General features: G+C 40.5%; 5 protein-coding genes across 8 annotated transcripts; 4 read left to right on the top strand and 1 right to left on the bottom strand.

Annotated features, from left to right (window-relative positions):
* Positions 1–46,739: 46,739 nt before the first annotated feature.
* kctd12b (potassium channel tetramerisation domain containing 12b) lies at positions 46,740–92,559 on the bottom strand. The gene is made up of 2 exons (XM_079631194.1): positions 91,222–92,559; positions 46,740–49,647 (listed from the first exon to the last, which is right to left on the bottom strand). The coding sequence occupies exons 1-2, from the start codon at positions 92,063–92,065 to the stop codon at positions 49,148–49,150; spliced, it is 1,344 nt and encodes a 447-aa protein (XP_079487320.1). The 5' UTR covers positions 92,066–92,559; the 3' UTR covers positions 46,740–49,147.
* Positions 69,903–77,913, top strand: LOC307008423 (uncharacterized protein). The gene is made up of 7 exons (XM_079631195.1): positions 69,903–69,992; positions 70,100–70,165; positions 70,252–70,341; positions 70,437–70,511; positions 70,617–70,844; positions 71,326–71,845; positions 76,368–77,913. Exons 1-7 carry the CDS (start codon positions 69,974–69,976, stop codon positions 76,387–76,389), a joined length of 1,020 nt encoding a protein of 339 aa, XP_079487321.1. The 5' UTR covers positions 69,903–69,973; the 3' UTR covers positions 76,390–77,913.
* A 19,008-nt stretch (positions 92,560–111,567) lies between the features above and the next one.
* prps1b (phosphoribosyl pyrophosphate synthetase 1B) lies at positions 111,568–120,025 on the top strand. The gene is made up of 7 exons (XM_079630264.1): positions 111,568–111,942; positions 114,580–114,763; positions 114,913–115,011; positions 117,176–117,300; positions 117,385–117,558; positions 117,768–117,927; positions 119,450–120,025. The coding sequence occupies exons 1-7, from the start codon at positions 111,821–111,823 to the stop codon at positions 119,540–119,542; spliced, it is 957 nt and encodes a 318-aa protein (XP_079486390.1). The 5' UTR covers positions 111,568–111,820; the 3' UTR covers positions 119,543–120,025.
* Positions 120,026–120,569: 544 nt separating this feature from the next.
* Positions 120,570–128,537, top strand: LOC307007866 (solute carrier family 25 member 53-like). Of its 4 annotated transcripts, XR_013799706.1 has the most exons (4): positions 120,570–120,783; positions 120,970–121,001; positions 126,428–127,504; positions 128,130–128,537. XR_013799706.1 is itself a non-coding variant. In XM_079630262.1 (3 exons), exon 3 carries the CDS (start codon positions 126,439–126,441, stop codon positions 127,321–127,323), a length of 885 nt encoding a protein of 294 aa, XP_079486388.1. In that variant the 5' UTR covers positions 120,596–120,783; positions 120,970–121,006; positions 126,428–126,438; the 3' UTR covers positions 127,324–128,537. The 4 variants fall into 4 exon arrangements, 3 of the variants coding, with proteins under 3 accessions (XP_079486388.1, XP_079486387.1, XP_079486389.1); XM_079630262.1 differs by having other exon boundaries at positions 120,596–120,783; positions 120,970–121,006; positions 126,428–128,537; XM_079630261.1 differs by having other exon boundaries at positions 120,596–120,783; positions 126,428–128,530.
* A 935-nt stretch (positions 128,538–129,472) lies between these two features.
* Positions 129,473–141,832, top strand: tmsb1 (thymosin beta 1). The gene is made up of 3 exons (XM_079630260.1): positions 129,473–129,588; positions 131,162–131,274; positions 141,472–141,832. The coding sequence occupies exons 2-3, from the start codon at positions 131,172–131,174 to the stop codon at positions 141,510–141,512; spliced, it is 144 nt and encodes a 47-aa protein (XP_079486386.1). The 5' UTR covers positions 129,473–129,588; positions 131,162–131,171; the 3' UTR covers positions 141,513–141,832.
* Positions 141,833–144,179: the final 2,347 nt, after the last annotated feature.

Here is a 144,179-nt window from a genome sequence, read left to right as displayed (position 1 = left end):
ACTTTATAACACACAATTGCGACTTTATATCATGCAATTGTGACTTTATAACTCGTAATTGTGACTTTATATCATGCAATTGTGACTTTATAACTCGTAATTGCGACTTTATATCATGCAATTGTGACTTTATAACTCGTAATTGCGACTTTATATCATGCAATTGTGACTTTATAACTCGTAATTGCGACTTTATATCATGCAATTGTGACTTTATAACTCGTAATTGCGACTTTATATCACGCAATTCTGAGGTAAAAAGTATGAATTGTGAGATAAAGTCGTAATTACCCTTTTTTTATTTTGTATTATGTGGCAGAAACAAGCTTCCATTCCTTAGTTCCCTTGTCCAGTATCGTCTTAGTTGTGTTAGTTTGTTCTCCCACGATCTCCTGAGTGTTCCTAGTTCATTTTATTAAAGACTATTTTTGTTCTCTATCTCTTTCCTCATGCGCTTTCTTACAGCCATTGTGACAATATACTATAAATGACAATATATTGGTTTTGTATTGTTGTGTAGTAAATATATAAGTGTCCTTAAAACAAGTGTTTTTTTAATTGTGTGTATATATATATATATATAAACCCCATCAAATATTTCCTTAATACTCTGTCAGAAACATTGTTAATAAAGGTTTTGTCCTCGGTATTGTATTTTCCAGCCAAGTGTGTGAAGGGTTTGCCAATGCGATGAGAAAAACATTCAATATTCTCTGACAGATTTGAATATATTATGCAATTTTTCTTTAGGTAAATTCAAATGTACGGAGTATACAAGTGAAAATCGAAAAATGTGAATATCGTGCAAAGGTTCATTTATTTCAGTAATTCAACTTAAAAGATGAAACTAATATATTATATAGACTCATTACATGGAAAGTGAGATATTTCAAGCCTTTATTTGTTATAATTTTGATGATTATGGCTTACAGCTTATGAAAACCTTTTCACAATATTCTAATTTTGAATTTGGGGTTGTAAATAACAGATAATACTGCGGTGGCTGTTGCTGACTATTTAAATCTAGCAGGTTTGGTGTCTCCTGTTGCAAAGTCAATGACGCTGGTAGTAACGATTCTCTCTGACCACTCAGAGATCTGTAGTGTTTTCACGTCACATTTTAGTATCGGTACTGCACGCTTGGAACCATTTAAAGCAAGCCGAAGCGTGCCGTACCATGCAGTGGAAAAGCACCACAAAGTGAGCTCTACTGAACCGTACCATGCAATGGAAAAGCGCCAAATGCAACGTGTCCCGCAGAACCCAGTGTCTGAGATCAAATCACAGCAATCGAATTGTCCAACGCAAGTCCTATGATGTCACATGCAGCGCCTGAGCGTATCGAAGTGATTTTTTGTTATCAAAGGAAACAAAAAAGAAATATAATGCAAAAAAGAATAGCAAGCAAATAAAAAGTGTGTTCTACCATACCCGCAATTTATAATGCATGGCGACACACACTCTATGTGTTGTTTATTTGGGAGTTGAATCCAGTTTCCACGGGATGCATCCCTATAGGCGGATCTTTTGTGACGTCATTGTTTATGTTTGTCGCGTTGCATCATGGGAATCGTGTGGCAGGAAACACTGCTAGATACCTGTAATTTGATTGTTTTGCACGTTTGGAGGAGGATTTAGAGAATAGGATGGTTCACTCTTGCTGTGTGGTCGATTGTAGGGCTCGTTGGGGGCCTGATAAAAAGTTTTTTCCGAATTCCCTCCGAAAAGGATCTCGCGAAAAACGAAAGAAATGAAATGGTTGCGTGCAATTAGGCGATTTAACCTGGACGCTCCGAAGAAAGCCTGGATTCCTGCAGCTTCTGATCGAGTTTGTGAGGCTCATTTTGTTCATGGTTAATCTTAGTAACTATGTATTTATAGAAGATTGAATAAAAAAATAAAATAAAACTGAGTCAAATCAACCGAGTCATATGTTTTCGCGTTCTGATTCAGGTGTATTTTAGCACGATCACTGCTTTCTGTTTGGCAGAAAAGATCGGCCCAACTTTTCGAGAAACAAAATAATCATAGGCCTCCAGACTTTTGAAAGCCTTTAATCTTTCATGAGTGAAGGGTCCAGGGGTTTCTATTCAATAAGAATAAATGTCTCCCCAGCAGATTGGTGGCCAAGACAAGGGCGAGTCGGACCAATGTTTTTTGTCATCCCAGATCTCATATGGGCTTTGAATAACTTCGATTTTGTCACCAACACAAATTTTGAGCTTCTCTCCAAACCTCCTCCGGTCTTCAGATGTTAAAGTGCTTATATATTATGGATTTCGCAAGTGCTCGTCGCGTGTTTACAGCCCGCCATACTGTTTGTTTTGTTGCCACACAACCACTCGCGCATGCGTACAAAGATGTCAACAAAGATCCTCCTATAGCACCAGCAACTGACGCAGCGTATCGTCCCCTTCTCAGGGAAATAAGGTTACATACGTAACCCTGAGATGTTACACGTTTACTTTTCAGTTTTTGTACACTTATCGAGGTACGTCACTGCTTTAGAATATACCCCAGCTCCTTAGTGTTTGTTTGCTCATAGGAAACAAAGGAAAATTCATAAACATAAAATAAATAAAGGTGGCAATAAAAGCGGATCAATTTGAGGAATGTATATGGTTTGCACGTTTTATTATAAGTGTGTCATGCAGTGAGGAGGTACATTTTCTGCCTTGTCTAGTCTTTGATCGTTTCCTGGTGTGTCTTGTTAATCTATTACCCTCTTGTGTATAGACTTGTGTGCCCTTTTATGGACTGTCTTATTTTTAATCACTAATAGGAAGTGTATATACCCAGAGAGTTCACAAGCAAGTATGAGGTATCAACCTTTTTTCTAGGTCTTTGTCCCTTCAGTTTCAATGAAATATGCTGCTGCAATGTATCTCTTGTTTGCACATCACTGCACACTAGCACTGCATTGTTCAACACAATAAATGCAGATAAGGCATGTGTAAAATGGGGATTGGTTAATCTCATGCAGTCATGGCCGATTGAACGTCATCACATTAATCTGCGTGTGTTGCTGTGCTGTGTGTGTGCTCCTAATTAAATCTGCAGAAATCTATAGGAGTTTTACCTGTGTGCAAAATACTGCAGCCTTCCTGAAACTGTAGCCCTCTATTGATTGACATTATGCATTTCACATTTGGCTGCCAGGTAAAGATACTGTTTGGCTGAATTATTACTGGCACATACATTAAGTGTGGTGTATATTAATCTCTGGCGCGTGCTAAGTCAAACATCTCTTACTATTACTCAAGTTTAGTGTTACTGATTTCAGCAAAAATGATCCCTAATCACGGTCTTGTTGAGGAGAGATGTCAGTTTTCTAAGGGTATGTTTACACAACAACGATATGCTTAAAACAGAGAAGTTTTTCCTTTGAGTTTTCCGTGTACAGAAACGACATTGTACATTGTCGAAACGACTCCCCTTCACACGGATCAGCGAACACGACTATAAACGCTGTATTCCGCTGCCAGACCATTACATGGAAATGCTATAGACACCATAGACTGAACATACAATACGCATATCATCGTTTTCACAGATTCACATTTTTGTTGTTTATACAGAGACCATTTTCAAAAACTTGCACTGAAACTCATTTTTAAAAGTTTGCGTTTTCCGGCCCCCAAAACACTGTTGTCGTGTAAAATGAACGGCCAAAACACATACAAAGTTTTAAAGTTATCTAAAAATAAATAAATAGGCGAAACAGATTTAAAAAAAAATCCCATCCCACATAGATGAGCTCTTTTAACATGTACAGTAAACCCTATTAACTAGCCAGAACAAACCTGCAACAGCATAGCAACACCCATGCATCATGATGGTGGATTTAGCAAAAGCAAGCACCATTAAAGTAGCCTGGCAAGCCAGACTTACATCAAGATGTTTAGTCTGGCAACTCTCCATAGACGGCTTAATCCGAGGGGCGGGATAAACGGTTGTCTCTCAAAATCCCTCTGCACGCAATAGGATAGCGCTACAACCAACCAGAGCAACGAAGAAGGTGACGTATGTAGTCAGAGCGGCAAAGATCCAGTCCAGCAAAACTCCGAACACTTCTTCCTTTTTTAAGAATGACTTAAGTGCCGTTCTTTGCTCTTTTCTTAAAGAAAAACTTAACTCCAAGTCCTCCAGAGTCGCGGCCAAAGCCGATTCGAAAGACCGCTGTTCTCCATCCGCAGCCGCCATTCTTTGTTTTCAAGTGGCAGCCGTCGCAACTCTGTCGTCATATGTTAAGCCCGCCCCCGCCTACTCTATACACGACGTGATTGGTCTGACCCAATTTAGGTTTTTGCAGCTAGAAGGTCTATGGAGAGTTGCTAGACTGCCCTGGCTGCAAAATACATTTTGCTGCCGCTAGGGTGCGTCTAGATTTCTAGGCTACCATTAAAGGGATACTCCACCGTTTTTTTCATATTAAACTGTTATTCCCTTAACTAAGACGAGTTGATGCATACCTCTCTCGTCTCAGTGCGTGCACTTAATCGCTCTGGCGCGCGGTGACACTTTGATAGCACTTAGCTTAGCCCAGTTCATTCATTAGGGACCAAACAGAGATGAAGTTAGAAGCGACCAAACACCTCCACGTTTTCCCTATTTAAATACAGTTACACGAGTAGTTACACGACCAAGTATGGTGACACAAAACAAAACATAGCGCTTTTCTAAGTGGGTAAAATGGATATTTTACTCCATTTTACATATTTTCACTCCTGATGATATTACTGTGATGATATTACTGCGCAGAGTCGAAGTGCTGCCAAGTGCTATTCGGCCATACATTATAGTTATCCATTTTACCCGCTTAGAAAAGCGTCACGTTTTGTTTTGTGTCACCATACTTGGTCGTGTAACTAGTGTAACTGTATTTAAATAGGGAAAACGTGGAGGTTTTTGATCGCTTCTAACTTCATCTCTGTTTGGTCCCTAATGAATGAACTGGGCTAAGCTAAGTGCTATCAAAGTGTCACCGCGCGCCAGAGAGATTAAGTGCACGCACTGAGACAAGAGAGGTATGTATCAACTCATCTTAGTTAAGGGAATAACATAGTTTAATATGAAAAAACAGTGGAGTATCCCTTTAACATGAGAGAATATGGTCTTCTTAATATTCTTTAAATATTTTCCTTTTTATGATAAAAAGAACGACTTTGCATTTCTTGATCTGCTCTTATTAGCTTATCAGAAGCTTTGATTTACAATAATAGACTAATCATGTATGTAAATGAGCTAAGACAGATCAGCAGTTCAGTTCCATGAAAGTGGATGGTGTTATATTAGAGCTGATGTTGGCAGTACACTAACCCCTCTGGACAGTATCGTTTTATGCTAAAACTTCATCTGAGATAAGAGTGCTCAAGCTTGTTATAAATAATCAGCTCATTAAAAAGCCATTTGGGGTTATAATGTCACAGGGTTGATCACCACAGACAATCCCAGGACTCACAATTGGCCATAGCTCTCATAGATTTTATAAGGAAAGCAACAAGCAATGTGTTTAAACTACTATACAGCATCCATAAACAGTACAAATCCGGTTTATTGATCAAATTTACAGGCTGTTTGCAATGAACAAATCAAACAAAAAGTAATTGAAATAGCTCAACACAACACAACAAAACACAACACAACACAACACGTTTCAAGTGGTTTCCCCAAATTCAACTGAAAATGCAACTTTTAATATAATGACAATAGACCAGGAAGCTTTTAGCTATGATTATTTATAATATTAATTTTGTATGATTTAGATGTTGTTTATGTAATGGACTACTTGGACTAAGCTTTGTGACACACTTCCGTTTTTTCTCATTTATTTTCAGTTGCAGTATATTACAATATACATGTATATTTTCAATCGAGTTGACTAAACTCCACCTAGAATGAATGTCTGCAAGGATATATATTTTTTTTTTACATGTTCAAAGAAAGGAGAAAAGATATTCTTATGATTACTGTGTAAATAATTTTCCAAACTCAACAAAACATGTTGATTTGATCCAACCCAAGCCGATCTGCAGCAGTGGCTGTTAAACATACACGATTATTTCAACACAGGGTGTCATTGCTCAAGATCAGTAACCTAGGAACATTTATTTGAATTAAATATTTTAATCAATATTCATTGTCATTTTTTATTCTCAATTATTTTACATGTTCATGCCCAAAATACGTAATTAATATTTTAAAGTAGTTCCCTGTCCTCTATGCTGTGTGTGCTACTCATTAAGATTAATGAAATATTTAACATTGTTACATTTATTTAGGGCATGAACGTACCACACATTTATTCATTCAAATATTTAATCCTTCTTAACAATCTTTCTTTCTTTTTTTCTTTAAAAGTGAATATCGTTCAGATGTAGAGAAGGGGAGATCAAGAAACTATTACAATTTTACAAGAACTGTATGACTCAATCATATATCTCATTTCTTTTTCTTTTTCATGAAACAGCAAGAGAGGAAGAATCATCACAGGTTTTCTTCATGAGCTCTGATGGGTCTTATGGACCGGGTAAAGGTGCTGCGCCAACGAGCATGTCAATAAATAACTCTTTGGGTTGAACTTACTCACTGTCTGAGTCTAGTATTTCCTGACACTAAGAGGATGTTGCTTATTAAAACATTTTTAAATTAAGCAGTTTATTAGAGATGTTTAATTCAAATAAATAATTCGCTCAAACCATATGACTTTTGAAATTCTTGAAAGAATTTAGAAAGAATCTTTACACAGCTCTTTTCCATATAATGACAGTTCATAGTGATCATGTCTGTAAAGATCCACATAACCAACAACATAAAATTAGTCTACACAACTAATTTGTAGGTGTGTTCAATTCACAAATAATGTGTTCAGACGCATCACGTCAGGTGTGATGATTTCGTGTCCAAATGCGTTTGGTTCTACAAATGCAGAACTTAACATTTTTGAAAATTCAGACTCAGTGTTATTGTGGTTGGGTGGATATCCATCACTGCATTGCGTCTGGTGTCCAGGAGTGTCCCTGCAGACTCAAGTGTTGTTCATGAGTTGAAAATGATGTATGAGCAATGCACAGTCTCAGAGTTCCCTTACACCCCACCCTGACACTGCACAAAGCTTCCTCCTACCGCCTGTTTCAATGACAGCATATGAGACAAGAGATGGCTTCTGCAATGCTCACTATAAACACAGAGCTCTAGTTAAAAGCTGTGTAATTTAGCAAAAAAAAAAATTGGCAAAAATAATTACTTAAAGGATAATTCCGGTATTTAACACCTTGAGTCTATATTGTAGTTTGTTTTGGATGAACAAGAGTGGTGGACAACATTTTTTTGACAATGGTTCCTCTCTCGAGTTTTTGACTATAATAGAATTGGCCATGGACCCATTTAACATTGGAGTCAATGGGCATGTCCGAAAATGTCATTAAAACAGCCAATAATGTTCGTTTACAAAACTGTTAAACTCACCGAGTGGTTAGTGGTGTTCGTTGATGATTATAAACAATATATCGTCGCAATATATGATTCCAATCCATTTATTTTGCTATAGTGGAACTATTTTTTCAGACACTTCACAACTTCACAACCATGTAACTTCCGCTCAATATTTGAATCTGAAGTGTTAGCACACTCCCGACCACTTGATGGCGATAACCGATGTTTATGTCTCGCGGGACACTCACGGTCACAGTCCGTATGTGTCATCATAATCCATGTTACAAGTAACAATTAATGAAGGTTTTGTTTGTTTATTTCGCTTACTCTCCCGGAGCACAGTTGCTCTGCTCGCTAGCCTTATGAGAAATGGAAGCGAGCAAAAAGATTACATCGACCAAATGTAAACAGCCCCCTTTCCGTTTCCGGTAGCGCATTTATATTAACGAGCACTCAGTCCTTCAACAGAATTCAATGGGATTTTACAAAATGACGAATAAAACACGACAGAAACTGTATTTCGCAACACTTTTTGTTTCTGGAACATCAACTAACATCACGAATCACTCTGTGAGTTGCACAGTTTTGAAAACTAATGTTAAAGGTTGTTTTAATGACATTTTCGGACATGCCCATTGACTCCAATGTTAAATGGGTCCATGGCCAATTCTTTTATAGTCAAAAACTCGAGAGAGGAACCATTGTCAAAAAAATGTTGTCCACCACTCTTGTTCATCCAAAACAAATTACAATATAGACTCAAGGTGTTAAATACCGGAATTATCCTTTAAAAAACATATATTTTCTGAACACTGATATTTAGCATATTACTATTCAATTTATTTGTTCCCATTTATATATAAAAAAGGTTAATTATTTTCTGCATATCAACTCTGCTCTAGCATCAGGGCCGGCACAAGCTCAATTGCCGCTCTGTGCAAAACACTTCACACTCACAATTAAACACAATCTTTCATATGCAGGCTGGATAAAGGCTAAGGCAGATGGACCTTTCCATCGGATTCCTTGTGATGAAAACAGAGGAGGTTGGTAACCAACAGAACATTGAAATGGTGACAAACCAGTAGATGGTACCGGCAGGGAATTATGGGCAAATTCCACCCACGTCAGCTGTTGACACCAGGAACAAGAATTCTGGGATTCTGCCTTCTCCACTCGCTGCTCAATGCCCCAGGAAATGGACCCCACCACCACTCCACTCATCAAAGGCCCTCTGAGCCTGAGGATTCCAGCTGAACGCTACCTTGGTGGAGGTGAGAGCAGCAATCTGGCTAAATTTCCTGATGAATCACCTGTAGAAATTGGCAAACCCCAGGAACCGCTGTAAGGCCTTTCGGGTGTCGAGGGCTGGCTACTTGGCCACGGCCCTTACTGTAGCGGGATCAGCTTCTACCCTACTCATCAGCTGAGATAACATACCCCAGGAACTCGCATTTCTCCGCCTTAAAGAGCTGATTCTTCAGCGGTCCTTGTAGGACCTGGCGGACATGCGGAGTGTGTACCTGCAAGGATGAAGAGAAAATAATATATCATCCAGGTACACAAAGACAAACCTATTAATCATGTCTCTCAACACATCGTTAACCAGAGCCTGGAAGACAGCTGGTGCATTGGTCAGACCGAAAGGTAGGACCAAGTACTCAGTGTCCCGTAGGTGTGTTGAACACTGTCTTCCACTCATCCCCCTCACGAATCCATACCAAGTGATGCGTGTTGCGGAGGTCTAACTTAGTGAAGAGTTGTTACTTAAGAGGTAACGACATAAGAGGTAGGGGATACCTGTTCTTGATTGTGATGTCGGTCAGACCCCTATAATCTATGCAGGGTCGCAGGGAGCCATCCTTCTTGACAAAGAACCCCGCACCAGCAGGCGATGAAGAGGGACGAATGAGAAAGGCATTGAGTGAATCGTGAATATACTTGTTCATAGCCTCTCTTTCTGGACCAGACAGAGAATAAAGACGACCCTTGGGCGGAGAAGTGCCTAGGAGGAGGTCAATGGTGCACTCATACGTCTGCACCATTGCAGACGTATAATCATCAATTATGGTTAAAATAACTGTTCCCAAACATCTAACTTGCTAGAAAAATAATAATCACAGCGATAATGATCCAGTTATAGACTCTTAATGGGTTATTTCATCCCAAATTGACAAATCTGTCATTAATTACTCACCCTCGTGTCGTTCCAAACCTGTAAGACCTTCGTTCATCTTCGGAACACAAATGAAGATATTTTTTATGAAATCCGAGACTTTTCTGACCCCTGCATAGTCTTCACCACAATGATCACTTTCAAGGCCCAGAAAGGTAGTAAAGACATCATTAAAATAGTCCATGTGCCTCCAGTGGTTCAACCTTAATGTTATGAAGCGACGAGAATACTTTTTGTGTGCAAAAAACAAACAAAAAGAATGACTTTATTGAAGAATTTCTTATCTTCTGTGTCAGTCTCATACGCTGTTCACGTTAAACACAGTGCAGCGCTTCCAGGTTCTACGTCAGAATCACACGCATGTGTCATGGTGATCACGTGAACAACGTCGGACAATAGCCGTCGGCGTTCGGACATGGAACCCAGAAGCGCTGCACTGTGGTTACAATGTAGGCAATATGAAACATCTTCATTTGTGTTCCGAAAACGAACGAAGGTCTTACGGGTTTGGAACGACATGAGGGCGAGTAATTAATAACAGAATTTTCATTTTTGGGTGAACTAACCCTTTAAGTATTTGCCTATTTAAATCCAGACAGAGTGTCACGGTTCGCAGGTTTGTCTGTTCATCCTGACTGTTTGTTGTGTGCTGTCATTGGTGTAATTGCCTATCAGTGTTGCCTAGCTACCAACTGCGCTGACGAGCTAATCAGATCAGCCGCACCTGCGGCTCGTCATGGTTCCCTATATGAAGTCTTGTGTTTGCTGTGTTCATTGTCAGATCGTTCTGGGTTTCATGTCTTGCCATCTTGTTCTCATCAATATCGCTCAAGTTCCTGTGTGTTTGATTCCTGTTTGTGTCTGGATTACTTACTGTCTGGCTGTTTCTGGACTATCATCTCTTCATTATTCGGGCAGACATCTCAGCCCATTGTAGTCCCCTTGCTGCCAAGGCCTGCTTCCATCCCTGCACTATTGCATATGACCATTTTCCTGTTTATTATTAATAAACTGTTATTGCATTCGCAACTAGATCTTGTGTTTATCCCTGACACAGAGACGTTTTTTAGAAATCGAGCCAAATAAACACATCCTTGTCTTCATTGCTTCGCCCTGCTCCGAGTCGTATGTATCGAACCCCGATCCCCCTTGTATGTGAGGCGAGTATACTAACAATGGCGCTAAAAACACTGCATTCTCTAGCAGTCGTCAGCGCTACTCTAACTAGCTGGCCTTCGTTACACATGCAATCCAAGAGTGGATGTCTGTTTATCAGAAGTGCAACAAAATAATGCTTCACTAAAAATAAAGAGCAGATGATGAACGAATGACAAGAAATGAATGAACAGTACATAATAGTAATTACAAACAAGAGTAAATTGTTAGTTGCCACCAGCACAGCATCTCCAAGCAAACAATGAAACTCAAACCCAGTGTTACTCACGTGTGGAGCTGATTCAAAGCAGCATCCGCGTCTGTTTTCAAGCCTTCCTGCTTGACTCTCTCCAGCGCTGGCAAGCTTTTCTAATATTAACGCGGGTCCTAAAACTCTTGCCCAATCATAACCCTTAATTTTCCAGTGATATTGGAGCTTTTATTGTGTCTTATCTCTATTTCTGCAGTCTTTCTTCAAATCTCCCTCTTGCTCGTTCTCTCTCCTCCACCGTCATACGCTCCCTAATGCTGATTGGCTACACACTTTTGTTGACGTTTGTGTGTCGGTCCGACCAACTTCCAAACAGCGTTTTTGAAAAAAACGCTTACCCCACCTTTAAGTTACAAGAAGTTACTCTGTGCGTACTCTTAATGAAATCCTGCAAGCACCGTTGATAGGACTGGCATGATTTGTCGAATGTGCATGTCTCAGAGAATGGGGGTAATATAATCTAAAAAGTTGTGTGAATGCTAAATGTCAGTCTATGATTAATCATATTTGATCATGAATATGTTCAGTATAATTTGCGGTTTATTTCGAGTTGATTCTGAGAACTGACACATCTACTGCCAATGGGTGTGTTTAAGTCACTTTGATGCATTATTGATGCAGTCAGCAGGTAGCAAGGGACAAACGGGTGTGAATTGGCTACGTTTAAAAATCCATTAATGCAAGAGTCCTGCTGCAGTCGGATTAATGGCCTAATTGCGGTCTTAAAGGCTCCATCAGCCAGTACTGTGTCTACTCCTGCTGTGCCTCTCCAGCACTGCATATTGACAGTATTTCATAAGTCAAAGAGCTGTCTTTACCAGCTCATATATTCCCATATGTACACTACTGTGCAAAGATCTTAACGCAACACAATTAAATGTACAGACATTTATTTGGGTAATATGTCTTTATTTGCTTGAAAAAGCTTTTTATACATTTTATATCCATTGTATATGTATATACATTACATGTATTAATTTTGAGAATACACAATTTCTAACCAAGCCCAGAGAGCAACTATAGTGTCGGCCCAGATCCGGGCCACATCTGGTACATGTGGATTCAATGCGTACCAGATGTGGGCTAGATCAGGGCTAACACTATGTTGCTGTCTGAAATAGTTTGTACGCCTAACTGCAGATGTAAAAGATTAAACAAAATTATACTACAGGGCCGTTGAATGCTTGAATCTGATTGGTTGACGAACGTTCTGAGGTGTGCAATTATATTCAGGGAACCGCACGGCTAAAGTAGTTCCAGGCAGGTCTTGACCTCATTACAGTTCCATATCACTTCGCGTAGTCAACTGTAATAACGGACAATAGGATACAATTCATAACAAGAGAAACTGCAGCCCATGCGCTTGATCTGCAATTTTCAATGTCCTATATAATCAATAAAAAATTAAACTGAATATTTAAATAAATTGATAGTCCTGTTGCACTTGAAGATAATATAACAAATAAATAAAATTGATAGGCCTATACTTGTTAAAAGGGCTTTGTGTTTCATTTATTAGTCTTCTAGTCTAGGCTACTGTCACTAATAGAAAAAAAGAATGAACGAATTAATTAAAACGAATTGAATTAATAAATAAATAATAATATTGACACACATGCTTCTCTCTAAGGCCGGTTATGAATGTAATTTGATACTTATGAGTCATGACTAATCATGCACGCGTTTTCAGCGCGTTCAGTCTGTGTTCACAGCGGTGTTTAAAATCTGCTGCATTCACAGTCAGAGAATGTTTCTAGTCGTTAAGTGTGTGTCCAGCATTACTCTGCTATCAGCGGCTCAAACCTCCGTTACTAACTCTAAAATGACGTTTTGGAATTAGCAACGGAGCATGCAGTTTAGATGCGCAAGGAATTAGTCCTACATACAAGAGCGTTTTAATGACAAAAACTTTACAAACGTCTTGAAATACATCATCTGAACAATATTTCGAGGTGTGGTAACTGTAGTATAAGCGGAATAATTGACTCCAGACCGTTGAATTATTATTAAAAATAATGCACACCCGAGGTGTAACGGCCACTCCGCTTCGCGTCGTGACCGCATTACCACCTCGGGTGTGCATTATTTTTATAATAATTCAACGGCCTGTCGTCAATTATTCCTTACATAAACCATATCAGATCCTTTGCACCTTAAATATAAAATTACAGACAATGCAATGCCACTGAAAACCAAAGTTATGTCAAGTCCCCTTTATTTATATATAGCGCTTTATGCAATATAGAATAGAGTTCTAATGCATGACAAAACAAATCACATTTAAAAAAATTATTGAAGAAATGTTAAATGTTAGAAAATTGTATTATTTAAAAGTATATATATTTCCCTGGATTTGACTGTGTGGGCAAGCTTTCAATCTGTTTGGCCCACCCGTAGCTCCACCCCTGAGATAATTTATGCTGCCTAATAATCCTTTAACGTATTTGAATTATAGAAATGTTATGTATATGCTATAGGTTAAAGAGATGGGTATGTTACTGTTCCAGTAGTATGGACGATAAATAGGAAAAGGATCTACTGCCCGCAGTTGATTTTGATATTCTAGGTATTATCAAGTGGCCAGAATTTTGAGAAACCCAAAAGCCCAAACATAAAGGGACATAATGCAATAGCTCGCTCAAGTACTGAGAAACTAAACTATTTAGAGCTTTGTAAGTAATTAACAGGATTTAGAAATGTATGTTTCAACAGGATGTTTAATAGGGAGCCAATGCAGTGTTGACAGAACCGGACTAATATGGTCATACTTCCTAGTTCTAGTGAGAACTCTAACTTCTGCATGGTTGGTTTATTAAGCGTGCAGGGCAAGCACCTAGTAAAGCATTACAGTAATCTAGCCTCGAGGTCATGAACGCATGAATCAACTTTTCTTCATCTGACATTGAGAGCATATGTCGTAATTGGAGGAGTAGAGGGACAGAGGCAGACCAGTGGGAGGGGTGAAGAGCCAGGCCTGTGAGGTGGAAGTGGGTTTGGAGACTGAGGCAGAGCAGGGAGCTAGGCTGGAGCTGAAGACCATGACTGAGCCGGCGAAACAGAGAGAGAGATTTCAGAGAATTTAGATACAATCTCTTTGGCTGTAACAGAGCCAATGGGGGTACAGAGAGGGCTTTAGTGACGCTTCAGGGATGGCTGTAGGGGTCGTGACAGGGGTGCACAGAGAGTCTAAAGATGGCCTCCTTGGCCATGACAGGACAGACACGATTTTCTGAGGGAGCTGTAGACGTGTGTGCAGCCCAAAACACAAGCTGGCGGTTGCCATCATGTGACAGGGTCGTTGCAAATAGGGTTATTGATTAATTATATTTCAGTTCATCCAGTCCTCTCTCTCTCTCTCTCTCTCTCTCTCTCTCGTGTAGAGGTTCATTCTAGGGATTTGCTCCTAAATGGCACTGATTCATTCTAATGCGCCAGTTCATCCTAAACAGTCTTCTCTCTCATATATTGGAAATTCTGATTCATTCCAGTAAATCAAAGTGAATGAGTAGTTGCCTGGAGGACCAGACAGCCTTGCAGTCTCCTCCATCTACCCATCAGCTCCCCCAGAACCAGTTTCAGAGCACATGCACGTGGATGCGTTTCACCTCTCCCCAGCAGAACGACTTTGCCAACTGACCCAGCATCTTTGCCTCTTTTGGGGAGGTGAGGGACACATCAAATCTTAATGTCCCGTCCAACCTCCATTACCAGTGGTGAGTGTTGTTTCTTCACCCTCTATTAATAGTAAACCACTTACCACCGTCCTTCGGATGAGACGTTAAACCGAGGTCCTGACTCTCTGTGGTCATTAAAAATCCCAGGATGTCCTTCAAAAAAGAGTAGGGGTGTAACCCCGGCATCCTGGCCAATATATGCCCAGTGGCCTCTGTCCATCATGGCCTCCTAATCATCCCCATATACTGATTGGCTTCATCACTGTCTCCTCTCCACCAGTAAGCTGGTGTGTGGTGGGCATTCTGGCGCAACATGGCTACCGTCGCATCATCCAAGTGGATGCTGCACATTGGGGGTTGAGGAGACCCCCCCCCCCCATATGTAAAGCACTTTGAGGTCTCAGAAAAAACGCTATATAAATGTAAAGAATTATTATTAATACTACCACTGCAACTCTTACTGCCTATAATTTATTATCCACAGCCACTGCCCTCCTCGACTCAGGGTGAGGCAGCAATCTCATCTAGGCTCTAGGTCCAAAGGGAACCCTGCTTGTCTGAATATTTCATCCAAACATTAATTGGAAAACCACTGGGGATAGACATCATTAAGCACTGTGCTGTACCCTTGCAACTTCTAGTTAGCAGTCAACATGTTGAAACTATCACGCTACTGGTTCTGAAGCACTCAACAGCTGACATAATCCTAGGGTGCCTATGGCTTGTCCGTGCGTGGAGTACGGGCAACATCCTGAAAGTGGGGCTCCACCTGTCATTCTACCTGTGATAAAACTTCTGCATCAGCCTGTGTTGAAGATACACTCAACCTCTATCGAAAGTCCTCCAGACCAACAATCAGTGGTTATACCTGCATGTTATGCCAACTTTCAGGATGTCTTCCGTTCGAGACGAGCCTCTCGTTTACCATCACACGGACCATGAACCTGTGCTATTGACATGATTCCTGGTGAACCGGTGCCCAGATGTAAAACATATCTCTAATCTCTCCTAGAACAGTCTATGAGGCTCTCAAGCAGTGCTACATCAGACCATCCACTTCCCCAGCTGCTTCCAGCTTCTTCTTTGTGGTCAAGAAGGACGGAGGTTTGCTGCCCTGCATCGACCACCGATCACTCAATAAAATCGCAGTCAACTTCCAATACTCTCTTCCCTTTTCCCCTTTCCCCTTAGAGCAACCCTTTTCAGCAAGCTTACCCTGCACAGCGCCTACAACCTGATCCGGGTCTGAAATAGGGACAAACAGAAGACCGCTTTTCTGACCCTTGCTGGGTCACAAAAGTTTATTTATAAGTTGAATTATATTACCTATTTATAGTTCAATAGTTAAAAAACAAACTTATTTGCAAAAACACTAGATGGTTAAATGTGTATACACTTATGCACATATTATTGCGACATTTAATGTACAAATACATCACAAACAAACATAATTCAACAATTTAGAACACAGGGTACTTCCTTTTTGACAATTTTCCCATCCATATTTATGACATCTCTTCATCAAAGTCACATGATTTCTTCAATCACTTGACTCCCCTTTATTGTTATAAAAGAAGAGATAAATGCACTGGAGTGTCACAGTGTCTGGTGGTTCCCTGGGTTTAACATTAGAGGTCTCAGTTTTCACGGTGTCTAGGCATTTTCACTACATTTCCCATAATCCTGTCTGTCACTGATTGTTCATTTCCTTCAGCTGTTTCTCGTCACCTTGTTTGCACTTGTGTATATACCCTGTCTGTTTCAGTGTTTGTCACGGAGTCCTTGTTTATTGTCCCCACACTTCTGTTCCTGCTGCTGCCCGTTTCTTGTTCATGTTCTTGTTCTTGTTCTTGTTCTTGTTCTTGTTCATGTCTTGTGTCTTTGGATTGCCCTATCGGATTTTTGACCCTTGCCTGGACTGGTTTTGTGAGTACGGATTACCCTATTAAAGAATACTGCATTTGGATCTTCGTGTCTTGTGTGTGTGTCGTGACAGAAGGACTCCGTCAAAAATAGATCCAGCAGTACGGGTACGATCCGGTCGGTATGTGGATACCGCGTGGCGAGATTTTCCCTCCGGGAAAGGAGGAAGGATCCTCGATTTCTTTGTTGACATATTTCTCAATGTGTGCTAGAAGGAATGAGGAGACCAGAGCCGCCAGACTCGTACAGGAGACGGTAACTTCCCCAGAGATGGTAGGTTCGATGCCACCGAGACGCCATCATGGACGGAGGAGGAGGAGGAGACACAGCCCGTCTGCCCAGCCAGAGACTGGTCACGTCCCGTCTGCCCAGCCAGAGTTTGTTCACGTCCCGTCTGCCCAGTCAGAGACTGTTCACGTCCCGTCTTCCCAGTCAGAGACTGTTCAGGTCACGTCTGCCCAGCCGGAGATGGTTCAAGCCACGTCTGCCCAGTCGGAGACAGATCGGGAGATGCCCATTCTCATGGCCGGGGGGTTACTGATCGGCTATTTAGAGCGTTTAGCTCGGATCCTGGAAACGCCCCTTAGACCTTCAGTCTCTGCTGTTCCGGAACCGGAGCCAGTGTCTGCTGTTCCGGAGCCGGAGACAGTGTCTGCTGTTCCGGAGCCGGAGCCAGTGTCTGCTGTTCCAGAGCCGGAGCCAGTGTCTGCTGTTCCGGAGCCGGAGCCAGTGTCTGCTGTTCCGAAGCCGGAGCCAGTGTCTGCTGTTCCGGAGCCGGAGCCAGTGTCTGCTGTTCCAGAGCCGGAGCCAGTGTCTGCTATTCCAGAGCCGGAGCCAGTGTCTGCTGTTCCAGAGCCGGAGCCAGTGTCTGCTGTTCCAGAGCCGGAGCCAGTGTCTGCTGTTCCAGAGCCGGAGCCAGTGTCTGCTGTTCCAGAGCCGGAGCCAGTGTCTGCTGTTCCAGAGCCGGAGCCAGTGTCTGCTGTTCCAGAGCCGGAGCCAGTGTCTGCTGTTCCAGAGCCGGAGCCAGTGTCTGCTGTTCCAGACCCGGAGCCAGTGTCTGCTGTTCCAGAGCCGGAGCCAGTGTCTGCTGTTCCAGAGCCGGAGCCAGTGTCTGTTCCTGAGTCGGGTCTGGTGGTTCCGATTCTGGTGGTCCGGAGACGGAAGAGGAGAAGGAGAAAGGCCTCTTCAACGGACCGTCCAGTGGTTCCTAACCCAGAGACCATCCCAGAGGTGACTGCCATCCCTGACGCGCCGGTTAGGCATGCTGCTCTGCCGGCCCCGCCCGAGCTGCTCGCCCTGCCGGCCCCGCTCCATCTTCACGTCACGCCCGCCGAGCCTGTTCCTGAGCCGGTGCCCGTGTCTGTTCCTGAGCCGGTGCCCGTGTCTGTTCCTGAGCCGGTGCCCGTGTCTGTTCCTGAGCCGGTGCCGGTGCCCGTGTCTGTTCCTGAGCCGGTGCCCGTGTCTGTTCCTGAGCCGGTGCCCGTGCCTGTTCCTGAGCCGGTGCCCGTGTCTGTTCCTGAGCCGGTGCCCGTGTCAGTTTCTGAGCCGGTGCCCGTGTCAGTTTCTGAGCCGGTGGTGTCTGTTGCAGTTCCTGAGCCGGTGGTGTCTGTTGCAGTTCCTGAGCCGGTGGTGTCTGTTGCAGTTCCTGAGCCGGTGGTGTCTGTTGCTGTTGCAGTTCCTGAGCCAGTGGTGTCTGTTGCTGTTGCAGTTCCTGAGCCTGTGGTGTCTGTTGCAGTTCCTGAGCCTGTGGTGTCTGTTGCTGTTCCTGAGCCTGTGGTGTCTGTTGCTGTTGCAGTTCCTGAGCCGGTGGTGTCTGTTGCTGTTGCAGTTCCTGAGCCGGTGGTGTCTGTTGCAGTTCCTGAGCCGGTGGTGTCTGTTGCAGTTCCTGAGCCGGTGGTGTCTGTTGCAGTTCCTGAGCCAGTGGTGTCTGTTGCAGTTCCTGAGCCGGTGGTGTTTGTTGCTGTTCCAGTTCCTGAGCCGGTGGTGTCTGTTGCTGTTCCAGTTCCTGAGCCGGTGGTGTCTGTGACTGTTCCTGAGCCAGGGTCTGTTCCTGTTCCGCCTTGGTCTTCACCGCCATGGCCGCCCGAGTGGTCGTCTTCACCCTGCTCGTCTCTGCCATGGCCGCCCGAGTGGTCGTCTTCACCCTGGTCGTCTCCGCCATGGCCGCCCAAGTGGTCGTCTTCACCCTGGTCGTCTCCGCCATGGCCGCCCAAGTGGTCGTCTTCACCCTGGTCGTCTCCGCCATGGCCGCCCAAGTGGTCGTCTTCACCCTGGTCGTCTCCGCCATGGCCGCCCAAGTGGTCGTCTTCACCCTGGTCGTCTCCGCCATGGCCGCCCAAGTGGTCGTCTTCACCCTGGTCGTCTCCGCCATGGCCGCCCGAGGGGTCTTCTCCGCCGTGGCCATCCGAGGGGTCGTCTTCGTCCTGGTCGCCGCCCAAGGGGTCTTCATCGCCGTGGCCACCCGAGGGGTCGTCTTCGTCCTGGTCGCCGCCCAAGGGGTCTTCACCGCCGTGGCCGCCCGAGGGGTCGTCTCCGGCCTGGCCACCCGATGGACTGTCTGCTTCGCCCTGGCCGCCCGATGGACTGTCTGTTTCGCCCTGGCCGCCGCTTAAGCCGTTCCCCCTTGTTCCTGTTCCCCTCCATTACCCAGTGTTGGGAGGAAGGGAGGTAATTATTTCAATAAATAAATACATATAGGAGGGAAGAGACGGGTAAAGAATGAAGGACCAGAGGAAAAGTGAAAATTTGTTAGTTTAGATTATTCTGAAATTATGATGTTTTAAAAATTTTGTAGAGGGTTCACCAAACTAAAATGGCCTCCATGGAAATGGAACGCGAGCATGCCAAGAAGAAGAGCAGCACACATGTGAATGAGGAGGAGGAACACCCTGTTCCTATCATACAAGTCAGTGTAGCACAGTTTTTTAGAGGAGGTAACCCCACCCTAACCCAAGAGCGATTTGACAAGTTGATCCTTAATTTCATCATTAAGGACTGCATCCACTTCACACTGTGGAGAGACCAGAGTACACTGATTTATTCAGAGAGATTTTACCCTCCAGGCATTTGATGTCCAGGAGACCATTTGGAAAAGGCTTGAGGATGAGTATATATCAATGAAAATCACACTGTCTAAGATTTTGTCCAAACAGACCATGTATGTACCACAACAGATGCGTGGTCATCAACAACAGAAGCTTCCTTGGGGTGACTATCCACTGGATAAACCAAGAAACATTAAGGATCTGCTCCAGGGCATTAGCTTGTCGCAGAATCATAGGGCGCCACACATATAATGTTTTGGCTGAGATGTTGGAAGATGTGCACAGAGACGTCAACATACGAGACAAGGTGACCATTACAAGCAGATAATGGTTAAAATTTTGTGAAGGCTTTCAGTTTCTTTGCAGAAGTTCAAAAAACCATTCAAGACAAAGAAGAGGAGGATGAGGAAGAAGAGGAGGGATACGCAGTTTTCTTAAATGTCACAGACATCTTAACCGAAACAGAAGAATACTACAGTCTCCTCTCCCACCTCTTCAGCGATGAGCCTGCCACACCCTCAACCTGGTTGCAACAAGAGACAGTGAGGGTGATTTGACCCAGTCAGAGGCCTATAAAAAAGTATCAAGATCAACGATTGGCAAATGGCAGGCTCTATGGAACAAGCAACACATACGCACACAAGCTACAGACATCATCAAAGACAAGCTAGGGTGCCAGCTGATAGTTCCCAGTCCATCAAGGTCCAACAGGAGACCCGTGAGAAGCTTCTGGTGACTCGCTTCAAAGCGGCAGAACTCACCTTCATACAGGGGTATGTTCAGGTAAATATTACCTTTATCTTGTACTTAAGTTAACTGGTGTTCATGCTGCAATCCATGTATCTGTCTGAACATAAAGGCAACCACATACTGTACCTCTAACTGAGCTTACTAGTGTAGTGATTTTTTCTCAGGTTGTTAGCTGAATGTTAAACTACTTGATAGAATGATGATGATTATGAATAAGAAAACATATTACTTTTGAGTAATATTTCTTTATTTATTGTCTTCTCTGTGCATCTTTAAGGTTATGGCACCCCTGGCCAAGGCCCTTGACGTACTACAATCCAATAAAATGGCCTACACAGAAGTGTTGGTGCCAACAATCTCAATTCTCCTCGATAGAATGGAGAAGATGAAGCATGAGGCAAACATGCATCACTGTAACCTATGGTAGATGCCATCATCAATGGGGTGAAGCAGAGGTTTGAATACATTTTTCAAGATGCAAGGTTGCTCATAGCCTCGGCAGCTCATCCTATATGTTCAGATTGGCATAGATCTTGCACCCCAAGAGACAAACAACAGGTTCATATACTGTAGCGGAGCGATAGCTCATTTACTGCTTGTGATGTTTTACACGTCACAAACATCACTACATAGAGTAACTGCTAGCTTAGCTCACTACATTTTCCAAGTAGCTTTCCCAAAACTGAAGACCAGTTAGAAACAGTACAATAGCATTAACAGAAATTTTGCATTTTTTCTTCTTTAACACTAAGTACACTTAAGTGAACATGCATGCTAAAATGTTTCGCAGAGCCAAGATCTCATACAGGAGAATAAACCATACATAAAATTGTGTCAGTGAGTGGAGAGATACTCTACTCTCTTTCCACAGCATTAACATTTCCATTTGCATCATTAAAACACAAAATAATCCAGTCCTGCTCCTTTAATCTCCTAAATCTCCTCTTTTTCACTCTCTGTCGCTTTCACTGCATAAATCATCAGACTTTAGTCAGGATCACTTCAAAATTTCTCAGCACTGGCGTGAGAATAATTTCAGTCGTCTCTCTTTTTCCTCCTGATTTCTCTCACTATCAGTCACACACTCTCAAGACAAGCATCACTATTGCTCATATTAAGGACTCAAGATCTGAACAAACTTCTAACCCTGAGCGTGTAACTCGTCCTGCACTGTTTGCAGAAAAATGGTATCATAAAAATGACACCTCAAATCATGTGTCTTCACCCCTAAAACTAGCCCTCAGCGCAGTGTGAAGAATGTACAAATTGGCCACCAAACAAAAAAAAAACTAAATAGTTATGAATTTTCATGATATTTTCATGCACTGTGTATTTGTTCATACAAACATTTTTTCATTAGCTTACTCTCAATTCCAGAGTAACATAAACCAGTGGGTGTATAATCTTCAGGAAAACCCAAGGCCCAAAATAACAAACAAAACTGATAATAAACAAAATATCAAACAAAGTATCTAAATCAAAATCCAACATATTACCCTAAATACACTAACAAAACAGAACAAACATGATTTCTAAAAGAGTAGGTCAACCCTATAAAACACTGCCACTAAAAAGAAAAGACATAACAGAATCTAAATAAGGAACAATAATGGTCTGACGGCCAGAGAGGAGACCAGAATGGCAACAGCTCAACTTCAAAGAGCAGAAGTGTTAGTTTTAAACTCGTGTCAATCAAAGGGGTGCACCGGTGATGACCTGGGCCCTTCAGTCCGCAGTAAGCAGGTTATGAAATAGCACTAGTGTGGCACTAACCACACCAAACACCAAACGTAGAGGCCCAAAGTGATGAAAGTGCAGTGATGAAAGGTTTTTTTTGTTTTGTTTTTGTTTTTAATTACCTTATACAAGTTCATCAAAATGTGAGGAATACACACACACACACACACACACACACACACACACACACACACACACACACACACACACACACACACACACAACAAAAATAAGAACACTCTACCGCACTTTTTCTATACAGCCGCTCTGGAGAAAACTCTGGAGAAAACAATATCGTCCAGCTCAGTATATATATATATATATATATATATATATATATATATATATACACACATATAATGGTGTCAATGCAGGCAGATTAATAATATAATTGAATATTAAGTGACAAAAAGGGCAAACTACAGCTACAGGTTTTAGAAAAAAGTAAAAAGCTCACAGGAGAAAAAAAAATTACATTGTCTGCTATTAAAATGCTATTAGTCAGTTATTAATATTTCATTGTCCTTTTTTTCATGTGTTCATCATTTCTTTGTATGATAGGATAGCCTGGCTAAATAATTTAGCATGATTGAATGATTTTGGCATGTTTCATTGTGTTCTTACAAATAAACAATTGACTGTGTTAAAATGTGTTTAAAAAAACACACATTTTTAATACTATTTGAATAGGGTGAATAAGGGTGAATCTGTACATTTTCCTTTGCCTCACCTTTACTACTGTTTGCCAGTTCATTGACTATCCAACTGGTCTTCAAATCTTGCAGCAAATCATGCCACTTTTATGAGGATTTCACGCTTCCCTGAGTTGTTGGATTCATTGAAGGAACTCATGTTTGTAAATGAGGAGGCATCGATCAATAGAAAAGGATTCCACTGCATCAATACTAATTTGTGATAATTTTGCACAATACAAAGCATTTTTTTAATTACATTTAAATATTAAAGTTTCACTGTCTTAATTAAATTATTTTATTATAATTACATTAAATTATTGGTGTCATGCTGCAGTGACCGCACCCTTGCAGGCTCACTATTCGCTGATTCAGTGGTTGAGGGCGGACATTTTGGGTTGACATCATTGTAGTCCTTAGTTCACAACACTTAAGTGCACTTCAGTCAGAATCAGTCTTAGACTTTGCTGAAAGTTGTTTTTAGCTTCTTTATAAAAGTCTATTAGACAAGAAAGCATTTTTGAACACTTCAGTCAAAGCTTAAGACTATGAGCATTTCGGAGTTGTATACATACGGGCCCAGATCAGAAATGGAAGTTCTCATTATAAATTGGTTACAAACCAACATTAAACATCTTGTTAGATCCCTTATGATAGGGTAATCTAGGAAATTCTCATCAGCTCTTGAGATACAATTGACGTATGGCTAAGCCACGCCCCCTCCACTCACTCGGACACACAGTCGACATTCGGTGACGGGCACTATGGCCGCTGTCACAGTAGGAGACATTTCACAGGAGATGATTTTTGGAGACAGAAAGATTATATATCATCTCGAAGTCACCAAAAGGGCCTTAACTATGCATTGGAGGGTTATATTAATAATTTTATTGTTGAGAAGGTCGATGAAAAGCTTCAGCTCCAGGCAAAAATGTACAGGTCAGTGTAAACGGGATAAACCGCAAAACAACAACAACAACAACAACAAACCCTCACAAAGTACCCCAGTTGTTTTGGTAGAAAGTTAGAAAGGTAGAAAGTCTAAAATGTTGTGCTTCAATAAGTAATAAATGGTTCATGATCAAATTAAATATGTACAGGTCTAAGTTGCATACCGTTAAGTTTCCAGGACAAGCCTTTTTACCATCTTTACCAAGAGTAGCGTTAGCCTACCTCTCTGTTTGTTTGGTGCTACAGTATTTACATGAATCATTCAGCACAACATTGCTAACATTTGTTATCTCGGTTATTTACAGATATGTTAATGAAGCGAAGTGACATGATGTACAACGTAGCTAGAAGCTAACGTTAATGTTTTCTAATGTTAGTCTAACGTTATGTTAGAGATGTTAAAGATAACGTTCAAATACGTTGTTGACTTTGCTTAGAACAGATGTAGACATCCTTGTTTAATTTATCCACGTTTAGTTGGTGTTGTGGTCTACCGCATAACTTAATCCAGAGCAGACACTTATCTCGGTTGAGATGTGGCTTGGGAAAGGGTCAAAAATACACAGCGTCGCCCAGCCTCTCGGGATACCTAGTGTCGGAGTTGCATGATGTACCCCATGCACACCGTTTGACCATTTTAAACTTAAAATGACAAGAAAAAAACGTATAAAAACGAATTAAACTGACTAACTGCAATGTATTTCAATGGACGTGGAAGCAGAGAATGTCCGAGTGTATCGGGTAAGCTATGCGCACTGCGATTGGCTCATTGCGTTTGGGGGCGTGGCTTAGCCATAGGTCAATTGTTAAACATCAACACAAAAAAGGCAGTCTAGGAACAGACTAAGCTTAGAGACATTAATAAATGTGAGCACTGGAAAAAAAAAAAAGAAAAGAGCTTTTTGATTAAAGCAGCGATCCTTTTGCATCAGCAGAAACACGATTGAAACGACCCACAATTATCTGCTTAGTACGCTTATTTCACAGCTGTGCCGAATTCATTTGAAAATGCTAACATTGTCCGGGAAGCAGACACACTCTGTCAGTTCAAATCTAGACTAAAAACACATCTCTTCGGCCTAGCATACACATAACACATTATAGACTTCTATAATTCAATGTTAGGCTGCATAGTTTAGAACAACCGGGACCGGGAACACTTCCCGTAAATCCTGATGTACTTGGTACATCATAAGAATGATGGCGTCTACGCTAATATTAGTCTCTCTGTCTATCCCGAGGTTTACTGCTGTCCACCGGAACCAGGCCGTATCCAGATCTGATGAAGGACCAGCGCCAGGACATGACGACGCCGCTGACCTGAAGTGTCAACCGGTCTCTCCTCCTCTCCACTCCGACTTCAACCAACCGGAACTGGACAAATACTCTGATTCATTCTGACTTCTGACCTGTAATGCTCCTGAATCATAATCATACACTGTTCGCTCGTTGGCCAGAGGAGAACTGGCCCCCGACTGAGCCTGGGTTCTCCCAAGGTTTTTTTCTCCATTCTGTCACCTGATGGAGTTTTGGTTCCTTGCCACTGTTGCCTTACCTTCTGGCTTGCTTAGTTGGGGACATTTAATATTCAACAATATTATAGATCTGCCTTAAAGGTGGACGATGATGAAATTGTTTTTTTTTTTTAAATTATTTTCATGTTATCACTGTGAAGCTGCTTTAATACAATCTGTATTGTAAAAAGCTCTATATAAATAAAGGTGACTTGACTTGACTTCATTCATGTCCTGGAGAATAGCCCTCATATAGCTGGTACAGCAAGACTTGTGTCCCAGAATTTTCTCCTAAATTTCCTTATAGGATAAATAAAAGTAGACACTAATGAGACATGAAAAATGTCTCCTGCTGTAATCTAGCAAATAACATTTTATTTGTCAGCTAAAAATGCATCATGCCAATTACTTACTGTAATCAAAAAGAAGCCAATTCAGGAATGAATGCTCAAAGATGGATCTAAGGTTGTGTTCACATTTGTGGTTTGGTTCTTTTGAAAGGTGGGTCTGGGTCCACTTGCTTGGTTGTTTGGCAGCGTTTACATTAAAACCTTCAGATTTGTTTATTTTTCTCAAGATTATTTAATTATTTTATGTGATGTGATGAGTGCTGAGATACTAAACTCCTTTTCAGCAAAAAGCACAGACTTGTTAGTGGCATATTGTCACGACACGCACACACAGGGAATTAGAGATCCAAACGCAATGATATTTATTGGGTAATCCGTACTCACGATCAGTCCAGGCAGGGGTCAAATACCATGTAAGCAATCCAAACATAAAAATAAACAAACGACAGGGAAACAGGCTCAAAGCACAACGGAAGTGTGGGGACAATATACAAGGACTCCGTGACAAACACTGAAACAGACAGGGTATATATACACAAGTGCAAACAAGGTGACGAGAAACAGCTGAAGGAAATGAACAATCAGTGACAGACAGGATTATGGGAAGTGTAGTGAAAATGCCTAGACACCGTGAAAACTGAGACCTCTAATGTTAAACCCAGGGAACCACCAGACACTGTGACATAACCTCCCCTCTACGGAGCGGCTACCAGACGCTCCAAGACCACAAGAAACAAACAAAACAAGAGTCCAGGCGGGAGGAGGATAGGTGGAGGATCAGGGGGTGGGATGGGGGACCAGGTTCATGGAGGGGAACAGGAACAAGGGGGAACGGCTTAAGCACCGGCCAGGGTGAAGACCCCTCGGGCGGCCACGGCGGAGACGACCAGGGTGAAGACGACCCCTCGGGCGGCCACGGCGGTGAAGACCCCTCGGGCGGCCACGGCGGTGAAGACCCCTCGGGCGGCCACGGCGGTGAAGACCCCTCGGGCGGCCACGGCGGTGAAGACCCCTCGGGCGGCCACGGCGGAGACGACCAGGGTGAAGACGACCACTCGGGCGGCCATGGCGGAGACGACCAGGGTGACCAGGGTAATTGGCATGATGCATTTTTAGCTGACAAATAAAATGTTATTTGCTAGATTACAGCAGGAGACATTTTTCATGTCTCATTAGTGTCTACTTTTATTTATCCTATAAGGAAATTTAGGAGAAAATTCTGGGACACAAGTCTTGCTGTACCAGCTATATGAGGGCTATTCTCCAGGACATGAATGAAGTCAAGTCAAGTCACCTTTATTTATATAGAGCTTTTTACAATACAGATTGTATTAAAGCAGCTTCACAGTGATAACATGAAAATAATTTAAAAAAAAAAAACAATTTCATCATGGCGGTGAAGACCAAGGCGGAACAGTTACAACCGGCTCAGGAACGGGAACAGCAACAGACACCACCGGCTCAGGAACGGGAACAGCAACAGACACCACCGGCTCAGGAACGGGAACAACAACAGACACCACCGGCTCAGGAACTGGAACTGCAACAGACACCACCGGCTCAGGAACAGGCTCGGCGGGCGTGACGTGACGTGAAGCTCAGGCTTGGCGGGGGTGACGTGAATCTCAGGCTCGGCGGGCGTGACGTGAATCTCAGGCTCGGCGGGCGTGAATCTCAGGCTCGGCGGGCGTGACGTGATGCTGGATCGGGGCCGGCAGGGCGAGCAGCTCGGGCGGGGCCGGCAGGGCGAGCAGCTCGGGCGGGGCCGGCAGGGCGAGCAGCTCGGGCGGGGCCGGCAGGGGAACTGGCAGATCAGGTTGCTCGGGGACGACCTCCGTTACGTGAACGGTCTCTGGATCGGCAGACGTGACGTGAACGGTCTCTGGATCGGCAGACGTGACGTGAACGGTCTCTGGATCGGCAGACGTGACGTGAACGGTCTCTGGATCGGCAGACGTGACGTGAACGGCCTCTGGATCGGCAGACGTGATGTGAACGGCCTCTGGATCGGCAGACGTGACGTGAACGGCCTCTGGATCGGCAGACGTGACGTGAACGGCCTCTGGATCGGCAGACGTGACGTGAACGGCCTCTGGATCGGCAGACGTGACGTGAACGGCCTCTGGATCGGCAGACGTGACGTGAACGGCCTCTGGATCGGCAGACGTGACGTGAACGGCCTCTGGATCGGCAGACGTGACGTGAACGGCCTCTGGATCGGCAGACGTGACCTGAACGGCCTCTGGATCGGCAGACGTGACGTGAACGGCCTCTGGATCGGCAGACGTGACGTGAACGGCCTCTGGATCGGCAGACGTGACGTGAACGGCCTCTGGATCGGCAGACGTGACGTGAACGGCCTCTGGATCGGCAGACGTGACGTGAACGGCCTCTGGATCGGCAGACGTGACGTGAACGGCCTCTGGATCGGCAGACGTGACGTGAACGGTCTCTGGATCGGCAGACGTGACGTGAACGGCCTCTGGATCGGCAGACGTGACGTGAACGGCCTCTGGATCGGCAGACGTGACGTGAACGGCCTCTGGATCGGCAGACGTGACGTGAACGGCCTCTGGATCGGCAGACGTGACGTGAACGGCCTCTGGATCGGCAGACGTGACGTGAACGGCCTCTGGATCGGCAGACGTGACGTGAACGGCCTCTGGATCGGCAGACGTGACGTGAACGGCCTCTGGATCGGCAGACGTGACGTGAACGGTCTCTGGATCGGCAGACGTGACGTGAACGGTCTCTGGATCGGCAGACGTGACGTGAACGGTCTCTGGATCGGCAGACGTGACGTGAACGGTCTCTGGATCGGCAGACGTGACGTGAACGGTCTCTGGATCGGCAGACGTGACGTGAACGGTCTCTGGATCGGCAGACGTGACGTGAACGGTCTCTGGATCGGCAGACGTGACGTGAACGGTCTCTGGATCGGCAGAAGTGTGTTTCTTCCTCCTCCGCCTACGATGGCAAGACGGTGGCATCGAGCCCACCGCCTCAGGGGAAGTTACACTCACCGGCAAGGGTATGTCGGTCATCCTGTCACGAGACACAGGCGTGACTGATGCATCCCACTGGCTCCGATGCTGAAGGTATCTGGTAAAACCCCAAAAGTCCAAGATCCCCAGCCCCTTCATTTCCCACCCAGGCAATGGGTCATCAAGACAGACATTAAAAACATCCTTTAATGCTGCCTCATTGTAGCCCATACCTCTCGAGAGTGTCCAAAAGGTCTGAGCAAGGCAACCCACCGGCTGGCCCCGCTGGCGTAGGCTCATCAAATTTTGGACTCGCCCCTTCCTCTCTTTCTCCGTGTTAGGAGAAAGGATACGAAACCCCATCATGCTGGATCTCTTTGGTGACGGAGTCCTTCTGTCACGACACGCACACACAGGGAATTAGAGATCCAAACGCAATGATATTTATTGGGTAATCCGTACTCACGATCAATCCAGGCAGGGGTCAAATACCATGTACGCAATCCAAACATAAAAATAAACAAACGACAGGGAAACAGGCTCAAAAGCACAACGGAAGTGTGGGGACAATATACAAGGACTCCGTGACAAACACTGAAACAGACAGGGTATATATACACAAGTGCAAACAAGGTGACGAGAGACAGCTGAAGGAAATTAACAATCAGTGACAGACAGGATTATGGGAAGTGTATTGAAAATGCCTAGACACCGTGAAAACTGAGACCTCTAATGTTAAACCCAGGGAACCACCAGACACTGTGACACATATGCTCCATAAGGGCAATAGGCATAAGTAAGTATGGCTTTGGATCATTTTATTGATAATAAACATTGTATGCTGGTAATATTTGAGAAATGTTTGAGTTTATGTTGAGACATGGAAGTGGTGCTCAGTGCGCAAAGTTATGAGAGTGTTAAAGTATATTCTCTCTCTAAAGAAAAAAAATTGAGGAAAGAGGACACAAATGTCTTCATTTCATGTTCATGCAACCTTATTTCTGCCTATAGGAGAAACATTTGAGATGATTTTTCAAATAATTCCAGGGTTAGCTCCAAATTTTGACATTTAAACCACAATCAAAAGGCAGAAATGTTATTGCATTATATATATGTATAACTGGAGAAAAGTTTGTCCTCAGATTTGTTTGGGTGAGCAGATTTCCAAGAGTTACTATAGAGTATAAAAGCACTGGGGCATTTCATTGTTTGTATCACTGAGTATGGCAATGTGGGCAGTGTTGAATTGAAGTGGAGCAGGACTATGATTATCTAAAGGGTTGTACAGGTGTATCATCTGCAAATCATGATTGATTCAGTGCGGTTCTGGGACGTGAGTTGCTCACCCCATGTTAGAGGTTGAGACGGGCAGGTATATGTAACTGGAAGCATTCAGATCTGTTCTGAAAAATATCTCCTCTTTTCAAAGTTGAAAGTCTGACTTCAAGTAGCAGTCTTTTCTACTTTTTTATCTTGTAGCTAATTCTGACTTTCCAGATGTATGTTAATAACCTTATAAATGATTTACATATGTCATATTTATATTGTTTTTGTGCATTTTTACTTTGACAATAGCATATATTTCAGGCAAGCAGGACGAGACAGAGAGCCGTGGGAATGATGCGTGGGGGAACTGACTATTTTACATTGTGTTTTGTTTATGTCTGTGCAGCAGTCGTCCGTGAGGAGATGCCACTTTTACTTTCGTTTTGTGTTCGTTTATTTTATGATTAAAGTTCTTGAAATGTTCGCCGCCTCCTCCTCCCATGAATAACAAGCCTTTCTACAATATGAAACATGTCCAAATTGTCTCTGGGCCTGTTTACACCTGGTCACTTCATGTGTTTTTACTGATCGGATAGACTGATCTATCTGATTTGGTAAAAGAGTTTCATTTACACTTGGGCACATAAATGTATCTCTGCAAAACCACATTTTGTCTCCACAAATTCTCATCTTCAATTCCTTCGCTATATGCAAATTTAATGGATGTTCACGTCATTGTAAGCAATGGGGGTATTCCAGAAAAAAGGTTATGTGACATACCCGGGATTGTTTAAAGTCCGCGTGAACCGGAAGTTGCAAACGACTTTTCTCCAGTGTTGTGACGTATTTCCAAGTGAAAGGGAATATTGAACAGAGGGTTTTACTTTAGCGCTCCTCCTCTCCATCTCTGCTCATAGCAGACTAACGGTTTGAGGTGAGTGGTTAAGCGTTTTCAACCCAAGCAGGCAAACTGACGTCATCAGAAAAGGAACGTCATTCCACCAACCCCAGATTTGAGCTTTATATTTTTTCACCAGATCATTGGAATTGGATAATGTGGAGTTTGTGCGTCGGCTTGCTGATGAGATACTCACTCATCTGCGGTGATGCATGTTGCTGTAATGTTGTGGGTTTTGTTTCTTGTTCTTTGTTCTTGTCTGTCATGTGATCCCCTGTTCTAGTCATGTGATCCTACCAGTGTTCCCTTAGGCTTGTTCGAGTTGAACCGGCGCTGCACAGACCGATCGGTGAATGACATCAAAGTACCGCGAGTCATACCAGAGAATGTCTAATAAGGGGAGAACTGCCACTCTCCGTAAACTTCCGGCTTCTGAACTGGTTGCAGTTCCACTCTGGCTCCATATGAGGGCGCTCACAGGACGAGTGCAGAATGAATGGAGGTCTATGGAGCTATACCCCTCAAAATCCACTTTTCTCAGGATATCATTTTTTGTCCGGTAATTTGAATGTTGTATTCGAAAGGAGATGCAAAGAAATTACACATTGCTGGGTGTTCGATTTTTTAGAGTCACTTATTTCCTTAATAAAGTCTTTTAAAATGTCAATGACGTCATACACATCGTACAACCAGAGATACTGCTTTATGGCAATCCTTCAGTCACTTTTGTGCTTTCGCGCTCTGCACTTTCTTTTCTCTCGAGGCATCGACAACACAGCGGACACAGGTAAACACACAACACAGCGGACACAGGTAAACACACAACACAGCGGACACAGGTAAACACACAACACAGCGGACACAGGTAAACACACAACACAGCGGACACAGGTAAACACAACACAGCGGACACAGGTAAACACACAACACAGCTGACACAGGTAAACACACAACACAGCGGACACAGGTAAACACAACACAGCTGACACAGGTAAACACACAACACAGCTGACACAGGTAAACACACAACACAGCGGACACAGGTAAACACACAACACAGCTGACACAGGTAAACACAACACAGCTGACACAGGTAAACACACAACACAGCTGACACAGGTAAACACACAACACAGCTGACACAGGTAAACACACAACACAGCTGACACAGGTAAACACACAACACAGGTAAACACACAACACAGCTGACACAGGTAAACACACAACACAGCTGACACAGGTAAACAAACAACACAGTGGACACAGGTAAACACACAACACAGCGGACACAGGTAAACACACAACACAGCTGACACAGGTAAACACACACAGCTGACACAGGTAAACACACAACACAGCGGACACAGGTAAACACACAACACAGCTCACAAAGGTAAACACACAACACAGCTGACACAGGTAAACACACAACACAGCGGACACAGGTAAACACACAACACAGCGGACACAGGTAAACACACAACACAGCTGACACAGGTAAACACACAACACAGCTGACACAGGTAAACACACAACACAGCGGACACATGTAAACACACAACACAGTGGACACAGGTAAACACACAACACAGCTGACACAGGTGTAGCGCCCTTTCCCTTCGATTTAAGCGGGAGGGGCCCTGGGTTAGTTTTTTTGTTAGATCTCTCTAAGTAGCCTCTGAATATTATTAACTTTATTTCACTAAACCCTTATCTCAAATATTGGTGTGCTTATTACAAGACTAAAATAACCACAAAGTCTTAAGTCAAATAGAACTTTTTAGTAGTTTACTCAAATAAAATTCAAATAGCAATTGTAAATAAAATAAAATAAAAGTTAACCCTTTAAAGTTTTACAATGAAAGGATATTTCCTCCTTTAAACTCAAATCAACAGTTCACAAATACAACACTGTTAATATTCCCTATATAGAGAATAATATATCACTCTGGTATTTGACAGATAATCAAATGGACAGTAAATACACAAAATTCCCCAAATATCACCAAGGAAAATATTAGTGTTGATTACTGCTCAAGTCCAACGAGTTTTTGTTGTCTCGACACAACGGTTACTGTTCACATAAACATCCCACAACAGTAATGAAAAAAACACCCGGGTGTCAATGTTCAAATTTGCAAAACCAAATAAAATAAATACCCTGTTGCAGGCCTGATACGATGCTGGGGTTCGTTGAGGCACAAAACAGGTTGCCGCTTCGCTCAATGAGCAAACAAATCTAACAGCTGTCTTACCGAGTGTTAGTTCGAGCCGGCTTTCATGACGCACTTTCAGCAAGAGGGATTGAGGTCCGAAGAACTGACGGCAGATCGGCGAACTCGTCCAAAGTTGCCAGAGGAACCACTGAGAATTCCTGGTATCTCAGGGCGCTATCTGGGATGTCTTCAATGGATTCGGTAAGAGGAGCGACACACGGTAGTTTTCCACCAACGCGACCTCGCTAGTCTCTCACGTGTGATTCGCGCTGTTTCTTGAGAATCGTGCGCTACTCAGTCATTCGATAGTCAAAGGGGAAATTGCTATCCCCTCACGTTCAAACAACATTTTTACCCACTTTAAATCAGTTCTCTTATGGACAACCGTCATAAAATGGTATTTTTATCAAGCTAGCACTCAGACATGTTCTAACTTCCAGCCATCACCTCTTCTTCCCCCGACGTCACTCCTTTTCCCCACCCAGTCAGCGTTTAACCAATCCCAGCTCTTAACAACGGCAAGTACTTTTAACTCAACACAATCATACATTTTTCTTCCTTTTTAAATCAAAATAATCTTATACATAATATTATAGGAAACCACAATACATGCATATAAATAAAATATTAGAAAATATTACTAAGGAAATATTACTAAACCAAATGAATACCCAAACAAATGAATAAACTTCAACCGGGCTTCACCCTCCCCCCTTTAAATGTCTGGATGTCCCCATACAGACTTGTAGACTACTTAATATCTCCTTTTAGGATCATCCCTACACTACTGCTTTACGTTTCTTGTTATGAACTTTCTTGCCTATTTGAATGATTACTCCTCTGTGAACAATAGTTAGAGGCTGATCTTTTGACCTCCCTGGCTCATCATAGGTGAGTTTAACAACTGGCTTTACTCTCCTTTTTTCCCTAACTGGTTCACTTTCTTCCACTTCCTCACTTGTGTCTTCTTGACCTTCTTCTTCATCTTCTACAGAAGAACTGGATGAACTTGAAACGTCACCCTCCGCATACTCTTCATGTAACAAGTCCTCCTCCTCAGTACAAAGGCCTTCCTGGCATACCAATTCTGACTGTCTGGGCAAAGTGCCGTTCTTATTCAGCGTTTCCTCCAGATATGATCGGTAAGGTTTTGCAATATTGTATTCAAACTCAGATGAAGTCTCAGAAGATGATACATCTTCATTTGTCAGTGCTGGAACATTAACATCAGTTCTTTTCTTCCTCCTCACCGGGTTTGTTTCCACTTTGTTTTGTGGCCACCTCACCAGTTGCCCTATGGGTAACAGTTGGTCTCTGTGAAGTGTTCTGACCCTTCCGTTTCCTGTTTCAGGTTTTACCCGGTATACTGGTATATTTGGGAGTTTCTCACAGACTACATAGGGTACGGGACTCCATCGGGTTTGAAGCTTGTGTTTCCCCTTTAACCCCAAGTTCTTGATCAACACGCGATCTCCAGAATTCAAGGATTGAAATGACACTCGTTTATCATATGATCTTTTATTCCTTTGATGGACTTTGTCTGCCTCTTCCATGGCTAACTGGTAAGCCCGTTTTAGATCTTTTTTCATATTGCTGATATACTGTGAGTGTGACACATCATCCATCCCATCTGGTGAAGTTCCAAAACAGATGTCTACAGGTAGCCGGGCTTCTCTCCCGTACATCAGGAAATAGGGTGAGTACCCGGTAGCATCATTCTTGGCACTATTGTAAGCATGCACCAGGTAGGGTATCTGTTGGCTCCAATTTCGTTTTTTCTCAGCATTCAGGGTTCCAAGCATGGCTAAGAGGGTACGATTGAACCGTTCCGGCTGCGGGTCACCCTGAGGATGATATGGCGTTGTTCTTGATTTTCTTATACCAAGCAGGTTCAACAACTCCTTTATCAGCCGACTCTCAAAGTCACGACCCTGATCTGAGTGAATGCGTGCTGGTAGGCCATAATGAATAAAGTACTTCTCAACCAGTATTTTAGCAACAGTAAGAGCTTTTTGATTCTTACTGGGAAACGCTTGTGCATAACGTGTGAAATGATCGGTAATTACTAACACGTTGCCCACCCCTTTTGAATCTGGCTCCACTGAAAGAAAATCGATACACACTAAGTCCATCGGTCCACTACTCATTATCTGATGCAACGGGGCAGCTCTTTGACATGGACTCTTACGAGTAATGCAAGCTCCACAGTTCTTGACATATTCTTGCACATCAAGAGACATCTTGGGCCAGTAGAATCGATTTCTCAAAAGTTCCGTAATCCTTTCTACCCCCAGATGACCTAGATCCTCATGCATGGCTTTAAGAACTACTTCTCGAAACTTGGTGGGCAAAACCAATTGAAAGAATTCTCTATCAGACTTTTTTGTTACTCGCTGAAGCAATCCATCTTTCATTAGAAGTTTTCCAGCCTCATGCCTTAATGCCACCATTTCGGGATCTGTTATTTTGGTTGACCACTTCCGTTCCTTCAGTGCAGTTATCACCTGTCTCACAGTCGGATCTTCGTTCTGAGCTTTAATCAACTCCGGTTGAGACAGCAACTGTAAAGAATTAAGCTCCAACCTGGTGGGATAGGCGTAAGCTTCTGGTATGGACTCTGGAGGGGCTCCTAGCTGTTCCACATATCTGGGATTGGCTTCCAATGACACCTGAGAACTCACCCGCTGACATATGGACTTTACACCAGACACAGGTATGTCCCTCCACTTATTATCTTCATCCTCATCCACGAATCTCCTGGACAACAAATCAGCATCGGTGTTGTTCTTTCCGGGTCTATACTGAATGCTAAAATCATACGTAGCAAGAGCTGCTAGCCACCTGTGGCCCGTTGCATTCAGCTTAGCAGACGTCAACACATATGTGAGTGGGTTGTTGTCGGTTCTGACATGAAACTTAGCCCCATACAAGTAATCATGGAATTTATCCACGACTGCCCATTTCAATGAAAGAAATTCCAGCTGATGAATGGGGTACCTTTGTTCTGCAGGTCTCAATTTTCTGCTCGCGAAAGCCACTGGCCGCAATCCTTCCAGGTGCTCTTGATATAACACAGCCCCAAGGCCCTTCAAACTAGCATCCACATGGAGGACGTATGGCTTACTGGGATCTGCAAAGGCTAAAACAGGAGGATGTGTTAAGCAATGAATTATCTGTTGAAAAGCGGACGTGCATGATTCATCCCATCGATCTCCAAAGGGCTCTGATTCCTTGAAGTAGGTCATGCTCTTTTCTTTGCCTGCCTTCTTTCCTTGTTGTGTCGGTGCATAGCCCTTAGTGAGCTCAGTCAATGGCCTTACAATGGAAGAGTAATTAGCAATGAACCGACGATAGTAGCCACAGAATCCTAAAAAGGATCGCAGGGATTTCAGATCCGATGGTTGGGGCCAACTGATCACAGCCTCAATTTTGTCAGGATCTGTTGCTATCCCATCGTTGGATATGATGTGTCCTACATACTTTACTCGATTCTGGCAAAAATGACATTTATCAATGGACACCTTTAAGCCAGCCTCCTCCAAACGATCAAGTACTTTCATGAGCCTCTCCTCATGCTCCTCCAGAGTCCTTCCAAAGACTATTAAGTCGTCTAGATACACTAAGACTTGGAGTAGGTTCATGTCCCCGACGACTCTCTCCATTAGTCTCTGGAACGTCGCCGGCGCTCCAGTGACCCCTTGTGGCATTCTTTCAAATTGAAAAAATCCTAATGGGCAGATAAAAGCAGTTTTTTCCTTGTCGGCTTCTGCCATGTCTATCTGATAATAGCCACTTCTTAAATCGAGAACAGAAAACCACTGACTACCTGCTAGACAGTCCAGTGCATCGTCAATTCTGGGTGTTGTGTATTGGTCGGGAACAGTTCTTGCGTTCAGGGTTCGATAATCAATACACATACGGACTGCTCCATTTTTTTTCTTGCAATCACGATTGGGGATGCATATGGGCTGCGAGACTCTTTAATAATACCAACACTTAAGAGGTCTTGGAGATGTTTCCTCACATCGTCTATATCTGCGGGTGCCAGACGCCTAGAGCGCTCTCTAAAGGGTCTTGAATCAGAAAGCCGTATGTTATGCTCTACTCCCTTAGCGAGTCCTACATCCCACTCGTGAAGCGAGAATACTTTGGTTCTTTTGCTCAACTTTTGTTGCAGTCTCTCCCTCCATTCTACTGGAATGGGTGAATCCCCAAAGTTGAACAGTTTTGGATCAATCTCATCAACAGTTTCACTCACGGAAGAAGGGCTAACAGGGCCTGCTAAGTACAAATGGCCAAGGACAGTCCCTACCGGAATGGTCACTGCTTTCATTGATTCATTTTGCAAGGGCACCAGTAACTGACTGTTTTCCATTGCTTCACTTGGCACTATGACGGTTTGAACTAACACTCCAGCCGGAAGTGAAGTCACAGAAGACGCATCTATCATCAGTACGGTTTTCTCAAGAGGCTCTGTCACTTCAACCTCACATTTTACGCACCACTCACCTCTGGGCGAGAGACTCAGGGGTTCTGGACCTAGCCACTTCACACATCCAATAGCATCATCCATGTCAAAAGGTATATTAGCTGTCGAACAAGATGGAATATCCTTCTCTAAGGTGGGCTCAATTTTAATACCCAAGGTATGTGCAATATCTGTCCCTGTTGACTCTTTACATAACTGGGCCAAACGGGTGAACAGACTAGCGTTGGTGCCAATGATCACAGCAGTCTGGTCAGGGCTTGTAGGACCAGGACAAATCAATGCCAGAACTGAAAGACTTTCTGAACCACCCGTGGCTTTCTCTAGGAATTCAATATTCACTACTACATACCCTATATACGGATAACTGGAGTCACTCAAACCCCATACAGCCAACCCAGACACAGGATGGATTGGAACATCAGGTAGATATTTTCTGTACCACTTCTCAAAGATTATGGTCACTTGAGACCCACTGTCCAATAAAGCAGAGCATGGCTGTCCATTTACACGCAACTGTACAGTAGAGGGGGGTCCAATCAGTCCTTCTGGAATTTGCTTTCCAGCCACTGAACTAACAGCACTCTTTTTCGCTGAACAGGAGGTATTACTTTTTTCTGTTTCTGAGGGCATTTCTTTTTGTCCCCATTTCATTTTTCTGTTTGACCGAATCAATTTTTGAATGACTTTATCCTTATTCTCAGGATTTTGACATCGTGGGGCAATATGTCCTTCCTCTCCACAGTTGTAGCAAAAGTACTCTTTGGGGTCATTGTACTGCTTTCTTGGACTTACAAGTGGTTTCTTTGGAGTACTGGCATTCAGAGTGAGAGCTGAAACCCCCTCTTGGTAACAGTTTTTCCCTGTGACTTTCCGTTGTAGGCTCTTTACTTGTTTCTTAAGAAAAGCAATTTCTCCTTCCTGTTGAATGTCACTGGCATTTGTTTTAAGACTGGAGGTGGGTTTGTGGTCTACAGGCTGTGACTGAGTTACCATTGTGGCAAATTGGGACTTTAGCTCTTTGATCTCAGCTTTCAGAGTTTGAATCTCTTTATGCTTACCATCCGTATCCACACTTGTGCTGATTTTTTGTACCCTTGTGGTCAACTTTGCACGAGAAGCTTCGTATTCTTCTTCAGTCCGGATTTCGCTTAACAGCTCAAGAAAATTAGGAGGTTTTGTCTTTCTTTCTCGAAGTCTCAAATGAAGCAGCATCATGTCAGCACCAACGGCACCTCTCAGCAATTGCTCAACACGTGCTCGATCTCGGAAGTCCGCCGGTATGCCACCCCTCTGCACCACTTTGGTTAGGGCACGTTCCAGTCTCCTTAAGAAATCTGACAATTTTTCTCCTACTTGCTGCTGCAACAAACGGAAAGCGAAATACAAGTCATCACCTGACTCGGCAGATCCAAACGCTCGCTCGAGGGCATCTAAGTACTCCTCTGGAGTGACATCAGTGTCAGAATCACGCACAGCTTTGACGATTTCTAATGCAGGGCCTCTTAAACTCTCAATGATCCTCCTTTTTTTCTCTTTGACAGGACACTCGCTTTCTTCCACCATCAAACATGCTTGTTCCATCCAGTGTTCAAACGGTTCCTCACCTGCAGGGGTAGGTATTGCTCCAGAGAACATCCTCAACCGTCTATAACCTCCTTCACTTGAAGTCTTTCCATTCTTTTCTAACAGATCTCCAACAGCGCGGATAATAGCATCAGGCGAAGAGTTTTCGGACGCAGAGGATGAAAACATGGCCTTAATATCCTCAACTTTTCTCCCTTCACTCTGAAGTAGGGTGTGCACTTTTCTAGCAAAGTCCTCAGAACTAGTATCATCTCCGTTTGAGGTGACAATTGTCCAAGGTTCTGCTCCAGAAACAGGCAAGACTTCAGGGGGTATTAATTTTGGATCAATTTTCTCTTTACTCTCACAGAGAACAAGGAAACACTTGAGATTATCTCTGAACATCCTACCTCTTACTCGGACGCGGCCCAGACACTTGATTGTCTGCATTGTCTCTTCAATCTGCGATATATCCAGATCTTCAGGTACAATAACCATTAATGCATGGTCTTCATTCAAAGCTTCTCCCCTGCACCAGCCCCTAAGCTCTTCTCTAAACTGCTGCATTTTGTGTGGTTTTTCTTTTTTCCTTTTAAAAAAAAAAAAAAATCAAGGGTTATTTTGTTTCACTGTCAAAGCTAAATAATATCAGGAAAACTATGAGATCCCAGCAGTGCCTCCATTTATGTAGCGCCCTTTCCCTTCGATTTAAGCGGGAGGGGCCCTGGGTTAGTTTTTTTGTTAGATCTCTCTAAGTAGCCTCTGAATATTATTAACTTTATTTCACTAAACCCTTATCTCAAATATTGGTGTGCTTATTACAAGACTAAAATAACCACAAAGTCTTAAGTCAAATAGAACTTTTTAGTAGTTTACTCAAATAAAATTCAAATAGCAATTGTAAATAAAATAAAATAAAAGTTAACCCTTTGAAGTTTTACAATGAAAGGATATTTCCTCCTTTAAACTCAAATCAACAGTTCACAAATACAACACTGTTAATATTCCCTATATAGAGAATAATATATCACTCTGGTATTTGACAGATAATCAAATGGACAGTAAATACACAAAATTCCCCAAATATCACCAAGGAAAATATTAGTGTTGATTACTGCTCAAGTCCAACGAGTTTTTGTTGTCTCGACACAACGGTTACTGTTCACATAAACATCCCACAACAGTAATGAAAAAAACACCCGGGTGTCAATGTTCAAATTTGCAAAACCAAATAAAATAAATACCCTGTTGCAGGCCTGATACGATGCTGGGGTTCGTTGAGGCACAAAACAGGTTGCCGCTTCGCTCAATGAGCAAACAAATCAAACAGCTGTCTTACCGAGTGTTAGTTCGAGCCGGCTTTCATGACGCACTTTCAGCAAGAGGGATTGAGGTCCGAAGAACTGACGGCAGATCGGCGAACTCGTCCAAAGTTGCCAGAGAATTCCTGAGAATTCCTGAGAACTGAGAATTCCTGGTATCTCAGGGCGCTATCTGGGATGTCTTCAATGGATTCGGTAAGAGGAGCGACACACGGTAGTTTTCCACCAACGCGACCTCGCTAGTCTCTCACGTGTGATTCGCGCTGTTTCTTGAGAATCGTGCGCTACTCAGTCATTCGATAGTCAAAGGGGAAATTGCTATCCCCTCACGTTCAAACAACATTTTTACCCACTTTAAATCAGTTCTCTTATGGACAACCGTCATAAAATGGTATTTTTATCAAGCTAGCACTCAGACATGTTCTAACTTCCAGCCATCACCTCTTCTTCCCCCGACGTCACTCCTTTTCCCCACCCAGTCAGCGTTTAACCAATCCCAGCTCTTAACAACGGCAAGTACTTTTAACTCAACACAATCATACATTTTTCTTCCTTTTTAAATCAAAATAATCTTATACATAATATTATAGGAAACCACAATACATGCATATAAATAAAATATTAGAAAATATTACTAAGGAAATATTACTAAACCAAATGAATACCCAAACAAATGAATAAACTTCAACCGGGCTTCACAGGTAAACACACAACACAGCGGACACAGGTAAACACACAACACAGCGGACACAGGTAAACACACAACACAGCTGACACAGGTAAATACACAACACAGTGGACACAGGTAAACACACAACACAGCTGACACAGGTAAACACACAACACAGTGGACACAGGTAAACACACAACACAGCTGACACAGGTGAACACACAACACAGCAGACACAGGTAAACACACAACACAGTGGACACAGGTAAATACACAACACAGCGGACACAGGTAAATACACAACACAGCAGACACAGGTAAATACACAACACAGCTGACACAGGTAAACACACAACACAGCTGACACAGGTAAACACACAACACAGCTGACACAGGTAAACACACAACACAGTGGACACAGGTAAACACAACACAGCTGACACAGGTAAACACACAACACAGCTGACACAGGTAAACACACAACACAGCTGACACAGGTAAATGCACAACACAGCTGACACAGGTAAATGCACAACACAGCTTACAGGTAAATACACAACACAGCAGACACAGGTAAATACACAACACAGCTGACACAGGTAAACACACAACACAGCTGACACAGGTAAACACACAACACAGCTGACACAGGTAAATACAAAACACAGCTGACACAGGTAAACAACACAGCTTACAGGTAAATACACAACACAGCAGACACAGGTAAATACACAACACAGCTGACACAGGTAAATACACAACACAGCTGACACAGGTAAACACACAACACAGCTGACACAGGTAAACACACAACACAGCTGACACAGGTAAACACAACACAGCTGACACAGGTAAACACACAACACAGCTGACACAGGTAAATACAAAACACAGCTGACACAGTTAAACACACAACACAGCTGACACAGGTAAACACAACACAGCTGACACAGGTAAATACAAAACACAGCTGACACAGTTAAACACACAACACAGCTGACACAGGTAAATGCACAACACAGCTTACAGGTAAATACACAACACAGCAGACACAGGTAAATACACAACACAGCTGACACAGGTAAACACACAACACAGCTGACATAGGTAAATACAAAACAGCTGACACAGGTAAACACACAACACAGCTTACAGGTAAATACACAACACAGCAGACACAGGTAAATACACAACACAGCTGACACAGGTAAACACACAACACAGCTGACACAGGTAAACACACAACACAGCTGACACAGGTAAACACACAACACAGTGGACACAGGTAAACACAACACAGTGTACACAGGTAAACACACAACACAGCAGACACAGGGAAACACAACACAGCGGACACAGGTAAACACACAACACAGCGGACACAGGTAAATACACAACACAGCTGACACAGGTAAACACACAACACAGCGGACACAGGTAAACACACAACACAGCGTACACAGGTAAACACAACACAGCTGACACAGGTAAATACACAACACAGCTGACACAGGTAAACACACAACACAGCGGACACAGGTAAACACACAACACAGCGTACACAGGTAAACACAACACATCTGACACAGGTAAATACACAACACAGCTGACACAGGTAAATACACAACACAGCTGACACAGGTAAACACACAATACAGCGGACACAAGTAAACACACAACACAGCTGACACAGGTAAACACACAACACAGCTGACACAGGTAAACACACAACACAGCGGACACAGGTAAACACACAACACAGCTGACACAGGTAAACACACAACACAGCGGACACAGGTAAACACACAACACAGCAGACACAGGTAAATACACAACACAGCGGACACAGGTAAATACACAACACAGCAGACACAGGTAAACACACAACACAGCTGACACAGGTAAACACACAACACAGCTGACACAGGTAAACACACAACACAGCGGACACAGGTAAACACACAACACAGCTGACACAGGTAAACACACAACACAGCGGACACAGGTAAACACACAACACAGCAGACACAGGTAAACACACGTGCTAGAAGAGTTTTTGCTAGAAGACATTCTGGTCCCGCTTCGGATGCCACGATGCCATCAAGCGGTATCTCTGGTCGTAATCAGTCCTTCACTGACCAATCAGCGTTCATTAGCAGAATGCTAGCGTGTTATGGGCAACAACAACTCAACCTGTAAGAAATCTAAGGACATAAGTACTCGTTCATTCAACTTTCGACCTATAACTCACGTTGAACTGGCAAAACCTACAATCAAATCTGAGATTTCTCAGCGTCAATCGGGTGAAAGAGAGCTTTAGCCGTCTAGCTCCATAGACTCCCATTCATTTTGCACTCAGGCGATCGCCCCCAGTGAAACTCTGGTGGAACTACAACCAAAATTCAGTACAATAGGACTTAATATGGAGTGGCCAGGCTCTCCGTGGAAGGGCTCTGATCATACATATGCCGTCTGCTCTCTAATCACTCTCGCGGTATTTTGATGTCATTCACCGATCGGTCTGTGCAGCGCCGGTTCTTCTTCTTCTTTTTTCCATTTAATGGCCGTTCACTCCTTAGGAGTATTACTGCCACCTACTGTATACCTTGCGCACATGAATTTGACGCTCTATTCGCGTTTGGTGTGAACGCAGAAGATTCACGACACGTTGCTGTGCCACAAACGGGATTTTGGATGATGACACTGGCATGGACCAATCACTGAATAGATTTCCTTATTTAAGAATATTCTCTGATAAATTCACATTGAATGGTGAAATTCCTAAAAGGAGTTTAAACACATTTGACAATAAATAATTTCCAAGAGAATACATTATGATATACCAACTTCCAAATTCGTTTTTACGTTCATATGATACTGTAAACCCCTAGGGTAGGCTTAGTGGTGTGGGGTACGTGTGTATTATACGTTCGAGTAGGATAATTGGTGTGGGGGCGTATTACGCGCCATAAAGTGCGTATCACATTTTCGCATATAAATTGCACGATATACTGTATAAATGATACACGTTTGATTAACTGATCGTCGTCAAACATTTCAAAAACGTTCATCCTCTCCTCAAAGATTAATTCGTCTCCTTGAGAGACCTTCTTAAAGAACTGGGGGAGTAAGAGTGATTCTTAGCTTTAAGAAATGTGATAACTTGTTTTTATACTTAAGTTTGAAAGTAGAAGTAAATTTCATGAATTCTCAGCACTTAAGACTAAAATGACACTTTGAGAAGCTTGATCTAAATAATATAGTTCTTTAACCAACCAGGCTTCTGAAGATCTCATTTATGAGTGTGTGTGTGTGTAGTGAGCAGCGTTCTCAGGAGTTGAATGTCTTTCCATCACTAAGAACATATGTTCCCACGCCAAGTCTTTTAGCAACCAAACTATCTGTGTCCCTTAGGAACATGCAAGGGGTTCTGTACCCTCACTTTATCCGATGCGATGCGAGCACCCGACTTTGCATCAGTGTACTTTCATTTTGTGTTGCAGCTGCCTAACCCCTTTGGCGAACATTCATGTCAGTTGGCGGGTGCACAGGAGCAGATGGTAAAATAGAAAGCCTTGTGTGCATTTGCCTGCCATTTACAGGAGCTGAAAGGGTGAAGTACCAGTTGCAGCATGTGGAGTGACACGGTACACCTGCAAGATGTCCGTTACCACAGGTTTCCATGTTACCGGATGGCCATTTGGACAGTGTGTCTAAGCACACAAGTCATTTTTAACTCTGATCAGTGTCTGTGCCGTGATGGGGCCTAAATCCGGACTGAAACTCCTCACACATGACATTTCTCAGCAGAAATTAACATATAATTGTGACGTCACTACTTATTCTAAGAGATCGGTCTATAGTTAACCAGTTCTTTATTGATAAGGGGTTTGATAACTGCCAGCTTGGATGTTTTTGGGACTTCTCCTAAAGAAAGTGAAAAGTTAATAATGTGGTTCGGAGATTACAGAAAACACTTCTTTCAGCAGCTTTGGGAGTAAAGGATCCAGAAAACATGTAGTTAGTTTTGATGTGTTATTAAATGTTGTTAGCTCTTCCTTTTCTCTTTAGCTTTCTTCAAATGGAGGGGTGCAGCACTATTATAGTGATTCGAAGACTCTATTCATTGTTTCTTCAGAGCTTTTGGGCAAAGAGACCATTTGCAATAGATGTGGAGCAATATTAATGAAGTTATTGTGTGATGGAGACACCTTGATGTTGTCCATCACTGAAACTAGCACTGAAACTCTGGCCTCAACTGTTAAAGAGGGGAGTTGGTACTGTTTTAGTACCTATAGTTCTAGTTTTTAGACAGTTTGATTGAAAACGTGTTTTATTTCTGCTCTGAACCATATTTATCTGCACATCTGCTTTGATAAACATCTTTTTACAAGCCAACATCTCTCCCGTCCAACATCTTTGCAAAAATATGCAAAGATACGATTTTTTTGCATCCGAACTGAGCCTAGTGAATAATACATATACAAAAATATATTTCAAAATCAAACACATTAATTTTATGCTAAGTATACTATACAATTACATATGTATGTACTTAATAGAAATACCCTGCAATTGTACTTTTAGTACACAAAATTGATATAAGCTTGAAAGTCTGCTGAATTGGAACAACTCATTTTGTACTTAATGCACGTTCGTTATCCGGAAATAGTGCTGAGGTCCAACTAAAGACACACTTAAGTATATTTGATTGTGCTAAAGTGGAACTATTGCAAGTATATTTTAGGTACACTTTAAATATCTTGTATTTAAATACTGAAATCATACAGAGATCATATATATATACTAATAGTGATATTAAGATGCATTGTAAAGAAGTAGGCTACTCCAAATAAAGTTAAATTATAATATTTATATCAAGTGTCAAGCGATATGTCAGTAAACATGTTAATAGATTTGTAGTATACTTAGTAAGAAATAAATGTATTTTATATGCATTTTGGTATTATGTTGTACATTGTACCTTTTATGACCAAAAAACTGATTTTTTTATTTTTTTTTATTTTTTTATTTTTGCCTAGCAATCAAGCATATATATAGTTGTTTGACGTGCATAACCTAAAGTAGCCGTTTCTCAAGTTTAATTTGATGCTTTCCATTCATGCTAACTTCAAACCCACATGCTATAAATGTTAGCTATGTTGAGGCTGCTTGGGGTGCGGATAGTTGTGATAGTTCATTAAAAATATTACAACCAATGCCTTATGATGATGATTCCAGTTATCAATCACATCCCCAATCACAAACTCATGTATTTTATTGTGCATTGAGGGATTTGTGTGGTGAATATGTTTCCATCATAGTTTATGCGCAGGCCTTCTTATCGGATAAAAACATTACCTTCGTCATTTGAGCACATATGATTTTTTTGTGCACATTTTTAGAATTTATGCACATCTCTGTTTCCATCCAACGTTTTTTATGTGATATTCCAAAATTCATATAAAAATAGGCGGATGGGCAACATAGCTTGTGACTGAATGTGCCAGGACTACACACACACACACACACACACACACACACACACACACACACACACACACACACACACACACACACACACACACACACACGGCAGTTGTTTTGTGCTAAATTTAAAGTCCTTAAAGAAATACAACACAGTATTTTTTGTTCCTTTAAATTGCTCACTTTATTCAAAACTGATTATTCTTTGTAAGTTTAGATAGTATGGATCTTATTTCAGCAAATTAGCTCTCATTGTTACATCTATCCCCAGCTAGTGTTGCAAACTCACACCGGTAGTGGGGAAGGTTATGACAGCAGAACTCTTTGTCTTTAACATTAACTCACATACTCTGTAATGTGTAGTCCACGTCCACAGGAGTTTTATTTGTAGCAGACAAGTGTTATTGGTCTCCCCCATATCCGATATCTGATATACCTGCGTCTAAACACACATATCTGATTCCCCAAGCCACCACAAGGCGAGTGCGACACGTTTGCCCACAAAGATCGCTCTTTAATGCGATATTATGAAGCAGACGTGCCTGTATATGCGCTCACACTGAAACTCACAACTTTTTTAACTAAGGTGGAAACTTTATAGTTAAGAAATGGCACACACACAGATACATTTAGGTGCATAGAAAGTGGTTTTCAACCTCTGCCATGTGAATTTAAACAAATTAAATGCTATACATTATTGGCTATTTCTCAGCCATTAGGATTTATTGTGTACTGTTGAGTATCCTGACACTGAATTCATCAGAAATTACACACATCACCTTTAAGGTATTATTGCTTTATTTACTATTGCAGAAATTTGCAGGAACTATAAATTACCAGTAAATGAATTGTCTTTTTTTTTTTTTTTACCATAATTTATTCATGATACAAGAATGTTTTCTCTCTACACAAATTATCATAGTTTATAATGTAAAAAAAATGTGTTTAAAAATCTCAATCTATCAAAGGCTTGAAAAATAAACCAATGCATTTAAAAATCAACCCCAGTATGAAGGACATAAACTGTCATATATACATTTTCATTCAGGATGTCTTAATACTTTTCAAACAACCAAGTTTTAAGGAAGGTCTATATTACTAAACTGCTAATACCCTCTGGACTTAAACTGAAGACATTCAAATGCTTTGACATTGTGTTGATTTTCAAAAATCATTTTCATAATTGTAATTTCTGTTTGTTCCCCTTCTGGAAAGACAGACTTAAATCAGTATGAATCCCCAAACTGGTTTAGCATCTTAGTGATGTTTTTTGTTGCTGGTCAAGCTGATGTACCAGCAGAGCCAAGATGGTTTTTCATAAATCTAGTAGACCTTTCCAGTGAAGCTGACGAAGCAACTGGAGGTTCAACATCCCATGCTGGGGACGAGGGTAGTGTTGCACCAGCCAGCACGTTTTTACTTAAATAAAAATGATAAAATAGTACAATTTAATTAAATAATAAAAATCGTTTACTCACCATCAAGTCATTTAAAAAAAAAAGAAACAGAAAAAAAGGAAGTATTGCTAGTAGGTTATTAAGTAATTAGTGCGGTTGTTAATAACTTTTGTTAATTAACAGTAAAAATAAAGTTTCCACTGAAATAAGTGGGATTTACTAAACAGGGCAAATTAGCGTGAGAACGCACTTCCAAAAAAACGCAGGTGGGAGTGTAAAGTTCTGCTCGTGATCTACTAACATTGAGCAAAGTAAAGAACACAGACACAGTCGGATCATAATGACCAACACAATCTACCAAGAGCAGCGCACATTTCAAGACATGCTTTTTTTGGGCGGTAAATAATGGTATAATAATATATTATAAATAATAAATAAAACCCGTTTACACGATGGGAAAACGCAGATATTTCTCTGCGTTTTGGCCTGTCATTTACACGAAAACGCAGTTTTTATCCCAGAAAACGATTATTTCAAAAAACTCCGGCCAAAGTGGAGATTTCTGAAAACGCCGGTTATATGTTGTCGTGTCAACTGGGAGAAACAGGGTTTTAGGTTCTCTCTTGTCGATTCTGAGGATTCTGATTGGCTTGCATGGCTTTATCCTTCTCCCTACACTGCCGCCCATAGGTTTGGCATAGTTATGATGGCGCTCGACGGCGTATTTATGCGGGTTGTGTGCACGATGTTATTATTGAAAACGGAGGGGGGGGGGAATATTTGTTTCTCTAAATACCCGGCTATGTGTAAATGTGGCCTTAGTAAATCCCCTTGCATGGTTAATTTTAATACTCTCCTAACATACATTGTGTGTCTGAAAGGAAACTACAAATGCATATGCAATAAGGTCAGCCAAAAAAAAAAGAAAAGTGTACTTATATGTAAATAAATGACATTTATTTGTTTGGGGGGGTTTTTGGGCATGCAAATCTGAGTGAACCACACAGAGCTGCGGTGCTGTTTAGATCATTGTGCTGAAGAGCCTCTAACACGACATTATTACTCACATTATATAACTTAGTGCTCCTTTACGCCACAACTAGGCAACGTAACTAGGCCTATAGCTGGTGCAACTCGACCCAGAACCCAAAACAAAGTGTTTTCAGCGGGGTGGTTTATCTATATTACTCATATTTCTTGAGCAGATCGCTCTGCCAGTGCCTCTTGCGGTCAGGGAAAAGTTTTGGTATGCGGATTTTCCTGAAATCCTCGATGCATTTCTTCAGCTCGTCCTCCATCACCTTCTTCTCGTCTTCTTCTGGGTCCTTGCATATCGGCCCACCGTTCTCTCTGGTGATGGAGGTGGTGGTGGAGGTCATGGTGTTGGTGACTGTGGGTCTTGGCAGTGTTTTCAGAGACAAAGTGGTGGGGCGTGCGGGACTGATAGCGGGCAGCGGAGGGGGGCTCGGGTCCCGGGGCAGGGGCAGGACAGGGCTGTCCAGGGGGGGAAGGGGTGGGGGAAGGGGGGGAAGGGGGTCTGAAAGAGATTCGTTGTCCAGGTCAAGGGCAAAATGTGTGTCATCAAGGCTACGGACTTTAGACATATGTGGCTTGTATATGGTCTCCTCCACTGCTTCCTCAATATCTGGATCACTGAAGCAGGGCGACAGGGATGATTTGCCTCCTGTCAATAGAAAAAACAGAAATTAAATTATATTAATTACACATATGTAAATGTATTTGAGGATGAAAGGAGGAGCAAATATACAGAAGCACTGAATAATGGCTACACATAAAAAAAATTTCAAAACAGAGAATACAAAAAGTATTTTATTATTATTTAGTTAAATTTAAAAGTGATCAAGAGAACAAAGTATAACAAAATATAAGATTATGCAACATTTCAGTTTATTTTATTCAATTTAATTCGATTTTTTTTTTTATATACATTGTTTTCAAATATCAGATGTTTATATGAAAATAAAAATACTAAAGAATAGACAATCAATGTGCATTACACATTAAACATAAAATCTTTAAACATTTTTTCACATCATCCGAATCATCATTAGCTTTAAAACAGACACAAATATTTGTAATCATGCAATTGTCACGGTTAAGTGGCTGAAGGGAAGCGCACGATGAAGAAGGATTCAATCCCAATAATCCAAAAGCATGAGGGGAACATATTAGCACACGATGAACATTAATACTACAGGACAAAGATTCAAACTGAAGGCTTATATAGAAAGCAAGCAAGGGAGCAACCGAGATCATTACCGAGGTGATTGACCAGGCGCAGGTGAATGGGATTAACTAATGAAACGAGAAGGGTATTCCTGCACAACGGGAGGCTGCAGTTTCAGGACCCCAGTTTTAGGACCGCAGTTTTAGGACCCTAGTTTATTGTGACAGCGCCACCTACAGAACTGGATTACCAAAAACACAAATGTAACCCCTTTCGCGGCAAAGATCACATTGTTAATCACAACAGATTGTTGTTCAACATTCATTACTCGTTAAAACATCACACTCTTACTTATTTTATCTGGACAAACTGAGCATCATTAGAAAGATTTAAGACTCGATAGTGTTTATGATAAAACTCAAACAGCGAACACAGAGAGATCTGGGTCTCCTCTTCCTGATTTGCGTCAGTAATGTACGCAAGTCTCATTCGCTGTACAGCTGTCAATCATCTCACGTGGTTCAACGTGACAATAATCCTGCCCTTCTGCATGACGCGGTCCTGTTATCCGTGATAACAAAGCTAAGACACATCTCTTCACCTGAAACAAGAAGCTAATAAATGCACGATTTCGAGTATATGTGGTTTGTGTGTGATTTTCGTGCAATTTGGGGTATTTTCATATGAATTAAGAATGTTTACAGTATTGCCAAGCAAGGTGTAGCCATTAGTTGCATATAAATAGCTTTATTATACCATATTTCAACATCTTTTTATGACTTAAAACCATTTTAAACCGCGACCGGAATATGGTACAAATATCCTATCTTACTCGATGGTGGTTTAAAGTGAGCTTTAAGTAAAAGTTTAATATTATTCTTTTAAATTGTATCATGTAGCTTGATGCTACTTGCTCTAATCCACCTGCTGCAGGAGCTTTTCAATTCCATAATCTTATTTGTTAAAATATATATATATTTTCTAATGAGACTTAGGATCAAGGTGGATCTTGATACTAGTACAAACTAAACCACCTGGATCCTAGAACTGCGGTCCTGAAACAGCAGCCGCCGCTATATCATCCAGTTCGATAGGTGGCGCTGTCACAAAAAACTAGGGTCCTAAAACTGCGGTCCTAAAACTGGGGTCCTAAAACTGCAGCCTCCGGTTGTGCAGGAATATACTACTGAATGAAACACATGAGGAAAACTGGGTCAAACGGAAAACACGGAAGACAAATCCAAAAACAAAGGCAAAGCACACATATCCCTGACAGCAATGTGATAAAAAAGTAATGCATATAAAAAGCAGATCACACCACAGACTTAAAGCGACCTGTACTCAAATCATTCCCTGACTGATTCTAAGTGTGATTCGCTTTAGCGTCCAATGAGGAAATTCTCGCTGGTCTTTTGGACACAGTTAATCCTCCCAGAGGTTCATAGAGAATATTAAATTACATCCTTTTTTTCTGTTTGCATGTTCAAAGCTTTGCTTCTGCTTTGAAAAAGCATTTGGACACTCATGTCACTCTTAAAACATGTCTGAAGGTCATTGCTTTAGATACAAAATATCAAAGCTAGTCATCTGTCCTCAAATGCTCCTAGAGTTTTATCTGAACTTTTCTGAATCATTTTTGCAATCACTTTTAATCTACTGCTGGTTTGGGGATTTTTAGGGGATGCATGAAGTCAGTTCCAGTATCCATAGGTTTACTGTAGTTTATTAACTATGACATATCACATTAACTATGAATACTAATGCTTCACAAAAACAATGTGCCATGATACTAGTCTCGTTTATATTTATTGATTTTATCATTTTATTTTATATAATTTGTTCGCTTATTGTTAAGTCATATTTATTTATATAGTGCTTCATATAATGCAGATTGTTTCAAAAGCAGCTAGTGCTTATAACTTACAGTGATAAACAGGGAAATAATGATCAATGATGCAAACAGATGATGTCAAACCCCAAATCACAGTCTTTGTTGATAGAAGTATCTGTAGTCCATCCTATAGAGACCATGTTTGTTCCCTGAATAGTGAGGTCAAAAAATTAATCTACATAGGATCTAGAAAAAAATCTGATCATGATTAAACCAGAAAATCACAAAATAATTGAATTTTTTTTTTCTAAAGCTTAGTCTCTTAAACATTAGATCACTCACACCTAAGGCAGTTATTGTGAATTAAATGATCATAATGTTGATGCCTTACTCTGGCTTAAACCAAATGACTACCCAGCAAACACATTTACGTTGTGGCAACGTCTGTGGCACATTGCATTTCTGCGATGGCAACGTCACTGTCTACGTGCTGTTTTTTTTTTTGTCCATTAGCATTACCATTAGCCATTAGCATTGCATTATTATTATTGTTGTTGTTTCTTTTACATGTCGGAAAAAAATGTAGTATGTTGTGTTAGAATAATTACGTATCTTATTTAGCTGAGGTTGGCCAAATTAAACGCAATACTCACGTATCCTTGCTCGATGAAGAACGAGACAACACAATGAGCCCAACAGGCGGTTGAAATTTAAAAGGCTGATTTTTAGGGCAGTGACGAGTGATGGGTACAGATGTAGTCCAGTGGTTGTCCAGACTACACAATTTAGGATGTGCCTATGGTGATAGGCACAACCTTAAAGGAACACTCCACCGTTTTTTCATATTAAACTGTTATTCCCTTAACTAAGACGAGTTGATACATACCTCTCTCGTCTCAGTGATAGCTTAGCTTAGCCCAGTTCATTCATAGGGACCAAACAGATTAAGTTAGAAGCGATCAAACACCTCAACGTTTTCCCAATTTAAATACAGTTACACGAGTAGTTACACGACCAAGTATGGTGACAGGAGTGATGATATTACTGCGCCGAGTCGAAGTGCTCCCAGTGATATTCCGCCATACATTATAGTTATCCATTTTACCCGCTTAGAAAAGCGCCACGTTTTATTTTGTGTCACCATACTTGGTCGTGTAACTACTCGTGTAACTGTATTTAAATAGGGAAAACGTGGAGGTATTTGGTCGCTTCTAACTTAATCTCTGTTTGGTCCCTAATGAATGAACTGGGCTAAGCTAAGTGCTATCAAAGTGTCACCGCGCGCCAGAGCGATTGAGTGCACGCACTGAGACGAGAGAGGTATGTATAAACTCGTCTTAGTTAAAGGAATAACAGTGTAATATGAAAAAACGGTGGAGTATCCCTTTAAGCAATGGCCTTGAACGGTGGTTTAATGTCAACATTGTGACAACGCTGTTACAACCTTCACCACACAACGTAGTTAAAGCAACCTTATGGCCAATGGTGTTAAAACGTTGTTAGAAGGTCGGGTACGTTGTGCCAACGTTCTGTGTATGCTGGGAATATCAGTCTTACTCCACCAGGCAACTGTTATTAGCACGAGCCTGTCTGATTGGTCGTGGAGGCGGTGTTGCAACAATCTATAGAGATATTATTGTTACTCAGAAAACAGGACACAGGTTTAATTAATTTGTGCTTGTGCTAAATGTTACACTTTTAGATATAAGGGGAAAAATCACTGCTATCTCTTGCTTTGGCTATAGACCCTAGAGGCCCTATGCTGATTTCCTAAAAGAGTTTCTGGATTTTCTCTCAAACCTATTTGTCAATGTCGATAAAGTCCTGATTGTCATAGATTTTAACATTCACATGCAAATTATGCACTACTAGGAGTTGCATTTAAAGATTTTGGCACTATCTTTTCTAGATCATTAGAAACTGTTGTGCCCATCAGATTAAAACAAGTTTAGAGACAAAGGTACTCTTGTACATGGTATTACTCATGCTCTCAATAGAGAAACTCATAACCTAGAGCACAAATGGAAACAAACTAATTTAGAGGTCTTTAGATGGAAAGATAGTTTGTCCCACTGTAAAAAGGCTCTAAAAGTCTCCATGGCCGAGCATATCCGCAAAACTCAGAGAAAATAACTAAAACTATCCAAGGTATTCATTTAGTGCAATCACTAGATTAACAAACAAACAGACGTCACTTGAACTGAATATTCCAACACAGTTTAGCAATGACTTTTTGAATTTATTTTTCACTCGTCTCAATTACAACCCCATTTCAAATCTTCCATTTATGTCTAAAATACTATAAAAAGTGGTGTCTGCTCAACTGTGCTTCTTCTCGCAAAAAAAAGAAGAAGACTAGTCTAGATTCAGGCCCCATTATAGCAGAAACTGTGTTCGTTAAAATGACACTACTTTGATTACTTCTAGCTTCTGGCCAAGGCTGTATCTCGACACTAGCTTTACTTGCTGCATTCGATACTATAGATCAGTGTTTCTCAATCCTGCTCCTGAAGGGTTAGGGTTAGTGCACGTTTCCTTTGTCTCCCTAATCAAACACACCTGATTCAACTCATCAGCTCATTATCACATGGGTTAATGAGATGATGAGTTGAATCAGGTGTGTTTGATAAGGGAGACAAAGAAAATGTGCAGTGTTGGGGGTCCTTCAGGAGAGGATTGGGAAACACTGCTATAGATCATGACATACTCTTAGATTGATTTCAAAATTAAACTGGTATTCACAGGTGAAGGAGCAGGGTTAAGAAACACTGGTTTAGATCATACATATCTGACCGTTAACATTTTGATATTTAAATGGGGAATTATTCAAGTTAACATCAGTAAATTATGGAGTGCTGCAAGTGTCTGTTTTAGGCCCTCTGCTATTTTTAATTTACATGTTGCCCCTTGATAATATAAAAAAAACATGGAATTAATTTCCACTGGTATGCTGTTGATACTCAGTTAAATATTTCATCACGTCCAGATGAAATCTCTAAATTATCCAAGTTGACAGAGTGTGTTCAAGATATAAAATATTGGATGACCAGTCATTTTCTTCTATTAAATTCAGATAAGATAGAGGTATTATTTACTGGACCAAAAACATGTACACATAATCTCTTAGAATACAATTTGCATTTAGAAAGGTGTACTGTTACTTCATCCTCTACAACAAAAGACCTGAGGCCAGTTGCATAAGCATAGCCATTATGTTAGGACAGTGTCTTAAGATCTGTGACCCACGAGCAGTTAGTCAATTGTCAGTCAGTCTTACTTTTCGGTATCAAATTAGGCCAATGTACATTTTTATTAATTAAAAAAGTTATGAACAGCCCTGTTTAACAGTCTTGAACAGTCTATGTTGACTATGTTGTATGAGTAGTCTAAGCAGTTTATGCAACCGGCCCCTGGGTGTTATATTAGACAGCAACTTCTCTTTCAAAATATTTTATGTTACGAAAGCAGCCTTCTTCCACCTCAGAAACATTGCTAAGCTATGGAACATGCTCTCTGTTTCTGATGCAGAAAAGTTAGTTCATGCATTCATGACCTCGAGACTAGATTACTGTAATGCATTACTAGCTGGTTGTCCTCCTGTATCCTCAATAAACAAGCTACAATTAGACCAAAATGCAGCTGCTAGAGTTCTTACTAGGTGAAGAAAATATGATCATATACAGTACAGTAGCCGCAATTTTATAATCTCTGATACCTATTAAGTTCCGTATCAATTACAAAGTATTACTACTGACCTATAAGGCGGTAAATGGTTTAGCTGCTGTGTATTTAACTGGTCTTCTATTGCCCTACAATCCATCATGCTCTTTAAGGCCACACAACTCTGGACCTTTGGTAGTACCCAGGATATCTAAGACTACTAAAGGAGGGAGAGCGTTTTCACATTTGCCTCCTAAACTCTCCTCTCTCACATGACAATCTGTTGCTTGAAATGTTATGAACAGCAGCTACACAATTATTTTACATTTGCTTTCTGTTTCTACCTCAGGATGCCCATAATTAGAGATTATTCCAACTCCAGTTTGGATCTAGACCCAACACCTGTGAAGAAATGACTCCAACTCAGGACTTCAGATGACTCCAACTCTGAATCAACATGCACCAATGCTACATTTTATATATATTGTAATTAAATCACAACTTGTAATAATTTCTTTAATGAGCTCATTGTTTTTGCCTAAATTAATACAGTACATGATGTTAGCCAACTACATGATTTGCATCATTTTAGAACTGTACAATTCTGAAATATGCACATTACTTTGGCAATGAAGAATCACTTTATCTGTAAAGCTGCTTTGAAACAATGTGTAGTGTTAAAAGTGCTATACAGATAAATGTAAACTGAATTTAATTGAATTCTGCTGTAAAGCAGTTCTGAAAAGACAATAGTGTCATTATTCAGTTGAAGCCAAATCAGTGTTGATTCAGTTCAATAACTGTGTAAATTTCATTTCAAAGAGTTCAATTCCACTATAAGCAGCTCTACAAAAGACAATAATGTTGTTATTCAGCTTGAGTCAGTTCAATATTGATTCAGTTCAGATCAATAACAGTGTCGATGTTGCAAAATTTGTCAAGTATGAAACAAAGTCGAATCAGCTATAAACCCAGACAGCAACACAGTGCCGGCCCAGATCCGCCCCACATCTGGTACATGTTGAATTCACATGTACCAGATGTGGCCCTGATCTGGGCCGAAGCTCTGCATAAAAAAGTGGTGTCATCATCCAGCTCAATTTAGTTCAAGATTGTGAAATGTTTTGTTGACAAGTGTGCTTGAGCAGTAAAAATGTATTTCGATAGTCCACTTTAGATATTCTACTAACTATATGTAATTTTGCAACTACTTGTCATCTAGCAGTCATCAGAGTATTAGTAGACTGTCTGCTTAATATCTGCTAACACTTGATTTTGATGGTCCCCAACAGACACTCTACTGACTAATTTTGTAACTACATGTCAACTTATTCTACTAACACTAACACCTAATGCTAACATAACAGTTTACTACAGTCTACTAATACTCTATTGAGAGTTAGTTGACTTGTAGTATCAAAATTATACAGTTAGTAGAGTATCTTAAGTGGACCATCGACGGTGGACCACCACCTGCCCCACATACGGGGAGCTACTGATGTAATGGCCCATGCGATGGCCAGGCTCAGTCTGGTCTGGCGTATGAGAAGCAGGAGGTTGCTCGTGACCAATTGGATGAGCAATTCCTCACGGGCCCTCCCTTGTTCCCTTGCTGTTTATCTCGGACCTTCACACTTACGTAGAAAAGTCCTGGAAGAATCCCCACACTGCGCACATTTTGTCCTTCCAGCATCCCAAATATTAAATTGTGGAGGGATTATGCAAGTATGTGTGTCAGGGCCGGATTAAGAGGCCCCTGGGCACAATGACTTGTAGGACCTGTGGCTGAATCTGCCGGGGATCAATGAGCAGGAGAAAACCTGATCCTGAAATGCCCCGATCTCGCCCTCTTGTCTTTTTGGCATCTCTGTTGAGACAGAAATATCTTGCAGTGGTTTGAGTCATCACACAAACCCTCCATGTCTTCGTCTATACCTTTGAATCTTCTGAACTCAGAGACAGGGTCAGAAGGTCCCCCTTCCTATGAGTTGGGGCAGAAGCCCAACAGAAGTGCAGAAGTGAACAAGACCTCAGGGAATTGATTACTCAGAGACATTCAGAAAGAGGAAAACAGAGTGACTACATGTGATGTGATGATCATTTTATCACTTCCACTCCAGCATTGCAGCGGGGAGTGGTTAAATATATTACACTTCCTTGTCGAGCTTGTGGTAATTATATCAACTGGTGCCAATAATTGGCACAGGATTATAGCGGGTGTTTAAAAAAAAAGAAATGAAACCGCTTTCTGCTGCTTGTTTCTCCATCAGGTGCAGTCAATCATGCCGCACAAGCCCTGAAAAGTGAAGCCAAAACGTCTCGATCGCCCCCCGGTGGCTGGTCCTAGTATAGATCATAAACCCCGCCTCCCCATGTTATTCAACGGGACATGAGACTAACTAAACAATTAAATGACACCTCCAAAGGTGGTTTCTGTCATTTGCTGTCATTTTTATCACGCTGATATAAGTTCTAGTGTCGATTTTTAATATAAGTTTGTTTTTAGTTATTTACGTGATGCTATAAAAACGGTGGTGTAACGTCATGATTGGCAGCTGTGATTGATAAGCTCTCTGAGCAAAGTAGTCACTGAAGCACTAACTGACTTTTTTTGGGAATATTCGGAGGACTGAGGAGATTGTATTTACTTTATTTTAACAAGCCTCTTGTCGTACTTCAATCAACAGACATCAAAATTGGAGCAGAACGGAGGAACGGAGCAGACATAGGTCACTTGAAAAGTGCAGGGAGGGTGCATTCTGCGAGAGTGAGGGCGGGGCGTTGATTTCACGGCTTTACTTCCTGCTCACTACTGTGCAGGTCTGGACCCGAGATCACTACTGCGCAGGTCTGGACCCGAGATCGCTACTGCCCAGGTCTGGACCCCGAGATCACTACTGTGCAGGTCTGGACCCGAGATCGCTACTGCCCAGGTCTGGACCCGAGATCGCTACTGCCCAGGTCTGGACCCCGAGATCACTACTGTGCAGGTCTGGATCCCTTTAACAACAACAACAACAAATGCACCGCCACCAAGAATTGCAGATGTGCAAAGTCGATAATAAATGTTTAAACACTATAATGATCTTCTGTGATTCTGCTGTCACTGCTGCACACGTGGATCTCACACGCATCCCATTTACTCACAACTCTTAATGTTAATTTAAGACTTTACTTAACTAATTTAAGACTGCTCTCATGAGGATACTCAACAAAACAGACATTTTGGCATAACTGTGTTATTATTCGTTAAGATATGTCGATTCTGGCGCGCGTCGTTGTGCATCGTGTGTGTCAGGAGGACATTCACAGACAGCGCTCTCTTTTTGTGCTTGCATGTTTAAAAGCATTTGCATGAAGAAGAATATGATTATATAATGTAACGCTAGCCAAAGTATGACAGGAAAAAAAACGGATGCTGCATTAATTGCGTTAAATATTTTTAACGCATTAAACTGAAAAACAATCGCATGCGTTACTGTTGACAGGACGGACATAACCGATGTGTTTATGTGAATACGCGGCAAGACGAACGTTGTGACACGTTTTCGTGTGTATTTGACCGTAAGCGCAACAAGCCATGAAAAAGAGGCAGCTTTATGTGGACGCACGGTGAATGATATCAGGCGCAACCACCGCAATTCAACGAATTCAAATTAATTTCCGCCGTATTGTTTCGGTGATAATAGTCTTTTGGCCGAAAACCGAATATTCGGTGCATCCCTAGAGAACAGAACACTTTGCGTTCCATTTTTATTTCTTAAGCAATAGCTGAAGCCTTGTCTGTGAAACCGGGGGTAAGACTTTTACCCAATTGGTATTGGAATTGGTGACTTGTAACTTGTCATTTTGGCTGTATGGGATCTCTGTTTTTATTCAAGTATGGTTTTCAGGTAATCTTTACACATCTGTAGCAATGGTGCTGGGCTTGCAATTAACTGGTTTGGGTGAAAAAATACGGCATTCAGAAATAAGCAAGTGTGACATAAGTGTCCAATTACATTTGGGGCAACTTTATGCCTGATATGTATCAAGGCAAAGTGATGGAGTGAGCACAGATCACATGCGTACAGGTGGAAAACAGCTGATCCAGGCTGGGTGATGTTTATATGTAAAAGAGGATACAGACAGCATTGGGATTTGCTGGGAAGAGTTCCAAGACAAAATGCTGCCAAATCTTTGTGTCCCCTGATGTTTGTTAGTTATATCAGCGGCACAAAGTGTGAGAACACGATCAGCTGTGCACAACTTTGAGACAATGCCCCTGGCTTTCACTTGTGTTCAAGCTCTGGCATTATTTCATCTGCTTCTAATCACATACATAAACACCCTCATTCAGCCACAGGCTCATCGGCACTGGTACTGCTTACATAACTGAAAAACTACTGCCTCACAGAAAACCTGATAATTCCAGCGCTGGTTGCATTCTGTCTGCTGTACAAATGAGTGTGTGCAGAAATGGGTGTCCATAGAATGTGGGATGGTGTGTTTTTTGTGAGATTTCGAAGAGTGGGAGAGAAAATCTGTAAGCAGCTCATACGCTTCTTTGAATCCCTTAATGGATGAACAAATATAGAGCCACTGCTTTCACTCTCAACATCTTTTTTAAAAAATACCACTTTCAGAGTCACTTAATAGGCACATGTCTGGTGGGGGGTGGTAGTGTTTGTCATTGGTGTTTCAATGGTAGTGACATTATTTACTGAAAGGGTAAAATACAGCAAATGGCCAATTTAGGAATCTTATGATAGCTGGGTCCAACTGCTTAGGCATGCGAGTTGGGGCACAACTTCTGTGCTCCAAAGGCATCGTTTTGCAAAGCAGGAGCAAGAAAACTCATGTTCAAAGTGCACAGTTGAAACGCAGAATGCAGTGGATGTGACTCAATGCTGTAACCATGACCGTTATGAACCTTATGATCATGTAAACTACAGTAACTCCTGTGCTCCAATGTCTTTGTTGTGTGGAGCGTGAGCAAAAAGATTATTGTCACAGAATGCTAAACTGATGTAGAACGTGGTGTTCATAACTATCATTCAAACGTAAGTTAATCCATTTCTGTCTGAAATGAGGAATGCGGAAGAATTGACAAAGTGAAGAGAAAGGAAGATAAGCCAGCCCAAAATGGAAGAATGTACAGCTTAACTCAATATACATTAAGGCACCCAATATGTGCCTCTAGTAGTCTTAACACCGTTCGCCGCTTCAATGCAAGAAAGCATTGTATCCAAAATTCACAGTTGAACTGTTGTTATCTGATACATGGCACACGGTGGACCTGACAAAGCAAAATCAGTCATGGAGTGATCAATCTTGTGAGCAGAATTGGTAATAATAATAATAATAAGTTATTTATAAAGTGCATTTCGAAGGACATCCTGGGATTTTTAATAACCACAGAGAGTCAGGACCACGGTTTAACGTCTCATCTGAGGGACGGTGCTCTTTGACAGGATAGTGTCCTCGTCACTATACTGGAGCTTTAGGACCCACACAGACCACAGGGTGAGCGCCCCCTGGTACTAACCAGGCTCAACCCCAAGAGCTGGGGGCTTTACAGTGTTGCACAGTCCGCAGAGAGCAAGAGAGAAGTAGAGACTGTCTGCTCGCTCTTCATAACCTCAGGCTTAACATCGGATGCTTAAAACTCAGAACTAGAGGAATGGTGGATAGTTGATTGCCCTTCTTGCCTCGTGAAGAAGAAGACAAGCCCCCAGTGAAGCAGTTTTATTTAAAAAATATCAAAGTGCAGGTATTTCAACCAATCCATTCAAGCACTGCTTGCACATGCCGAACGCACAAGCATTACACACACTACCGTGCCTAATAATAATAATGCTGAAACACAATGAATCCAAGACAATCTGAGGAATGATGCCATAAGTATGTCCCTTTTAAGACACTGTGACTTCTAATCTTTGATGGCGATATTAGTACCAGCAGCCAATGAATTGGTGTGTATCTATTTAGGCTTCAGACAATCATCACCAGATGATCTTCACACCTATCGTATCAGCTATTGATGCAGTGTCAAGTGGACCCATGAAAGCAAACTGCCTTTCGTTGTTGATTTGGTAAGGTCCATAAGCGGGTTTAAATATATTTTCCTCAACTCTTTTCCAGGCAGTCCATCTGCTGTCTGCGGCACATTTTTACAGCACTATCATCAACTCAAATGTGTTATAAGAACACGGCTCAGTGTGTCTGTGTGTGTGCTTATGTATTTGTATGCACAGCAATGAATGTGAAAAAATGATCATCACAGTCATGCTCAGTTCAAGAAGTTATTTAATATTTAAAGGAATGCTCATTTCTAGACGCAGCCGCTGTGACATACTGACATTTCCACAAGAAACACTATGGATGTATGAACGCGATGAATCAGTTTTAATGAAACTGTAAAAAACATTTTTATTATGTAGTAACCATTTTACAAAAGCAATGAGGATCTTGAGGCTGTGCCATATGTTGAATATAGTCATGCTGAAGGGTTGTCGCATCACGTGCCTAACAACACCTTATACTAAACTGCATTACCGTAAACACAATTTTGATTTGTTTTTTGTTTTTTCTAAACAAGTCAGTTTTAGTCAGTAAACTCAGAAGATTCCTCAGCAAACATAAAAAATATCTCTTTTGCAAATGATTACTCACACCTTTTTCAAATTATTTTTTACAATAGCAATTCCATAACTTACACAATGGAAAAACATTTCATAAAGACTTCCATATGCAAACTGTAAACGTTACTGACCGACAAGAAAAATGAAATCTGTGTCTTGAATATTTGTTATCTTGCGCTCACCCAGTGCTGGTTAAGAGCCTGCATGTGATCTGGCCTTGAGTGGGCTGTGAGATGCTTTTCAAAGAGACCGATGCATATCGTCTCTATGGTTACGGCTCATAATGGCTTTATGATGTAGTCACGTCTCCTCCAGAGGGCACTTTAATGGTTTAATCTCAATATTTGTTCCCCATATACAAATACAGTTGATCTCCTAACCTAAAAGCATATTCACCAACACTATGAGGACTACCGTCCCTCCCCGCCCCCTTTATATCTATTTAAGATATCATTTTAAATAGATATAATTTCATCAATTAAACAAGATCGCTTTTTTCCATTTTAAATGGAGAGGGTCACCATTTTCCTGAGGAGAATAAAAATGCTGAAACACAATGAATCCAATAATTCAAAGCCAATTATACACGAGCGGATCTTATTAGAAGAACAGAAAATCTCCTCACGGGTGCCGCCATGTTGATATAACATTACTAGCCGTGTCAACTACAAAGTATGAACATAAAAGTACATCTTAAAAACACACAAGCAAACCAAACAATATAACAACCAAGTCTTGCATCTGCAATTCATTGGTCCAAACAGAATAAATATCAATGGAAAATTGTTCAGACACGATGTTCCTGGATGAAAGAAACTGCAATGACCTTCAGCTTCCAAACACAGACTGAGGATAAATGCCTTGGCATAAAGTGATGACCGTGACCACAAGGAGAGAGATCTGTAAAACAGCCGGCCTTGAGATAACAGACAACTAACAATACAAAGAGTTGGTCAAGTTTAATCCTGTCAATCACGGCGTGTTGTGTGAAACGAACAAAACATATACCGCTTCTGATAGCCGAAGGCCGATGGGTCGAAGCTGCAAGCCTCTTGGGCAGTGCTTTAACACAAGTTTGAGAAAGAAACTTGTGTGTAATTAGTTTGAACAAGTATTGTTGCTACAGTGGGTCTCTCAGCTTAAGACTTTTTTTTCCCTTTTTGATGGACAGTGCAGATAAAACAGACAATAGAGAAAAACTGCGACACTATCGTTGCATCGCTGTACATGTTCCTCCATCTGTGCGATCTCATCTCCGTTCCCTCAAGTGTTCCTGAACAATGCAGACGTAGGCTTTAATTAATCCCACTGTGTCAATATTTGTCTTTAGATTCTCTTTGAACATCCTCCCAGAGTCTCTTGTTTATCTGCATTGACAGCTGCCTGTGCCGTGACGGATCCTTAACGCATTACGCACATGCCAGTCTCAATCTGACTCACGGTGTGCGTGTGAATGTAAGCAACAGAAATGAATCGATCTAAATAGAAAGATGCAAATAAACTGTAATCTTGCTAAAATCCTAAATTGGAAAGCATTTGCAGTCTGCATGTTGGCAAGTAACGCTGCAGTGCACGACTGGCCTGTATAAAGCTGTGAAGTTGCACAAGTCTCACAAAGCATTTAAAGAGGTAAACACCCATCCTTGTAAATCTTCTTGGGTCAGGCGACTGAGGATAGAGCTTCTTGAGATTATTGACTATTAGAGGGCAGATTAAAGGCTCAAGACTCCAGATGGTTGAGGTGATTCCTGTAAGAAATTATAGTTTGCCCCAACTCAGATTATATTTAAGTATACAAGCATATTTAAGAAGGAGCTCATCCCCAAAATGGCTTAATTATCATGGAGAACAAAAAAAAGTCAAGTTATGTTGTTTCTGCACCATTTGGGTTGATCACATCCTGAGCAAATGGTCATCAAGTAGAATGGGAATGGGTGTGAGACACAGAGAACCATCTCAGAAAATTGGGAGTCAGAATTTCATTAAAGGATTAGTTCACTTCAGAATTAAAATGTCCTGATAATTTACTCAAAAAAGTTTAAATATGAGGAAACACAAAGGCCAAAAAACCAAATTCCCTTAATCATCCATCAAAATGAGTAAAACCAAAGAATATAGTTCTGATGTGCATCATAAGATTGTTGAGCTTCACAAAATAGAAAGTGGCCGTAAGAAAATAGCTAATGAATTGAAAGTCCCCATTTTGACCATCAGGACATTAATTAAGAAGTTCCAATCAACTAAAGATGTTACGAATCTGCCAGGGAGAGGACGTGTGTCTATATTGTCATAATGGACGGTGAGGAGAAGAGTTTGAGTGGCCTAAGACTCTCCAAGGATCACAGATGGATGATGGAGAGATGTCTTGGGGTCAGAAGCCTACCAAAAAAATAAAAAATAAATAATCAAACAATCACCACATCCCCACATGTTGTTTGAGAGGGTTTCAAGAAAATTCCTCCTCGCTCATCCAAGAACAAACTCCAGTATGTTCAGTTGTCAGACACGACTGGATCTTCACACGGCACAGGTTCTGTGGTCAGATCAAACTAACAGAAGAGCTTTTCGGCAGCAAACACGGTAGATGGGTTTGGTGCACACAAGGATAAAAAGTACCCCATGTGTACAATTTAATATACCGTTGGATGTTTAATGTTATGGGCATATTTTTCTGCTGGAGGTCCTGGACTTCTTGTTCAGATACATGGCATCGTGGATTCTATCAAATATCAACAGATAAAAAAATCTAAACCTAATGGCTTCTGCTAGAAATCTTATAATGGGCCGTGGTTTGATCTTCCATCAGGACAACGATCCAAAACAAACTCAAAATCAACACAAAAATGTGTTACGGAGCACAAAATGAATCTTCTGCCATGACCGTCCTAGTTCCCTGACCTGATGAGTGGAGTGAACTGAAGAGAAGAAGCGCCAACATGGATCTGGGAATCTGCAGGATCTGGAGAGATTCTGTATGGAGGAATGGTCTCTCTATAGGAGAAGACTCAGAGCTGTTATCTTGGCAAAAAGGAGATTGCAAAAAGTATTTAATAAAAGGGGGCAAATAATTGTGGCCAACGTGTTTTGGAGAAAAACATTTATTTCATAAAGTGATTTATGTCACCGCACTTTCAATTATTTTACTTCAATGAAAGATTCGATTTTTTTTATGAAAGATCAAAAGGATAAACAATGCAGATTTATTTTTTTACAGCCATTTTTATAATATTTACCAGGGGTGCCATTCATTCTAACCACAGCTGTATATATATATATATAGTATATACTTTTTAATAACAAATGCTCATCTTGCACGTCCACAACTTCACACATTACGTAATCACGTTGGAAAAGTCACGTGTGTTCCGGTTAAAAAATTGTAGAATAGAGCAAAAAACTCCATCTCATTTTCTCCTCCAACTTCAAAATCGTCCGACATTGTAGTTTTATCTTTTATTTATCTTTTTTTATTTTTTGTAAATGGCGTTTGACTTAGTCTTTGCACGTTCGCTTTGTTAACACTAGGTCGGTACTTCCGCCTACGCCATGTGGCGCATCGTAGAGCTAGTGCAAGATGAGCATTTGTGGTTCAAAAGTATTTAAATGTTTTTTTATTTTTTATTATAAGACCCTTATTCCTGGCCTGATATAGTGTAGAGCATTTGAAGCTGCATTGAAACCTCAATTTTCTTTTCGACTGAAGAAAGAAAGACTTTAATATCTTGGATCATGTGGGGGTAAGTAAATTATCAGACATTTGAATTCTGAAGTGAACTAATCCTTTAAAACACAGACCACAGCTGTGACAACAGGAGCAACTTCATTTATATTAAAGGTCCCATATTGTCAAAACTGAGATTTCCTGGCTTTTTTTCATGATAACAGAGTCTCAGTCTAGGGACTGTGAAACTACCATATAAGTTTTAAAACAGTCGATCCACAGACAAATGCACACAGCCTGCATAAAGTAGCTGTGCCTTTTCACAAGCCATTGTGGCATCCGTAAATGTGATGTCAGAACTACTCCACCCCCACCAATGGTGGGTCACTCAGAAAACAACAGGCCAATCAGAAGAGAGGCTCATGAATATTAAGTAGACAGGCCAAAATCGACCTGTTCTTGGCAGAGCTCCTGAGAAAGGAGCTGAGAAATATATATTGAGATGTTTTTTGGTACTTATACCGCAAATATATATTCTGAAGGACATCAAAACCTCAAATAAAACTTCAGAAAGGTGTTCAATATGGGACCTTTAAGAGTGATAAACTGTAACAGGATAAAAGGTTTGAGTTTGATGTTCTGGGTTCATTCTGACACTGGTGAACCCAACACAGTGTACCTTTAAACAAAATAAGCCACTTTTATGATTTATTTTCACACATATCTGTTTCTCCATCAATGTTCAATACAAACATATATATGCAATTGTCTGCAATCATGCACTATGGCAGTAGTGAAAAGCAAATGTTTTGTATGGTGTGCCTTTAGCCCGTTGTACCCTACAGGAGATGTGCCTCGTTTATGTCATTTCAGACGGTACCCCGTCAAGCACAGAGCGATTCTGTGCGCCTCATACGTAACAGGCTTTCTCTTTCCTGCACGCCCTGCGCCCCAACCCACGGATACGGTGTCTGTCGTGACTCTCTTGCAGCGACAGACTCTCCACATGGAAACATCTTAAGTCAAGAACTGGGGTTGTTTCCATTGTAACAGGTTTTGGTTCTCGGATCTGTGTCTCTCTTAAAGGAGCAACCTTGGACGATCCTAATCAGAGCAGATCTACTTTCCCAGGGTGAGGGCACTGTTGGTGGCGTCCCCAGATGGAAACATTGTTTTGTCTTTAGATTGGCTGTTAATGTGCATGTGGCGATGATTGTTTGTCTTATCTATAGCCAGGGTTACTCATGTACTCAATATGTTTGATAGTTTTGTGTGCGTTTCACCTCAAATTATTTTAAGACGCTGTTTTCTGGTTTTTCAATGGTTTAGTTACTCAGTCTGAACCTGAGTTCAAATCCACCCACATCCCTCTGCCCCCACAGGTCTTTTTTGTGTGTTATTTGGTTGTGATCTGTGATATTTTTGCATTGTCATTATGAGTATGTAATAGCTGCAGTTATTTACGACTGTATCTCACCTAAATCACTTTATTATTTAAGTATTTGTCCAGAAGTACACACTGCATGAGATCCAAAGAATGTGAGGTTCTCTGAAAGCCATTTATTTGGAGACAAGCAACACAGACGAATGCATTATGATAGTGATCTCACTGTAACTGGAAACATGCAAATATTGCGAAATGCAAACTATACAGTATATCATCAAGTTAGGATCACTTGTGAACATACCACAGTTCACATTAACTGCACCCGAATCAAATAAGATACTATTGCATTGAAAAACAGGCATTTCAGTTTGAGTAGGATCTTATTGAATTCTTAGCTGACACCATTAAGATCCCTGGATTGTCAGTTCTGATTTATAACATAAACTGTTATTGCAATTTTTACATTCCTTCAGGAATCTTGTTGCTCAGATCATCTGGTTTAAAATAATTTGACGAGAAGTGTCTGTACTGAATTACTGCAAATCTGATCAGTTTGAGACAAATAGTTGAGATCTCCTTTGAAGGTTTGGGATCATTAGCCCCTTTTGCACCGAGTAGTTATAGGAACTATCCACCAGGGTGGTTCCCCTACGGCCATGTTCCTGGTTGCATTCACACCGCCAGTGGGAACTCTGAAGTGATGAAAGCCACGTTTGTTGTTATGACTTTTATTTTGACGACAGATCCTGAGCACACAGCGCTCCCATTCTCCGTTTTTAATTTATGATCTGTTTAACAGTGGTTATTAGATAGACCATACACAAAAAGTAGACATTATATAAAGTATTAACGTTTTGCCGTGTGGTTGATGTCCAGTGTTGATAGCTGAGCAGAAAATTTGTGTTGGATTTTCTCCTCAGCGTAAAGGTTGAGAGGTCCATCTATCACTGTTTTCCATGTTCCTTGGTTTGTGGAGTCAATATATAGCCTATAATCTGTGTGTGTATACAGCTTTTCTTTTCTTTTTTTAATGTTTTTTTTTTATGTTCGACCAATCTGCCTACACTTATGACACTGGTAGTTCCTATAGTGCTGGGTTAGACCCTACTCTGAAGTAGCAGCTAATTAAAGGTCTGGCTACACAACACTTTTTTTTAACTAAAAACGTTAAACTTTTTATGCGTTTTGACCGTTATTTTACACGACAACAGTGTTTTGAGTGCCTGAAAACAGAAACTTTCTGAAAACGGGTTTCAAAGTTCTAATTATTGAAAACTGTCTCCATGAGAACCACAAAAACGAGAATCTCTGAAGACGATGAAGTCATGCACATGTGTATTATATATGTTCAGTCTATAGCATCGCCATCTAATGGCCTGGCAGCAGAATACAGCGTTTTTTGCCGTTTTCGCGGATCCGTGCGAATGGGGATCGTTTTGACAATGGTGTCGTCTGTACGCGGAAAACTCAAAGGAAAAACGTTTTAAGCGTTCCTTGAATTAAAATCATTCCCAGTTCCTGCGGTCCAAACCCGCTTTAAAGCAGGCACTTCCGTCATTAGTTCTAGGAACTATGACGGTGCGAGAGCCAATTTTTTCTCTGTAGAAAAACCCAGAGAAGTTGAAAACTTTTACATTTGAACTCACTTCTGTCTTGAAGAAACAGTTGCAGCATTAAAGCATGGCCGTGACCATGTCTCGAACATTGGGGGGGATTTATTAGGGGGGGCAGTTCTGGCGGGAAATTAGTCTTTATATTTAAATTAATTAAATAATTAAAGGATTTAAAGGGATTTAAGGGATAAACAAAGAGAAATAGAAACTGTAAAAAGCTCTATGTCTAATTGTAGTTATGGAATATTATATTTAAACTATTCACAAATAATATTTTATTTTAAAAACTTGCACACGTTCACTTTTATTCGTGTCTAGTATCCCAAAAACTCAAAAAATATCTTGTCTTGTCACATTCAGTTATGAATTACATAAATCATGTAAATTATTAATATTTTCTCTTCATCACAACTCTTCATAAAGTTTGAGTATATTACTCAGCTTTAAACATTTCTATCATAAAACAGCTTTCTGTATCTTACCCCGCACTCATTCAGTGGTAAAACTAAAGCGTTGCGTTGGAATCCGCACTAGTCTTCTGTAAAGCACCGCCTCCTTTGGTTTGATTGGCCATCTCAATCATTTTGACATTAGTAGTTATAACATATACCTTGTGTCACTTTTGGATTGATTTATTACCCCCTGCCCTGTCGCAAATGATTGACAGGGAATCTGTGTCTCCAGAATATGTTTCTGATTTATGATGGGGTAACGGCGTCAGCGTGTCTAGTAACTATGGCGCCGCGTGACGTGTGACGCAGCCGGAGGTGTTGACCGGGGAATTTTAAAGAAAGGTGTCAGCAGGCTTCCTGGGTGTTTTATTGCCTTTGTACCTGAGCCATAGGTGTTATGACTGTGTGTATTATGTCTGCTTCGCTGTCGCGAGTTCGCACTTCGACAGAAGCTGCGTGTATAAATTTGTGTAGGACGCAATGTCAGTTACAGAATCGAGCAGAGCAGTGCAGATCGTGCGCTTCGGTTTATTTTCCTTGTTCTCAAACTATATTCCAAGGTAAATTGTGTTGCTGGAAACGCGAGTGCAAGAAGATGGATGCTTGTCTTAACAGTAAGTGTGTTTTATTATTTAGTAATATTATTAAGAAACATTATTTATTTATGTGAGAGTCATTGTTCTATTGGGGTTGCTTAAGGTTTAAAATCTGCGCGCTTCAGGTGACGCGACTGGAGTGACCCTCATCGACCTTGTTGACGAACTTAATTTTCTGAATCAAGCGAGTGGTACGTCGGCTATAATTATGATTTGTGTTTAAATGTTAGTCTACATATTGTGTGTTTTATAATAACGCTTTATTTATTTATAACAGGAGGCACCAGAGGTGCTCATCAGCGGTCTAGTAACGTTAGGCATACAGCGCGTGCTTCTTTGCGAGAGAGCGCGGACGTCATTGCCCCCGGTAAGTGTTGTATATGCTTATAGCGAGACTGACCCATTTGCGTTTTGTCTAAACACATGTTTCATTTGTTGTTTATCATTTTTTTTTTTTACCAGCCCGACCGGAACGGAAAACCATCACAGCGTTAGTGCATGCGGCTCCGCGTGATAGTGTACACAACGAGCCCCTCGGTGAGTGTATAATTGTAATTCGACTTTATCAATCGTTATACTGCTATTATGTGTTATAATGTCTTGTTGAATTTAGTTTAAAAACTTTCTTATGTGTATTTCCAGAAGGCTTATCAAACCTAGTGAACAAGGTTGCATCTGAATCTACGGATAGGATTGTGACGACAAAGGATAGATCGGCTGGTTTAGTGGCAAAACCAAAAAACAAACTCAAACGTAAAGCCCCAGCGGTGACCTGTGCAAAACCAAAAGGACCGTTTGATGACGTTGGGAGAGACGGGCATTCCGGACCACAGACATCGGCACAGAAGAAGCCAAGACGATCTGTTAAAAGTATGTAAACAAACAATGTTGTTTGATTGAATTCAGTTCATTCTAAATTAGATGCAAATAAGCTACCAGAGTACGATAATGTTTTATTTGGATGTGATAGTGAGAGATCGTGTATGTGTGTGTGTGTGTGTGTGTGTGTGTGTGTGTATGTGTGTGTGTGTGTGTGTGTGTGTGTGTGTGTGTGCGTGTGTGTGTGTGTGTGTGTGTGTGTGTGTGTGTGTGTGTGTGTACAATGTGTTAGTTCAGAACTGTTGTTGACACATGATTTGTTTATAAACAGGCACATCTCTTAGAGTGTGGATTTATTTATAATTATTTTACTGTATGTATTGGAGTGATTTTTGTAAAAGTGTAGACTCTTTTCAAACACTCATTTATAAACAACCATGTTGAAAAATAAATAAATAAAATAAAAAAAAATGTATCATGCAATGCATACATACTATTTTTAAATTAATATTATTATTTTTTTTCTCAACAGAAGTGGTCGTGAATGACAATGCAGTTCCTGATATAAACGACGTTCAGAGCTGGAGTGACGGACTGATAGAAGCATGGGATGACTGCGTGTTTACAAGTGACCCTAAAGAAACCCTGCAGTCTGTTCCATCCAGCGAGCGTGTGGTGGCTGTGGTAGAGTCAGACACTGATGAGCTGCCATCAAATCAGGAGGCTTTCAGACGGGAATCACAAGCCAATATAGACAATCAACAAATAATTGGTCTGATACAGGACTCTGTCAAGACAGCGTTGAACGCCTTCGAGGTACGTTTTAACGAACGCATTAATGCTTTTGAGAGACGCTTAGATGCTTATGAGAATAAGCATAATGATCGTGAACATTCTACGACGGCTGCACAACAACAACAGGATATTGGTATTAAACAAGTCATAGCAGCTCAGCGGTTGCATAGCAAAACTATCCAACAAGTAGTCAGAGATCAAGGTCTGTCTGTGGAGCTGTTAAAGCAGATCGTACTCACGCTTAAAAAGAAACACGGGTGAGTTGTGAATGTTTTTATATATTATGTGTTTTTGTGTGTATTTTCTTCTACATTAATCCCAACATTGTGTGTATTTTTTAGCATTGGTGTATAATGACTGATTAGCTAGTTTTTCTTTTTTCTTGCTGTATAGATGTTGGTTTTTATTTTCCGTAGTTACTTTAATTGTAAACCTGTCAGTGATTGAAATAAAAATTAAAAACTAAATCTGGTTTTTAAAAAAAAAAAAAATGGCTAAACGTTGTCGGGAGTCAGATGGTTTTGATCAGGGTCCGGTAGCTAGGTTTAGACGCGACGATGGCAGTGTGGTATCCCCTGAACAGTGCAGTAACACAGAAACATTGCTCTATTTAATTCAGACATTGGAGGGTGTGAATAGGTCTGAGTCTACAACTAATACATTGTTAGAATTATTGGACATTATGACACCAATGGTAGATGAGGATCCAGGCCCAAATATTGATTTTGAACCTTTTGTAAACACCCAACAGGTTGGAGAGGTATCAGAACCTCCTCCAGAAACAAATGATGCTTTTGATAATCCTGTGTCTTTGTCACAGTCAGGAGAGGGATCAGGTACCCAGTCACACCGCACACTCAATCGTGGTGCACCCAACATGGGTCTTGCACATAGTGAAATAGAATCACTTGTAAGAGAGGGTGGTGATGTGAGTGGGTACACTGTACTGCCGCGCTCGCGGTTCAATGGCCTGGAAATCCATAGGCTTATAAATCTGCGGGAGATATCTTCTACAGATTTAGCAGACTACACCATGTTTTTACATGACACACTTTCTGAAGTTGTGGACTTTTCCAGACTGTTGGGCGGCGACGGTAGTTTAATCAGCATCACCTTGAGGGGTCCTAGTTTGACATCAGATGTTAGTACACTTTTGACAGGCACCAATGGTTACAGTGTAGATCTGTTTATAAACGAACTTGAGAAAATAATGCAGAGCAACGCGGATGTCCAGTTTGATGAGAGATTGAATTTAAGACTGTCGATAGCGAGAAGTAAACGCGGCGGTGTTTATCGAAAGATGCGCGATCTAGCCCACAATGAAGTGATCAGTAAAAACAGACTTAATCTGTTCTGTCCCACAAACATTTCAAACAATCTTTGTTTTGCAATCTGTCTGGCACATTTCCTAAACCCCCAGAAACCTCACACAGAGCTAGAGTCTGTAGCATATTCGTTGCAGAAGGCCGCTGGCTATACTGACCAACAAAAGATAGCGTTTAATGACATCAGACAGTTTGAACGCATGCTGAACGTTAAAATAGTTGTCTTCTATCGATCTGATACGGGTGTTTTGGAGAAGTATACAAACACAGATGATCCACATCCTAAAACAGTATTTTTGTACCTGCATGGCGATCATTTTTTTATGATAAAAAATCTACGCGCGTTTATTGGCACCCCATACGTGTGTGGATTTTGCTACCAAGGATACACATGTAGGAGAGATCACAGATGTCGGTACATCTGTGATGTCTGTAATGACCCAGAATGTCATAAACATAACAAAAAGTCAAAACACTGCGGCGACTGTTTGCGCTACTGCAAGTCTGACTACTGTTTTGAGATGCATAAAAAAGCACCTCAAGGTATGCAACACGCGCAGTGTGATGTGACCAAATATTGCAGAAAATGTAATAGACGTTACCATGTCAGCGGTACTAAACCCAAAGCGCATAAATGCCCTGCAGATCGGTGTGTACACTGTGGTGAGAGTTTAGTTACCGATGGCGTGCATCAATGTTTTATCCAACCAGTTAAGCCGGAGATGCCAAACGATCGTTACATTTTCTATGATTTTGAGACCCGTTATGAAAACGGAAGGCACACAGCCAATTTCGTATGCGCTATTACGTTTGCTGGCGAAGAATTCGTGGCTGAAGGACCCGATTGTGTGGATCGTCTCGTTAAAAAATTCAGACAACCTCGTTACCTTAATTACACATGGATAGCTCATAACGCATCGGGTTTTGACAATTTCATTCTTTTGGAATACTTCACTAAGATGGGTATCGCTCCTAAAATCACGATGCAAGGCTGCCGTCTGATCTTGATGTACGACAATGCTTTCAAGCAACGGTTTATTGATTCATACTCATTCATCCCCATGCGTCTGGCCAAGACACCTGTTGCGTTTAATCTGACTAATGCAGAGAAGGGTTACTTTCCACACTACTTTAACCGCGTTCAAAATGACAACTACATAGGCGTCTACCCTGACAAGAAATTTTATGGGTATGCGACGATGTCGAACCAAGACAGAACGGCGTTTGACGTTTGGTACAGTACCATCTCTGACAAAGTGTTCGATTTTAAAAAAGAACTGGCGCTTTATGGTAAAAACGATGTTGTTTTGCTGAGGGAGGCTTGTATGAAGTACCGCGATGAATTCATTCTGTGTACAGGCCTTGATCCGTTTAATTACACCACTCTGGCGGCCACATGTATGGCTACGTATAAAACACACTACATCCCTAAAGACACAATAGCTCTGACACGCAACAATGCGTACACCAACCAGAACAAAACATATTCCAACATATCAATTGAATGGCTTGAATATGTCCGAAAATCGCAGTCCATAGATGTTCAACATGCTCTAAACAGTGGCGAGGTGTCATTTGGGAAATACTACGTGGATGGATTCTATGACGACGGTGTCGTGAAAAAAGCATTCGAATTTCTCGGTTGCTTTTTTCATGGATGCGACCGCTGTTATAACTCAAATGATCTAAACCCGTTATCAAAAGTGCCTTATGCTGTTCTGAGAAGGCAATGTGACGACAAACTTGAAATTTTGGAGCGTGCGTACGGTCTTCAGGTTGAGATAATTTGGGAATGTGATTGGAGTCATGCCAAACAGACAGATGCAGACGTGATGGATTTCATGTCCACTTACAAACACCCTGAAAGATTGAAACCGCGTGAAGCTCTATTCGGAGGCCGCACGAATGCATTCAAACTGTACCACAAAGTCGCGGAGGGTGAACGCGTTAGGTACGTTGACTTTACTTCACTATATCCCTTCTGTCAGGCTCGAAAATGCTACCCAATTGGTCATCCTGAAATAATATACAAGGATTTTCAAAACCTTGAAGAATATTATGGACTCGTCAAGGCTACAGTTCTTCCTCCGAGGAAGTTGCTTCACCCAGTACTGCCTTATAGGACTGGGGGCAAGTTAATGTTCCCTCTTTGTAGGGAGTGTTCTGAACAGCAGAACCAAACACAGCCATGTATGCACACAGATGAGGAAAGATCCATTCATGGATGTTGGGTTAGTATTGAGCTGTTGAAAGCCATTGAGAAGGGTTATGTGGTGACAAAAATCGATGAGGTCTGGCATTTTCCTCAACGATCTGAAACGTTGTTTTGTGATTATGTTAAAACATTTTTACAGTTCAAACAGGAGAGTTCAGGTTTTCCAAAAGACGTTGTGACCGATGCCGACAAAGAATCTTATGTTAGAGATTACTTTGAGAAAGAAGGGATTAAGTTGAATCTGGACAAGATTGAGTTTAATGCCGCACGCAGATCCATAATGAAGCTCCTCCTTAATTCTTTGTGGGGGCGGTTCTCGATGCGCGAGCAGTTGCCAACCACCGAGATACTTATAGACCCTGAACAGTTTGCCCGATACATTTTTGGCACTGAGTATGACCTCAAGCATTTCTCATTTGTGTCAGACACTGTTGCGATCGTTCAATGGTCTTACGCAGATGGGAAAGGGGTCCAGACTCGTGACATCAATGTCTTTCTCGGGGCTTTTACAACAGCCCATGCACGGTTAGAGCTTTATGATCTTATGGACAAGTTAGGTGATAGACTGATTTATTGTGATACCGATAGTGTTGTATTCACATCTAAAGAGGGTGAATACGAGCCCCCACTAGGGCCATACCTTGGCGATCTTACTGATGAAGTTGGGGATGGAGACCATATTGTGGAGTTTTGTTCAAGTGGTCCAAAAAGTTACGGGTATCGTACTGCTATGGGTAAGGTGTGTATGAAGGCCAAAGGTATCACTCTGAATGCTGTAAACTCTGAGGCCATTAGGTTAGACTCATTAATTGGTCTTGTTGATCAGTATGTGAGGGGGCGGGGTGAGGGTAATTACATTCTCGCACACTCCGACAGTATAGTGAGGAACAAAAAACAGTTCACATTACACAACAAGTCAGTTGTGAAAAAATTCCAAGTGGTATACAACAAACGCGTTTTGCTACCTGACCTAACTACACTACCATATGGCTACTGACAACGTTTTTGGTCATCGAGGGGTGCTAGACTCAGACGGTTTCGATTTCAGGTTACAACACCCCTTTTCATGTGTATTAAGTGGTCCTTCTAGCTCAGGAAAAACTTTTTTTGTAAAAATGTTGTTGGAAAATGCTAAAACTGTAGTTTCTAAAAATGTTGAAAACATTGTGTACATTTATGATTGTTGGCAACCTTTGTATGATGAATTGTTGAAACTGTATGATATTAAATTTATTGAAGGTATCCCACAAACCCTGAATGATGACCGTTTGTTCCCGCCCAACAAGAATAATTTTTTGATTCTAGATGATGTTATGGATGATGCTAGTAACAACTCTGAAATCCAACGTCTGTTCACGCAATATGTACATCATAAAAGCCTGAGTGCATTGTATATTGTACAAAACTTGTTTTTACAAGGTAAATCCAGCAGGACCATCAGTTTAAACACCAATTATCTGGTACTGTTCAAAAACCCCAGAGACAACACACAAATTAATGTATTAGCACGTCAGATGTACCCCAGAAACACGAAATTTTTTATGGAGTGTTATGAAAATGCGACCAGCATTCCTTTCGGGTACCTTTTGATTGACTTTAAAGCGAAAACACCAGAGCAGTATCGTCTCAGAACAGACATTCTGTCACAATATCCAGTTGTGTACATTCAGAAAAGAAAACATTGACTTTGTCAGACGGAGTTTGAAAATGTCAGCAAGACTTTTAAGAAACTTGCCTCTTTTAAAATTATTATTAAAAGCCACACCTAAACAAAGACGCGTTATTTTAGAGGTCGCTGCAGACGAACTCATTGTGTCGTTGTGTGAGGTAGCTCTTAATGTAGTCCATGGTAATATTCCACTATCGACACAACAATATCAGAAACTAAAGAGAAAAAGAAGCGAGATCAAAATAGTTGCTGATAAAAAGGTTGGTGTTAGACGCAAAAGACGGTTAATCAATCAACAAGGAGGATTTATTTTGCCGTTGTTAAGCGTCGCAATTCCCTTTATAACCAGTTTAATCGCATCTAAATAAGCTTGGTGATGGAGTATGCTGAGAAGATGTTTTTAATCCCGCAACACCAGTTGGATAAGCTGAAACCCTCTAACCCCCGTGAGTCTATACAGCATGTTGTGGAGAACGATTTGGATGCGACTATAAGAAATATATTGCAAAGGTCTGACATAGATCACCACGAAAAAGCTAAGCTGTACACCGGTGTTTTGCAGAGGTTTTTAACACTCACTAGACAGGGGGATACGGAATCCGCCACATTAACATTAAGTCTTCCGCAGCCTGGCAAACTTGTAAAAGAAGATCCATCTCCAACAGGTCTTGTTACTGTCCGCGACGGCTTAGATGATTTTGCAGATGAGATTTTAAAGAATATTCCACAGAGGAGTATGAAAAATGTCCGTTACATTTTAGATAAAATGTCTAAAACTAAAGATATCACATCGTGGACTGAGTCGGGGGAGTTTGTGTTTAAAGGTAGAACAATCCCCGGTTCACACATGCTTGACCTAGTTAAAAGCGTCACGGCTCCACAAAAGGTTGCTGATGAGCGGAGACCTGGTGGATGGCATGAGTTTCTGGAGGCTTTTGCTAGTTTAAATATGCCATACTCAGTGGTGCCAAACCACCATGTCAGACATGCAATTAACTCGTTCAAGACCATAGCGACCCCGATTATAACTGGTTCATCTAAGAAGAGTAAAAAACGGAAAGTGCATCCAAACACACCGATACCTTCAGAATATTCACAAGACTCGTTATTCAAATCCTCCAGTCTAGACCAAAGTCGATGGTTAAGTTTTTAATCCGACAGTTTGTGGTTAGCCTATTGTGTTTTTGTTTTGTTTTGTTGTTGTTGTTTTGTTTTTTTTTTGTTTGTTTTTTTGTTGAGAATTTATGACATGTATTGTTGAATATGATGTGTGTATGTGTAATAAAAAAGAGTTTAAAGAAAGAAATATCTTTTCTTAAGTTGTTTTATTTAAAAATATTAAACATGAGACATATACATTTCACCCATTTGCACACACTGAATACATTTGAAAACGTTTTCATTACATGGAACTTGTTTTAGTTTTTTCACAAATGTTGACACCATTTTATCATTTTTAATTAAATCATTGGTATACAATTTCAACACATAATCATAATCAAATCCCTTTGACATGTGGTAGAGAAAGAACACACAGTGTTGACCACAGGTGTCTGATGAAAAATCTTGGACTTGCACAGTGGAATATTGTACTGCACTAGAATTGAGATTTAAAAAGTCTTTGATAACGGTGTGAAAGCCTTGGTAATCTGGTTTATTACCAAAACTATCGAAAAAACAACCCATGCTATCATCATTTATGTAGATGGCCAACCAGTGTTGGCCTGGGAGGCCTGATGGATCTGTATTGATTAAAACCATTGATGGAAATGTTCTTAAAGGGGTTTTCGGTAGATAGTCACATGGTAGTACTCCAAGAAAATAAGTATTGCACGAAATCTTATCCATGACACCCGTAAGCTGCACGGTGTTCATTTTAACCCGTTAATAGTAATCAATAAGCACCTGTCGTCGATTTGATACTTCAATTATGTTATCAAACAGAGCATAAACAATTAAGGTAACAGTCTGTGGTATTGGCTGTCTGAAACGTGCTTCTAGTCTGATATTGCCACTTTTGACAAGTGATACATGCTGTCCACAATCCTCGTCTGGTGTGAAATTGAACGTGTAGAGTGTATAGCCATGCAGAAAATCTTCCCTATCGATACTTAGAGCCTGGTTTTTAAGATGCCTTCCAGAAGCCAGCGCTAACTGATAAAACTCACGCACTGCAGAACCATTTTCATATTCAGGCTGCAGAGGCTTCGAGGGGTACTGTTGACCATCCAGATAAATGGCTAAAAATTCTAAATCATAGTTTTTAAATGCAAAAGGGTTTTTATTATATGACCCCACAAATGCATCATTATCAACCATCGCTAGAACCAGAGATTTTGGCAATGCTCCTAAAAATAAGTTCTCTTGATTACAGACCCGTGATCCGGCTGGTATTGAGAAGCTTTTCAAACACACCCTGTCGATGGGGTACTTTGCAGTGGTTGAGAGTAGGGCTTGCGCATGACCCAGTCTCACAGCTGGGGACACTGTCACTTTTTTCACAAAAAGTGATGCAGACTGGATGTTCAATTTGTAGGCTATGTCATTGCTCCTCATCAAACAGAATTCGTCTTTACCTCTCGTCATTCTAATTTTAAGGTCCAATCCATTGAGTAAAAGTTTATCTTGAAAGAAGATGTCACTGTGAACTGGTGCGAGTAGTTCGACCACATTGCTAGCGTTGGTGAAGGCTGCTCTCTTTGTCAGGCCGTTATTTGCCCCGGCAGGGTCTGAAATGTCCATATGCCCGGCTTTGTCCTTATAGAAGAGCCCCGCTGAGAAAAGTGTTTCAAGGGTATCTTTACCATAATTAGTAAGACACTCTATCATACAGCGGTATGGATATGTGCTAGAACTCTGCGAAATGAGACGGTCTCCAAGCGACACATCCACTTGTGAAAATATTGTGGCTCCCGGATAGTTGATAAGCCCTACGGGGTCTCCGTCAGCAATGTCCGTCCCATCTGCATAAGTGATTTTGAGACGCATAAACAACAATGTGTTGTTTAGATCCACGTAATCCTCTCCATTCCCCGCAATGAAAAATTCCAGAGGCGATGTCGGAGATATCGCAGATAATGGCGGAATTTCTATATAAGTGTTCTTTTCAATAGCGGTCTGTGTCAGGGGTACAGTAAAAAGATCCAGTTCGGATTTTAAACACTCTTCTGACATGTTGTGTAGTAACGCCATGATCTAAAATATTGTTTTAACAGAACTCCTTGATCTTTTTGAAGCAGTACGCCTAGCCGTATCCTTGCGCTTGCGTTTTACAACTGATGTTTTCTTGGGGGGCCGTTTTGTTTTCTTCTGCTTCTGGCCACTCCTCCGCACCCCCGGTGGCCTAGGTACACTTTTACGTGCCATCACCATTAAACCGGACCCGTCTTGAGTATCGTGATTGTTATTAAAAGATCGTGATAACGTATTACTAACAACGTCACTTAGTATGTTTTTCGCTGCTGATTTAAGATGTGGCTTGGCTATGCTAAATCCTCGTCTCAGTAGTGGTATAGCCATTCTAAAGAGACCCCTAAAAAGTCCGCCCAAACCAGCACCATACATAACTCCGCCGGAATAGCCCGGAAGTCCATTGCCAGCCTGATTCTGGTAATAGGCCACATAACGCATGGGATCAACATTATGATTGTTGAAATATGTCATTTTAATGAAAATTTTTTACTGGCCTAAAGTGTAGTTTAATGCACACTTTCCCGTAAGAAAATGGGATGTGTTGATTTTGATCGTCCTTTACTTCTATAGCAATATCTGCGATGACCGATTTGTTGATAGACACGTAGTGGGGTTTGTCGTATCGTACACTGACTGTGTTGTTGTTATCACCGGTTATTTGTACACACTCCAGGAGTGGTACGAAGGCATCACCTACTGACTGGTATCGTATAATATCTGTGTATATATACAGAGTGTAGAAACCTCCGTGTATGTCTGCCTGATGCATTGCATATGTTACAACATCCTTTTCAAAATTAGTTTTTCCGGGGTTTGTTTTTTGTCGCATAGAATCTCCTATCGAGGCACCTGGTTTCAACCCTAAAATAATGGCTAGTTTTCCATGGAAGGTTATTGAAATGTTAGGTTTTGCTTTCAGAAATACTTTGTTTTTTACAACATCGTAACCGAATGACCCATGAGGGGCTAGTAAATCATTTATCACACTAACCAGGGTTGGGACCTTGTCGTAATAACCTGTCTTTATAGGTATGCGTAGTCTCGATAAGTCGGTCTTCTTCACATCTACACCACGACGTATGCTGTTAGTGTTTTTTTCGCCGTCGACAGCAGTGGGTTCGATGTTTATCTCAAAAAAGGCATCTTTGTTGTTAAAGGTGTACCAACTTCTAGGATATTCAATTTGAACGAGACCTACCTCCCATTCTCCTCTTATGTTTATAGGGGTAGCCAGCCTTGTTCTATAATTAGAGATTGTATTATCAGGATATACAGACTGTGAAGCATTGCATGGTAGTGTGACATAAAAACCACCCTCTGCCATGTCTGTTTTTATACAACTGCAGACAGTCTGTGCTTGTCCTTTGTTTTTATGGCACCTGTACGTCAACTAATTCTTTCTGATCGATCCATGATGCAAATTTTGCAGGCCATCCGAGCCATTGTACCAGTACTAATGTTTTGCGACCCTGCTTCTTCTTATCTAAAATCTTTTCAACTTTAAATGTCTTGTTTTTACTGACAAATATTTTTTGCAATTCTTCAGCATAAAAAACGCCGTTGATAACATCCCCATCATAATCACTCAATCTGTAAACAGGAGGGTCTCGTGGAATACACGCTGATACAGTAAAATACTCTTGTGTGTAGTTTTCTTCATACCCTTTTGCAAACGGGCCTCTGACTTTAGAAATTCGAACCACGTCCCCGATCTTGTATTTAAATATGGGGTTAACATTGCGGGGTTTGGTATCTCCATATAGGTTATGTAGCACCACAGATTCGTTTTCTCTTCCCACATCAATCGGTCTCATCTTGATGCTTCTGTGATAGCTCACATTGTATCCTTGTGTAATGTCTTGAAGTATGTCGATGTAACGTTTGGAGTTTATAGCTGTTAAATATCTCCACATTCTTCCTTTTAAGGTTCTATTAAACCGCTCGATAACACACGCCTTTAATTCTGTGTTTGTTGAAAAATGGTTAATATTGTACTTTTTTGTCACGTTTTGAAAGTGTTTGTTAAAAAACTCCTTTCCTTTATCTGTCTGTAGTTTTTGTGGTATGCGACCCTCTTTCAGTATGGATTCAAAAGCTTTAGAGACCTCTATACCACTCTTGTTTTTTAAAGGCCTTGTCCACGAGTACTTACTAAACAAATCAATGCAAGTAAGCAGAAAGTGGTGGTTGTCATTTACCTCGGCATATGCCGACATATCTACTAGATCGGCTTGGAACTGCATATCAATACCATAGACAAAAACCCGATTCCTTTTATATTTTAGTGGGGCACTTCTGTGTAGTGTATATGCATCCTCACCAGCGACCCAATCTGAAACTTCTTTATCGGTTAAACGAACACCCGTCTCTTTTAAAACAGCTTCTTTTAAACGTTTTTTACCCCCTAAAGAACCAGGGTTAGATGGTGTGTAATAAACCTTTTTCATTTCTTCGGACATATTGACACTTCACGATCCACAAAAGAATAACACAGATGGTTTAAGTGGTTCGGGTATTTATTTCTTAAACATTAAAAGGACACAAAGGTATCACACAGCATCAATGTAGTGTAGAAAATTTATACACACCACAATGTTTTTCTCTAGAATGTAATCAACCAGTGTTTCAACAATTTTACATACATCAGTCTGATTGTTTCTTGTCAACATGTCTACACATAGATCCGACACATATGTACACAAACACAATATATCAGCTATTCTAATAAAACTACCACATTCAGTCATCAGGTCTAAAATTTTTCTGATGGTTACACAAATTGGATCACCAGCATTAACGCATAATCGCATCATATCTGACCATTCATTTGACACATTTCTTACAACACACATTTGTTTCTTGAGGTTTGTAAAACGTCTGGCATCAACACCACATCTGTTTACAGTAATCGATACATTGGCACATTCATTAATGTAGTTATACAATAAGGTAGTCATCTCACATCTAATACGTTGTTTAAGTAGACACTTAGCCAGTCCGGTTGCAAAACAAGTGTTTCCCATGCTGTTGTCACAAACAGTCAACTTGGACAATACCTTTCCAGCTGTCCACAGCGTCATAGACAATTTGTTCACTGCTGCCGTCCAGAACTTTCTCCCTGACTTCGCAAAGCTTTTCCACAATGAAAACCTCGTCACGTAGTTCGTGTAAAATAGCGTCCACTGACCCCTGAATCCTCTGGGGGTGAACTCTTAAACCACAACGGCTCAATGCTTGAGCAACTATGTGCTTAAGGTCTGGTCTCACCAGATTACGTGTCAGTTCCTCAAAGTACGTGTCAAAGAAATAGGGATCTGGTTCAAACAAGCAGGAATGTCTAATCTGACTGGGGTGATCCACTTCACAACCCAAACAGATTTCTTTCAGCTTTTTGTTGATGACATGTTCCAGAAGGACCACAACAGTTGCTTTTATGATTTTGAACCCGTCAGAACGGATACAACTGTCTGTGGCGTCAATTCCTGCTAAGGCCGCCGCTCCTGCTATTGCACCGCTGTTGCCGTATGGTGTTGTAAGGAAGGTCAGGTTGTGATATCCTAGATCCATGCAAAATTTATCCAACCAGCTGTTGTCACAGGTTTGTGGGTGGGGTTCCAACGGTGTCGCATTGTCATCAGGCATTGCTGGGGCAGTCTCAGGGGTGTTGCTGTAGCAGTAGGCTGGTGTAGATCCTTGAGACATGGTGGATGAATGCAGCGGTTGTACCGATCCGTAGGCGTTTTTAATGACTGTAATATGTGGGCGGGCTTAAGAGGCGGTCTTCGGGGTTGGTAACGCCCTTCTTAGGTTGAAACAGTTGCATCTTTACAGAACTGTAACGATCATACATGTCACACCATCTAAACATCTTGTCTATAGCTGTAAATATACTGTCAAGCATTCGAACATCCTTCCACCGAAACAGAAATTTCATGTCGTAGCACGTATGATGCTCAGATTCTCGAATAGGCCACACATATCTGTCGAGCTTTGTCTTGTCGTTGCAGCAAAAAATATAAACACAGTCGTCTGGTAGCTTTTTAGTGTGGTCCCCGACCACCCGAAATCTTGTGTTAGGGGTTAAACCATCCCACTCGGCGACGTATAACGGATCATCACCACAGTCGTTCAAATCTCTCCAAACGTAGTTGAAAAACACAAACCAGTCTTTGTCTTGAAAAATCACACATGGAGTATCCCATGTAAACTCGTCTCCAACATCAGCAGTGTAGAGTTTCACAATACGTTGCACCTTGTCAAACGCATATCTCAGAACGCGTTTACCAGACATCGGGAAATCACGTTTCACATTAGCTATGTCTTCATGAAGAAACTTTGTCAAGCTAACATTTGGTTTTTTCCTCGGTGCATAAGTTAGTTCCTCTCTCATTTCAACAGGTCCTCTTGTTGGCGAAATACACATCACCTTTCTAGGGGTTTTAGAAGTTCCCGGAGCAGCCATTGTAGCAGGAGAAAGATGCAGAATGTCTTCTGTGTCTAACAACACATCCCCTAACCTTGTTTAAATCCACGATGTAGGTAGTGACGTAGGTAGTGACGTAGGTATGAAAAGGCTGTCCAGAATGGACCATGACATAAAAAAACTCCAATCGCCATATGGTGAGGCGCGAGTATGCTAAAACGTTTGTAATACAAATTAGAGCTACCGTATGTCCTGACACCTTTCTTTCAAATTCCCCGGTCAACACCTCCGGCTGCGTCACACGTCACGCGGCGCCATAGTTACTAGACACGCTGACGCCGTTACCCCATCATAAATCAGAAACATATTCTGGAGACACAGATTCCCTGTCAATCATTTGCGACAGGGCAGGGGGTAATAAATCAATCCAAAAGTGACACAAGGTATATGTTATAACTACTGACATTTATGATACCGTTAGACCGCTGAGGCAGAGCAGCCTAAAAATATAAATTTTAAAACTTGTTTAAACCGAGAAGTGTGTAAAAGAGTGCAGCAGAGCAGCATCAAGAATATCAAGTATTGGGGGGGCAATTTGGCCATATCTAAATATTGATGGAGACTAGTCTATGCTGGTTATGGCCCTGCATTAAAGTTTAGTCATTTTAGATTTTACTTTTCTATGGGAACTCGCAAACGGCTAAAACAGAAGGGACACGCAGCAAAAGAAAAGCACAGGTCATCAGTCCAGATGCTGGAGAGTTTCTTCCTCTCTTTCTCAGCCTCAGCAGATACGTTTCAAACCCCTCTCTGTCACTGCCTACTTTACTTAGTAAAGCTATCACCCCCTCCACACACACACACACACACCGAGAGCTGTGCTCTTTCCTCCAAGGATGTGGATTATTAGGGTGAATCAAATGGAAAAGTCTAGGAAACGGCCATTGAAAAATCCCATTATGATTATTGGGGGATATATCCCGCTCAATGCCTATGATGATTGTGACTTTGGCTCACTGGAGTTCAGAGGCAGGCCGAATGGCTTAACAGCTGCGCCTGGACCCTATAAATAACACAAGCACAATGCAACAAATTATACCGCTGGCCAGAGTAAAGGATCGACAGTTACACTGTCATTTAATGCTTGGATGTCTTTTAAACCCCACTGTAATAACATACATCTACGACACACATAAAGTCGATATGAAATGGCATTTGCAACCTATGTTACTTCTGTAGTAAGACATATTTCCAAATAAAACAGGGGAAGTGATATGATTGTTTAAAGTCTGTGTTCCATAACTGTATTTTTCTTCTTTGGAATAAAATGCAATGATGATGAACAGTAAGGCCAGGAACGTGTATTAAGAAAGTCCAGCTAATCCATTTTCCAAATTGCACACAGGGTCGCGGGGATGCTGGAGCCCGTCCCATGGCCAGATGGTGTTTCAGCTCCGTCTGATTCAGCCTGCGCAGTGTCTAATGGTATCATTACATTTATTAGCAGGATCTATGAGGGTTTTCAGCATGTGTTTGAGATGGTTGGCTGCAGAGTTGTCAAAAGTACCGTCTTCTGTACCAAGTCGGGACTGAAATTTAAAAAATGTGACGATACCGGCATTTCTCCTTTAGCATTTTGAGCGCAGTTGAACAGATTCTTAAACACCTTTGATTGGCCATTGTGTTCACACACTTAGCATATATGTCTCTGATTGGCCATTGTGTTCACACACTCAACATATATGTCTCTGATTGGCCATTGCGTTCACACACTCAACATATATGTCTCTGATTGGCCATTGCGTTCACACACTCAACATATTTGTCTCTGATTGGCCATTGAGTTCACACACTCAACATATATGTCTCTGATTGGCCATTGAGTTCACACACTCAACATATATGTCTGTGATTGGCCATTGTGTTCACACAACATATATGTCTCTGATTGGCCATTGCGTTCACACACTCAACATATATGTCTCTGATTGGCCATTGTGTTCACACACTCAACATATATGTCTCTGATTGGCCATTGAGTTCACACACTCAACATATATGTCTCTGATTGGCCATTGCGTTCACACACTCAACATATATGTCTGTGATTGGCCATTGTGTTCACACACTCAACATATATGTCTCTGATTGGCCATTGAGTTCACACACTCAACATATATGTCTCTGATTGGCCATTGCGTTCACACACTCAACATATATGTCTCTGATTGGCCATTGAGTTCACACACTCAACATATATGTCTCTGATTGGCCATTGCGTTCACACACTCAACATATATGTCTGTGATTGGCCATTGCGTTCACACACTCAACATATATGTCTGTGATTGGCCATTGCGTTCACACACTCAACATATATGTCTCTGATTGGCCATTGCGTTCACACACTCAACATATATGTCTGTGATTGGCCATTGTGTTCACGCACTCAACATATGTCTCTGATTGGCTACAATGATCAACGCTTCCAAAACATGTTGTAAATAGACATCTTTGACGCTCTTCACCGAGCGCTTACACAGATACACACGGGAGTGTTTGAAAGCAGGCGTCTATCAGCGGATCCCTATATCCCTATATAAACTCACAGACTTCGTTTTCAAACGCTCATGTGTGTATCTGTGCGAGTCGGGACTGAAATGTTAAAAATGTGACGATACCAGCATTTCCCTCTAGCATTTTAAACGCGCCGTTGAACGGATTCTTAAACACCTCTGGTGCACTTTTTGTGGCGGTCAAAAATGACCGAATGATTAAAATACTATATTTTGGTTTGATAATTTTTATATTTCATATTTTTAGGGGATTTTATGGTACTACATTATATTTACGCAGTAGTTGTAATCCATTTATTCACGTTTTGAGCATAGACCTGAACATTTAATTTCCAACTTAAACTGTCGTAAATCTTGAATGCTTTAAAGCACAGACTGAAGTTTGATCTCTTTTTTAAAGACGACACTTGTGAAAAAAGTTTTGCAGTACCAAGAGTTTCCACTAGATGAAATCCGTCTCCCATTAATTTCCAATGCGCTCATTTTTGACCGTGAAGAGCACAAGTGTGACTATTTTGTTTCAGGACCATTTAACCTATTCGAATCATGTCCACAATTTATTTGTCATCTTCATTTAAGTTATCTTCATTTTATATAGCAATGTGTGTTTTGTGTGTTCACAAAACCTTTAGTCTCTGATTGGCCATTGTGTTCACGCGCTCAACATACAGTATGTCTCTGATTGGCTACAATGATCAATGCTTCAAAAACAGGTTGTTTTTGACACTCTTCATCGAGAGCTTACACAGATACACACGCGACTGTTTGAAAGCGCCGTCTATCAGCGGATATATTAGGGATCCGCTGATTGACGCCTGCTTTTAAACGCTCCCGTGTGTATCTGTGTAAGCACTCGATGTAGAGTGTCAAAGATGTCATTGTTGATCATTGTAGCCAACCACAGACATACTGTATATGTTGAGCGTGTGAACCAAACGTGCCGCACAAGTCCTGAAAAGTGAAGCCAAAGTGTCTCGATCGCCCCCCTGTGGCTGGTCCCAGTATAGGTCATAAAGGAACCTCCCCATGAAGTCTAATGAACGTGATGCAAAGTAAACAATCAAATTACACTTATTTTTCCGAAGACAATTTTTTCCAAAGATGTTTTCTGTCATTTTAGGTCGTTTTTTTCACGCTTATGTAAATTTAAGTGTTCTTTTTTTTTTTAAATAAGTTTAGTCTTAGTTAGTTATTTGATGCTATAAAAACGTGAATGTGACGTCATGATTGACAGCTGTGATTGACCGCTTCTTTAAATGAAGAAGTAGTCACTTAGGCACCAACTGACTTTTGGGGGGATTTTCGGGAGGAGATTGGAGCTTCAGGTTTGATTTCTACATGTCCATAACTGTTTATTTCACACTGACGAGTTGTTCTGCAGTAAACCGCGTTTAAACGGTTTCTGCGAGAGTTCGGGCGGGACCTTGATAACTTTACTTCAGTGTTTACTTCAGGCTTTACTTCCTGCTCTGGTCCCAAATCTGCGCAAGATGTCAGCATCATATTAGGACTTTGGCGGCTTCTGTTTTCACCAATGGAAGAGAATGAAGGGGCGTCGTCCATCTTGTTTTACAGTGGTGTGAACACAATGGCCAATCAGAGATGTTTAAAAATCCGTTCAACAGCGTTCAAAATACTAGAGAGAAATGCTGGTATCGTCACATTTTATTTTGGTACCAAAGTAAGTACTTTTCACATCTCTAGCTGGCTGTACTGAAGTGGGGTTTCTGCTTTGTCTGATTCACTTTCTCTCATCATACCCCAGCTCAGAGATGTTGATGCAGATGTTTCAGACACCTGGACAATAGCTCTCGAGTCACTGATCATGTTTGAATTTTTGAATGGCTTCTATAATAATAACTGAGCTTTACAGACTCACTGGAGTGAACTGTGAGCTGCTCAGTGTGCCAGCACAATCTTAATTAGATAGATTAGACACAGCAACACAAAGGCTGGTTGGGTAATCTGCTTTGACTGAGCTGGTTATAGGTTTGTCCTGGTTTTCATTCCGGCCTGTGTTCAAGCTTTGAAGTCTCGGCGGAGAGAACGCAAGAGCGAAATGAAAGAGAGAAACTGGGAATAAGCGTGATAACAGAGGGCTCAGCGGAGAAGAGACTTTGGGGGACAAAGATTTAATAATCTGATCTAATGCTTCCAGTTTTCTTTACTTTCACTAAGCAAAGCAGATCTGCCAAATTCACGCTTCAAAAAAATGCTTCCAGGGTTTATAAGACGGAATAAACCAAACTAAATTTAAGTCGGTGAATCTCATACTGTTTTTACATGGGCTTAATCTTTTATGCTTGAAAATTGGTATTGAATATAGAAATTTCTCTGGTGAATAAGGCTCAGAAATTGAGACACGAAAGACTGCCTTATCTAAACACAGCATTCACTGTTGCTTTCATTTAAACTTGACTTCGTTTTATTGATGAAACTGGAAATGTGTTTGTACAGTATATCATTTTTGGCCGGTTTCTATAATGTTCAAATACATTAAATACATGCATTTGTTTTATATTTAGGACAAATATACTTGTTGAATAATTCATGTTTTATTCATGCTTTCATAAAGACACTTTGAGGCTAGCAACAAAAAAAAAAGACTATCAGGAAATTAAGATTAAGGGATTAATTTAATATCTGATTGACATGAAATAAATTGCTGGGTGATATTTATTATCCCAAATGGCATCTCATAACTTAAAGCCCACTGCGAGATTTTGTGTTACAGTTTATAATTCAAGCCTGAGATTACAACGGATGTGCTTGTAGGAAATACCTGAAATTTAAAGCTCTAAAAGACACAAATCACACACACACACACAAAAACTAAAACTAATCTCATCCTCATGAATTAAAAATATAGGCTCTTGCTTAAATATCCAAACATCAATTACTGAATATAATTGATGATACATGTATTATCATTTGAATAAGATCAATTTAAAAATACATTAAATAACAATTATATTATATGAAAAATTAGAAAGGTAAGCAACTGAAATGTTTGATTGAAAATAAACAACAAAATGCAGTATGGCTATGGTTCAACTGAACTGGAAAGTTGACTTTCCTGAACTCACATCCTCTAACCTTACACAAATAAAACAGCGAAAGCTTCTAACACAGCCCTGAAACTTCCAGGTGACGGTATACCGTTCTGCTCAATTAACATAACCTGCCTTGACACAGTTCACTAGATGTATAATGCTAGTTAAAAATTAAAATAGTGTGACACGGGAATATACTCAAAGCAAAACACCTTTTTTTTCCACTTGAAATATTTTGTATTATTACATCTTTTGGTCTCACAGTGACACTTGAATATCCACATGCAGGAACTGCATCTATCTGTAAAGAGGGTTTTATAACATTTGGTTACACTTTATTTTAAATGAGCGTAGTTACATTGTACTGATTAAGGTTAACATTTTATTTTATAGTGTCCTATGTTACATGTACTTATCATAGTAATAACAGTAAATTATGCATAATTACATGCAACTAACCTTATAACCAAAACCTAATCCTATAGTAAGTACAAGTAGTTGCTTAATTCTCAGTTCTTAAATACATAATTACACTGTATGACACCTTAAAATAAAGTGTAACCGTATTAAGTAATATTAAGTAACTACATACTTAAAATAGAGTTACGGTTAGGGTTTGGTTTAGATACTTGTGATTATGAATAATTTACTGTTACTTATATAGTAAGCACATGTAGTAATGTGTAACTACGTCACCATAAAATAAAGTGTTACCTAACCATTTTAAAGCCTATAGTGGATTCCCTCTCCTTTTGGCCTCAGGGTTACACATGATAATAATGACTTCAAATTACATAATATCTATTTCTCATCAAAAAATGGCCATCAGCTCAAAAGCTTTTATAATACTCCAACAATTTGACTGGCAGAAGAGAAGCCCTTTCGAATGGCTCAAGCTTCCTAGATTAGCAGATCATTTCCGAAAACAAAAAAATAACAACAGTACAACAGTGTGTTTCTCACAAGCTGTGAAAGCAGAGAAAGGGGAAGGCAGTCTCTTGGTGAGGGGAAGATCAACAGGGTTCGAAAGGTTAGTTGAGAGACATTAGGGGCTCGGACGTGGGAGAGTCTGGTGAAGGTGGTGGGGTTTGAGATCTAGAAGCTTCTACGTGTATTGCGGGAGATCTCTGGTCTGGGAGGCAGGGAGGAGACGCAGGAACACGGGTTTAAGTTCACTCACGGTAGAATACATATTCGGTGTAGTTGGCCCAGATTTTGTCATCAGTCTGCTCATGGGCGAAGGCGCAGGTCCCTGTGGAGTTGCAGGCCACCATGTGGAAACCGGCGTCGGCTAACCTGTCAAACGCCTGCTCCAAGAAAGTAAACTTTAGGTAATAGCGCGACGTGTAGCGCTCTGGGGGGCGATCGGGGTCACGGCTCTCGTTTAACGTCTCCCCAAAAACCTCCTTCGCAAGAGAAGTCTTCCCGCACACCATAATCCGAGCCACTCGTCGAAACTTGGCGTCTGTTTGACTGTCCCGGCCGAGAGTGTAGGAGCCCCGGTAGCCGATGGTGATGAACCCGGAGCACTTGCCGTCTCCGGCGCCGGACGCCAGGCTGGAGCACGCGGCCGCCCCGAGGGAGGCCAGGTTTCGGGGGATTTCGGCGCTGGGCGAGGGATCCTCGGGGTCGCTCTGGCAGCCCTCGTCGCCCAGAGAGTTCTGCTTACTGATCTTCGGTGCCAACAGCTTCACCAGATCCGGGAGGTTGAAGAATTCGGCCTCCCGCTGAAGCCGTCCTCGCTCCGGGAAGTGATCCGGAAGGACGAGCTGCTGGTCCCGCATGTAGTCCAGAATGTAGCGAAACAGAAAGCCATCTCTGTCGACGAAAAAACGACCTTTGGTGTCACGAGCCAGGTTTTTAGTGCTCTTCTGGCTGAACATTTCCCACAGGAGGGAGTCTGGCACACTTGTTAAAGTCGAGTAGCGGGTTATATACACCTGACCTCCTACGTTCAGTTCGATGATTTCTGGAAAGGCCAGTTCCTCTACGGGAATGCCAGAGGCGTTGTCGGGTATAGCCATATTTCAGAATACTAAAACGACGATTGGTGAAGGATTAAAAAAGTCTGTCGATCTGGAACAAGTGGAGTAGGCTATTGAAAGGTCAGAGATGTGTGACAAATACGTCTCCAGTTCACAATCACAGTTGCAAAACACAATTTATACATAATAATCCTTCAGAAAATGAGTTCAAAATGTATGTAAATTAGCATACATGGCTCAGAAAAGCTCACTGATGTCAAACACTGCCAAGCAAATGCACAGAGAGTTTTCAGATGATGTCCCTTTCATTTATACATGTCCATCATCGGAGGGTTTCCAAACGTCCAATTCACAGACACCTACCTTCAGTCATACTGAACAAGCACTGTTGAAAATGCCATCTAAAGGGCTGCTTTTGCGTATTACATGTCCGTGGAAGAAATAGGTGTAAATAATAAAGCGTTGTGATGATCCATTTCTCACAGGATGAGTGTAACGGAGCCCCACTCGCTCATTCTCGCACTGTGCGCACTGCAAACTGGACCATAATAATCCCGCGCTCTGGCCACGCCCCTATATGGTCACGTCACCGACGCTAACCCCGCCTCCGCGTTTGTAGCGTCATCCGCAATCGTGTTGTTGTAAATAATGCATACTACATGAGATGAAAACTCGTGTTGCTTTACCAGAAGCCTTTTAATTAGCAATGTCTTGCACTTTGTTATCTCTTAAACGCATCAGTGCACGAAATAATACATTGATTCATTTTTCTATGTTCATTATTTTATCTTTAATAATAATGCGATTTTTTTTTTTTTTTTTTTACAATTTATTACATTATTTCTCTACTAATAACATTATTATTAGTGTTACTAACATTAATATTCAATTGATCTAATGTTTTGGAAGTTTCTCCTGCATTTTATTCACATTAGTAAATGTGTCAATCATATATATATTCAATAAAAAAATGTTTTAAGTGACATTCAGATTAAGTTTAGAAAGTACCACACAATAATAAAATATAAAGAAACACTGACATCTAGTGGATAGAAAGGCATGACCAGATATTTCAGAATCACAATCTAAAAGAGCTTCATTACCACAACTCCAGTTTTAATGATTAAAGTATGGGACTGGTGATCTAATTTACACAAAGCGGTGTTTTCTTCTACAAAATATTTAACTTAAGGCTCACAACTAAGAATATGAGTATTTCTACATATAGGAGTCAGAAATCTATTTGTCTATAACACAATTTGTACAGTATTTACACTCTCTTTTACAAATATCTCATGGACGGTTGAATAAACTATTATTTTGTTCTAAATTATTTTACCATATTGCAAAAAAAGAAGAAGAAAAAAAACCCGGAATGGAGGTAAATCAACCTGACACGGCCTCGCTTCACTCAGAGAAGCTCGGGCTTGAATTAATTGCGCCCTGCGTTCAGTGTCAGCATTTTTCCAATCTTTTGTTTCTGTACTGTACACTGCAAAGGGTTCTTGATGAAAGCCATCGAAGCTTGAAACTAACCTTGAACAGACTGTTTTGTTCCACATAATGAAAGCAAGTCACAAGGGCATTTTGTGATTTATTTTCTATTTTATCAGAAAAGCTGAGGTGACTTTGCACTTTGTGCCATGCAGGTGAAAAATGGATCCCATTCCTCTCCCTTTTCCATCATTCTCTGTAAAATAAGAAAAATGAGACTAATAAACATGTGCTAAAAGAATAAAACGATTTCTAAATGTGTAGTGTGATGGATTTTTTCAATGAATATAACTAACATTTATTTTTCTTCTAGGAACAACATTCATATGCCTTTGAGTCTTAAATGTTTCCAAACCCTTTGGTTGAAAACTCGTGACTTTGATTGTGTGAGTGGGTTAGTAATTAGCAAATAGGGGAAATGAAACAAGACAGATGTCTAGGTTTGAAAACTTGTGATTAACAATGGAGTAACACAAGAAAACAGAGTTGCGTCTACCTAACAGAAGGGTTTGTTTATAAAGAACCAATCAAATTGTAGAGAAATTATGTAGCCTACAGTATGTCATTTTCGCCATGCTCCTATTCTATTAAAACTGTTGTATTATTTTTGCTGGTGGGATTCTCTCTGAAACTTTGCCTGAGATCCTCCAGCTGTGATTAAAGCATATTTTAAGGCATTGTCTAAAGTCTGTTTATTATTGCTGTGCAGCAAGTTAGTTATGGGACAAGTTACAGGCTAGACACTAAAGACCTTATTCCCGAGTGACAGTGTCTATAGGGGCGAGACGTTGTGCGACTCTTAGGCGGGGATTGCGGTCAGGTACTATAATGCTTGGGCATATTATGTATACGGTACAAATTATGGCGAGCCGTTTTAACTTTTTATTCATTTGGATTTGAATTCTTGATACATTTTCACTAGTTAAAATGATAGTAATTGATATCAGGAATTAGATTTCTATTAGTAACAGTGGCAATTTTTTATATCAGAAATTACAATTCCACTAGTAACAATGCTAATTCTTGATATCAACAATTGAATTTCAACTAGTAAAAAAACTATAATTGTTGATATCTGCAATTGTAGTACTTTCACTGGTGAAATGTCACCATGGGCTGCCATTCAAAATCAAAAAGTTGGTATAAAGAATTGATTTCTTACTAGTTTAAATTTCACTTTCACATATCAGAAATACAATTCTTACTAGTAACATGGTCATTTTTTATATCAATAATTACATTTTCACTAGTGACAATGTTAATGTCTGATATCATGAATGTGATTGTTGTAAGAAAGCCATTTTAGATATCTTAAATAATATTGATATCAGAAATATATGTTCAGATATCAAAAATGAAAATTTTTACAGGTGAAAAAGACGTACTGTTAAATGTATTAAAAATATACTTAAGTATGTTTTTAGTACAATACAAATATACTATAATGCATTTTATACATACTTTTAATACATTCAATTGTTGATATCAAGAATAGACATTTCAACTAGTGACATTTGAATTATTGATATCATGACTTCACAAATTGTCTAGTAACAATGTAATTATTGATATCAAAAACTATATTTCTAGTAAGAAATAAATTCTTGATATCAACAATTGATTTAGAATGGCAGACATTTCACTGTTGAAAATACAGATATCAACAATTAAAGTGTTGATATAAACAATTACATTCTTGATATCAAAAATATAATTGTTGATATATTGATATCAAGAATTCATATCCTGGAAATTAATACAATGGAAAGTTACAACGGCTTGCCATATACGAATAGCTTAGACGTCAACTTGCGCGTTCAGAGGCAACTCAACTGAGTATAATATTTTCAGGGGTCAAGGACACTCGGTTCAACCGAAGTCAGGTGCGTAGGGGAAAATCTACCACAAGTAGTCAACTAAACAAACACAGAGGTTGAAACAGAAAGTGTAGGCTTCAAATCTATTTACATTAACACGTGACAAAACAAGTATTTCCATAGACGATATAAGTTCATGTAGTGCTGCAGTCTAACTGTGAATATTTGTGATATTGATTTGCGTTTCTTTCTTTTGCTTCAACATTATTGGGTTATTGTGGGGGATTGAGGGACACTGTCACTGAATGAATTAGTGATTGCAATCAATCACTTACAGTTTACTCGAGCTTGTTAAAATCACTGCTGGCATATTTTGATAAGAGCTCTTTTTAGTTGTTTAATATCTGTCGTCAGGTGTATGGACTGAGAAGGCCAACAAAAGGGGGCGTCAGTTATCCATCAGGAGTTTCCCCACAAACTCTCTCAGAGAGAGAGAAAGATCCATCGCATTTTCTCACCCTCAAGTTGTTCCAAACCTGCATGAATTTCTTCCTTCTGCTGAACACAAAATAATATATTTTGAAGAATGTCGTTAACAGTTGATGGACCCCATTGACTTTTTCTTTTCTTTTTTTCTTACTATGGAAGTCAATGGGTTTCATTTTTGTTTCAATGCTCAAACTTTATCTGAACTTCATTCCTTCTTCATCTGGACTTTGTTTCTGTCATGATTCTGTCCTCTAGTCCTTGAGTTCTCTAGTTCTGAGACAGGATCATAGCAGACCCATGTTTGTGTACATCACATCTTGGGTTTGGGCCGTGCTTGTGTGTCTCGTTACTTTACCCCGCCCTCTTATCCTCGTTTGTCATGATTGTCTAGTTAGCATCACCTGTTCCCTTTATTAGTTCTCCTATTTAGTCTCCTTGTGTTTGCTGTCTTGTGTCGGTTCATTGTGATCCTTACCTCTCTGTGATCATTGTGAGGTTTGAGATTTTGTGATATCCTGAGTTTCCTGTTCCTGAGTATTGTCTGGTTATTGTTAGTCATAGTCTAGTTTAGTCTCTTTGTGTTCTGTCTACGGTTTGCCCCCTCATGGGTTTTGTTTTCCCTGTTTGTTAGTTTGTTAGTTGTTTTCCTGTTTGGGTTCATCCGTATTTATCGTGACAGTTTCTTCCAACACATATGTTACAATTGTACCTGTCATGTATTATGTGTGCATGTTGTAGTGTAATGTGTGAACGCTGTGAGGCGCTATTGCATCACCATCTGTAATAAACACACGCGAGTAAAGAGTTCAGTTCAACCACATGCGGTTTCATGTCTTCAATACATTACATGGTGTCAGAAGTTATAAAAGTGATAAATTATGGATCAGCTGAAGCCCCCGGGAGCTCTGTGTTTGGAAGGAAACCCGAGAACTGGAGAGGTTGGATCCAGCGATTTGAACTGTATCTTATTGCGAGTGGAGTCTCAAAGAAGTCGAAAAAAATTAAGTGTGCCAGTTTTCTGCACGTCGCAGGAGACGACGCAATCAAGGTATTCACCATGTGTACATTTGATGATGATGTTGACGATTTCGAGACATTAAAAGAGCTGTTTGCCAAAATACTGCGAACCATGAAAAAACCTGACATACCCGAGACATTTGTTCTTTATTAGAGCACAAGGCCAAACAGAGTCGATTGATGCTTTTGTGACAGACTTAAAGAATAAGGCTACGCTTACACGTGGCCGACTATTTTCATAAACGGACATTTCACCCCTCTCCGTTTTCAAAAATAACATCGTGCACACCTGTCAGTTTTCAGAAAAGTGTTCGTTTACACAAACCCGTGTATATGCCGTCAAGAGCATGCCAAACCTGTAGGTGACAGTGTAACGAGAAGCTCAAGCCCACGTTAGCCAACCAGAATCCCGAAAATAGTCACATACTGTGACGTCGGCTGCCTAAAACTAATAGGCGAATTCTCTGTTTGCGTGTAAACGAAAGGCACAAACTAAGGGAAATGTCTCAGTTTTTCAAAATAACCATGTACTGTACGTGTAAACAGGGCCTAAAGCGAAGGATTGCGAATTTGGAGAACTTACCGAGTCACTGATAAGGAAGCGATTTGTTTTTTGGTATTATAAATGACCAGATCAGAGGCAGATTGTTACGGGAACCCGGTTTAACCCTACCCAGTAACCTAGGTTTAACCTAACCCAGTAGGTCAGTGGATATTTGCCAGTGAAGTGAAGTGAGTCAAAACCATGTAAAATCACTGCAAGAAAAAACTGAACAAAATTCACAAGCAGAAGAATGTGAAAAAGGAAAAAAAAAATTCAGCCAAAGTAGTCACTAGGAGAATGCACAAGATGTGGATACAAACACGAACCAAAAGAATGCCCATGGACAGATATGCAAAGCCTGCCACAAAAACAATCATTATGCAAAGAAGGTTATGACTCGCGCACAAACAGAGAAACAACGAAGAATTCATGGAATCGATCAAGACGATGAAATGTTTCTTGGAACCTTTGAAATGAAGGAGCCTGAACTGTATCAAATCAATGATGAAGTGAAAAAGAAAGAACTGCAAACTGGAGTATAACAGTGGACTGAACCCTTCAAGGTAAAGAACCAGAAGCTGATTGTAAAGTTAGAGACTGTAATGTCATATCAGTGCGAGACCTGGATGCGTTAAAAGTTGAGTTAAAAAGAAGAAAATCACAATGTAAACTAGTGATGTATTCAGGCCACAAGATGTTGCCCTCAGCAATACCAGTACAAAGACAAGCAGTACACTCTTAAATTTCAGGTCATAGATCAAAATGCCTGTGCAATTCTGGGAAGAGAATCATGCAACACTTTGGGAGTGATAAAAAGGATGTATGAAATAAAAAGAGACACATCAAAATATATTCTGAGAGAATTTAAGGATTTGTTTACAGGAGTGGGTTGTGTTCCAGGGGTCCACCACATTCAGACAAAGCCCGAGGTCATGCCAGTGATTCATGCTCCCAGGAAAGTTCCAGTGGCCTTGAAAAAAGACATTGAAAGAGAACTGAAACGTATGGAAGAGATGGGTGTCATCAAAAAACAGACTGAGCCCACAGAATAGGTAAATAGTATGGTGACCATAGTAAAACCCAAAAAGATTAGGATCTGCATCTAAACAGAGCAATACTAAGGGAACATTGTCCTCTTAAAACGCTTGAGGAAGTTGTTGCAGAAATGCCCAGAGCCAAGATATTCTCTGTGATGGATGCAAAAAAGGGATTTTAGCAGATCCGGCTGGATGATGACAGTTCGAAACTCTGTACATTTAACACACCCATAGGGAGGTACAGTTTTACAAGGCTTCCTTTTGGGATTTCATCAGCTCCAGAGGTTTTCCAAAGGTGTTTGTCTCATCATCTGGAAGGAATGGAAGGAGTAGTTAATGTAATGGATGACATTCTGCTGTGGGGAGAAGACAAAAACCCATTTTCACACAGAGATTCCGGAAAATACACAGATAATGTGTCCCGGGATTTGTGCCGGGATCGTGATTTTTCCGGAATCTGTGAGTGCGTTCACACACATCCCGTAAAGACACGTGACGTTAGGATCTGTTAAAGAAAGGGCAGTCTAATCTTCCGCTGATGTTCTGCTGATGGATGTTTTTACACAGCATCTTAAGTTTACTAATAATCTGCGCTTTCGATCTCGAGAAACCACCCTCAAGCATTTTTTTCCGGATCCGGTCGTACACTAACCGTTCCGCGTACCGCTTTACGAGCTGGAGAACGATCTCAGCTTCAGCGCGGATACTAAGGAGCTCCTCTCTGCTTCATTCTAGTTTGCAGACATTTTTTTGTTTTTTCTTTGTTGAAGATGAACACAAACTTTCTTCTAAGAGCAACAAAATACCCTTTTACAGCATTGGTCCTTTTGTTCACACAGGGACTGATCCCGGCAATGTTGCTAGGTCCCCATCTCGGCATCGACCCCGGCATAAATCCGGGGACGTATTTGCGTTCACACAGAAGGCACTCTAGCAATTTTTCTGGCAATTTCCCGGGATCAACGCGCTGTGTGAAAGGGGCTAAAGACTCACACGACTGCAGACTGAGGACGTTGTTAGAAAAACTGAGAAGCATAAACCTGAAACTGAACAAAAACAAATGCTAGATTGGCCTTAATGCCTCATTATGCTTCTGCGTCAACTCCACGGCGTAGCTACGCCGTCACTCCTACGGCGTCGTGGCCGTTTTATGGTTCTGCGTCGGGTTGCGTTGCATCGCGGTGCATTTCACCGCCATAACGCTAGGGTGGGGTGTGGTTCGCAAATCTCTTTACTAGTTTGTTTTGGTTCCGTGCGCCGGTTCCGCTTTTTCATTTCCGACAATGGCGAGCGAAAGAGAGAGAGTGTTGTTGCAGCTGGAGCTAATCGACGTTGAACAACAAATTATTTTATTGCAAATGTTTAATTGCAGAAGAAAAAGAAGACGTTGTTGAAACAAACAGTGCAGTGGTCACTTTAAAAATGGCGGTATAGCTGGAGGGGGAAACCGGAAAAGCTACACTCCGGAAATGATGTATAATCTGACCAATCACAGCCCTTGCGGTCTGCGTCGCCTCGCCGCGTAGTTACAATTTTTTGGAGGTGCACGTCAAGCTACGGCGGAGGTGTCGGAGAGGGGTTCGCGGAGACGCAGAGGGGTCTGCGGGGGTACGCCGTCGATTTGACGCAGAAGCTTTAGGGAAATCAGCTACATAGGTCACGTGCTAAGCAAACACTGACTGAAACCTGACAATGAAAAAGTGAGAGCTATTCTTGAGATGCCGAAGCCACAGGACAAGTCGGCCCTGCAGAGGTTCTTAGGCATGTTGCAGTACTTAGCAAAGTTCATCCCAAATCTTTCAGAAGTGACTGCACCTTCTGCAACTGCTGGAAGGATAAACACTCTGGGCATTGGGAGAGTGAACAACAACACAGCTTCAATCGTCTGAAAGTGCTAGTGAGTACAGCACCAGTGTTGACATTTTATGATGTGAGCCAGCCGGTTACCTTGTCTGTGGATGCCAGCTCAGAAGGGCTAGGAGCTGTGATTCTTCAGGAGGGACAGCAGTAGCGTACGCTCGAGAGCACTAACAGACTGTGAACAAAACTATGCACAAATTTAACAAGAGCTGCTAGCAATTGTGCATGGCTGTGAAAAATTTCACCAATATTTGTGTGGACGCTGCATTCAGGTTGAGTCCGACCACAAGCAATTGGAGATCATTTTCAAAAAGCCATTCCATAAAGCTCCGTCCAGACTTCAGAAAATGATGACGAGACTGCAGAAGTATAGCCTGACGGTGAGATATGTTCCAGGAAAAGAGTTGCACATTGTGGATGCATTAAGCAGAGCTTACCTTCAAGAGCATTGCACTCAGGACAGCAGAGAAGAGGACGAGATAGAAGCGAGTTTTATACTTCACCAGCGACCTGTTTTAAAGAAGAAAAAACAACAGTTTCAGTCAGCAACTTTAGAGGATGAAGAACTGAGATTAGCCAGAGAAGCGGTTCAGTCAGGGTGGCCAAACTCAAGAAGCAAAGTACCAAAACCTATACTAATTATTGGACAAAAAAACTTCCTCACGTAATAACCTAGAATACTGCCTAACACTTGATGGCTGCTCTGTCAAGTCCTCGTTGTCAGTTAGGAACCCGGGTGTGCTCTTTGATACCAGTCTTTCTTTTGAAAGTCACGTGTCTAGTATCTGTAAAACTGCATTTTTTTGCATCTTAAAAATATATCTAAATTACGTCATATGCTCTCAATGAAAAATGCAGAACAATTAGTTCATGCGTTTATGACCTCAAGGCTAGATTATTGTAATGCTCTACTGGGTGGTTGCCCTGCACGCTTAATAAACAAACTACAGCTGGTCCAAAACGCAGCAGCTCGAGTTCTTACCAGAACCAGGAAGTATGACCATATTAGCTGGTTCTGTCAACACTGCATTGGCTCCCTATTAATTATTGTCTAAATTTTAAAATATTGCTGATTACTTACAAAGCACTAAATGGTTTAGCTCCGCAGTACTTGAGCGAGCTCTTAACGCATTATAGTCCTTCTCGTCTATTGTGATCTCAAAATTCCGGCCAGTTAATAATACCTAGAATATCAAAATTGACTGCTGGCGGTAGATCCTTTTCCTATTTAGCACCAAAACTTTGGAACAATCTTCCTACCATTGTCCGGGAAGCAGACACACTCTGTCAGTTCAAATCTAGACTAAAAACACATCTCTTCGGCCTAGCATACTCATAACACATCATAGACTTCTAAAATGAAATGCTAGGCTGCATAATTTAGATCAGCCGGAACCGGGAACACTTCCCATAAACCCTGATGTACTTGTTACATCATAAGAAGGATGGCGTCTACGCTAATATTAGTCTCTCTGTCTATCCCGAGGTTTACCGCAATCCGCCGGATTCAGGCCGTATCCGGATCTGATGAAGGACCAACCCCTGGACACGACGACATTGCAGTCCTGAAGTGTCAGCTAGTCTCTCCCCTGTAAAATTCTGTATTATAAATTTTTCAAGACTTGTACCTTGGAACCTGTTACATGGTTTGCGTTCTCGAGACACCAGGCACTGTTTTGTGCAAATGAGCGGCCAGATCGCATTAAGGGTTTTCTGTTAGAACGGTGTATTGTTGGCGGCCCCTAAGTTAATAACTAATGATCGTTGCGACGGAATTGAATCAATCAAAACTAACTTTAGCTGGACAATAACTTTATTCTATGGCTGCTGTAAAGCCAAAACAATCACTGTTATTTTAATTTCCTATTATCACTGTAAAGCTGCTTTGAAACAGTCTATATGTTAAAAGCGCTATATAAATGAAGGTGACTTGACTTGAAGATACAGCAGTACTGGACTTTTAGAGAGGAACTGAGTACAGATGGACTGTTGTTCAAAAATGGTAAACTAGTAGTGCCAGACAAAATCCGAGATGGCATGCTTGAAAGAGTCCATGAAGCACACATGGGTATCGTAAAGTGCAAGGAAAATACTTTTCCAAGTACCCTGAAATCGCTAAGTTAAATTTTATGACAAGTAAGCAAATCATTGCGGTTCTCAAATCAATGTTCGCCAGACACGGAGTGCCAGATTAACTCTTTTCAGATAATGGTAGACAGTTTGTAAGTGCTGAAATGCAAGCGTTTGCAGCCAGCTGGGAGTTAATTCATACTACCTCAAGTCCTGGGTTTCCACAGTCAAATGGTCAGGCAGAGAGGGCAGTACAAACAATAAAAAATCTGCTGAAAAAAGCACAAGACGGTAACAGAGATCCGTACATTGCTCTCCTGGTGTATAGAAACACACCGTTGAATGGAATAGGCCTTTCCCCTGCACAGTTACTCATGGGAAGAAGACTGAAATCAAAGAAACTGCTGATGCCCAAGGTTTTCAGAGGTGCGTAACAGACTGAGAAACAGGCAAGTCAAACAAAAGCAATACTTTGATCGTGGGACAAGAAAGCTAGCCTTGTTCAATCAGACTCTACCAGACTCTCGTACATTTAATTTGTACAGAGAGTCTGGCCTCTCTCCATTGACAAGCGTTGACTTCCTCGTAGGCGGGTACTCTGTAGAAGTTTAAAACTATTGGATCTGCCCAGAGCCACTCTGTATCTGCCATAACCAATCGCTAATGTTGGGTCGTGACGAAACTTCAACTCAAACTAGCGCACGACCTCAACGTTATCGTTCTCAGCCACTCCCTCCCTGTTCACTGATTGGACCGATAAAAAATTGACCGGAGAAAAACCCAAGAATACACTGCAAACCCAGACGATGTACTGAAGGAAAATAAAAATTGAGCGGGAGTACGTAGGAGGGCGGAGCCAGGCTACAAGAAAGCTACCTGAATTGAAGAAAAGGGAAAGAGTGAGAATTAGACAGGATAGCAAATGGCAACCTCTAGTGGTTCTCGACTAACTTCAACAACCAAGATCTTACATTGTTCAAACACCAGACAGTCGCATCTTCAGAAGGAATAGAAGAGACTGGCTGAAAACAAAGGAGACAGTGTGTCCTTCACCTCAAACTGAAGCTGTGGAAGACTTACCTGTTGCTTCACCAGATTTATTGCTGAAGTCAGAGCAGGAAAACAATGTGGACAATAACGCCAGTGCAAGTTGTTAATATTCTGTGAATGCCAAGAGTTCACCAGTGAGAAATAGTCAATTTCACGCAGTGGGTAATGAGAGACTGTCAATATTTGGTAGACCTATCAGAGTGCTTAGTAGGTACCGGGGGTAATACTGTATAGTACCAAGTCCTAAGAGTAACTTAAGTTTATTGGTATGTGCAAGTTATGTTCATGTAAAAAAAAAAAAATTCTTGGTATAAAAAAAAGAAAAGAAAAGAAAGGGGAGATGTCATGTATCATGTGTACATGTTGTAGTGCAATTGTGTGAATGCTGTGAGGCGCTAATGCGTCACCATCTGTAATAGACACATGCAAGAAAAAGTTCAGTTCAACCGCATGTGGTTTCCTGTCTTCAATACATTACAGTACTAAAGCAAAAGCAATGGAAAATTACTGCTTCACAACGTGAACTATGACATTAAAACCTTTAAATGGAGACGTTCTCTTATCTGTCACTCATGAAGACATACAAAATGTGTGTCCCTTGAAACCACAAAGAAAATAAAACCCAGCACAGATGTATGGTGGCTCTCTTGAAGCTACACACAGGTTGCTATTTGGGTCATTCGAGCCACTTAAACATTGCTAAACATCTATTGGAGGAATGACTGTAATTCTATAGGGGAGGAAGTAGATGTCAGTGAGATATGGTCAGAAAGATTGAAAAGAAATAGTGGCAAGAAGGGCGTTTTATAGCCTGACGTCGTCATACTTAGATTCTAGTTAGAATGTGATTATGTGATTATGGGGTGTGTTTCAACCGAACCAGGAAAGAAAATGCCTCTGCACTCAATTGGTTAGACCCACAACCAATCAGAGCAACGGAGTAAGTGACATATGTTGAGAGACGCATAGATCCTATTGACAAATGCCTTGACCATGGCTCTCTGTTCCTCTTTTAAAATGAATGCGCTGTCGATATCTCCTAACAGACGCGATGGCGGAATCTACACATCTCAATTCTCCAGCGGCAGCCATCTTTGTTGTAAACAAATTCAGCCCAAGCGCTCTTTGGTGACGTGGATGATTACGTTACTGTTGATCATCTGTCCATCATCGTAAAAATCCCGCCCAGACAATTTGATTGGTCCAAACAGATCTGGTTTGAGCATAGTTGCTCCACAACGGATCAAGTCCAGACCAAAATTCCCGTCCTCAAATGTTGTGGGCGGGGCTTAGTTCGACTGGCATCCAGGCTAGGCGTTTTATGTTTTGTGTGTAATTCACGGCAGTCGTCCATGAGGGGCTGCCGTTTCTACTTTGGTTCTGTGTTTGTTTATTTTGTTATTATTAAAGAGTAACTAAACCCCTCGTCAGAGCCTAACTCCCAGTCCTCGATTATAAGCTTCAATTCTTCAACAAGTCATTAGTGCTTTTTGCACAAATTAGTGTCTCAGTGTTAATTCGCTCTGTGCACGAGAAAAATGCTAACTTCCGGCTTGAGGACGGAAATTGGGTACTTCGTTTCCGGTTGCCGACTTGTTTACATCAGTGGACCGGCGTTAAGTTAGTTTAATCGTTCGCAATTGGACCTAAAACATAAAAAAACCCGATTCACTTTTCAAAGGGCAGTCGGTGGTAATAACCACCATTGCTGCGTGCCACTATGTACCGCCTGGGGGAGATTCATAGTCACATCTGCTTTTTGTCACCGCACCCAAGCAGTCGCTTTACAGAGTGGAGCGTTGCGTATCCATGACAACTAGACGGAAGTTTTTAGGCTACTAGTTATTTATTATTATTATTATTATTATTATTATATTATACCCTTTAACCAGGAGAAGCCCCTGGGGTTAGAACCTATTTTGCAAGGGAGACCTGTCTAGAAATATGTGTGAAAAAACAGCCTAACTTGATAACGAACGAACCAACGTCGGATACATTTACTCCCTGTATGACATGTGTAGGAGTGGTTGTCAACAACATAGCCTCCGAACATCATAAACAAAACAATGGCTAACACAAACTGTTCGGGAAAATGCACTATCTAACGTATGATTTAGACTTTTATAATGTATAGAGAGCTATTCATTTGAAAATTCTGTTATTAAGTTGGCTTGTGAAAGCCAACATACTGAAATCCTATTTAAACTTATTAATGGTGCTTGCCTATAGGCAAAGCAACATTAGTGTTCTCTTGCATACTTATTTTTCTTCTTATTATTATTCCACACAAAAGTTTGGCGCGAAACTCGCCCCGCACCGTTTGTCACAGACCCCTGAGTGAGGTGTCAAATCGACCGGCTCATTGAGGAGAGGTGTGCTATATCTTTTCTAAGCGATCGGGTGTACGATGTTCGCACAGCGGACGAAAAAGCGGCCAAAAAAGTCCCATTGACTTAACATTGCGGAATTTTCAGAAATTCAAATCCCAACTGTCATTTTTCACACACACAGACACAAAGGGCCTGACACCCCTGCATGTCTCCCCCTCTCTCTCCCTCAGAGGATTTATATTATCATGCAGCCAATAAATAATGGCCTAAAATCCTCATAGCCACACCATAGCAACCAGTTACAGCACCCTAGCAACCATAAGCTATAGGCACGAGGCCGCAGGCCTCGTGCACTCATTATAATGCACTCGTTTAATAGAGATTTTAAATACTCTATAAAAACTCACTCGTAGGCACGAGGCCGCAGGCCTCGTGCACTCATTATAAGGCACTCGTTTAATAGAGATTTTAAATACCGGCCTCATGCCTAACCTTAACCCTAACCCCATACTAAAGGTTTTAATAACTTCATATTGTGTGTGTGTGTGTGTGTGAGCAAGTTTGTGTGTGTTAGAACACCCTAGCAACACCATAGCAACCACCCATAACACCCTAGAAACTGCCTAAAATACCTTAGAACTCCCTAGCAACACCATAGCAACCACCCATGACACCCTAGCAACCACACAAAATACCTTATAACACCCTAGCAACACCATAGCAACCACCCATAACACCCTAGCAACCACCCAAAATACCCTAGAAATCCCTAACAACCACCCAAAATACCTCAGAATTCCCTAGCAACACCATAGCAACCACTCAAAATACCTTAGAACTCCCTAGCAACCACCCAAAATACCTAAGAACTCCCTAGCAACACCATAGCAACCACCCAAAATACCCTAGCAACCACCCAGAACACCATAGCAACCACCCAGAACACCCTAGCAACCGCCTAGCAACCACCCAGAACACCCTAGCAACTGCCTAGCAACCACCCAGAACACCCTAGCAACTGCCTAGCAACCACCCAGAACACCCTAGTAACCACCCAGAAGACCCTAGCAACCAACCGAACAACATGAATAAGCCATATCTCAGCAGCAGAACATCGTACAGACATGGTTGTTGGCTCGTATGCAATCATGTACCACACTCTAGCAACCGAGTGGTGAGTTTTGCCACTGCAAGCACCATTCACATTTTCTTCTGGAAATGTACGTTCTAGTTATTATTATTCTTCTGACTAAAATTTACAATTCTATCTCCTCCTAGAGCTTTAACTCTACAAACTCCAAACTCGGCTCAGACACTCAAACTGTTCTGACTCGGTATGCTATATCTTTTCTAACTCATCGGACTTACGGTTTTCCTATAAATGACGATCAAACTCGGAAAAAATCCCATTGACTTAACATTGCGGAATGTTCAGATTTTCAAACTCCCCAACTGCCAAAAATTCAAATCAAAATCCCTTGAAAGCCTAGACTAAATCAAACTGCCATTCTATACACTATATGAGCCATTGAGACTCAATTAAACTCATCTATCTGTCTACCTCAAACTATTTTAAACTTCAAACTAATTTAAACTTTAAACTAATTTAAACTTTTTATGAATAAAAACTATAAAAACTGGCTCGTAGGCACAAGGCCGCAGGCCTTGTGCCTCACCTTAGCCCTAACTCCAGGATGCTAATATACACTGAACTCTGAACTCTTAGACTCATGTAAACTCATAAACTCATCTATCTATCCACCTCAAACTATTTTAAACTTCAAACTAATTTAAACTTCAAACTAATTTAAACTTTTTATGAATAAAAACTATAAAAACTGGCTCGTAGGCACAAGGCCGCAGGCCTTGTGCCTCACCTTAGCCCTAACTCCAGGATGCTAATATACACTGAACTCTGAACTCTTAGACTCATGTAAACTCATAAACTCATCTATCTATCCACCTCAAACTATTTTAAACTTCAAACTAATTTAAACTTCAAACTAATTTAAACTTTTTATGAATAAAAACTATAAAAACTGGCTCGTAGGCACAAGGCCGCAGGCCTTGTGCCTCACCTTAGCCCTAACTCCAGGATGCTAATATACACTGAACTCTGAACTCTTAGACTCATGTAAACTTATAAACTCATCTATCTATCCACTTCAAACTATTTTAAACTTCAAACTAATTTAAACTTTAAACTAATTTAAACTTTTTATGAATAAAAACTATAAAAACTGGCTCGTAGGCACAAGGCCGCAGGCCTTGTGCCTCACCTTAGCCCTAACTCCAGGATGCTAATATACACTGAACTCTGAACTCTTAGACTCATGTAAACTCATAAACTCATCTATCTATCCACCTCAAACTATTTTAAACTTCAAACTAATTTAAACTTCAAACTAATTTAAACTTTTTATGAATAAAAACTATAAAAACTGGCTCGTAGGCACAAGGCCGCAGGCCTTGTGCCTCACCTTAGCCCTAACTCCAGGATGCTAATATACACTGAACTCTGAACTCTTAGACTCATGTAAACTTATAAACTCATCTATCTATCCACTTCAAACTAATTTAAACTTTTAACTAATTTAAACTTCAAACTACAACTCACGGCCTCGTGCCTAACCTCAGCCCTAACCGATGCTAATATACATTAAACTCTGAACTCTTAGACTCATGTAAACTTATAAACTACTTTAAACTCATGCATTCACTAAACTCTAAACTCAAAAACTCTTGAGTGTGTGTGTGTGTGTGTGTGTGTTAGAACACCCTAGCAACACCATAGCAACCACCCATAACACCCTAGAAACTGCCTAAAATACCTTAGAACTCCCTAGCAACACTATAGTAACCACCCATAACACCCTAGCAACCACCCAAAATACCTTGGAACACCCTAGCAACACCATAGCAACCACCCATAACACCCTAGCAACCACACAAAATACCTTAGAACACCCTAGCAACACCATAGCAACCACCCAAAACACCTTAGAACACCCTAGCAACCACCCATAACACCCTAGCAACCACCCAAAATACCTCATAACTCCCTAGCAACACCATAGCAACCACCCAAAATACCTAAGAACTCCCTAGCAACACCATAGCAACCACCCAAAACACCTTAGAACTCCCTAGCAACACCCTAGCAACCACCCAAAATACCTCAGAACTCCCTAGCAACACCCTAGCAACCACCCAAAATACATTAGAACTCCCTAGCAACACCCTAGCAACCACCCAAAATACCTCAGAACTCCCTAGCAACACCATAGCAACCACCCAAAATACATTAGAACTCCCTAGCAACACCCTAGCAACCACCCAAAACACCTCAGAACTCCCTAGCAACACCCTAGCAACCACCCAAAACACCTTAGAACTCCCTAGCAACACCCTAGCAACCACCCAAAACACCTTAGAACTCCCTAGCAACCACCCAAAATACCTCAGAACTCCCTAGCAACACCATAGCAACCATCCATAACACCCTAGCAACCACCCAAAATACCCTAGCAACCGCCTAGCAACCACTCAGAACACCTTAGCAACCCTCTAGAAACACCCTAGTAACTTTAAACTACTTCAAACTATACTTTAAACTAATTTAAACTTCAAACTAATTTAAACTTTAATCTACTTTAAACTATTTTTAACTGTAAACTACTTTAAACTTTAAACTACTTTAAACTAATTTAAACTTCAAACTACTTTAAAGTTTAAACTATTTTTAACTGTAAACTACTTTAAACTTTAAACTACTTTAAACTTTAAACTATTTTAAACTTTACACTAATTTAAACTTCAAACTACTTTAAACTTTAAACTAATTTAAACTTCAAACTACTTTAAACTTTAAACTTTTTCAAACTATCTGGTCCAAACTTTCACAAGCCAACTTAAAGTTTGTTTCAACGAACTTTTTAATCTAGTTTGTATTTAAATCTCTACATGGTTTAGCCCCATCTTATATTGCTGATCTAATCCAGGAATAAAAGTCAATGAGATCATTATGATCACAATTTCAGAAACGTCTTGTTGTTCCTCGGTCTAAGATGAAGTCTAGAGGGGATCGCGCGTTTGCGGTCGCAGCCCCTAAATTATGGAACAGTTTACCTGTATATATCAGGGACCTTCCTACACTCAGTCAGTTTAAAAGCCATCTGAAAACATTTTTTTTTTTTTATGATAACATTCAATCAAGATAAGTGTGAAGGGTACTAGTGTCATTTATTTCCTTTTTATAATATATGTTTTTGAATGTTTTATGAAGTTTTATATTACCTATTTAGATATATGGATATGCAGTTTTTTCTCTGCTCACTGTTTTACTGCTTGTACAGCACTTTGGTCAACTGTGTTGTTTTATTCAACGCTTTATAAATAAATTTGAATTTGAATAACATAACAGTTACCAGATAGCATAGCTTGAGCACGTAGCATGGATGTTGTTGTGACTTAACGTTAGGCCTACCTTCAAAATTATGCAAATACTGAGAGATGTAATATTTAAACCCCTTCTCTCTCTTGCTCTGGGGAGCTGGAGAAAAATAACTAACCAGTCGATGAACATCATCGACTGTAATATTCGGCAAATGTCCAAGACATCTGGAGAAATATCCTCTACGTCGTCCATCAGGCTACCGGAAACTAGACACCCCCTATCGGTTTCGCAGCCGGAAGTAGCACATGCTAACGTGCACAGTCTATTACTGTAGTAAATGAAATGTATACTAATAGTGAGCCGTTGGCAGAGCCATCATACGTCACACGGCACCACAACTTCCAATAGGAAAATTCAACTGCAGTCACCACAGTTCAATCTGAAGAGGGCAGCACTCACACCATATATTGTAGAATTAAAACACTTTATACCCAAATGTCAAAAAACTTACTCGAATCAATGAACAGCACTAATAAAGCCCCAGTCTTACAGATCATTAACTAAAAAAAGTTGTTTCAGGGTTTAGTTACCCTTTATAGTATTCACCAGTTCCCACCTCCTTCTTCCGCTGAACATCTAACCGCGTTACAGAAATGTTGTTAACTGTTCTATGTAATATAATGGAAATAATAGCTGATTTGTATTTGAATGCAATACTGCGCCCATTTAAGAAAGCATGCAATACTTTATCCTCCTTCGTGGAAACAAATAAGCATTATTTCTGTCTTTAAGTCAGCCAAGGATAAGCATAATGCAGCCATAGGCGTATCACATTAACATCAAATTTGTGTGTGTGTGTGTGTGTGTGTGTGTGTGTGTGTGTGTGTGTGTGTGTTATATAGTTAATGATTGTGGACTGAAATGTGTTTGAAAGGAAAGGGATTATTTGAGTGCAACTTCTGTGAAAAATGCAGTAGATTCTGCCGTACGTTTAGAGACAGACATAAGTAGGGCACAAGTAAACAAAGTTATATTTTTTTATACTGAAAATATACTGAAAAGGTATATTTTTATTTTTGAAAAGACATGCTAGGAGGAACTGTAATAAAGATAATGAAGCAAAGGGGTTAAAGGTATAATGTTTAATCGGATAAATACTATTTTGCTTGATAGAACAGTTCAGCTAAGGGTTAGATCATCATACAATATAAAATAGATAAATGGCAGGCTACAATGTGTGCAGCCCAATATTGTTTAATATCATGATAAATTATGTTAAATATTAAAATAGGCCTGAAGAACTCAAGGTGACCAGACGTCAAAGGGATATTTCCTAATTCAGTGTTCAAAATACCATTGAAATCTCACTTGTGTAGGCTCTAGGATTACATTTTTTTTTTTTTTTTTTTTTTTTAGTGTCCTTCCTCACACTCCAGTCCAGTCGGTGGCGATAACACGGTTGATCTTGTTTGTCAACCGCCATTAAATCGAAGCAGGAGAAGAAGGCGTGGCCAGCAGAGTGACGTCACGCGCGCTCCGTCTGGGATCAACAATGGCCGAGAGATAGTGGCGACTCGCAGTTTCGGATCGACATCGGGTAGAAAATATCTCAACAATTACATCTCTCTGTGTTCATTGGGATCTACTCCATTCCCTGTACGATCTTAAAAAAGAAACCAACAAACAAAAAATGCCCAATATTAAAATTTTTAGCGGGAGCTCCCACCAGGATCTGTCTCAGAAGATCGCGGACCGCCTCGGACTGGATTTGGGGAAAGTGGTGACGAAAAAGTTTAGCAACCAAGAGACGTGGTGAGTTATTCCTGGAAACGACATGTTTAACGGTTTATGTTAGTTTATCATGTTGCCGTTACTCGCGGGCTGCTGTGAGTTGTAGTTCAGATAAAGACCGCCAGCGGTCCACGTGTGTTTGAAAAGACTACTATTCCCAGAATGCTGTGCGAGGTGATGCCTATTTGCTTCAGTTTAAACGTGCGTTTTGTGACTAATATTGCCATTAAATAGTATTTAAATAATAAACGTCTGTCGAATGGACCATTATATTAGTATCGATTGAGAATATGTACCTTGAGACCAAGAGCATTCAGTGATTGATTCGCTTGTGCTCCCACATGATCTATTTATTTACATTTCCCACGATGATAGTCTGGTAACTTGGGTCACTTAAATGTTGTCACAAGGCCGTAATGTGCATTTATTCGTTTAATAGGGGAATAATTATTTGTCTGCTTTCTGACTCCATGTGAAATAACGTTATCCCTTCGCGAGCTGTATTTACATTTACTGCTTATCGGTTTGCCATGAGAAACAAAGAATGTTTTATTTCATAGCACGTTCTCCGGTGTACTTTTACAAAACAAGAATACTGTTTCAGTGATGGTTTCATATGGTTATACAGTAGCTTAGATGCGAGACGATACTTAGTGATTAAGTTACCGGTAACTTAACGTTACATGATTCAGATTGCATAACCCTAACTTACACGTTACCCCACGGTTACATGGCAATATCAGTGTTTATCAATATTTTTTTGGCAATGTAGCTTATGATATACTCCAAACATTTTGCTTCACAGCGTTAAAGGTATAGTTCACCCAAAATAAGAAAATGTACTTTTTATTCAAATTGATCATTTACTCACCCTCAAGTTGTTCCAAACCTATACGAGTTTCTTTCTTCTGTTGAGCATAAAATATGTTTTAAAGAATATGACAAACAAAACAATTGATGGCCCCCCATTGACTTTCATGGTATGGATTTTGTATTTGTTTTACTATGGAGTCATTTGTGTTCAGTACAAGAAAGAAAGTCATACAGGTTTGGAACAAGTGATGACAGATTTTTAATTTTTTGGATTAATTTCTTGTCCATTTGTATATGATACGAGTAATTTTATTTCATGATAACTAGCCTATATATCACAATATAGTTATTTTTGCTTTAAATAAGGTTTTTATTATATAAATTTTTGATAACTATTAAAATGTAATAATTCTTGTCACCATTTTAAATATCACCCAAAAAACTAATACTGGCCTAAGTACAAAAAAAAGCTTACTAAGCTCTCAAGCTTACTGTAGAAAAGTAAACTGTGGTAAAGAAAGAACAAAGAAACTAACTACGATTTACGATAGAAAAAAGTCAAGTAATTGACCTACCTGAAAATGCATACATTTGAATTGTATAAAGTTATCAAATGTATTAAACAACACTGCATAGTCTAAAAATGTATACGTTTATTCTTATTCAATTTACAAAAGTTATTCAGTCAAGAGCAGTGAGAGATTTTCTCTCTTTTTTTTGGTTTGATCAGCAGGTCAATTTGGATGCTGTCGGTCTTAAAGGGAGACCGACTGCACGGATCAAAAACACTTGTGCGTTTTCTTTCTCAATTGACCGTTCGCAAAACCCCGCCCTCGAACGGTTCTCGTCCAATCCTAGCTCAGCAACTGTAACTAAGGAGAAGGACCTCCGTCAAACATTCCGATTTCAGCAAGATAGTGAAACGATGCAGTGAGGTCTGCACGGGCTTAAAACTTGCTGTATTTTATGATTGCTTGCAACTATTATTAAAAAAATAGGCTACATGTACAAACACCGTTTCACTACGGCACTGCGGCCCCTCATCAGTCAGCAAACAAGAGAAAAAAAAAGAGAAAAAGCACGGACTTACTAAACTTAGATGTGGTTTAACAGGTACACAGTCACAAATTCCTCTGGAACTCAAACATTAAACTTCAAAACAAAGTTTGCGCAGTTGCACAACTATTTACACACATATATCCTTCTCAGTAGGCTACGAGTTATGAATGAAGAGAACAGCATTGAGAGTTGATGGTTTCAGTGCGTCCTCTGATTGCAGTGTTGTGACTGAAATAGCGCGCGCGGGAGCACATGCGCAAAACAGTTTTGTAAAATGATATATGATCAAATAAAAATTATTGATATATAATTTTACAAAACTGTTTTGTCATGTGCTCCCGTGCGCTATTCTGTGTATACTTTCTGTCGTGCCCTGGAGGATATGTCTGCTGCATTACTCCTAAACCAATCACTTAATGTATGGAGCTCAACCCAGCCATGGCTATGGTTCTCAATTGTTTGACGGGCGTAGTAACAATAACTAAGGGGCGTGGCTTTTGCGAATGGTCAATTGTTTGTTCACTTAAGACATAAATAACTGTGTTTACTTGCAAATGCATGTTTACTTGATTTTAATACCCAAGTATGTGTATTTAACTGTTCAGCCCTGAGAAACAGTCGCACAGACAGCGTGTATGAATGAGTTGTCTTTCGCTGCTTACGGCACTTCAACGGTTTAACGGTTTCAACATCTAAACAGTGTAATGTTGTCCAGTATAATGTATTGTTGATTTGGGTCAGGTCTATAAGCTTTGCTGACTGTGAGCTGTTCCTCATGTTGTGTAGTGTGGAGATCGGCGAGAGTGTCCGCGGGGAGGACGTCTACATCGTCCAGAGTGGCTGTGGAGAAATTAATGATAATCTCATGGAACTTCTGATTATGATAAACGCCTGCAAAATCGCCTCAGCCTGCCGAGTCACAGCGGTCATCCCATGCTTCCCTTACGCCCGGCAGGACAAGAAGGATAAGGTGTGGTGAAGGTTAAATGCCATTATTTGTGATGTAATCTGTGAAGATTTGTGAGTGTTTTGTAGTTTGTTGGAAAGTAGGTTGCATACTTTAATGAATCGGTCAAGTGTCACGAAACTATGTTTGATCTCCTCTCTTGTCTTCTGCAGAGCCGGGCACCCATTTCTGCCAAGTTGGTGGCAAACATGCTGTCGGTCTCTGGTGCCGACCACATCATAACCATGGATCTGCATGCATCTCAAATACAGGTGGGTTTTATCTAGGGCTGGGCGAAAAAACGATAACGAAAGTTATCGCGATATAATTTTTCTCTATAAAACGATATCAAGAGTTCGATAATGTTTATGCGCCAAAAGCGGAACGAAACTCATTTGAACCGCGCGTTCCTCACCAGTGTTGGGGAAGTTACTTTTAAAAAGTAGTGTTTGCTCATTACTCATTACTTCTTAAAAAAGTAATCCGTTACTTGACTTAGTTCCCCCCTTTGGAAAGTAACTTTTTTCGTTACTCGTTACTTTTACGTTACATTTATGTTGCTTGAGTTTGGGCAGAACCCAATATCTGTTCCTAAATGTGTAGATAAAGTTCTATGAACTCTACTTATTGAAAAACTAGAAGAAGAAAAAATAGAAAAAAGGAGAGATTTTAAAATGGAAAAATAAATATTTTTATTTGAAAAACCTGTATAAAGTGAACACCAAAGAACAATATTAACTATTGAGCGGTGGTGACGCGTTCATGAAAAAGCTGTCACAAAGAACCGGCAAAAGTAATGATTATGAATATTTCAAATATAGCAAGGAGACATTTCAATTGTTTATTAATAAACAAGTGTTTTCTGTCGGTGTCGGCTGCAAAGATGAAGTTGACGATGCTGACTCGCGATCTTCGCAGTAGTGAACGTGCCAGAGAAAAATGCACATTTCATACGGATTACATAAGCAGAGGGTAGTCTGTTTTCTTTCGTTTTGAAGTTTTGTTTAAAAGTAGTAGCCTACACATTTCAAGCTTTCAATACATTTCTCAGGTATTTGAGGCAAAGCTTATACGGTGAGTTTGGGTTCATTTATGAGGCGAGCACCAGTTCACGCGCCGAAACGGAGCTCATGAGAAGTCCTGATTATATTGCCTACTATATTTACTTGTTATTTATTAAATACAGGCAATTGGTTGATGAAACATTGATTAAAATTAAGATACAATTAATACAAAACGAAATTCACTTTAAAAGAAAGGCTTTCTACAAAAACAGACTTAATGGAGTGGTAAAAATCATGTCTGCCCACTCCATTTGTCTCCCGATTGCGCATCAATCTTACTCATGCTTTTCACTTTTCGTATAATCAACATAGATGAAATAAAAACATTTTTTATTTTATTTAAACATAAATATGAAACTAAATCGTTTTCTTTAATAACTAGGCTACAACACGGCCTATTGCACTACAGTACAGATAAATGTAATGTCCGAGCAGGATTTGAGTGAACGCCGTCTTACCGGTGAGCATGTGGGGGAGAGGTACGATTTTCGAACAATCATCGAATATTATTTTTGCTTGATATGCCAATCCTTAATATTTGGTGTTGTAAATGCCTACACGTTTTCATCCGGTGGGTAGTATTACTTTTGGTTTGCGCAGTGAATTGACTGCTCTGCTTTCAGCCTGTCACGTAGACCGTGTGGAGCTTTTGACTATTGCAATCGCGCAGTGTCAGTGTCACTGACAAATCTGTTCCTGGGAAAAGTAACGTTGTGGCGAATTGTAAAAGTAAATACGTTTCGTTACCAAATTTTGTGTCAGTACACTCCGCTTCTTAAGTTAAAATCCTCCCTTGTTAATCTACTAACTCTCCTGACTGCTTTGTCTGACAAAATGGAGGATGGCGAAGTATGATTGGTCAGATCACCTGTCAATCAAGCTCCCTGCGAAGGGTCAATTCTCAGAGAATCTCTCCGAAAAATAAGAATACATCAGGTTTTATAGGATAAAGACAGACATCAAAATAAGATCAGTGTGACTAACATGTCACCACCTATCAATATGATTGTTTCAATTGGTAAAGCAAAGAGTTTTTCAAGTCAGGTAAGAGTTTGTCATAATGTTAGATAATCTAAAAGTTAAAAACATGGTTAGTTCTACTATCTTATCTATTAAAAATCCATCCCACAAGCCCTGCTACTAACTATAAGTAACTTTGCAACTACATGTCAACTAACTCTCAGAGTATAAGTGGACCGTCAGGTCGATGTAGTCACAAAATTACTTGTTGTTAGTAGCATGTCTAAAGTGAACTATCAAAAAAAAACTTGATTTTTTACATTATTTTACAGTAATCACAAATGAGCAGATTGCATGAAAAGGTGTGGGAATCGTGCTCAAAGATCTGAAGTGGTTCTCCTCCTTTTTTTAGGGTTTTTTCGACATTCCAGTGGACAATTTATATGCGGAGCCGGCCGTTTTGAAATGGATCCGGGAAAATATCCCCGAATGGAAGAACTGCACCATCGTGTCACCTGATGCTGGAGGAGCCAAGAGGTCCGTCGGCCGTCTGAGTTCTGGCCTGTGTGGTTTTGCTCTTAGCATGTGTAACTGCTGACTGAGCTGTGTTTCCATTGACAGGGTGACCTCCATTGCAGACAGGCTAAATGTTGACTTTGCCCTTATTCACAAAGAAAGGAAAAAGGCAAATGAGGTGGACCGCATGGTTCTGGTGGGAGATGTGAAAGACCGCGTGGCCATATTGGTTGATGATATGGCAGACACCTGCGGTACCGTCTGCCATGCTGCTGATAAGTAAGAAACTAGTACAAATAATAATAATAAAACATGTTATTTGTGTAGCAGATGCTGTTCTGAATACTTCACTGGTCAGATTATTAAAAAATGTAAATAAGAAAAAAACTAACATGGCTGTTTCCAATGGTTTCAGTATGTATCGCATCATTCGGTTGTGTTTTTCTTGTGTAATTTAAAAGTTTAATTGATTTTTTTTCTGTATTAAGGTTAATATCAGCCGGTGCAGTGAAAGTATATGCCATCCTGACCCATGGCATCTTCTCTGGACCGGCCATTTCACGCATCAACAACGCTTGCTTTGAGGCTGTAGTCGTGACCAATACCATTCCTCAGGAGGAGAAGATGAAACACTGCCCCAAAATACAGGTTTGTCATGCCAGACATCTTTGATTCAGATCAAAGCACTGAATTCAGTCTGTCTTGAATCATCATAGTGTTTTTTTTTTTCAAAATGGATCTTTTAGTCCAAAAACAGCTAAATATCTAAACAAAGGTGAAGATGAAAACAATTATTTTTTTAGTTTTCCCTGTCATAAAAAAAGAAAACTCAAAAGCAAAAAGCACAGATGCATTAAAAGTTTGGGTACCACGGGGAAAGCGAAGTTTCCCGGGCCAAAATATGTATGTTTGTCATCAAAACGGGCATTTAAAGTGATCCGGGGCACAGATCCAGGGCTACCGTTAAATCTACAGTTTGTACTTCTGTATTTTTGTATCGCCGCCTACGTACAGTCGGATCAACAGAGGTTATTAACAGATCAACAGTAATAAATAACCCGGTCCGCACCTTTTCAGTGCTAATTTTTCCCTGTGTGTCTTCAGTAAATCCTGACAGTAGTTTTTTTTTTTAACACCAACAGAGTGTTTGCGCTGGCCCAAGCTGTTAGTAAATCTGGCCCAAAGACTGTTCTCCACTCCTCGGATACATAAAACATAAGTCTTTACACACAGCGTTCTGAAGAAAGAAAACACTGAACTTATGCATAGAACCAGCTTTATTTACCCTTGCACTGCAAACAAGCAGAGACATGCGTGCAGGACGACACGATTGAGCTTCTGTGTGAGGTTTGATCACAAGCTCTTAGTATAACGTTTAATTCAAACTGGGATATAGTATAGGCAAAAAATAACGTTATTTTTTCTTATCAAACTGTTTTCAGAACGGTAATGTTACGGGAACGCATGAACAGAAACGTTAAAATACTGATTCTGCTCTGAGTGACCCGATTTAATTTTAAGCCCTGATTAATACTATATTATAGGGCTGGGTATCGATTCAGATGTTCCAATTCGATTTCGATTCCCGATTCGACTCAATGAATATAGATTTAATACAAATCCTATTATTTATTTTTATTTATTTTTAAACGGTGAACATAAGTTTACAAGTGGTTAATTAATAAAAAGAAATATAGCCACAAACCTGTGTATTAAAGTCTTTTTATTTTAGGTACTCTTGGGTACATTAAAACCAAACTTCAAATGCATACAATGAATAGACAGGATTTTGATGCAAGATGAAAATTGATGCTGAAACTTAGACAAGTCAGAACAGTCGCATGCCTTGATCAATCAGGATCAGGTTATTTTATGTTTAAGATAAAACACACATAAAATCTCACAGCATTCGCTGTAACATGGAGGCTACAAGCCTGTGAACACTGTAGGAAAACTAATACTGGCTTTTGGGTGATCGGTAAATAAATATTCTATTTTTGGCCTTTGAGAATCGATTTAATTTCAAATCAGACGTGCCAGTGCGCCTTTAGCTGCGTTGTACCCTATAAAACAGGAGAAATGTCATTTAAAATACGTTTGGGATTCTATCATACACATGTTCTGTCTTTAACATGCTCCCGAGCCGCTGTAACCGATATGATCTCTGCAGGTTATCGACATTTCCATGATCCTGGCCGAGGCGATCCGCAGGACCCACAACGGCGAGTCGGTCTCGTATCTCTTCAGTCATGTGCCGCTGTAACATCTCCAGCACTGCGCTCATCTTTCCCAAAGAGATCCCTCCTGACGCCATGCGTTTCCATAGCAAGACTTCACCAGTTCCCTCCTGAAAGTTTTCATAGTCTGTTTTACTTACAAATCGCTGTTACAATCTGTGACTGAAAGTTAGACGAGAGATTGTCACAACCTCATTTATTTATTTGCATTCATTTCTATGCTTTGAGAAACGTTAAGTCACATTATGAATAAGTGGTCGAGAGAGAAGACTTTGACAGCCTTCTTCAAATGGACACGGTTTATTTTGAAATGCAAGATTTTGGTCACTATATAAAGGTGATCTTTTTTTTTAAGCTTGTTCCTCTTTTGCAGGCTGGAGCTTAACCATAGAGTCTTAAAGAATCGGCTGTTTTTATTTCATTTTCCTGATTTTGTTTTGCAAGAATGTTTTTAATACCTCTTTATATGAACATTTCTATGAATAATAAAAATCTTTTTGGTTACATTATTCGATTCTGATTTTCCTCAGATTTCTTTCTAGGTGTGGTCAATTGCTTTGATGTCTTTATTTGAATTGGTTATCATATTTCATAATACTGGGCTAAATTCACACATTTGCTCTGGTAAACTTTTACTTCAGATCACTTATTTTGAATGTGTTTTAAATTAAATGCAAGCAAACATTGCTTTTTTGCTAATCTGTTTAATTTATTTATTATGAAAAGGAATGTGCACAGATTACAGGAAGTAAAACAAACCAAAACATTTTTGTTAATCTGTTTAATTCATTTGTTATGAACGCAATGTGCACAGATTACAGGAAGTAACCAACCAAACCATAAAAAAAAAAAAACTAAGGTGTACAATGTTTACAGTAACGAGTTGTACCCTTATGTTGACATGGAGATTTTGCGTGAATAAATTAACTATAAAATATTTTTACGTAAATAGATTCTTAAAATATAGCGCCAGTGATTTCGGAGCTATCATTTTAAAAATATATAATAATAATTTTGACTTGTGTTTATCAGTCGAAATACATTTTCAGGCAGGACAGGAAGCACATCATGCAAGCGTCACAAGGAGCTCGAGGAGCGTCAAGTGCCTCGACATCTTTAGTCGTGGTAGAGATGATGTGCATCGATCATTGCAGATTGTAAAGTTGGTTTTCTTTTATTTCAGACGAGGCTCTTAAAATAACGCATGTATATATTAAAGTATCAGAGCATACATTCACCCAGAACTGAAAAGCGGATCAGATTGGAGGTACATTTATTTTTCTCTACAATCCTTCCACGTTTCCTCAAAAAGATTTTTTGTTTTTTTTCATTTCCTTTTTGTCACTTTAATTGAATCTGAAACGGTACATTTATTTTAAACAACACGCGATATATCAGTAAGATTGGATATTAAGATCACACGAATTAATCTGTTTTGTGTATCATTTTGCAGGAAACATTTAACTTAAAGAGACCTTTTCAAAGGTAAGGTACGTTTCAGAATTAATACTGTACATTTACACTGTCACTGCTATCCTTATTTGCTTTGAATAAAAGCCCAATGATAACGTAGGCTACAGTAAACAGCGTAATTAAATGAGTAGACTACCCACTCTGAACATTAAGATATAATTATTTTTTATTATTATTTTTTGCATCACTATTAGCCTACAATTCAGATGACAAAATTTAAATGTATTAAACATAACAATACATTCGTTTTCGATATCATTAGAGTAGCCTAAATAAAAATAGTGTAGCATCTATAGCTAACCGATACACTGCAAACTTATTATATTAAACTGTATAATAATCTAGAATGAATGTATATGCATTTTGTTTACTACTAGATCTAATCTATTGAACCGTTTACACCCATTTTAATCAATGAGACATAACAGATTTTCTTATCAGGTGGCTCCCTCTGGTGGACAACATTAGTAATATGGCCTTCATTTATCATACCCACTGAAATTCCCCTAATTCCCCCCGAATGACCCATTCTCCAAAGTCTGGACTTTGTGTCCACAGGAGGCACAATAGACATTATGAGCCATAGGCCTACCATTATACATAGGGGGTATAATGTCCTTTTCACAAGATGTAAAATAAGTATTTGATGTCCCCAGAGTGTGTATGTGAAGTTTTAGCTCAAAATACCCCAGAGATATTTTTATCATAAATGGCATGTTAAAATTGTCACTTTTTGAGGGTGAGTTTTTTTGTGTCTGTTCCTTTTAAATGCGAATGAGCTGCTGCTCCCGGCACAGAGGGCGGAGCTACAACAGCTTATGTCCTTTTACCTCACACACACACACACATGCACTGACAGAATATTTCAAACAAATAAATAAAGGTTTGTATTCACTCACCTCAGCTTCAGTCACTAGTTTAGACGAGAAGAAATGGACAAAGTGCAACTAAACATACAATCATAGCTCAGTGAAATAATCACGCATGTTCAACAGCCGCTGCTTTCTCAGATCTCAGGGTTGGATTAAAACTACAAGTGAAAATAAGTGGGATGTACAGTTTCAAAACAGAAGTGCATCACGAAGCTCAGTGCAAGTAGTCCAAAAACGTAAAGTTGCTTATTATAGCACAACCTTGTGATTGGGTTGCACAAAATGTTGTACACACACATACTCGTTTTCACGTACCGCCTTTCAGATTTGAGGTTATTAGCCACTGAAATGTTGGCTGCTGGCGGCCATGTTTTATGTAGCTAAATCATATTGGAGGATATGTTAGGACGTCTAGTTGCTGTGTGTAAAATTTAGTGAAGATCGGGCCAATGGCCTAGATAGAGTTAAAAAAATGTTTACATTTAAAACAGCCTAAAAATTGTAGATATGGAAATGAAACTGGAGATATACAAGTACATCTTTGACTTTGTAGGGCTTGACTCAAGGAAAACAATTTGTTTGATCTAAAACACAAACATCTTTTTGTCAAGTCATCTTCATTTATATATCGCTTTTAACAATGTAGATTGTTTCAAATCTGCTTTACAGAGATAAATGTATAATTTAAGGTAACAGATTGCTTTGGCTTCATAGCGGTTCTAGAATAAAGATATTTTCCAGCTAAAGTTAATTTTGTTGGATTCTCTTCCGTTGCAACGATCATTAGTTATTAAATTAGAGACCGCTAAGACGACATCGTTCTCTCTACACAGACTTTAAACGCGAACCTGTGAAAAACGCTTGTTATGGCAAATCAATTACTTAAACAAAAACAGCATCACGGGAAAAGAGACGTCAAGATCCAAATTGTATTTAAAAGAAAAATATACATTTATTCTTACAAGAATAGTTCCCACTCTAGCCACACAGACCAGTTTGCAGTGCAGAGTGTTACAACAGGAAAACTCAAAATACAGAACACATGTCATTCAATTTTATCATTGAAAAAACAAAATAAGAAATAAAAGATTTAAAATTACCATTACACGCTGATGGCGCTCACGTGCGCATTAAGAATTAATTCTATAGTTATGCGCATTTGAATATATGTGCGCAGGTTTGTAATTCCCTACTGTAAAGTATTTTTTCCCTAAACTTAACATTCTAGCGTCTTCAAATCGACACTTAATAACCTTTATACTCTAGCTCTTCTTCGCGTCTCCCGTCGACAACTGGCCGAGTCTCTTACTACTCTAACTTACTTGCTTCCCTAAACTGACCTGCTGTCAGAAAGATATCAAATATCAGCAGCAGAATGATCAGACAGACTTTCAGCAAATGTCGCTTCAAATGTCTTTATTAACGGCCGGGAGAGTCTTCGAGCAGTTCTCAGAGAAACTCTCCCAAGAAGAATCAAGGCCGGAGGATCTCAGACAAATTCCATTGACAATCCCACCCGTAAAACACAAATACAACAGTTTGATAGAATAAGGAGGTATGGCAAAATGACATGAAACATTACTTAATTTGATTGGTTCTTCATAGACGAGCCCTCTTGTTACTAGGTAACCAAACTCTGTTTTTGGTTTCGAGTTTAGACATCTGTCTAGTTTAATTTCCCATATTCGTTATTTATACACACACACGCACACACTTAAAGTCACAAGTTTTCCATTGGTTTTGTACCTCCTGTTCAAATGTTAGAGGTTAAATAAGGTTAGATGTTAGAAACATGGTTTAATATACAGTTTAAAATGTATACGGCACTATACAAACCAAGCCTTAACTGGCCTTAAACATTTTTAGACAGAATTTTATCACTTCGGGGTAGATACGCGAAACCGAAATTATCCCGACAACGCTTTATCTGTAGAGTGGTAAAGGGATCTTTCACAGGATGTGTGCGGGTTTGGGACCATCCCACCAAGCTTGGGGTCTCTATGATCTGGGCCCTGTCCCAGATGGAGCCCTAAACCCTCACAATCTTCCTCCGAGTCCAGACTTTTGTGACGTAACACCGCTTTGACGGTCGAGTAGAAGTTCAGTGTCGAAAGTGTGCATCAAAGGCACATATTGACCTAAAATGAGCATTCGTGAGCATTCTTCTGAAACCTAAAATGGCAATTGGGACTCCCTAGAGTCTTGTGGATAGTTCACCCCCCCCAAAAAATCTGTCATTAATTACTCATCCTCATGTCGTTGCAAACCTGAAAGACTTTCGTTCATCTCCAGAACAAATGAAGATCTTTTTTGATGAAAGCTGAGAGATTTCTGCGTAACACGAGAATGAACCTCATTGGCTCTCGCATGTCACATGTCAGGCGAACACGCTTTAGCTTCCGTTAACCACAACTGATGTGTGCGTTGATCAAAGTTTATATGTGAATAAAAGCCTAAATTAAATCTGTTCATCCTATAAAGCGATCGAGTCTCTTCAGAAAATTTGGACTAAACCGCTCGATTCATATGGATTAGTTTTACGATCTCTTTATGAACTTTTTGAAGCAACAAAGTGGTAGTTGCGTAGCTGTCAATGGAGGGACAGAAATCTCTCAGATAGACTTCATTTGTGTTCTAGAGATGAAGGAAAGTCTTACGGGTTTGTAACGACATGAGGGTGAGTAATTAATGACTTGTCTTGTCCCAAATGGCACACATACAGTTTTTTTCGGGACATTTTTGTAAGTATAAACTAAACTTGTTGTTAAAGTTTTGTTTTTTTCTATTGTTAAACTCTCACTGGTAGTGGGGCAGAGAGCAACCGCCACACTGTCTGTGCTTACCGTTGATCTACAGAGTTTAAAATCTGATAAAGCAGATAAATGTGGGGAAATTATCTTAAAGTTTATGACGAATGGCGAGTTACAGACTTTAAAGCAAAAAGGTTACAACCACTACCCTACTATATAAAAGATTCATCTGTATTAAAGGTACACTGTGTAGTTTTTTTATTTACTTTACTGTGTATAAGTATTTTATTAGCTAAATTCAATGTCTTTATTCATATGTCCTCAATGGTGTGTAATTACCTCTGCCAATGATCTGACTTATCCTCATAAGCGAATAATCTCTGATCTTTATTTACATGGGACGGGTAAGTCCACGGAGGCTTCCATGTTGTTCCGCCATTTTGAAAAACTATAATAGCAGAGAGGGACAAAAAGCACTAGCTACCTCAGCGTGTTTCCACAACGCGTTTTCGTTCAGAGCCAGCGTCACGTGACTGAAACGGACAAGGAGATCAGCGAGAGGCGCTTGTGCTGTCCCGGCAAATTTGAAAGGCCGCACTGCACGGTACTCCATAATGTTGTGTGTCAAGTTGCAGTTTGTTTGAAATAACGAACCTCATCACCCGAAAGAAACCTCGATGAAGTGTTATTGGAAGACATGTTGTCAGCGCTTTTTGGTACATAACGGCTACCGTAGTTGCAACACACATTTAAGAAAGCGAGACACTAGAGAGCACTATTCGTTTGAATGCAAAATACAATTTCACCGCTAGATGGGAGAAATTCCTACACAGTGTACCTTTAAAGGTAACATACGAAAATATAGTGACCGAATGTATGTCAGGGTTGCTTTTTGTTCACTAGTTTAACAAAAACAAAAAAAAGGTTGATACTAAAAAAATGTCTTTCTGAAAGTATTTCTTAAAGCTACACTGTGTGATTTTTAGCCCATCTAGCGGTGAAAAGGTATATGACCATCCAGTGAATATGAGTTTCTGTTCCTCTCAATTCTGATTTTGTTTTTACTCCTACGGTGGCCAATGTAGTCCAAGATTAACATGGCTTCCAGTTCGACCTCGTCCATGAGTATTCCTTCAAGTAATGAGATTACTTTAGAAAACTATTATAATTTGCAGTAATTTAATTTGTCAGTTAACATATAGGTTATGACATCTATGTAAAATGAATAATAGTTTTATGTTTTCGTAATTTTTTTACCATTTCATTGCTAACATCAGCTATCAGTCCCAGACGAATGCAAGCTAATCTTAGTAAAGTAACTTTTATCAGTGCTATCGTTATTCTGTATATTGTACGACATCACTAGCGTAAGGCAACGTTTACATTGTAGGCTATATCATTTTCTCCGTGAGCAGAGATCAGTGGATGTGACGGAGGGAGAGGGAGAGGGAGAGGGAAAGGAAAAAATAAAAACAGGGCCGGTGCCAGTGAATTGCGGAGACGCGAAAGGCGAAGCTTGAATTAACGGGTATGTCCCTCTTTGGCTAATGTACTTTCAAGATGGAGGGGCAACATGGCGACCGACATTCGAACCCCTCACCCGTATGTATTTTCAATGGCATATTATACACTCACGAGAATACTTTATTACTTGAACGAAGTAAATATACATTAATGAGCACATATATTTTTGAAAGAACTAAGTGTTTTTAGCTAAGAATAAACTAAAAAAGTTACACAGTGTAGCTTTAATTTAATGCACAATTACATTACTTTAATATGTCTCTTAATGCATTTGACTCGTCACTTTCCCCAGCATTACCGGCGATGGGAAGCAACTCGCATCACAACCAGGACGACGTCCTCACATCCGCCGCCTCCACGGCCTGGTTTCGCAGCTACTTGCACGGCGGGACGTCCAGCCTGATCTCCACCATGACCACCGTCATCACGTTCCCTCTGTACAAGACCGTCTTCCGCCAGCAGCTGCACAGCACTTTAGTGCGAGAAGCGGTGGCCCAGTTATTCAAGGAGGGTGCCGTGAAGCTGTACCGGGGGGTGGCACCACCCTTGCTGATGAGATCCCTCAACGGGACGCTTCTCTTCGGCCTCCAGGACACCTTCCTCCATCAGCTTTCCCTCTTCTCCACGCCTCCGCTTCCCAGGAACGCTCTCCCCGCCCTGGCGGGCTTCGGCGCGGGTGTGGTGGAGGCCTTGCTCTTCACCCCGTTCGAGCGCGTGCAGAACGTCCTGCAGAACAGCGGGAACGACAATCGTCTTCCTACCTTAAGAAGCATATTGCTCAAACTAGCTTCCAGACCGTTAGCATCCGGATACTACGCCGCGTTTCTGCCTATACTCGTGCGTAATGCCGTAGGGAGCAGCCTGTACTTTGGCCTGAAGGACCCCATGTCTAACGCCCTCAGGGATCATGGATGTTCTCCGGTTGCTGCTTCTTTCACGGCTGGTGTTTTAAACTCAATGGTGATCAGTCTACCGCTGTACCCTCTCTCTGTCCTGGTGGCTAACATGCAAGCGCGAGCAGAAGGAGGAGAGCGAGGAGTGAGAGCCAGCTGGCAGCATCTCTGGGCGGCACGTCAGCACAGACTGTCTCTTCTGTATCGCGGAGGATTCTTGGTCATCTTCCGCTCCTGCGTCACGTGGGGAATCACTACGGCCATATACGACCAGCTGGAGAGGCACTCGAGGTGATGATCCCGAAGCGCAGGACATCTCAGGTTCAGCGGCAAAGTTGCATACACTACCAGTTCAAAGGTTTGGATTGGTAAGTCTCTTCTGCTCAACCAAGGCTGCATTTATTTGATTAAAAATACAACAAAAAAGTGTAATATTGTGGAATATTATTACAATTTAAAACAGCTGTGAATATATAGTAAAGTGTAATTTATTCCTGTGATGGTAAAGCTGTATTTTCAGCATCATTACTCCAGTCTTCAGTGTCACATGATCCTCCAGAAGTTATTCTAATATGGTGATTTGATGCTCAAGAAACATTTCTTATTATTAATGTTGAAAACGGTTATTTACATTTTTATTTCCGAATTATTTGATGAATATAAAGTTCAAAAGAACAGCGTTTATCTAAAATAGAAAGTAACATTGTAACTTTTGTAACATTGAACACTACCGTTCAAAAGTTTGGGGTCAGTCATTTTTTTGGGGTGGTGGTGGTGGTGTTGGGGGGTGTTGAATAAAATAAATCAATAATTTTATTAATCAAGGATTAATGAAATTGATCGAAAGTTAGAGTAAAGACATTTATAATGTTAAAAAATATTCTATTTCAAATAAATGCTGTTCTTTTGAACTTTCTATCCATCAAAGAATCCTGCATAAAAAATGTGTACACAACTGTTTTCAACATTAATAATAATAATAATGAATGCGTATTATAATGATTTCTGAAGGATCATGTGACACTGAAGACTGGAGTAATGATGCTGAAAATACAGCTTTGATCACAGGAATAAATTACATTTCAAAATATATTTAAATAGAAAACAGTTATTTTAAATTGTCATAATATTTCACAATATTACTGTTTATTTATTTTAAATCAAATAAATGCAGCCTTGGTGAGCAGAAGAGACTTCTTTTAAAAGCATTAACAATCTTACCGATCCTGAACCTTTGACTGGTAGTGTATGTGATGCCATGTCTGCTGATTGAAGTATTGATTGATGCACAGATTGAAGCAGGAGTTGATGTGTGTACTGTATAGCGTATGAAAAAAAAACTGTACAATTGTTCTCTATTGCTGAAATATGTAACAACCCAAAGGAAAATGCCTGTTTTAGTGACCACAGCATTAACACATCCTTCTTTACTTGAATATATCTCGAATGATGTTTGTCCAGCACAAGCATGTGAATCTGTTCTTATTGTTTTTAATAAATGATAATGATAAATATGGTATTTTATTGGAAGGGCCAAGGGTTTTCCCACTTTTTATGTAGCTCAATAACTTTAATTTTGGTCTGTTGTCACTTCTATCATAATTTGGCACTAATCCCATATGGGATCCTTTAAAGGGATAGTTCAAAATTAAATTCTGTCATCATTTACTCAACCTCAAGTTGTTCCAAAAGATGAATGCTGAACACAAAAGAAGATATTTTGAAGAATATGGATAACCAAACAGTTTATATGACTTCCATAGTATGGAGAAAGAAAGAAAAATACAGGTTTGGAATAACTAGAGGTTGAGTAAATTATGACAGAATTTTAATGTTTGGGTGAACTATCTCTTTAAAAGAAACGTAAATTACTGTATTTTATCCATTAGGATTGTTAAAAAAAAAATATTATTCAGACTATCCATGAATTTGTGGATTTTGCATCAGCACCTGAAGGTGTTAATGGCCACAAGATGGCGCTGCTGGTGCGTTCACTGCCTCTCTCCGTCACGGAATAAAACATTTGAAAATATTATTGCGAGTTTTTTATCTCGCAATTCTGATTTTTTCTTCTTCTCACAATTGCGAGTTACACTGGCAGAATTGCGAGATATAAACTCGGAATTGCAAAAAATAAAGTCAGAATTGCGAGATAAGGGGGGGGGGATTCAGAATTGCGAGATAGAAAGTCGCAATTACCTTTTGTATTTTTTATTCAGTGGTGGAAAAAAGCAACATAAACGTCTAGTTAAGATGCAGTATTTTGCTTCGAGGTGTATCTTCTCTAGAAACACGTTGTGTTTCACTTTCACTCACTGTACAATCGATTTACCGTTACTTCACTGCGCTGCAGGATTATCCAATCAAAATGCAGAAACGCTGCAGATTTGTCCAATCAGAACACAGTAGTGAGAGATTGGACCAATCAGAGCGAGCGGATTACACGCCTACTGTTGTGCAACGGGATGTGATGGCTATTTAAACCAGTTTCCCACCTTGAGCCCTGCACAGAGATTCTGTTTGAGATATTTTGTGTACGACAGCTCCGAGCCAGCGCCAGGTAAGGCTCTCCAATTATATCTTTATTAAATCTGAGAAAGAGACTGCGGTGTTATTATACCATATCATAGTTTTTCGCATAACATCCAGATATTATCACGGACGTACGTGTCTCTTTAAAAGTGTGCATGTACATTATACAATTGTAAACATGCGATTATGAGATAATATACGTTTACATTACATATGCATTTAATATGTATAATAATAATAATATGAAGGAAACTCATGTTTTAAAATTCAAGGAAGTGCAGCATATGCTGGACGAGAATGCGTAGTGTGTGCGTGTGCGCTTGCAGTTTAATTATTAAGCTTATAGTTTGTAGTATCGAGCATTGGTGTAGAAAAGGTGCGTATGCCGTTGCTCTGCGCAGTCTGTCACACATTCTCATGGCGCATTCAAACCAGTTGCAGTTGCAGTAACATTTTGCAGTATTGGGAAGTGTTGCAAAATCCCTGAGACTTGGCGCCGAGTCAGATTGGGTGTGGTGAAGACATGAGGATTTTAACGTGATCATAGGTGCATGCAGTGATCATGATCACACCTTCATCTTGTTCATTTACCATGTGTGTGTGTGCTTGTGTCAAATCAAGTCAAGTCACCTTCATTTATATTGCGCTTTTAACAAAATAGATAGTTTGCAGTTTTACAGTGATAATAGGAAATTTAAGTAACAGAGATCTATGTAGGCTATATATCTGCTTTGAAAAGTTCTGATATTGTTCAAATAACACTGAGGCTGATGTATGTAATCTGCAAATAATAATAATATAATATATAATAACGCACGAATAAAAGGCTTGATTAGCTAAACAAATATGTTTTCAGGGTTACTGTTCATTGTGTAAATATCACGTGTCTTTTTGGAGTGCATATGATCTGGCCTGTAAAACGAAATTATATTCGTATTTGAACCAGTTATAACTGGTAATAATATAACTGGTAGGCTATAATCATAATTTAGATAATTTTGCATTGCTTAGCAAAATATTTTTATGCCATGGAAAACCACATGGGAACAAAGTATAGGATTACTTTAATGAGTCTAATTGTGTGATTTTGTCAAATAACTTCCTGCTGTTGTGCAGATCTTTCTGTTGCTGCGCAGTTAGATTTTAATTGTTCTGCAAATGCACAAAAAACAACAATAAAAAAATAAATAATGTATTACTATTTGCCAGCCTGTTGCTAATAAGGGGTTGTGTAACCTGGGTTTTGTACACACACCTGAGGGGCGGGTGGGGCACGTCGACGTGTCCATACAAAGTCAAGAAAACTTACACCTTTGAGGAAATAGCTATTGGGTAGTTAAAAATGCCACTTCTGCTTTTGAAAAATGTGGTTTAACCACGATTTAGATGTCGTTATAGGCTATGTCTTGCCGGGTATGTTTAAGAAACACAAATACTGTCCAAACACACATTTGGTTTGACAAAAGCATTTGGAAATCAATAAATCGAGTAATTTGTGTAAAGAAAGTTTTGATTCCGACTAGTTAGGAAAAGATTAAGCAGACATTGCATGTAGAGACTGAAGCTGTCTATAACATATTCAATTGCTTGGATTCTCACAGACTCTCCAAAATGAGTGACAACAACCCCGTCACAGACGAAGTGCAGAAATTTGACAAGAAATGTCTAAAAAAGACAAACACAGCGGAGAAGAACACTCTGCCAACTCAAGAAGGTAAGCGAGTTTGGCAGCCTCACCCTCATGATTCATTGTTCCAGATCACAGCTCACCCTTGCACAGTCTTGTGCCGATCTGACACCGCAAAGCAAACATTACAAGAATATACACACAGGGGAATTCTGCTGAGATAAGAGCTGAGCTGAAGACTACACGATAGAAAGGAGTGGCTGTTGAGGGACTGCAGTGATTACCATCAGCAGCAAGATTTACAAAAGCTTGTTATGGACTTTAAGCTTGATTTTCATTAATGAATATTGATATAACACCCCTCCTCACAGGTATAAAATGTAACTGCATACGGCAGGGAATGAGAAGATAAGATCTCGGAAGTGCACACTTAAAGGGATAGTTCACCTAAAAATGAAAATTCTGTCATAAATTACTAACTTACCCTCAGTTTTTCCAAACCCATAAGACTTTCGTTCAACTTGAATGAATAACATAATCAACTAATGAAGTAAATTCAACAAGTCCTTTTGAGTCAGAAGCTCAATCATACTTGCTTGACACGCAAATACAAACCTCTTGCAGAAGCTCAAACGTGATGCGTAACATGAGAATGGACCTCATTGGTTCTTGTGAAGCTCAAACGTGATGCGTAACATGAGAACGGACCTCATTGGTTCTTGTGAAGCTCAAACGTGATGCGTAACACAAGAATGGACCTCATTGGTTCTTGTGAAGCTCAAACGTGATGCGTAACATGAGAATGGACCTCATTGGTTCTTGTGAAGCTCAAACGTGATGCGTAACATGAGAATGAACCTCATTGGTTCTTGTGAAGCTCAAACGTGATGCGTAATATGAGAATGGACCTCATTGGTTCTTGTGAAGCTCAAACGTGATGTGTAACATGAGAATGGACCTCATTGGTTCTTGTGACGCTCAAACGTGATGCGTAACACAAGAATGAACCTCATTGGTTCTTGCAGAAGCTCAAACGTGATGCGTAACACAAGAATGAACCTCATTGGTTCTTGCAGAAGCTCAAACGTGATGCGTAACACAAGAATGGACCTCTTTGGTTCTTGCAGAAGCTCAAACGTGATGCGTAACACAAGAATGGACCTCACTGGTTCTTGTGAAGCTCAAACGTGATGCGTAACATGAGAATGAACCTCACTGGTTCTTGTGAAGCTCAAACGTGATGCGTAACATGAGAATGAACCTCACTGGTTCTTGCAGAAGCTCAAACGTGATGCGTAACACAAGAATGGACCTCACTGGTTCTTGTGAAGCTCAAACGTGATGCGTAACACAAGAATGAACCTCATTGGTTCTTGCAGAAGCTCAAACGTGATGCGTAACACAAGAATGAACCTCATTGGTTCTTGCAGAAGCTCAAACGTGATGCGTAACACAAGAATGGACCTCATTAGTTCTTGCAGAAGCTCAAACGGGATGCGTAACACAAGAATGGACCTCATTGGTTCTTGTGAAGGTCAAACGTGATGCGTAACATGAGAATGGACCTCATTGGTTCTTGTGAAGCTCAAACGTGATGCGTAACACGAGAATGAACCTAATTGGTTCTTGTGAAGCTCAAACGTGATGCGTAACACAAGAATGGACCTCATTGGTTCTTGTGAAGCTCAAACGTGATGCGTAACACAAGAATGGACCTCATTGGTTCTTGCAGAAGCTCAAACGTGATGCGTAACACAAGAATGGACCTCATTGGTTCTTGTGAAGCTCAAACGTGATGCGTAACACAAGAATGGACCTCATTGGTTCTTGTGAAGCTCAAACGTGATGCGTAAGACAAGAATGGACCTCACTGGTTCTTGTGAAGCTCAAACGTGATGCGTAACATGAGAATGAACCTCATTGGTTCTTGTGAAGCTCAAACGTGATGCGTAAGACAAGAATGGACCTCACTGGTTCTTGTGAAGCTCAAACGTGATGCGTAACATGAGAATGAACCACATTGGTTCTTGCAGAAGCTCAAACGTGATGCGTAACACAAGAATGGACCTCACTGGTTCTTGTGAAGCTCAAACGTGATGCATAACATGAGAATGGACCTCATTGGTTCTTGTGAAGCTCAAACGTGATGCGTAAGACAAGAATGGACCTCACTGGTTCTTGTGAAGCTCAAACGTGATGCGTAACATGAGAATGAACCTCATTGGTTCTTGTGAAGCTCAAACGTGATGCGTAACATGAGAATGAACCTCATTGGTTCTTGTGAAGCTCAAACGTGATGCGTAACAAGAATGGACCTCATTGGTTCTTGTGAAGCTCAAACGTGATGCATAACATGAGAATGGACCTCATTGGTTCTTGTGAAGCTCAAACGTGATGCGTAACATGAGAATGAACCTCATTGGTTCTTGTGAAGCTCAAACGTGATGCGTAACACAAGAATGGACCTCATTGGTTCTTGTGAAGCTCAAACGTGATGCGTAACACAAGAATGGACCTCATTGGTTCTTGCAGAAGCTCAAACGTGATGCGTAACACAAGAATGGACCTCATTGGTTCTTGTGAAGCTCAAACGTGATGCGTAACACAAGAATGGACCTCATTGGTTCTTGTGAAGCTCAAACGTGATGCGTAACACAAGAATGGACCTCATTGGTTCTTGTGAAGCTCAAACGTGATGCGTAACACACGAATGGACCTCATTGGTTCTTGCAGAAGCTCAAACGGGATACGTGACACAAGAATGGACCTCATTGGTTCTTGCAGAAGCTCAAACGTGATGCGTAACACAAGAATGGACCTCATTGGTTCTTGTGAAGCTCAAACGTGATGCGTAACACAAGAATGGACCTCATTGGTTCTTGTGAAGCTCAAACGTGATGCGTAACACACGAATGGACCTCATTGGTTCTTGCAGAAGCTCAAACGGGATACGTGACACAAGAATGGACCTCATTGGTTCTTGCAGAAGCTCAAACGTATTGCGTAAGACAAGAATGGACCTCATTGGTTCTTGTGAAGCTCAAACGTGATGCGTAACACAAGAATGGACCTCATTGGTTCTTGCTGAAGCTCAAACGTGATGCGTAACACAAGAATGGACCTCATTGGTTCTTGCAGAAGCTCAAACGTGATGCGTAAGACAAGAATGGACCTCATTGGTTCTTGTGAAGCTCAAACGTGATGCGTAAGACAAGAATGGACCTCATTGGTTCTTGTGAAGCTCAAACGTGATGCGTAACACAAGAATGGACCTCATTGGTTCTTGCTGAAGCTCAAACGTGATGCGTAACACAAGAATGGACCTCATTGGTTCTTGCAGAAGCTCAAACGTGATGCGTAAGACAAGAATGGACCTCATTGGTTCTTGTGAAGCTCAAACGTGATGCGTAACACAAGAATGGACCTCATTGGTTCTTGTGAAGCTCAAACGTGATGCGTAACACAAGAATGGACCTCATTGGTTCTTGTGAAGCTCAAACGTGATGCGTAACACAAGAATGGACCTCGTTGGTTCTTGTGAAGCTCAAACGTGATGCGTAACACAAGAATGGACCTCATTGGTTCTTGCAGAAGCTCAAACGTGATGCGTAACACAAGAATGGACCTCATTGGTTCTTGCAGAAGCTCAAACGGGATGCGTAATACAAGAATGGACCTCATTGGTTCTTGTGAAGGTCAAACGTGATGCGTAACATGAGAATGGACCTCATTGGTTCTTGTGAAGCTCAAACGTGATGCGTAACACGAGAATGAACCTCATTGGTTCTTGTGAAGCTCAAACGTGATGCGTAACACAAGAATGGACCTCATTGGTTCTTGTGAAGCTCAAACGTGATGCGTAACCCAAGAATGGACCTCATTGGTTCTTGCTGAAGCTCAAACGTGATGCGTAACACATGAATGGACCTCATTGGTTCTTGCAGAAGCTCAAACGTGATGCGTAAGACAAGAATGGACCTCATTGGTTCTTGTGAAGCTCAAACGTGATGCGTAACACAAGAATGGACCTCATTGGTTCTTGTGAAGCTCAAACGTGATGCGTAACACAAGAATGAACCTCATTGGTTCTTGTGAAGCTCAAACGTGATGCGTAGCACAAGAATGGACCTCATTGGTTCTTGTGAAGCTCAAACGGGATGCGTAACACAAGAATGAACCTCATTGGTTCTTGCAGAAGCTCAAACGTGATGCGTAACATGAGAATGAATCTCATTGGTTCTTGCAGAAGCTCAAACGTGATCAGTAACACAAGAATGAACCTCATTGGTTCTTGTGAATCTCAAACGTGATGCGTAACACAAGAATGGACCTCATTGGTTCTTGTGAAGCTCAAACGGGATGCGTAACACAAGAATGAACCTCATTGGTTCTTGCAGAAGCTCAAACGTGATGCGTAACATGAGAATGAATCTCATTGGTTCTTGCAGAAGCTCAAACGTGATCAGTAACACAAGAATGAACCTCATTGGTTCTTGTGAATCTCAAACGTGATGCGTAACACAAGAATGGACCTCATTGGTTCTTGTGAAGCTCAAACGTGATGCGTAACACAAGAATGGACCTCATTGGTTCTTGTGAAGCTCAAACGTGATGGGTAACACAAGAATGACCCCATTGGTTCTTGTGAAGCTCAAACGTGATGCGTAACACAAGAATGAACCTCATTGGTTCTTGCAGAAGCTCAAACGTGATGCGTAACACAAGAATGGACCTCATTGGTTCTTGTGAAGCTCAAACGTGATGCGTAACATGAGAATGAATCTCATTGGTTCTTGCAGAAGCTCAAACGTGATCAGTAACACAAGAATGAACCTCATTGGTTCTTGTGAATCTCAAACGTGATGCGTAACATGAGAATGAACCTCATTGGTTCTTGCAGAAGCTCAAACGTGATGCGTAACACAAGAATGGACCTCATTGGTTCTTGCAGAAGCTCAAACGTGATGCGTAACATGAGAATGAATCTCATTGGTCCTTGCAGAAGCTCAAACGTGATGCGTAACATGATAATAAACCTCATTGGTTCTTGTGAATCTCAAACGTGATGCGTAACATGAGAATGAACCTCATTGGTTCTTGCAGAAGATCAAAGTGATGCGTAACATGAGAATGAACCTCATTGGTTCTTGCAGAAGATCAAAGTGATGCGTAACACAAGAATGAACCTCATTGGTTCTTGCAGAAGCTCAAACGTGATGCGTAACACAAGAATTAACCTCATTGGTTCTTGCAGAAGCTCAAACGTGATGCGTAACACAAGAATGAACCTCATTGGTTCTTGTGACGCTCAAACGTGATGCGTAACACAAGAATGGACCTCATTGGTTCTTGCAGAAGCTCAAACGTGATGCGTAACACAAGAATGAACCTCATTGGTTCTTGTGACGCTCAAACGTGATGCGTAACACAAGAATGAACCTCATTGGTTCTTGCAGAAGCTCAACCGTGATGCGTAACACAAGAATGAACCTCATTGGTTCTTGCTGAAGCTCAAACGTGATGCGTAACACAAGAATGGACCTCATTGGTTCTTGTGAAGCTCAAACGTGATGCGTAACACAAGAATGAACCTCATTGGTTCTTGCTGAAGCTCAAACGTGATGCGTAACACAAGAATGGACCTCATTGGTTCTTGTGAAGCTCAAACGTGATGCGTAACATGAGAATGGACCTCATTGGTTCTTGCAGAAGCTCAAACGTGATGCGTAACATGAGAATGAACCTCATTGGTTCTTGCAGAAGCTCAAACGTGATGCGTAACATGAGAATGGACCTCACTGGTTCTTGCTGAAGCTCAAACGTGATGCGTAACACAAGAATGAACCTCATTGGTTCTTGCAGAAGCTCAAATGTGATGCGTAAGACAAGAATGAACCTCATTGGTTCTTGCAGAAGCTCAAACGTGATGCGTAGCACAAGAATGAACCTCATTGGTTCTTGCAGAAGCTCAAACGTGATGCGTAACATGAGAATGGACCTCACTGGTTCTTGCTGAAGCTCAAACGTGATGCGTAACACAAGAATGAACCTCATTGGTTCTTGCAGAAGCTCAAATGTGATGCGTAAGACAAGAATGAACCTCATTGGTTCTTGCAGAAGCTCAAACGTGATGCGTAACATGAGAATGGACCTCACTGGTTCTTGCAGAAGCTCAAACGTGATGCGTAACATGAGAATGAACCTCATTGGTTCTTGCAGAAGCTCAAACGTGATGCGTAACATGAGAATGGACCTCATTGGTTCTTGCTGAAGCTCAAACGTGATGCGTAACATGAGAATGGACCTCATTGGTTCTTGCAGAAGCTCAAACGTGATGCGTAACATGAGAATGAACCTCATTGGTTCTTGCAGAAGCTCAAACGTGATGCGTAACACAAGAATGAACCTCATTGGTTCTTGCAGAAGCTCAAACGTTATGCGTAACACAAGAATGAACCTCATTGGTTCTTGCAGAAGCTCAAACGTGATGCGTAAGACAAGAATGAACCTCATTGGTTCTTGCAGAAGCTCAAACGTGATGCGTAACACAAGAATGAACCTCATTGGTTCTTGCAGAAGCTCAAACGTGATGCGTAACACAAGAATGAACCTCATTGGTTCTTGCAGAAGCTCAAACGTGATGCGTAACATGAGAATAGACTTCATTGGTTCTTGCAGAAGCTCAAACGTGATGTGTAACATGAGAATGAACCTCATTGGTTCTTGCAGAAGCTCAAACGTGATGCGTAACACAAGAATGAACCTCATTGGTTCTTGCAGAAGCTCATACGTGATGCGTAACACAAGAATGAACCTCATTGGTTCTTGCAGAAGCTCAAACGTGATGCGTAAGACAAGAATGAACCTCATTGGTTCTTGCAGAAGCTCAAACGTGATGCGTAACACAAGAATGAACCTCATTGGTTCTTGTGAAGCTCAAACGTGATGCGTAACACAAGAATGAACCTCATTGGTTCTTGCAGAAGCTCAAACGTGATGCGTAACACAAGAATGAACCTCATTGGTTCTTGCAGAAGCTCAAACGTGATGCGTAAGACAAGAATGAACCTCATTGGTTCTTGCAGAAGCTCAAACGTGATGCGTAACACAAGAATGAACCTCATTGGTTCTTGCAGAAGCTCAAATGTGATGCGTAAGACAAGAATGAACCTCATTGGTTCTTGCAGAAGCTCAAACGTGATGCGTAACACAAGAATGAACCTCATTGGTTCTTGCAGAAGCTCAAATGTGATGCGTAAGACAAGAATGAACCTCATTGGTTCTTGCAGAAGCTCAAACGTAATGCGTAACACAAGAATGAACCTCATTGGTTCTTGCAGAAGCTCAAATGTGATGCGTAAGACAAGAATGAACCTCATTGGTTCTTGCAGAAGCTCAAACGTGATGCGTAAGACAAGAATGAACCTCATTGGTTCTTGCAGAAGCTCAAACGTGATGCGTAAGACAAGAATGGACCTCATTGGTTCTTGTGAAGCTCAAAGTGATGCGTAACATGATAATGAATCTCATTGGTTCTTGTGAAGCTCAAACGTGATGCGTAACATGATAATGAATCTCATTGGTTCTTGTGAAGCTCAAGCGTGATGCGTAACATGATAATGAATCTCATTGGTTCTTGTGAAGCTCAAACGTGATGCGTAACACAAGAATGGACCTCATTGGTTCTTGCACGTCAAGCGAACATGCTTGAGCTTCCCGTTAACCACAACTGATGTGTGAGTTGATGAATGTTTATATGTGAATAAAAGTCTAAATTAAATCTGTCCATCATTTAAAGCGATCGTGTCTCTTCAGAAAATGTGGACTAAACCGCTCGATTCATATGGATTAGTTTTACATTCTATAAATTAACTTTTTGAAGCGTCAAATTGTCAGTGCATGGCTGTCAACGGAGGGACATAAATCTCTCAGATTTCATGAAAATATCTTCATTTGTGTTCTGGAGTTGAACGAAAGTCTTACAAGTTTAGAACGACATGAGGGTGAGAAATTAATGACCGAATTTTCATTTTTGGGTGAACTATTCCTTTAAGTAATGATCGATTTAAGCATTTATTTTCTCCAAGAATTGCCTTTAATATCTGTTTTCAGGACAGCTTGTCCGAAGACTAACAGTTATGTGAAGACGCTCAGATCAATATGTCTCAACTAATGTGAGAACTATTGTAAATATCTTCCATGTGATCCATTTAAATTTGTTCCCACAGTGTTTTGTTTTAATGTGCCTGAAGTTGTGCTTTGTTTTTCTTGTTCAGTGGAAGTCATTTAAAATAGGCTTTGATTCATTTACATCTCAATTTGCATTTACAGCTTCCTCATAAAAAGAAAGAAATAAACAAGAAAATATCTTGCAGATCTGGATGCGCTGCCATTGTAATGATGATTTAGTCAAGTAACCTTTATTTATACAATGCTTTATACAATAACGTTTGTTGCATAGCAGCATATAATGTGCTGGGATACAAGTCATATAACATTGCTTCTCAAAATGTGTTAGATGGCCAGAATGAATCCTTTCTTCTTCTTTTTTTAAAATACCATACACTCTAAAAAAATGCTGGGTTGTTTTAACCCAATTTTGGGTCAAATATGGACAAACCCAGCCATTGGGTTACATTTTTAAATTGCCTTTTTGATCCAACGTTTGGGTTTGTCCATATTTGACCCAAAATTGGGTTAAAACAACCCAGCATTTTTTAGAGTGTATGATATTATTGAATATGTAGCATTTGTCGCATTAATTTTTATTAGATACTGGGTTATGGCTCTTAGTTTTTTTGAACGCTATACGTTTAAGGCCAGAGTTAACCCAGAGTTAAGCAACATTTCAAACTCAGGCCCGTTTACACAACACCATTTACTGAAAACTTTGTATGAGTTTTGGCCTTTTTATTTACATGACAGCAGCATTTTTTGGGAGACCTGAAAATGCAAACTTTTGAAAATGGGTTTCAAAGTGCAAGTTTTTGAAAATTGTACCGTTTTTGTCCCTGTGTAAAGCACAAAACTGCAAATGGCTCTGGCTCTACCACTGGGAAAAGCGTAACGGCTAATTTGGATCACGTGTGCCTTGATAACCAATCACACTACAGCCTGGACGTCATTGAGTTTCGTTCAGAGTTGTGTGACAGTTTGCGGATACCATAGCAATGAATGAGAAGTGCCGTAAACTGAATTAAACTGTCGCGCAAAATTGTCAATGGCTTCTCTCATAAAACAGCATTTATTTATTTTTTCGGTGTATTTTCTAAAAAATAGATCAATCCAAAATGAATGTTTAAGATCACACGTTGAAGATTAGCCAAAGGGCTGTCGATTCAATAAAGGATAAGCTTTTCCTCACAAAAGCAGTTTATACGAGAATGCTCGCTGGTGAAAACGTACAAATATTTTATCGGATGTGCCTTTCGTTTACGCGGCGACGGCGTTATTGGGGCTTAAAAGCCCAAAAAAGTGAAACCACCTCCAGAGTGGAAATCTTAAAAACGCTCCACCGTCGCGTTCCCGTCTAAAGGGTAAAAACGGTAAAAACGCAAAAGTCTGCTAGACAGTGAAGGCGTCACGTACGCGTTTACGTCACAGGCATGCGCCAGTACAGGAAAATAACAAAACATTATCAAACTAAAATATAGCATTCATTTCATTGACAAAAAAAATAAAAAATTCTGTCCTTTTTGAGCGACACACGAAGTGCACCGAGGGTTAAAGCAGCAGCTTTACCGTATTAAACATGAAAAACTGTGTCAGCGTCTCTTTCACTTTCAGTGCTTCACATCGCCACCTAGCCGCCTGGAGTGCACACTACATCCAATTTCACACACTTTTGCGTCACCATATGCACGCAGATCCCCCCCCCCCCCCCCCCATAATGCTCGTCTAAACGCAGAATAAAATGTGATAACGCAACGCCACTTTTGCGTTTTCTCTTCAGATCGTTTCCGTGTAAACATAGCCTTAGTTGCAGACTTGCCATCAAGTGGCTATACTGTAGTTTTTCTTTAATAAGAGACATCGCCACCTACTGGCCTGGCAGTATAATACAGCGTTTTTAGTCATTTTCGCGGATAGACGGGATAGGTTTGATAATGTTGACGGAAAAAAAACGCAAAGGAAAAACATTTCCGTTTTTAGTCCATCGTTGTGGTGTAAACGTACCCTGAGCCCACAGTGTTTAACCCTGGGTTATGAAGCTCTGAGCTAGAAGGCCTTCTGTTTCTCTCGTTATGTTCATGGTTGCACTTCTCTCCTCTCTTCTGTTCACAGATATTGAGCGAGAAAAGAAGGCTGGAGATGGGGCGAAATGAATCCCGCCGCGGCTCTTCTCACATCCTCACGCTCCCCGTCCCGACCCCCGGACGTCTGCTCTACTCCTGCATATCGGATCACTTTTAAATTGAATGGCATTTTTAAAACTACGAGGATCATGCATTAATTGAACCTGTGGATATTTTCAATCTTTTTAACATGTGTTATTTAGAGAGGAGATGACGAGGTGGGCTGTTTATGAGCACATATCTGTATCCGCCATTACCAACCAATGACTGCCCACATCAATCTGCCATTCTGCATTCTTTACATGACATGTGAGATGATATTTTTGTTTAATAAATAATGGTAAAAAGTTCTACAATGTGTCCAATCACTTTATGAAAATAATCCTAATGGTCTCCTCGAAAAAAAAATGAAAAAAAAAAATATATATATATATATATATATTAGTGCAGGGCAACGATTGATCGCATCCAAATAAAATGTTGTGTTTACATAATTTGTGTGTGTGTACTGTGTATAATTATTTTGTTTATATAAACAGACACACATGCATCTATATATTTAATAAAAATTTGATATTTATATATAAAATATTTATGTATATACTGTATAAATATATACTGTATATACATGCAAATATTTATTGCAAATATATACAGTACATGCATGTGTGTATTTATATATACAAAATAATTATACACAGTACACACACACATATTATGTAAACAGAAACTTATATGGGATGTGATTAATCGTTGCCTTGCACTAATATATATATATATATATATATATATATGTATATATATATATAAACATTACCGGTATGTATAAATATACTGAATATACATGCAAATATTTCTTAAATATATACAGTATATGCATATGTGTGTATTTATATATACAAAATAATTATACACAGTAACTAGCTACACACACATTATGTAAACACAAACTTATATTGGATGTGATTAATCGTTGCCTTGCACTAATATATATATATATATATATATATATATATATATCTGCCTAATAATGCAGTTCACCACTTATTAGATTATCCTTTTATGGATTTAAAGCTAAGAGGTTGTGTTTGGATATTGGATGATGTCATCCTCTGGGTGGTTTATACCGCGACCGCGTTGCTCGACTCACGAGCCACTTCCTCTTCTCATATTACTCATTAGAGTCATTTCAAATGTCAAATTTCCAAGTAAAAAAATACTGTTTATGTATTAATATATAAATATATACATAAATATATGTATTTATTATTTACATACAAATATGTACATTTATATTACATAAATATACCTGTAAAGCATGTAAAACGTGTAAAGCTCTACTTTATAGACTAGGCGTTATAACTTATAGGGCGTATAATATTCTCTTGTTTGATTATTATGCACTCCCGCGGCCGACTCTGTTGCGACTGCTTGCCAACCTTGACTGACTTTGTAGAGTCCGGCGGGATATCGCTAGTGCAAACTTTTTCCAGACAGTCATCCCAAAAGGATTCTTACTCTACTACAGCAATACACAGACTGGACAACACTATCCAGAGCTTCGAGGGCAGTCCTCAAACAATGGGCCAAATACACAATGGCCAGCAAATTACACAATACACAAATACACAGGCTTGTCCTGTCTTTTGTTCAATATATGATCTCTCTAAGAAAAAGGTGTGTTCTTCTGAGGGTTGTGGTCTATGGCTGCTTTCTGCTCTCTCTTAAGATGTTCACCGATATGTAGGCTACAGTTTAATGAACACATCAATGAAAACAACAGTAACACTCATTATGTGAAAAGTAGTTTTTCTTCTTCATTTTTCTGAGAGCTATTTCATTGAAACAACTTCATGAAAAGTGAGAAGTATGCATTAATTTGGAGTGGCAATTGGCTTATTTTTAAAACATTTTTATAATATTTAAGAGTAGAATAAACATCATAGGCATTATTCATGAAATTATATATATATATATATAAACTGTCATACTGAGCACCAGTCTCTCTATCTCTCTCTCTCTCTCTCTCTCTCTCTCTCTCTCTCTCTCTCTCTCTCTCTCTCTCTCTCTCTCTCTCTCTCTAGAAGATCTTTCACAAACACACACAGAGAGCTAAAAAAGCCCCCATTTTATATAATCACTAATGACGCACAATATCTCTTCATTTGCACACGTTGCTTCTACTTTATATGTTATGTTACTTGCGTCAGTAGTTCTGTTTGGGTCAATGGGCACTAGCAATACACACATTTTTTTTTTTTTTATTTAATATTTTATCAAATTTCTACCTTTCTAGGCATTTAGTTACACACAACAATGCTCCTGTTCCCCAGAACCCATGTTCACCCACACACACACACACACACACACATAATGCAACATACGTCATCTTTATCTTTGTGCACAGTATATGTTTTTGTCACCTTATGAAAACTTCATGGCCCCAAGATCTGTAATTCTCTGCTTTTTATTATGTATTTTCTTATAATTTAGATCTTTATGTAATGGTTTAGAAGTGTTTTCTCTTGACAGATGATATAAAACATGCACACTGTTATCACCAATACTCACGGCAAGGGTTAGTGAACTTCAGCTTCATACTTATCCTGCCTGCACATGTGTGAGGGGATGTCTGATATTACTTTTCTTCCTTTTAATTAGGCTATATATAATTTTGAGTTTTCTCTGATCAGACAG

This window comes from Phoxinus phoxinus (genome assembly GCF_949152265.1).
Source record: "Phoxinus phoxinus genome assembly, chromosome: 12".
Classification (NCBI taxonomy): domain Eukaryota; kingdom Metazoa; phylum Chordata; class Actinopteri; order Cypriniformes; family Leuciscidae; genus Phoxinus; species Phoxinus phoxinus.
The sequence above is the reverse complement of the archived record's forward strand: the minus strand, read 5'-3'. Positions and strand labels throughout refer to the sequence as shown.

Excerpts from the sequence above, each read along its gene's own strand:
- LOC307008423 (XM_079631195.1), top strand. Across the intron at positions 70,342-70,436 it reads CGCGGACGTCATTGCCCCCG|CCCGACCGGAACGGAAAACC; the intron begins GTAAGTGTTGTA and ends TTTTTTTACCAG. Across the intron at positions 70,845-71,325 it reads GCCAAGACGATCTGTTAAAA|AAGTGGTCGTGAATGACAAT; the intron begins GTATGTAAACAA and ends TTTTCTCAACAG.
- kctd12b (XM_079631194.1), bottom strand. The coding sequence starts at position 92,065 with ATGGCTATACCCGACAACGCCTCTGGCATTCCCGTAGAGGAACTGGCC. Across the intron at positions 49,648-91,221 it reads CACCGAATATGTATTCTACC|GAGGCAAATCATCCCTGTCG; the intron begins GTGAGTGAACTT and ends TTCTATTGACAG.
- prps1b (XM_079630264.1), top strand. The coding sequence starts at position 111,821 with ATGCCCAATATTAAAATTTTTAGCGGGAGCTCCCACCAGGATCTGTCT. Across the intron at positions 114,764-114,912 it reads GGCAGGACAAGAAGGATAAG|AGCCGGGCACCCATTTCTGC; the intron begins GTGTGGTGAAGG and ends TGTCTTCTGCAG. Across the intron at positions 117,301-117,384 it reads GATGCTGGAGGAGCCAAGAG|GGTGACCTCCATTGCAGACA; the intron begins GTCCGTCGGCCG and ends TTCCATTGACAG.
- LOC307007866 (XM_079630262.1), top strand. The coding sequence starts at position 126,439 with ATGGGAAGCAACTCGCATCACAACCAGGACGACGTCCTCACATCCGCC.
- tmsb1 (XM_079630260.1), top strand. The coding sequence starts at position 131,172 with ATGAGTGACAACAACCCCGTCACAGACGAAGTGCAGAAATTTGACAAG. Across the intron at positions 131,275-141,471 it reads CACTCTGCCAACTCAAGAAG|ATATTGAGCGAGAAAAGAAG; the intron begins GTAAGCGAGTTT and ends TTCTGTTCACAG.